This window comes from Mytilus galloprovincialis, chromosome 6, assembly GCF_965363235.1.
Source record: "Mytilus galloprovincialis chromosome 6, xbMytGall1.hap1.1, whole genome shotgun sequence".
Taxonomy (NCBI): Eukaryota; Metazoa; Mollusca; class Bivalvia; order Mytilida; family Mytilidae; genus Mytilus; species Mytilus galloprovincialis.
Window position 1 is genome coordinate 91120555 of NC_134843.1, and position 144179 is coordinate 91264733.

At 33.5% G+C, this 144179-nt stretch overlaps 2 protein-coding genes and 2 long non-coding RNA genes across 8 annotated transcripts; 1 reads left to right on the forward strand and 3 right to left on the reverse strand.

Moving 5' to 3' along the window:
- Nucleotides 1-5778: 5778 nt before the first annotated feature.
- On the reverse strand, nucleotides 5779-86941 carry LOC143080691 (uncharacterized). 4 transcript variants are annotated; one of them, XM_076256680.1, is made up of 9 exons: nucleotides 86390-86941; nucleotides 67617-68895; nucleotides 26882-27988; nucleotides 23370-23666; nucleotides 16175-16333; nucleotides 13528-13650; nucleotides 12747-12922; nucleotides 11749-11839; nucleotides 5779-6667 (listed from the first exon to the last, which is right to left on the reverse strand). In XM_076256680.1, the coding sequence occupies exons 2-9, from the start codon at nucleotides 68815-68817 to the stop codon at nucleotides 6642-6644; spliced, it is 3180 nt and encodes a 1059-aa protein (XP_076112795.1). In that variant the 5' UTR covers nucleotides 68818-68895; nucleotides 86390-86941; the 3' UTR covers nucleotides 5779-6641. The 4 variants fall into 4 exon arrangements, with proteins under 4 accessions (XP_076112795.1, XP_076112798.1, XP_076112794.1 ...); XM_076256683.1 differs by lacking the exon at nucleotides 86390-86941 and adding an exon at nucleotides 85739-86032 and having other exon boundaries at nucleotides 26882-27958; XM_076256679.1 differs by lacking the exon at nucleotides 86390-86941 and adding an exon at nucleotides 85739-86032.
- LOC143080692 (uncharacterized) lies at nucleotides 29776-38813 on the forward strand. Its single transcript, XR_012979769.1, has 3 exons — nucleotides 29776-30044; nucleotides 32338-32445; nucleotides 38774-38813. It is a non-coding gene; the product is annotated as an uncharacterized LOC143080692 (long non-coding RNA).
- A 989-nt stretch (nucleotides 86942-87930) lies between the features above and the next one.
- LOC143080688 (uncharacterized) lies at nucleotides 87931-111446 on the reverse strand. 2 transcript variants are annotated; one of them, XM_076256673.1, is made up of 7 exons: nucleotides 111265-111446; nucleotides 104587-105642; nucleotides 99847-101667; nucleotides 98565-99626; nucleotides 97689-97919; nucleotides 90195-91121; nucleotides 87931-88509 (listed from the first exon to the last, which is right to left on the reverse strand). In XM_076256673.1, exons 2-7 carry the CDS (start codon nucleotides 105569-105571, stop codon nucleotides 88430-88432), a joined length of 5106 nt encoding a protein of 1701 aa, XP_076112788.1. In that variant the 5' UTR covers nucleotides 105572-105642; nucleotides 111265-111446; the 3' UTR covers nucleotides 87931-88429. The 2 variants fall into 2 exon arrangements, with proteins under 2 accessions (XP_076112788.1, XP_076112789.1); XM_076256674.1 differs by lacking the exon at nucleotides 111265-111446 and adding an exon at nucleotides 106555-106761.
- Nucleotides 111447-130567: 19121 nt separating this feature from the next.
- On the reverse strand, nucleotides 130568-136533 carry LOC143080693 (uncharacterized). Its single transcript, XR_012979770.1, has 2 exons — nucleotides 136278-136533; nucleotides 130568-131211 (listed from the first exon to the last, which is right to left on the reverse strand). It is a non-coding gene; the product is annotated as an uncharacterized LOC143080693 (long non-coding RNA).
- Between the last annotated feature and the right edge of the window lie 7646 nt (nucleotides 136534-144179).

Below are 144179 nucleotides of genomic sequence, written 5' to 3' on the forward strand. Positions count from 1 at the left end.
AATAGCCCAAGCTCAAAATTAGAAGGACAAGTTTGTTTCAATTTAGCACAAAACACATTCCACAGCCTGTCAATTTGGTATTTTAGATACAATTTAAAATTATTCAGACTATAAGAATTGGTTCAACGAAATTTATACGATATAATTGGTTTACAGTTTGATTCAGAAGAAACACCGACATAGCTAGATAATACAATTAATTAACTAATTACTACCACAATTTGATAATAATAAGTATTGTAATTTTCATTGTTATTAATAAATGTAATATCAGAATTACAAATCTAATCTTGTATAACTCCTAATTCTATCTTATTTTTGGGAAATATTTTTACAAATTAAATGTGACGTCACTTTGTGTTGTTTTTTTTAGAATTTCAAATGTGACGTCACAGTGTGCGTTGAGGCTTTGGCTAACTCGGCTATGTATTTTAATGTGCTGGATTATGTTGTTTTATGTAATGTAACCGTTTTTATTTTGTAGTTAAGTCACCTCTGCGGTTTTAATCATGTATATCTATTATGTAGTCATTTTATAAAATTTACTGTTTGCAAAAGAATGAATTATTCTAAATAATAAGGATGTTTTTGTCCCAGACAGAAAACCCTAGCCGTATTAGGCACAACTTTTTGGAACCACTGGTACTCAGTGCTCTTCAACTTGTACTTGTTTGAGCTTTCGGACTTTTTTTTTATCTGAGTGTTACTGGTTAGTCTTGCGTCTGGTGTATTAAATTTTAAACCTTGTACCTTTTGTAAGCTATTATACATGTTATATGTGTGTTTCTCTGTCCTATATGTTCTCCCATTTATTTGTATTGTAGTCCTGTCATGTAATGTTCTCATTTTAATATTATATTATTTAACATTGCCATAAAAGCGGGATGTTTGGCATGCTACAAAACCACGTTCAACCCACCATATTTTTCTTAAAATGTCCTGTATCAAGTCAGGAAAATGACCATTGTTATATAAGAGTTCGTTTCTGTGTGTGTTACATTTTAATGTTGCGTTTCTGTTATGTCGTTGTTCTCCTCTTATATTTGATGCATTTCCCTCAGTTTAAGTTTGTAACCTGAATTTTTTTTTTCAATCGATTTATGAGTTTCAAACAGCGGTATGCTACTGTTGCCTTTATTTCAGACTATAAGAAAATAATGTTTAAATGATTAAGTCATATTTAAATTTTAGCTGACATTCATTGTAACACTTATAGACATTATGAATTTCGGTTTTTGTCTTTAAATATAAAAAAAGAAGATGTGATATGATTGCGAATGAGACAACTCTCCAAAAGAGACCAAACTGACAGAGAAATTAACAACTATAGGTCACCGTACGGCCTTCAACAATGAGCAAAGCCAATACCGCATAGTCAGCTATAAAAGGCACTGAAATTATAATGTAAAACAATTCAAACGAGGACACTAACTTTGTTCGTTTGGTCATTAGCTGTTATCATAGAGACATGTTCCACCCTTGTGCACTTTTGACTAAGGTACATGGCTAAACAATCTCAATGTAAATAAGAAGCGTCAATGCTAATACTACTGCATACCAAATAGCATTCATGTATTTTAAGTCGTTTCCGTTAAACAAACCTAAACACAAACATTAACTTGTAAACTATGTAAAAGATTCAAAGTCAATGAACCATGAAGGCAGGGTGGGGCTATATAATCTCCATGAAAATGAGATGGGCTAATTTTTTATATAAGTAGATGCCAAATAACATTGGCCTACAATTAGTGGTTCCCCTTAAACTGACATAATCACAAGTTAAAACATGTTACTTAATTAAACAAAATGTTGAAAGTCAATAGACTATAACTAAGAAGGCGAAGCCAAATAATCTCCATGGAAGTGAGATATGTCAATGCTTATACAACTACATACCAAATATTGAACTACCACGAGTGATTCTCCATACACTGACCTTATCAAAAATTTATTACATTCAAAATAACAAATGTTTCGAAGTCAATAGACCATGACTGAGAGGGCAATGGGCAATTATATCCATGGAAAGAAAATAGTGGATTAAACCTGGTTTTTTAGCTAGCTAAACTGGTATGACAATTCCATTATATTGACAATGATGTGTGAACAAAACAAACAGACGTAATAGGTAAAAATGTCAAAAAAGGAGTGCAGCAGTCAACACTATGTTTTAATCTAAATCACTATAAAAAAATATGTAACAAAAAAGCACAACAAGGCATATAGACAAAGCGCATAAGCAAAAATTAAAAACCAGAATACAAAAAAAAAACAATAGTGCACACGCTGAAATGTCTCGCCTTCTATACTAATCATTGATATTATGTTGATAGTCCTAAGTATAAAGCTAAGCTTTAATACAACTGTCACATAAACTTAACATTAACCAAGATAACTAAACAAAGACCAATGAACCTTGAAAATGAGGTCAAGGTCAGATGAACCATGCCAGGCAGACATGTACAGCTAACAATGCTTCTATACAACATATATAGTTGACCTATTACTTATAGTTTAAGAAAAATAGACCAAAACACAAAAACTTAACACTGTGAACCGTGAAAATGAGGTCACGGTCAAATAAAACCTGCTCGACTAACATAAAGATCATAAAATATTTCCATACACCAAATATAGATGACCTATGGCATATAGTATTAGATAAAAAGACCAAAACTCAAAAACTTAACTTTGACCACTGAACCATGAAAATGAGGTCAAGGTCACATGACATCTGCCCCGCTAGATAGGTACACCTTACAATCATTCCATACAACAAATATAGTAGACCTATTGCATATACTATGAGAAAAACAGACCAAAACACAAAAATTTAACTATAACCACTGAACCATGAAAATGAGGTCAAGGTCAGATGACACCTGCCAGTTGGACATGTATACCTTACAGTCCTTCCATACACCGAATATACTAGCCCTATTGCTTGCAGTATCTGAGATATGGACTTGACCACCAAAACTTAACCTTGTTCACTGATCCATGAAATGAGGTCGAGGTCAAGTGAAAACTGTCTGACAGACATGAGGACCTTTCAAGGTACGCACATATCAAATATAGTTATCCTATTACTTATAATAAGAGAGAATTCAACATTACAAAAAATCTGAACTTTTTTTTCAAGTGGTCACTGAACCATGAAAATGAGGTCAAGGACATTGGACATGTGAGTGACGGAAACTTCGTAACATGAGGCATCTATATACAAAGTAAGAAGCATCCAGGTCTTCCACCTTCTAAAATATAAAGCTTTTAAGAAGTTAGCTAACACCGCCGCCGCCGCCGCCGGATCACTATCCCTATGTCGAGCTTTCTGCAACAAAAGTTGCAGGCTCGACAAAAATACCAAATTAGTTCGAATCTTCTTTTTTCGTCAAAATAGATAATCATTTTGGGTTGAGATCTAACAAAATATGTTAAACCCCTACCCTATTCGTGCATGTCCCAAGTAAGAAGCCTCGATCTTGGTTTTTTTAGTATTGTATGGTTCTTAATGTAAGTTAATTCATATATTTTGGAGTTTTGTGTGACGTCCTTTTTCAATGAAGAAGTACACAGTTTTGTTAAGGGGTTAGCTGAAACACGCCTCTGTGTTACAGGATTTTCTCGCTGTGTTGAAACCCTTCTGGTGGCTTTCACATTTTTCTGCTCTTTTGTCGGGTTGTTGTCTCGATGACACATTCTCCATTTCCATTCTCAATTTTGGTATTTTCAATCCTATTTCTTTCACTACAGATACAAACAATATTGTATTAAGTTTTGTATACAATTAAAATCAACAATTTGACTATAAACGTCTGATGAATAAAATGCCTTGTTAAAGTTGAAATAACGTTTTAAACTACAAACCCAGGTTTAATCCAACATTTTCTACATTTGAAAATGCCTGTACCAAGTCAGGAACATGACAGTTGTTGTCCATTCGTTTGATGTGTTTTATCATTTGGTTTTGCCATTTGATAAGGGACTTTCCGTTTTAAATTTTCCTCGGAGTTCAGTATTTTTTGTGATGTTACCTTTTGGAAAGTAAAACCTTTGTTCGCTGAAAGCAGAGGCAGCAGTTCACGGCCAGGTCAATAATCATACACTAGTAATTATTTACAATGCCTTAGTACAACTTTTTGGAATTTTGGATCCTCAATGCTCTTCAACTTTGTACTTGTTTGGCTTTATGAATATTTTGATATGAGCGTCACTGATGAGTCATATGTAGACGAAACGCGCGTCTGGCGTACTAAATTATAATCCTGGTACCTTTGATAACTATTAGTACAAAAGCTGAGAAAATTGCCTTAAAATTATGCCATACTCAGTAGGCATAACAAAATTCAAATCATTTTCAGCCAGGCAATGACTCCCTGACAAATCTGAAATAAATCTCTTACAATGTAAAACTATATTATATAACCTGAACAAAATATCTAATCATTCATGACTGCATTATGCAAAAAAAAATAAAAAAATCATTGATCAGTTGGAACAACAGATCTTCCTCAGAGACTGAAACGTCCACGTGTCAAAAATATATCTACTTTAAATTCCCTAAAATATAATAATAAATGAATCTAATAAAATATGACTTTACAGTATCGATAAAAGGTAAACACTAGAAAATAAGTAAAACAATTATGAATAAAGGACTAGTCCTCCAAAGATTTCAGTCATATTGGCATTTTTGTAGAACTTAGGTTGCTGCTGATTTTTGCTGTCAAGTTTCTCCCAGTGTATTATAGTTTTGGATGCAGAAATTCAAAATTAAGTTAAAATATACTGTTATCACAGAGAAATGACTCGCTTTTTGTAATTTCGATAATGCAAATGTTGAAATCAAAATAGCAACACATCAACATGTAAGTTTTGCAAATACTTAAATTCAATAAACCATGACCGAAGGTACATGTCTAAACAATCTCAATGGAAATGAGATATGCCAATGCTGATACAACTGCATACCAAATATTATTGACTTATCGTAAGTAGTTTCCTTTACACAAACCTTAACATAAAGTTATACATGTAAATTAAGCAAAATCTTAAAGTCAATAAATCATGACCGAGGGGACGAGGTCAAATAGTTTCAATGTTAATGAGATGTGCCAATGCTAATACAAAGGCATACCAAATATCATTGACCTACCACTAGTGGTTCACCGTAAACTGATCTGATCACAAACTATTACATGAAAACTAAGTAAAAGTTTCAAAGTCAATAGACCATGACTGAGGGAGCGGGCCAAATAATCTCCATGGAAATGAGATATGCCAATCGTATACTACTGCATACCAATTATCATCAATTTACCACTAGTGGTTCCCCATTAACTGACCTAATCACACACTAATACATAAAAACTAAGCAAAAGTTTCAAAGTCAATAGACCATAACGGGACTAAGTAACCTCCATGATAATTAAACGTGCCAATACTAATACAACTGCAAACTAATATCTTTGACTTACCACTAGTGGTTAACCATAAATTAATACAAATTTTGCCGCCGAGGCCATCGCCGGAAACAGCATACCTATGTCTCGCTGTTTGACTTCTTCAAGCGACATTCGCCATTATATAAGAATACATTTTTGAAGAACACAACAAAGGATGATCGCTATAATGAGCAAAAACATTTTGAAGCGATGTAATTTACAATTTGTTTCTTTCACATAACACCATCAAGCCATGTCCTTACTTTTGATCGTTACAATATTAACGTTACTCAGCGAACGTATCGGCATAACAAATCGATAAAGCAAAACACCCTCAATGTGAAATGATTTAATGCAGCACTAATTGTTTATAGATTAAGTTCCTGGTATTTTACATTCAATGTAGTTTGAAAGAATTGACAATACCCTGATACCAAAAGTTAAGCAGAAAAAAATATAAAATACACGTAATAAATTCCATGCGTCAGAAACTATATCATATCTTTTGTCTTGAAACCATAACGTAATTTAACAGTTGCACAAATGCCTTTGTCATTCCAAATATAACTATCATAGCATTAATATTCTTTTGTCAATCTATTAAGAATTATTATTCCTTTGATATTCCTATGTCATTCTGATAAGAATTATAATTACAGTAATATTCTTATATAACAAAATATCCATAACATTAACATAGCTATGTCATTTTTATAAGAAAGATGAAATTTAATATTCCTACGTCATTCTTAAAAAACTTATCATTACATCAATAAATCAATGTCGTTCTGATCAGAATTATCATTACATTGATATTCATACGAAGGCAAAAGTAGTATAACAAAGTTCTGATCAGAATTATCCATTCATTAATATACCTATGTCATTTTATAAGAAAAATGAAAACATTAATATTCCTATGTCTTTCTTAAAAAATTTATCATTACATCAATATACCTATGTCATTTTTATAAGAAAGATGAAAACATCAATATTCCTATGTCTTTCTTAAAAAATTTATCATTACATCAATATACCTATGTCGTCCTGATCAGAATCATCCATTACATTAATTAGAAACAAAATATTCATTTCTAATTTAGTTTCAATAATACGGGTTAAGCTTCATTTATACATAATAAAGCTATCATCTATGTTTTCTAACTTTGATTAGGTACCATATCCCTTTCTGAAATGTTATATTCCTCCGCAAAATATTGTCCCTGAAAAAAAATTAATGTTTTATTTTGTCAAACAATCATAATATTAATATTGAGAACGATTCCAAATAAGTAAAAAATTCAAGTATTGTAAAATATTGACAACAATATATGCTACCCTTTGTGATGTTTTTGTTGTTGATACTATTGATTTGTTTGTTAGTTGAGAAAGGGGGTGGGGGTGGGGGTGGGGAGTAAAACTGATTTGTTGTTGATTCATTATATTGTCGACTCCTCACCTTAATGAAAATTGCAAAAACCAGCCCTTAGGATCTGCTCATCACCTTATTAAGTTTGGCACAGACTTTATTTCTGAATCTGTTATTTTGAAAAGTTGACCACCAAAAATGTCTTAAATGAGTGGCATCACTTTGATATAAGCAAAATGTAGAAATACACAAGAATGCACATGATGTCGACCTACGCATACACATTCTTACGTCAAACTATCAGAAAACAGGAACAGAGAGCACATCTATACATAACTAATTGGACGTTTCAGAATCTGAGGAACCATTGATAATTTCATTTTTCGTACCCCAAAATGAAAATAACGTCACGTCATTCGTTGAATTTTCATTGTTTATGACATATTAAACCAATCACGACGTTTTGGTGTACACTTTTGAAAATATTACACAGGATGCATTAGATTCTGAAACGACCAATTACTTTTTTAGTCCTATCAGAATCAGAATACAATTAATTCATACAAATATTTTGCTACCAGTTCGATATTTAAAACTTGAATATTATTATCCTTAACACTATCTCTATTTGTCAAATATATGGCATAGAAGGCCATATAAAACAGTTTTACAAAAATACTTGGTTTCATTTAACATATTGAACTATTTAAAGAAAAGTCTGCCATCAGGCAGCAATTGATTCATAGGTTTTCTGACATATCTTAAAAATGTGTAGATGTAACAAATTATCACTGTTAAACTTCTGAATGTCATTCTGTTAAAAAGTTCCAAAGACAAAGGTCCAAAGAATATCTAATTTCATAAAATCTATCAAAAAATTAAGTTACATTTACTACCAGGATGTCCGATAGATAAAAAATGTCTGCACTTGTTCCAAATGCTGCTGACCAAATGTGAGGTCACTCTGTGTTAAGTAGTTCCTATGAAAAGTTTGACGAACATATAATTGGATACAAGGAGACTGCAGTGAAGCTCCTATTATAAATTTTAACCAAAATTAATTTATATTGTTACCTTAATAAATTGTACAATATGGACAGAAAGTAAACATTATTCTTACTCACCTCCTCAAAAATTTTTTTATAGCTATTTTTTATCTGAGCGTCACATGTGAGTCTTGTGTGGACGAGGCGCGCGTATTGTGGGTTAAATTGTAGGCCTGGTACCTTTGATAACTATTGGATTTCTATGAGACTGACATGCGTATCATTATATGTTTCCATACACCAACTTTAGTTGACCTAATGCATATATAGTAATAGGGAAAAATTAAAACTCAAAAACTTAACTTTGACCACTGCACCATGAAAATAAGGTCAAGGTCAGATGACACGTGTCAGTCGGATATGTATACCTTACAAATATTCCATACACCAAATATAGTAGACCTAGTATAAGAAAAACAGAGCAAAATTCACAAAAACTAAACTTTTACCACTGAACCGTGAATATGAGGTCAACGTTAGATGACACCTGGCAGTTGGACAATACTCCTTATATTCCTTCCATACGCCAAATAAATTAGACCTATTGCTTATAGCATCCGAGATATGGACTTAAGAAAACAGACTAAAACTTAATCTTGTTAACTAATCCATGAAATGAGATCATAAAAAGCTTTTAATAAGTTATTCAATGCTACCGCCGCCGCTTCCTGATCACTATCCCTATGTCGAGCTTTCTCCGACATAAGTTGTGGGCTCAACAACATACCTTATGATGGCTTTAGAAAATGAAGTAAGTGAAATGAAGTCTGAGAAATAAAAGTGACATTTACAAATTAAAATTATTCTATGCACCAAATACAGTTAACCTATGTACTTGACCGTTAACCACCATTATGACAAATAAACTATGTTGTATAATTTCAGACATTGAGTTAGAACTTAAAATAATATGCAAAACCAAATAAAGTTAACCAAATGCATGTACTTTAAAAGAGAGGCGAAAGACACAGGAGGGACTTTTAATCTCATAATGCAAAAATAAACTGACAACTTCATGGATAAAAAAGAAGGAAAGACAAAACAAACAATGGTACACAAAAAAACCCACAGAATGCTAAAAAAATGAGGACACGAACCCAATCAATAACTTGGGGTTATCTCAGGTGATCCAGCAGATACTATTCACATGTTGCACCCGTCGTGTTTCAAATGTTTGTACAAACTCGGTAATAAGTCTAATTCGGAGGGTCATACATTGACAAATGGAAGGGGATTGTAATTACGACATGAGGAAAATATAAGATATCCAAAAACTGACTACCAACTCGTGATGACGTCCGTAAACATTACGCTGGGATGATTTCAACTTTACCACTTGGAACTTTAGACTTTAAATTTTCCTTTATCATGGAAATCATTATAGGAGATAAGGCCCTGGGAGATATATACTCGGTATGGAAGCGCTGCTGGAATGTTGCTACATAGAAATAGAACGTTCACAATTGTGAAGATGAACTCATCTTTTTTGTCGTATAATTTTGTTGTTTTAAACATAGACTCAATATCTAGTTTTATCTTATAGACCTAATCAAGACAAATAAACATTAATCAATGAGACATTTAAATACGACAACGGTATTTATAAACAATTGATTATTCATTGTTTCTATCTTCTGAAATATAAGTCGATAAGTTCCGAATTCTACAAAATGCAATGAAAAGTACTTTTTTATATAAAATATATCAATAATAGAATAAACTGTTATCACAGAAATATGTCTCGCCTTTTTGTAATTTTGATTATTACAATATTGAAATTAATATAGCGATACTTAAACATGTTACACAAGTTTAGCAAATATTCAATGTAAATGAACCGTGACTAAGGTACATGACTAAACAATCTTCAAGTAAATAAGATGTTCCAATGCCAATACAACTGCATACCAAATACCATTGACTTATTATAAGTCGTTCCCTTTAAACAAACCTAAACACAGACATTAGCGTGTTAACTATTTAAAAGATTCAAAGTCAATGAACCATTGAGAGGGTTTGGGCCTGTATAATCTCCGTGGAAAGATACTTGCAAATGCCAATAAATTTGCATATCAAAAAAATTAACTCTTAACATTAGCAGTTCATCTTAAAAGAGGGACGAAAGATACCAGAGTCAAACTCATAAATTGAAAATAAACTGACAACGCCATGGCTAAAAATGAAAAGGACAAACAGACAAACTATAGTACACATGACACTACATAGAAAACTAAAGAATAAACAACACGAACCCCACCAAAAACTAGTAGTGATCTCAGGTGCTCCGGAAGAGTAAGCATATCCTGCTCCACATGTGGCACCCGTCGTGTTGCTTTTGAGATATTAAATCCGGTAAATAGTGTAATTCGGTAGGTTACATTTATGAAAGGGAAGTAGATTGTAGTTACGACGTAAGGAACATATTTCCGATATCATTTGTGAAACTGTTATTCCATAACGGCCAACCAACTCGTAATGGCGTCCGTAAAATTTAGGAAGAGATGATTTCAACTTCACCATTTGGAACTCTTGATTTAATAGCCTCTTTGTGAGCAACAACCCTCCATCGAGAAAATCATGATAGGAAATGCAAGCACGGGAATATCGTATCAATTGGGAGATATATACACCGTATGCAGGTGCTGTTGGAATGTTGCTACTTAGAAATGGAAAATTCACAATTGGAAAGCTGAAATCATCTCTTTTGTCGTAAAGTTTTATTTTCAATCGACCCTCATTGTCAATTTCTAGATGTAACTCATGTTAAACTGATCTAATCACAAACTTATACATATAAACTAAGCAAATGTTTCTCTCAAATTCGATAGACCATGACTAACCAAATAGATATGCCAATGCCTATACAACTGCATACAAAAAATCATTGACCTCTCACTAGTGGTTTTCCATAAATTGACATAATCACAAAGCAATACATGTAAAATAGGCAAAAGTTTTAAAGTCAACAGACCATGACTGAGGGGAGAGGGCCAAGTAAATTCCATGCAAATGAGATGTGCCAATGCTCATACAACAACATACTAAATACGATTGACCTACCACTTGAGGTTCATCATAAACCATACCTAAACACAAACTATAACATTGTTGACGCCTCCGACGATGACGGAAACAACATACCTATGTCTCGCTTTTTGACTCCGTCAAGGCGAGACAAAACAAATGACATGGGGTATCGATTGATGACATAAAATCAGTACATGCAAAATGTAAAAACACACAAAAATTAAAAAAAAATAACAGTGCAGTTATTGCTGTTCTCATAGTTTAATGACGTAACCGGACTTAATACGAAAAAGAAAATAATTTAGAAATAAACAATTATTTACACTGTTGTTTACAAAAAAAAAATAATATACTAGTTTTTATATACTTCGGTTTTATCGTGTTGATTTTATTTTACACACACTCACACGTCTAGTTCGAACGTCAGAAATCTATACATTATTATACAACACATCGGCTGCAGGACTGTCTAGACCAATCTAATTAAAAACAGATTTTTTACTATGCTGCTGATTAGCTCTTCGATAATCCTTCATATTATTTATTTATTTATTTACCTTCATATAAGAATATGTTTAACTTCTGCCATTCTGTTACTTTCAGCAATACGTTACATAAAAAATGCATGTATCAAGTCGAGAATAAAGCAGTTGTTATTCATTCGTTAAGTGTGTTTGGGCTTCTGATTTTGACATTTGATTCGGGACTTTCCGTTTTGAATTTTCATCGGAGTTTAGTATATTTGTGATTTTACTTTTTACATACATGCCAGTAGTTATCAGCCTTTGCTATAATAATTTGTTTTTTTAATTTCACCAAAGTGTCTGGACATAGAGTTGTTACTCAGTTTTTCAATAGTTACCTCCCTTTCCATTGGATGCTGAAATCTGTCCTCTCATATCGCTTTGACAACTATCAATCATTTGCTTAAACTGTTGCGCCAGCTCGATCGTCTGCAAAATTATAAATTCGTGATTCCATGTGTAATGTTTAAATTTCAACTATCTGATAATATTTCAGTTTATGCATGAAAATCATATTTAAAATGAATAATCATATAAATTTGATAGGGTTACTGTTGTTATGTTACAAATACAACTTCAATGTATTATCATATTTATTAAAATATTGATTGTTGTTTAATAGCATATGACAGAACATCATCTTTATTCATTTGTTTAGTCGATCAACTGTCATAACCAAATAGGACAATTTCTCTCATATCTAAGAAATGTATATTTCTAATTGATCTGCTTATTATGATTCAAAGAAAGAACACATATATTTGATAGTAGACCTTTTCAACAATTGTATAACCCTACCGTTGGGAACGACGACGACAGGGGACATGAGGGGTCGTTTCAAAAATGAATTGAAAAGAATATTATTGATCGTATATGATTATTATGATTGTCAATGAGACATCTATCCAATATGACGAGTGTCAATGTTTCTCCAATTATTCTTATTTGTTTCAATTATGTTCTTTCGTCAAAATAGTGTAAAACGATAAATCGAAGGTTTTAACATTATACTATTCATAAATGAATTTTAATTATGAGACGACCCTTTCATTTTACCTGTAAACGGTAGTGCCATTAGTCGGTGTCGGGAGTTGTTGAAAAGGTCTATTAGCCGTGGCAAAACTGAAAACAACATGTACAAAATAATTGGAAGAAATATTATATGCACACTGTTCAATAGTTTTATCGATACACGCTGCTGCATAATTATTCTTCATACTATTTGAATTTTATCTGATTTTAAATGTCATATTTTTTCATATTTGTTATTTTCATCGATTAATTTTGTGTATCCTTTTAAACAGATTACACTTTGAAATGTTCAATAATTGCTCACCTGAAATTTAATTGCCAACAGTTCCATCACAGGTTGACTATCACTAAAATCTTGTCCAACCCAAAACCATGATGTTTCTGATGTTGGTAAAGGTTTAAATGATATCTCTGTGGTCAACCACTGGTTACATGCTAACTTTAAAACTATTTGTCTTCTTAGTATTAATCTGTATCGACCTTAAATAAAGCAATATGTTAAAAGATTTATTTTATTAATGTTTTACATCATCGTGAGACCAAACGTAAAGTTTTAACAATTGTTATGTTTTAATCCGTTATTCCTATGTTGCAGACTTCATAAAGGAATGTCTTTAAAAGAATGTAAAAGAAACTAGCATTATCGTAATTAATAATTCAAAATATGGTGTCTTTGTTGAACTACTCTATAACATCGAAATTGAAATAAAGGATACAATTAAGTCTGCATCATGTCATGAAATAAACTTAGAAATTGACTACTAGTATGCGATTTGTGGTGAACAAACATTTATGCAAAAGAAAATGTTAACTTTCCTTTTCTATTTGGAAAAATAATAATCAGCGTCTGCAAAGGAAGTGTATAACTCAAAGATAGCTCTGTATTCCAGAACATGTATATTCTGTATAAATATCAATTTTAAAAGTAGCCAACACATAATTACTTTACTTTTTACTTTTATTCAAAATGGACTGGTTTTATTACTCCAGAATTTTTCAAGTCCATTCTAGACTAATTTGAAATGGTCAGGGTTTAATTTATCCCAATACAATTCCATTTTGACTCCACAAATTAAAAAGCGTACTGTTTACGTGATGTCTCAATATTTTCATTTCGCCAAGTCCCTTTTCCTTCCACTGGTTGGTCTCTTTATGAAATCTGTACAGTTTAGCTCTTTGACAGAACATCGTTCCATAATCTTCTTCGCCTGTCGAGTACAATCAACATTAAGATGAAATAGTTACACAACTCAACATGAACCTCAATGATCAGTAACTGAGTTACTGCAGAATAACATTAACCTTAACAATATATTATAATCATTTGATATTTATGGCATAAATAACAGTAGTTCAAAAGTTATAAATCGATTAAAAGAAAACAAATCCGGGTTACAAACTAAACCCGAAGAAAACAGAACAACTATTTGAGGAAAACAGCAAAACAACAGAACACTGAAGTGCAACAAAAAAGAAAGGACAATGTAACATACATAGAAACAAAGTATTAGCTCTGCAAAATTTTGAATTTTTGAAACACTAAGGCTTTTCTTCATCAGGAATAGATTACCTTAGCTGTATTTGGCAAAACTTGTAGGAATTTTTGGTGGTCAATGCCTTTAAACTTTGTACTTTATTTTGGCCTTTTACCTTTTTTTATTCGAGTGTCACTGATGAGTCTTTTGTAGACGAAACGCGCGTCTGGCGTAAAAAATCTTAATCCTGGTATCTATGACGAGTTTAATTAGATAAAAACTACCCTATGCCTGACTTAGTACAGGACATTTTAAGAAAACAAATATGGTGGGCTGGATATGGTTTTGTTGCTAGCCAAACCTCGAACTTTATGGCAAAGTTAAATATACCACTAAAATGACAAAATTAAATGACTGGCATACAGTACAAATAAATGCAAGAACATTCAAGACAAAGAAATTCATAAATAAATGAAATAATAGTACATTTCGACATGTTAACCACCTTAGAATAAAAACGAATAACTAAACTTTATTTAGAACAGTTCACAAAAAACAGCTTAATAGAATTGCGTACTGTGTGACTGTCACACGAATGTGTCAACGTCACAAAAAGTAATTGCACAGGTTAAGGGGACTCGTGGGTACAAAAATTTCAGCAAAAAATTAAATCTTTATTTTTTCATTACAAATATTATTCATTACACCAGTAGTTATCAGTTAATGATATGGTACAAAAATCAACACAAAAAATTGATTCGGTTTGGCCCAAGATGACTTTTAAAATGTTTATATCATTGAAAAAGCTCCAAATCATCTGCCTTCGGTGCAAAAATGCCATTTTTTGGCATTAAATTTGAAATATCTTTTTTAACTCATCGGTGACCTATATTTTTTTATTATTGTTTTAAAATAAGCTGTACATAAACTAAATAATTGTAAAATTTATGCGATTTCTGTAATTAGGTATTTTTTTTATTTCGATAATACCTCTATTTCTCCTATTAGTTAAACAGAAAAAAAGGACATTAACAAAAATGTATGCTTCTTCCAGAGGCAGATTGTGAGCTTAAATGAACGGTGACCCCATTTTTTTATTTCATTTTTCTTTTAAGTATATGATAAAGTTCATTTATAGAAAAATATAGAGAAATCCTAAATTAAAAAAAAAAGAAGATTTATACTCAGGAGCCCCCTTAAATTAAAAAAAAATACATATCAATCAAAATTAGGTTTCTAATTATGTTATTTGTAATCATAAGAATATTAATATATATTCGTGTTAGTTACAATTATCAAAAGTGGTTCCTTTCAAACTAACAAAAACAAAAATATCGAGATTGTAATATATGTAAAGTTTTAAAGTTAATAAACAATGATTAGAGACGGGCCGTATAAACTATATAGAAATGACACTTAAAATGCTCATACAACTGCTTACCAAATTTCATTGAATTAGTGGTTGCTCTTTAACTGACCTTTACATGTAAATTATGCAAAACATTCAAAGATGATAAACCATGACTGATGGAACAAAAACCAAATAATATTCATGGAAATGAGATGTGCCGATGCTAATACATCTGCATACGAAATATCTTTGCCCTACCACTTGTGATTCTCCTTAATGACTAAACACAAACTTATGTATGCAAAATAAGCAAAAGTCTCAAAGTCAATAGACCATGACTGAGGGGCGGGGTCAAATAATCTCAAAGTAATGAGATGTGCCGATGCTAATACATTTGCATATTCAAAATTTTAAACATGTTCAAAATTTCATCAAAAGATCAAACAGATTTCTTATGCCTTGATAGAGCGTTATTGTTACTGGCACGGAACATCATCGTCATCTTCAATACACACGTCATCGTCACATAATGAAATGATATTTCAAACTTTCTTTTTCTCTCTCTCTCCTCTTTTAACCTATAAAAGCTAGTATTATATTCTATAAACTGTTTGCTTTATATGCATGTCCATTATATAATACTATTATTGTAATTTTATATTGTATTATGGAGAAGACTTCATAAGTATGATTTACTTGCGTCTAATCCAATTTGCTTTAATTCAGCAAATAAAATATGTTTAAACTAAACTTTAAACTGATATAATCATAAACTTTAACATATTGTTGATGCCGCCACTTCTGCCGAAGAGACATAATACCTAGCGTTTTGACTCCATCAAGGCGAGACAATATAAAAACACAAAACAGTTCGTTTGTACCTACGATTGAAATTGAAAAAGGTACCTGTTTTTACATCAACAAGGTCAGGAAGTGCTATAATTGGTTTATAATTATAATTATAGCTTGCACCACTCTCATCTGCATCTTCGTCATAACCATCACCTGGATCAGTAGAAAATAATATCTGTCCTGTTCCTTTCCATCTAAATTGTTCATTGTGATCTAAGAAAAAAAATTAACAATATGGAAATAGAATGTGTCTTCAAAACTGTCATTTTGTCAAAATTTGGCAACTGCTTGCAATGTGTCTTTTGGAATTTTGGATCCTCAATGCTCTTCAACTTTGTATTTGTTTGGTTTATAACTATGTTGATATGAGCGTCACTGATGAGTCTTATGTAGACAAAACGCGCGTCTGGCGTACTAAATTGTAATCCTGGTACCTTTGAAAACTATTTATACCACTGGGTCGATGCCTCTGCTGGTGGACGTTTCGTCCCCGAGGGTAACACCAGCCCAGTAGTCAGCACTTCGGTGTTGACATGAATATCAATTATGTGGTCATTTTTATAAATTTCCTGTTTACAAAACTTTACATTTTTCCAAAAACTAAGGATTTTCTTATCCCAGGCATAGATTACCTTACCCGTATTTGGCACAACTTTTTGGAATTTTGGATCCTCAATGCTCTTTAACTTTGTATTTGTTTGGTTTATAACTATTTGATATGAGCGTCACTGATTAGTCTAATGTAGACGAAACGCGCGTCTGGCGTACTAAATTATAATCCTGGTACCTTTGATAACTATTTTCATGTACATACCAAAAAAGAATGTAAAAGCTGTCGTGATTTTTTTGTTCTTAATACAATACAGATTAAGTATCAATATTTAATGTTAAATTTTACTAAATTTCACAGTAAATTGTCAATTTTGTTATGATATTATGGTTAGTTGCATACGTATAATAATTACAATGTTGGTAATATTTTCAAATTAGTAGTCGCAAAGGAAAATTACGTTCTGCATACAGATTTATCTAAGTGTTCACATTGACGCTATTATTTGCATCTGACATGAAGGATGAACTCCTTTCGTTTTTAGGCAGTTAAGCTGCCTTATGCGAGCACCCTGGATTTTGGTTCCCCCCTGGGAATTTTTGAAAAAGTGCCATTTCTCTGATCTGGCAGGTCTGGTAGATTCTTTATAACTAATTAGACATTTTTTTCACACTTTTTGTTATGAAAAACAATAAATATAAGGAAAATTACATTAAATGATCGTCGATTTTCCCAAAACAATTGATGTTCCCCATTTGAAAAAGTGCTAATTAAAAAGTTAAGCATAGCTTTTTATCGTCTGTGCTTTTGATGAAGATGTAAGTGAGCTATTGTAAGAATAATTTCATTGCCGAAAATGTTTGTAATGAAGGCATTAAAATTTGCCAAATGGCGCATGGATATAATTTTGCGGCTATTTTTAATCAGTGACGCCGTTGAATTTGGTGGATTCCATCCCAATAAAGGTAAATATTTAAAAGCATTGTCTTACTTCCTCTCTGTATAAGTCTTGAATTTATAAGAATACTTGATTATTTTATTTCTACATTGTTTGAAGATATGTATTTTATTTAATTATTTAATGCAAACTGATGTTATTATTATTTGTCATCGTGTCTCTCCGTACTTGATATGTATCGTGGAAACCCCCAAACATTATACTTGATCAGGGCCTTTGCAATTTTAATCGGGACCTCATTTGAATACGTATTTTTAGATTTTGTCGATGTCAAGGTCATTTCAAGATGGTTTCCTTCATCGTGTTTTAGTTAAGGCTTTGGTGTTACATACTGCTACATGTGCTTTGATATAGCCAAAGGCGCTTAAAAAATATTAAGATTACTACTTTATCAATAATTTACTAATGGACAGCATTATTTCACTTCAAAAGTATATAATTGTAAAATATTAAGTACGAAATTTGTGACGCTTCCCAAGCCATAATTGATTTGGATTTACAAGCACTTTTCATTTTCCGGATATTTAGCATTCGTGAAATTTTCAAGAATCATAACTTTTCGTTTCCTTCAGCAACTTGATACTGGTAAACCACTTTTCTATGAAATTACTGTGAAATAAAACTCGCATGGTACGAAAAGAAGCCTGTAGAAGGTAACGTTGTGCGTTACGAAGTTACGTTTTTAACAAGTTACAAACAGTATTTTTCTTAATTCCTACATCAATTATTTATAGAACAGATATATTATTTTATTATAACATTGGCAATGGATGACAGCGAATCCGTGATCAAGATATTTCACTAACAATTTCAAATAAAATTGGAATGAAAATGGGGAATGTGCTAAAAAGACAACAACACGTCCAAAGAGTAGTCCAAATAATTATGACGTCTTGAAAGGCTATTATAATTTTTTTCTTTGACGCCTTACGTCGAAGTAAGGCGTCAAAGAAAAAATTATAATAGCCTTTCAAGACGTCATAATTATTTGGACTAGACCAAAGAGCTGAGAACAGCCGAAGGCCACCAAATGGTCTTCAATGCAGCGAGAAACTCTCAAACATGAAGGCTTGCTTCAATTGACCCTAAACAAAAGTTACTAGTTCAATGATTATGGAGTTCATGTCATACTAAACTTAAGTTAGAATTATACACAAGAATCTATAATTGAAAATCACACAAGCCGACTAACAAAGGCCAGACGATCCTGACTTGGGACCCTAGAGAATTTAAGCATAACAAATGTAATTATAAGGGCCTCAATGAACATGAACATGGACAAAACTAATACATAAAGATTTTAGACGTGAATATATAATAAAGAAGATGTGGTATGATTGCCAATGAGACAACTGTCCACAAGAGACCAAAATGACACAGACATTATCAACTATAGGTCACCGTGCAGCCTTCGACAATGAGCAAAGCCCATACCCCATATAAAAGGCCCCAATAAGACAATGTAAAACAAGAAAACAAGAAAACTAACGGCCTTATTTATATAAAAAAAATGAACGAAAAACAAATATGTAACACATAAACAAACGATTACCACTGAATTACAGGCTCCTGACTTGGGACAGGCACAAACGTAAATAATGTGGCGGGGTTGAACATGTTAGCGGGATCCCAACCCTCCCCTAACCTGGGACAGTGGTATAACAGTACAACATGAGAACGAACTATAAAAATCAGTTGAAAAAGGTTAACTCATTAGATGAACAAAAATGACATGAAGCCTTTATGCCACATTGTATATGAAAAAATTTTAAAGCAATAATGAATATTATACCTATTTGTATTTGTTTTTATTTCAGCTTGATTCCAATCTTTTGCAATGGCTAATACAAGAAGAGACAAGGCATACATGTACATGTATATGTACAATACATGATTCTCTGTAGCAACTGGATTGTCTATTCACCCCTATAGTTCCACAACAACAATGAAACTCTAGACTACTACATGTACGATGTTATGAAAATATTTACATATACCTACATGTACATCTACATATATGATCAATTTTGAAGATTGTTTTTGCCAGGTGTAATCATGTCAACTAATACAACAAGTTTTGATTCAGCTTTCTGACAGGAATTATTTATAAACTTGCAAGCAGTTACAACAAATGAATATTATTAATTGAGTTAAAAATTAAGCTCATTTGGACAGTGAAGTGATTTTGACGCGTATTGAAGTAGACATTAAACATGTTAAACGTTTCAAATTGATATCAAATTATGTGTAAATGCAGCATTGATTTATTTAAGAAATCAAGAATAAAGAAATATTAAAAAAAGATGGACAAAATATTTGTATTAAATTTGTTGGAATTTTTGTCTTGCCAAAGATGACAGAGTCAAAAAGAGAGGCATACATGTATATATAGTTGTGTTGTTTTGTCAGAATGGTCAGCATCAACAATGTATTACAAAAATGTAGTTTGTGATTGTTTGATTAGGTCTAGTTTATGGGAGGTCAATGATATTTGGTACGCAGTTGTGTTAGCATAGGTATATCTCATTACCTGATTTCCAGAATATTTAGCCCCACCCCCTTTGTCATAGTCAATTGACTCTGAAACTTAGTTTACATGTATTAGTTTTTGATTAGGTCAGTTATTGAGGAACCACTAGTGAATGGTCAATGATATTTGGTGTGCAGTTGTATAAACTTTGTCACTTTCAATTTCTATTGAGGATATTTGACCCTGCCCCCTAAATTATTCTCTTTTTACTTGGAAACTTACGTTACTTTGAAAATTCATAAAGCTTTTGATTATTTTACTATGAAGGAAACCAATCGTCGTAAGTCAATGATGATTGCCATGTAGGTGAAGAAGCATTAGTACATTTCAGTTCCATAGAGGATATTTGGTCCTTACCCCTCGGTCATATGCATGATCTATTGACTTTGACTATAATTATGTTAGTTTAAGATACCAGTAATCTATGTGTTAGAGTTTGTTTAAAGGGGAAAACTTATGAAAAGTCAATGTTATTTGGTAAGCAGTTGTATAAGTGTTGGCACATCTTATTTCCATAGGGATTGTTCAGTCATGGATCATTGTCTTTGAATATATTTTACATGTTAATGCATTTCTATTTTAATTGTATTATTTGTATTATCAAAATAACAAATAGGCAAAACATGTCTCTGTATTAAAAGCTGATTATAGATAAGACATGTACAATTATTATAAAGATAAGAATATATGGAATGATAGCCAATGCATCATAATGAGACAACTATATATATATCCACCAAAATAAATGAAGAAAGTAAGCAATTATAGTTAGGCAACCATACAGGCTTCAAAAAGTGTTGTATCATTGCTAGGCCATTAAAACAACATAGCATTTATTGTAATATAACTTACAAGAAAATTACACCACTTAAGATAGTTTCAGCTATGATTTGATGATTGTGCATACAATGTAGGCGCACCAACTGATGCAACTAAAACTGCTAATATGGCATATTCATACTATAGAATATAGTTGAATTAAACCATACACCACTGCTGGACCCCATTATTGAAATTATTAATCTGATAAGAATAATCCTTCATGCAGCTTGTAACTTTTAGCAAAACCTACATGTATACTGCATAGTAAGCTTTAAAAGACCAGGAAAATACAAATGTAAAACAATAAAACTACAGCAGCCTGATTTATGTACAAAACAATTATGAAAAATGGATATGATATACAGCAACAATTACAAAATTACTCCATAGGGGGTCCTCAATATGGACAGGCACAATTTTAAGTCTTCCCTTACATGTGACAATGTACAGTATGTGCATAATCGCAGATATTAGATATTAAAAGAAATAATTGGACATAACTTTTAAAAGTGGCAGGATTGGATAGTGAAAAATTTAGGGTACAAACATTATTCAATACTTGAGAAATAGCCAAGATAATATTTTCACCAATTTTTCAACAATATTTGTCTTAACTTCTGCCAAGTTTGCCTCTCCTTTTTTTTTTAACTTAACTGCCTACAGCGCCTTTGGTGCTTTGATTCTTGTAAGTATTGGGTCAGCAAGAAAACCGGACTGTGCGGACATGCACGAGTAGTGTATCAATTTACTCAAGATATGTTAATGTTATGACATTTATGCTTATTTCATATTTGGATCTTTCTCATACAAATACATGATAAAAGGGAGATCACAAAAAGTATATAGAAAGGAGTTAATGAGAGAAGGTAAATGCGAGGGATCCTTGAAATTATTGATCTTTAACTTTTTAGCTGTTTGTCTAAGATAACTTTTATAAGGCTTGGTGTGGAATACCAATTTCTCTGCATAAGAATCGTAGTTCAACAACTAATCTCTACATTTGTTATTAATTTAAGTGAAAACCTTCCCCAATCTAGGATACCTTCATCATGGTGTAAAGAAAATTTAACAATCAAGTTTGAGAAATTCTCATTGATAGAGAACATAATTATCCGGGCTATTATCATTATATACGGATCTGGATAATTATCTGATACAGATACTTATATTACTTATAACTTTAAAAGATAGTGAGGTATAACTATCAGCTTGTTTGACCAGGTCGGAAATAGTGAAAGCAGTTCCTCCAATAAATATCCTCCGAAAGTTGTACAAGAGCTGATATAGAAATCTTACCTTGACCTTTAAAACCTAGTGAGGTAGAACTATCTGCTTGTTTGGCATGGTCAGAAAAAAAGAAAGCTCATCTTCCTAAGAACGTATGATTCTGATATATAAAAAAAACCTACCTTGAGCTTTACAGCTCTTCAACGGTTTCGGTACTTATGCATCTTCGGATTTCAAATGTTTGGCTTTGAGCGTTCCTGATGAAGGTAAATCCAGAAAAGCGCTTCGGACGCAAGAAATTAATAACGTGTTGTTTTCAATATTTTACATCACTGGGTCGATACCTCTGCTGGTGGACTATCAGTCCCCGAGGGTATCATCAGCTCGGTAGTCAGTATTTCGGTACTGACATGATTTAACAAACTCTACTAAAATTGTCCGTTTATAAATTTATAAATTATTAAGAAACTAAGGTTTCAACTCCCTCAGGCAAAGTTGGCTTTAGATGAATTTGGCTATTATTTTAGGTATTTTTTGACATACAGCTCTTCAACGGTTTCGGTACTTATACATCTTCGGATTTCAAATGTTTGGCTTTGAGCGTTCCTGATGAAGGTAAATCCAGAAAAGCGCTTCGGACGCAAGAAATTAATAACGTGTTGTTTTCAATATTTTAAAACCTAGTTGCGTAGTATTATAGGCTTGCTTGACCAGATCAAAAAAAGAAAAGCACCCACCTTCACCAAATATCTTCCCGAGGTTGTCTTATCTGATATAGAAATCTTACCTTGGAATTTAAATCCTGGTGAGGTAGAAATATCATCTGGCTTTGTCAGGTCAGAATAAGAGAAAGCCCACCCTCCACCAAATACCTTCTTGAGGTTGTCTGAAATCTGATATAGACATTTTACCGTGAACTTAAAATCTTGGTGAGGTAGAACTATCAGCTTGCTTGGTCAGGTCAGAAAAAAGGAGAAAATCTGTCCTTCACTAAATATCCCTCCTAAGGTTGTTTGAGGTTTGATATAGAAAACTAAACTTGAACTTTAAACACTGATGAGAAATAACTATCAGCATGCTTGGCTATGTCAGAAAAAGAGAAAGTTCATGCTACAACAAATACCATTGGATAGTTTTCCGAGATCTGATATAGAAATATTACCTTCAACTTTAAAACCTGTCGAGGTAGAACTATTAGCTTCCTTGGCCAGGTCAGAAAAAGAGAAAATGCGTCCGTCACCAAATAACCCTCCTAAGGTTTCCAAAAATTTATTGGCTATTGACGAGAAAGAGAATCCTGTAGCCACTAAATTAAACACTTCTTCCTTCATTTCTGATGAACTATTGCCTGTTGTTGGTCCAAGTTTGCTAAAATTATATTCAAGTTTGGGTAAATCTGAAGATCGGCTCTGTCCAAATGCACATGTTTTGAAATTCGATGTCTTTGTATCTTCGCCAACTGAAATAATAAAGTATATTCATCAACATATCTTTTACTAACAAGAATTAATATAGGATTAAACACATTTATATTTGGTGATTCTGCATTTGCTCATAAATTTGTTATTGTTTTCATAGTTTGGATTTTATTATGCATTTCTTTCTCATTACTCATTTCAGTTATCTTTTCTAACTTTGCAAGCAGTAAATGACAGTCTACTATAAACTTGGTTAAATAGTTCCTCAAGATTGTCCACAAATTTGTCAATTTAACGAAATTCCGCTACCCTAAACATGCCCAAGTTTTATATTTGGAATTGAAGAACACTCATTTAAAGGAAGTTTAAAAGGCAAAAATTTAACCTTGTTAATTTTAAAGACCAAATTAATTTCCAACAATCAAATCACATTTAAAAGAGACTTTCATTTAAAAATTTCAAATCTAAAAAATCTATTAACAAAATACAAATCATGGTTACACAAGAAATATAAACTCAAAAGCAACGATACCGAGTGTGTTGATAGAATCAGTGTTTACTTCAATTAAATGTTGTGCGAATCCGCGCTTAGTCAAAATGTATAACTCGGTAAATATTCAGACTTGAAGACTATAGTGGTATATTAATGTCTAAGGCAACGAACACATGACCCTAGTGATTTCATTTCAGTATATCTACAAACAATACACAAGATGTGCAGTCACTGCAAAAGCCAAATGAATAAAGTGAGATATTTGATCAGAACCTACCTATTCAATAATAAAAACAGAAGGTATTTAATACTTTTGAATAGTATGGTAGTCATGTCGATTCATCGTGAAACTGATCGTAATTGATTATAACCGTTAACTTTCAAAGTGCATTTCGTGAAAATCTTGCAGTCTTTGTAATAATTAAAGAGCCTCCAATGAATTTGCATCATTTATTGTTTCAGAATTGAGTGTAGTTAGTGGGACGTAATTTTGTTCTTTTGAAGAAAAAAACCCACATGAATGGCACTTGAATTAAAAACATAAAAAAGGCATAAAAAAAACCCCAAAAAACCTTATGAAATTGAATAGCAATGGGAATCTAAACTTACGAAAGGTTTTACATTACACAACTTATGTAATCTATCCCGTTGTCAGAAAATCATTAGAATGTCAAAGGTCATAGTTTTGTTATGACAAGATTTCACACCTTGAAATATCTCGCTTTCGTTGCTAATCATTAGGTCTTTCCACTTTTCATGGAAAGACCTGTTGTTTTCCTTGTGATATTTTTTTTTTAGGTCTTTCGACTTTTCGTGGAAAGACCTTTTGTTTTTCTTATGTTATTTTTTTTCTTCTTCTGCCGTCTGAGATGCTTTTTTGTCTTACAACATATCGAATGGATTTTTGGCCAATGATGTTGTACAGTAATGGGGGTTTCAAAACTCACCCTGTGTGACACTTATATTTATAGGAGTTATCTCCCCACGTCCCCTTTTTCTTGTTATCGCTATATCTCTAAAATCGTAAAATATTTTAACAAACTGTTTTCACCAAATTGTTCGTCTACTCTAAAGAATGATTTGGTTTATTTTGACTGGAGTGATCGGAAGACATCTTATGGGAATTATTTCCCTTTGAAAATTTAAGATAGGCGATATGTTGGATACATTCATACGTCATAAGTCGTAGAGGCCTACAGTCTTTTGATATGAAGTCCTTGGTCCATTTGAAGGAAATTGAGGTCAAGGTAAAAGGTCAAGGTCATGTTACAAATTTTGAATTTTGCTTGTTATCGTTATTCAAAAGAAACTGTTACAGTAAATGATATGATGTGTTTGACAAATAACTGTTTACAATAAGGCGCAACTTCAACCTATTTAAGTCGAAGAGTTTTGGTTAACCCTTATAGGAGTTTTCTCCCCTAATGTATTTGAAATCAGTATTTCTCCACAACCATACAAGTGATTGACCTGGGGTCTTTTGATTTGAGATCACTGACCTTTGACTTCAAAATTGAGGTCAAGGTCAAATGTCAATTTGACGTTCTAGATTTTGACCTTTGCTAAAAATTCTTTCTGGTTCATTATAAAACAATTAAGTCTTCTGCATAAACCTATTAATCTTATTTTTTTCATATCAGTTTGATTAACCAAATACATCAACATGGAGTGACATGTTCTTACATCATTTTTTTAATTTCTTTCTTATCATCGAGGTGGAGAGACCTTCAATTGTTCTCTGAAGAATTGGTTTTTAATTGATTTTTGTGTTGATAGTCCGATCATAGAAGTAGTATATTGACATTTACTTTCATGGTCCAAAATATAAAGCTTTACTACCAGTATTACATAAACTTAACATGATCCAAGAAAATGAGTTCAAGGTCAGATAAACAAAACGAGGAATACATACCTTAGAATAATTCAACTCAACAAATAAAGTTGACTATATTTGCTTATAGCTTAAGAAAATAGACCAAAACATAAAAACTTAACACTGAGCAATGAACTGTGAAAATTAGGTCAAGGTCGAATAAAACTTGCGAGACTGACATGTTCATCATAAAATATTCCTATACACCAAATATAGTTGACCTTTTGCATATAGTGTTGAAAAAAAAATACAACAAACTTAACTTTGACCACTGAACCATGAAAATGAGGTCAAGGTCAGATGACACACTCCAATGGACATGTTCACCTTACAATTATCCCATACACCAAATATAGTAGACCTATTGCTTAAAGTATCTGAAATATGGTCTTGACCACGAAAACTAAAAATTGTTCACTGATCCATGAAATGAGGTCGAGGTCATATGAAAACCATCTGACGATGATTTAAAGCTATTTTTTTTTAACACTAACAAGTGTTCACCTGTTATGAGCTTATATCTTTATCAGTTGATCAGTTTGAAGCAATATTTTCAAAATGCCACTTTTAAAAGCATTATGTCAACTGATACTGTACATTGACCACGTCTTTCGAAAATCCACAAGAAATTGAACAGCTGTTAAAAGCAATCTGTATTTCATGGCTTACCGAATGCTACCATGTTTATAATTCTATAAATAGTTTTAACTAGGATTGATTTGGTCACATCTTTTTTTAATACAGATTTTCACAACTTAAGAACTCAGATAACTTACTCAGTATTTGTTTTGAAAATGTCTTCTCCAGTTATGGCTTCATCAACATTTGGCAGTTGAACAATAAAAGCTGAAAATAAATGTCATTATCCTCTCTCCTATTTATATACTCACCACCAGGCTCTGTTGATAGATATTTTGGACCTGTGCTGTCATCTTCAGATGACGATAATGTGAAGTTTAGTCCCCTCCTGTTGTTCTCTGGTAGAGTGGGTGGTTTTAATATTAAGTTGAAACCTTTTGCCCTCCTAGCATCTCGTTTATTTTTCTCAACATCTGGTGTAGAAGTTTGACCACATAAAGATGGTTTTAATTTCGGATTGTTCATGATGGAAGCTGGTGTGGAAAATCTGAATCCAGAGGCTGTTTCATAAAAAGATTTGTCTTTTGTAGAATCCAGTGTGGGAAATGTGCATCCAGAGTCTGCTTTGGAATCAGATTTGTTCTTTGTAGAATATGGTGTGGGAAATGTGAATCCAGAGTCTGCTTTGGAATCAGATGTGTTCTTTGTAGAATCTGGTGTGGGAAATGTGAATCCAGAGTCTGCTTTGGAATCAGATGTGTTCTTTGTAGAATCTGGTGTGGGAAATGTGAATCCAGAGTCTGCTTTGGAATCAGATGTGTTCTTTGTAGAATCTGGTGTGGGAAATGTGAATCTAGAGTTTGCTTCAGAATCAGATTTTTTCTTTGTATACTCTGATGTGTAAAATTTGAATCGAGAATCTGCTTCAGAATCAGATTTGTACTTTATACAATCTAGTGGGAGAAAATTTAATCCAGAGTCTGCATCAGAATCAGATTTGAACCTTGCAGAATCTGGTGTGCAAAATTTGAATCCAGAGTTTGCTTCAGAACTAGATATTTTCTTTATATACTCTGGTGTTTCAATTTTCATGTCAGAAATGGGAGAAACAGTCTGTTCAAAACTTACTGCTCCTGGTGTTGGTTCATTTTTTGCAACCTCTGGCAATTTTCCAAATCTAAATCCTCCACTGAAAGGAGGTTTTGTTGCAGCTGTTCCATCTGAGGTTATTTTCATTGCAGAAGTTGAGGTTTGTCCACCAATCGTGAATCTTCTTCCTGAGTCAAGAGTTCTTTTATCAGGTGTTGTTGGTGTCTGACCAAATTGTACATCTGTAGCTGATAATAGTGTTTCTCCATATTGTGAGGAAAAGCCAGAAGATTTTTTATCTGTAGTAGGTAATACAAAATTGAAACCACCTGGGGAAAAAAAAGAAAATCTCAAAAGGGCACAAGACGTTGGTTTTCCCGTTTGAATGGTTTTACACTAGTAATTTTGGGGTCATTTATAGCTTGTTGTTCGGTGTGAGCCAAGGCTCCGTGTTGAAGGCCGTACATTGACCTATAATGGTTTAATTTTTTAAATTTTTATTTGGATGGAGAGTTGTCTCATTGGCACTCACACCACATCTTCCTATACCTATTAGCTTCGAGATATGAAAAAAGAATTTAATTTATTTTGGTTCAAACATTAATAAAAGTGAATAATGAAATAAAATTCGCTTTAGTATCCAATTCTGTCAAAATAAGCAAAGAAACATTGCTGATGAATTATTCACTTGCAAGTGAAAATTTCTACCCCACTGAATCTGTATTCATGTGACCTTTAATTTGACCACTTAGCTAAAGATTGCTTACGCATATTTTAGTCGTGTTCAGCAATTCAAAGTGAAAGAATGTCAACATTGAAAATGAAACAATTTGAGTTGAACGCTTTCGTCGACTGATTCGATTCAAAAAAAAAAAATCATTCTTATGAAGTTGAAAACGGTAATCAACCTATAACATGAAATCAAACAAACATAAAAAGTCTAATTTATGATGTCGCTATCTACATGTATTTCTATTTATTTTTATGTTCATATCTTGATAGAATTACATTGCAGAAAAACTACATACACATAACATTCTGATAAATATTATCGAGTACATTCGTTTTCTACTGTTTGTTTCAGACTAATAGTAATTTGGATAAACGTGTTAGTATGTTATGAATCAAATGTGAGAATTTCAGTCAAATCGGTGAACAGCCAACCATGAAAATAAGGTCATGGCCAAATAGAACATGCCAGACGGTCATGTACTCATCACAACTTTTCTATATACCAATTATATGTTTTTCCATTGATAATTGTTTCGGAGATACCGACTTGACAATGAAAAAAAACCTGAGCAATGAACTGAGGTCAAGGTCAGATAAACCCTGGTGTAAGGATCTAATATATATACCAAATATTGTACGTAAAAATATAGTTTTTTAATGCAACCGCCGGAAAATGGTAATCTAGTTAAGGACATTCTAAACATTTCACATCTCTTAGTTTGTAATATGAAAGTTTAACTACGGGTATCAAACAAACTATCAATTATCTGTGAAAAAAAGTAAAAGGTAGTATAAATATTACAAGACGGACATGCACGCCATGCAGTCATTCAATTAATAAAAAGAAGTTGAATTATTGATAACATCTGAGAAATGGACACTCGTGTTAAACTAATCCCAACATGGCGGAACCAAAAACAGGTAAAATCGTCTTCTTATAATTTCTCCGTGTACACACGCGTTGTTTTCAATAATAGCGCAGCAGGTAGATTGATATTAATGGTATTGTTGTGTGTGTGTGTTCTTAGTATCATATGTGGCCTTGTTACTGAAATAATAGCCATTAAAAAAATTACAGAAGATAATCGTAACATGTAGACAAATAGCTTGAAAAATAATCGTAACTGTATAAAATATGTCTATGATCATAGTAACTGTGTTTATTCTGCAATTAGTCATCTATTGTACAAATAACGGTAGGCACTTAAAGTTAACCATCGAGAGACGTTAACCACCGAGAGTCGGTTTTTAGACCCGCCCAGTGCACCTAAGCACGCCTACTTTTGGAGCTCTTTAGTATGAAGATATGAAAAATATACGAAATTACGGAACTGTATACCCTGTCTTATCCTTGTTGTTGGTGTTTCTTGCGCATGCGCACAAAGCACGGTGATAGTTACGGTTACTGACTCAGGAACCTTGTATATTATATACGTTTAATAAACTGGATCCTTGTTGTGTTCAGTTATCGATACACTACGATGGAATTACGGACCAGTTTAACATAAACATGGTAAATAGATAGACAGCTGATAATCATAATTGATTAAGAAATAACCTGGAAGAAGAAATGAGTTAACTATTGATTACAACAGAGACGAGAATGCCATCGTGTTTGTTCTGCTAAAAAAAGCAGGAACATTGGAGTTTATGGTTAGATTTTAAATATTTATTGTCTCCAAACTGGGTAAATTTGATATAGTAACACCCCACCCCCCTTTTTTTTAAAATAACTCGAGAACCACACATCTTGCTCGCTTAACAAAGTAACAATAAGAAATAATTATTGTTAGTTTCAAGAATAATTAATCGTCAAAACTTATCCCCTCCCCGACATCAAAGGAAGTTAAATGTGAGCCAAAATTTGTTCCTGTGAAAAAAGTTCCAGTGGAACTATTATCACAGGAAATATGTTCTGGGAGAACTTTTTTCATATATAATTTCAATATAATTTGTTCCATCTATATGAAATAAGTTCCACACTTTACCTGGTGAAATAAGTACCAGGTTGGTGAAATTTGTTCCTTGCCTAGTGAAATAGGTTCCAGGTTTATGAGATTTGTTCCTTACCTGGTGAAATAAGTTCTGGGTTTGTGAAATTTGTTCCTCACCTGGTTAAATAAGTTCCTAGTCTGTGAAATATGTTCCACTGGTTAAACAGGTTATGTTATATACTGAACATTTGTCATCAATGAGTTTAAAGTTATCATTCAAGTGCATTATAAAAATAAGTATATTATATTCATTTGATAATATAATACTGAAATGAAAAATGTAAATCATCCAATAAGAATCTTGTGGACTATAGCAAATGTTTAATTATAAACGTAAAAAATATCAAAATGACAGTCCCACTTTGAGCCAGAAAAGAGTAGGATAAGAAAAATCTTTCAGAAAAAATTAAAGTCAAAGATGAACATGAACATACATGTATGAACTAATTTGAAAAGGACAAAATAACTGATTAATGATTCCAAAAGACATGAAGAAACAAAAGACACACTCTTTTGAAACTGTTCCATGACAAGTACATGTATGACTAGAAACAGGGCCATGACAGTTAACAGGAACCAAGGAGGAATACCACATAAAACATAGATACAAATTATGATAAATTACCATAGCTTTATCCTGTAGAACTTTACAGTCATGTCTACAATAATTGCACATGTATCCCATGCCAGCACACTCAGTACAGCATTTAGCATGTTGAGCTTGCTTTATAATTTAAGTGTAACAAGAAAATGTTTCGCTGTGCAATATGTTGCAAAGGTACTTATTTCAGTGAAAAAAGGTTTGAGAAGAACTTATTCATTGATTTCTTTGAAATATGTACATATTGGTCTTAAACTAATATCACAGGAACTTATTTAAAACTTTTAATATTAACTGGAACAAAATTCATGGAGCTATGATATTTGTTCCGGAACTTATTTCATATTTGGTCAAAAAATTAGTTCCGGAACAAATTTTACAGTGCTGGAACATATTTTCTGTGATATAAGTTCCGCCGGAACATATTTTTTGTTACATATTATCCCAAAATTAGACCAAATTTTTATGATATAAGGACGTCTTGACAGGCTATTATTTTATTTTGTTTTGTTGGGTTTTTTTTTGCTTTGACGTCTCCTCCTGTATGAAAAAAACATAATAGACCCCCCCCCTTTTTCCCCATAATATAGCTTTTTAAGAAGTCATAACTATTTGGACTACCCCTGAATATATTTCAGACAGACTCTTCTCTAAAAAAATGTAAACATGATTTGAGAGAAATCTTTGGAATAGTTTTTTAAATGATTTAATTATTATGTCATGTATATAATTGACATTAACATAGTTATAAACTGAGACTACTAGTATAACACATAGTGTTATAGTAGTCTCAGCTATAAACTTTCCATTGTATTGACCAATATGACTAACTCATATGCTCTTTCCCATAAATGTCACAATATCAATATATTACAGTAAAACTGATAGTTTGATGACATTGTTTAAGACTATTGACCTCAGGTCAGCCTAAACTGAGTTTAAAACTGTAATTTATTCATTAAAACAGTTCAAGACATGTACCTTCTGAAATGTGATTGCATCAAAATTAAACCTAAGGCATAACATACTTAGTGTGCAGGAAGTGCCACCAAATAAATACTGATTTGTAAAATTAGATGATGATATTTGTGAAGTCAAAGATATTATAGCTAGTTATAACTGGTTTTAGATATAAATCTGAGTAAAAGGTTGATTTATATGTGCTCTTTCATGTTTAGATTATAATTTAAATTTAATCTTTTGAAGTTTTTTTTATAATATTAAGACATTAAAATCACAATTATTTATTTATACACAAAAAAATAATTTTTGTCCTTTTTTAGTTGAATGACTGTACACAAACATTATACACACATAATTTTGATAATTCTGTAATGTTTTTTTTCTATAGCCCCAGAATGTGACAAAAGACTTATTAATCCAGATTTACAAAAAATAGAAATAGTTCAGCTACCATAAGACTGCTATGACAAAAATTTTGCAGTTTCCAGAATTTGAGGTAGAGTATAGTTAGGAATAGTTTGATTATGCAGATGCTTAGTTTGCCATAAACAATTATGCCCTTGATACAAAAGCAGAGGAAACAAAAAAGTATGAAAATAGTTGAAAAAAGTAATCATTATTACCTAGTCATATACTGTAAATAGAAAAAGAGAAAAGCACTGGTTATGATTTGGTATTTTTAATAGCATTATCATTTGTCCATAACTTGGAATATATACTGGATTGAGCTTGACATTTATTTAATATCATTGACACATGGTTGCAAGAAATGAAAGATGGTAATTTAAACCTAGCAATTTTATTAAGATTTAAAAAAAAGCTTTTGATTTGGTAGAATATGACTTTCTTTGTTTAAAGCTCGACATGTATGGATTTAGTGAGACTACTGTTAGTTTTTTTAAGTCGTACCTGAATAACAAAAGGTATACATTTGTAATGTTAACTCTGAACAACAACATGTAAAATTTGGTGTTCCCCAATGTTCTATACCTTGTCCTCTATTGTTTGTGCTATTTATAAATGACCTTCCCTTATGCATTAAAAATTGTGAAACAGACCTATATCGTTGTATATGCTGATGACACCACTATTCATAAATCAGGGGGAAACATCTAGAAAATATAAATGATGATGTTCAAGAAGATTTATACAGGGTTGAAGAGTGGTGTAAAATGAATAACATGTTCATAGATGCAAATGAAACAAAATGTTTGATTACTGGAACAAAGCAGAAACTATTCAGACTTTTCAACCAAACTTGATAATAAATTAAAGTATTACAAAATTCTTTATGTGAAAAAATATTAGTTTCAAAATTGACAGCCCACTAAGTAACTGGAGAAATCAAATTGACCAAGGTTGTGCTAATATATCATCCAGAATATACCATCTTTCTTAAATACATTTTTTTTTATATAACTGCAAGAAAACATAATACAATGGGTGTTCTGCCCCTAATTGACTACTGTTGTATTATTTGGGATGAATGTAAAAATTGAGGGATAACAAGAATTTTAAAAATCCCAAAAAAGGGCAGCATGATAAATTCTAGATGCAGATCCGTTATCCCTCTTGGTATATAGGAGCACTATATTCTATGTTAACCTCCGCCAGTAGGTATAAACAAATACTGTTGATAGATGGTATATAGGAGCACTATATTCCATGTTAACCACCGACGGTAGGTATAGACAAATACTGGTGATAGACGGTATATAGGAGCACTAAATTGTATGTTAACCACCGACGGTAGGTATAGACAAATACTGTTGATAGACGGTATATAGGAGCTCTATATTGTATGTTAACTACCGACGGTAGGTATAGACAAATACTGATGATAGACGGTATATAGGAGCACTATATTGTATGTTAACTACCGACACTAGGTATAGACAAATACTGTTGATAGACGGTATATGGGAGCACTATATTGTATGTTAACCACCGACGGTAGGTATAGACAAATACTGTTGATAGACAGTACATAGGAGCACTATATTGTATGTTAACCACCGACGGCAGGTATTGACAAATACTGTTGATAGACGGTATATAGAAGCACTATATTGTATGTTAACTACCGACAGTAGGTATAGACAAATACTGTTTATAGACGGTATATGGGAGCATTATATTGTATGTTAACCAACGACGGTAGGTATAGACATATACTGTTGATAGATGGTATATAGGAGCACTATATTGTATGTTAACTACCGACAGTAAGCATAGACAAATACTGTTGATAGACGGTATATGGGAGCACTATATTGTATGTTAACCACCGACGGTAGGTATAGACAAATACTGGTGATAGACGGTATATGGGAGCACTATATTGTATGTTAACCACTGACGGTAGGTATAGCCAAATACTGTTGATAGACGGTATATAGGAGCACTATATCTTATGTTAACCACCGACGGTAGGTATAGACAAATACTGGTGATAGACGGTATATAGGAGCCACTACCGACAGTAGGTATAGACAAATACTGTTGATAGACGGTATCAAAGAGCACTATATTGTATGTTAACCAGCGACGGTAGGTATAGACAAATACTGTTGATAAACGGTATATAGGAGCACTATATTGTATGTTAACTACCGACAGTAGGTATAGACAAATACTGTTGATAGACGGTATATAGGAGCACTATATTGAATGTTAACTACCGACGGTAGGTATAGACAAATACTGTTGATAGACGGTATATAGGAGCACTATATTGTATGTTAACTACCGACACTAGGTATAGACAAATACTGTTGATAGACGGTATATGGGAGCACTATATTGTATGTTAACCAGCGACGGTAGGTATAGACAAATACTGTTGATAGACGGTATATATATAGGAGCACTATATTGTATGTTAACCACCGACGGTAGGTATAGACAAATACTGTTGATAGACGGTTTATGGGAGCACTATATTGTATGTTAACCACCGACGGTAGGTATAGACATATACTGTTGATAGACGGTATATAGAAGCACTATATTGTATGTTAACTACCGACAGTAGGTATAGACAAATACTGTTGATAGACGGTTTATGGGAGCACTATATTGTATGTTAACCACCGACGGTAGGTATAGACATATACTGTTGATAGACGGTATATAGAAGCACTATATTGTATGTTAACTACCGACAGTAGGTATAGACAAATACTGTTGATAGACGGTTTATGGGAGCACTATATTGTATGTTAACCACCGACGGTAGGTATAGACATATACTGTTGATAGACGGTATATAGGAGCACTATATTGTATGTTAACCACTGACGGTAGGTATAGACAAATACTGTTGATAGACGGTATATGGGAGCACTATGTTGTATGTTAACCGCCGGCGGTAGGTATAGACAAATACTGTTGATAGACGGTACATACATTGTAGGAGCACTATATTGTATGTTAACCACCGACGGTAGGTATAGACAAATACCGTTGATAGACGGTATATAGAAGCACTATATTGTATGTTCACTACCGACAGTAGGTATAGACAAATACTGTTGATAGACGGTATATAGGAGCATTATATTGTATGTTAACCACCGACGGTAGGTATAGACAAATACTGTTGATAGACGGTATATACATTGTAGGAGCACTATATTGTATGTTAACCACCGACGGTAGGTATAGACAAATACTGTTGATAGACGGTATATAGAAGCACTATATTGTATGTTAACTACCGACAGTAGGTATAGACAAGTACTGTTGATAGACGGTATATGGGAGCACTATGTTGTATGTTAACCACCAGCGGTAGGTATAGACAAATACTGTTGATAGACGGTATATAGAAGCACTATATTGTATGTTAACTACCGACAGTAGGTATAGACAAATACTGTTGATCGACGGTATATAGGAGCACTATATTGTATGTTAACTACCGACGGTAGGTATAGACAAATACTGTTGATAGACGGTATTTAGGAGCACTATATTGTATGTTAACTACCGACAGTAGGTATAGACAAATACTGTTGATAGACGGTATATGGGAGCACTATGTTGTATGTTAACCACCGGCGGTAGGTATAGACAAATACTGTTGATAGACGGTATATACATTGTAGGAGCACTATATTGTATGTTAACCACCGACGGTAGGTATAGACAAATACTGTTGATAGACGGTATATAGAAGCACTATATTGTATGTTAACTACCGACAGTAGGTATAGACAAATACTGTTGATAGACGGTATATAGGAGCATTATATTGTATGTTAACCACCGACGGTAGGTATAGACATATACTGTTGATAGATGGTATATAGGAGCACTATATTGTTTGTAAACCACTGACGGTAGGTATAGCCAAATACTGTTGATAGACGGTATATAGAAGCACTATATTGTATGTTAACTACCGACAGTAGGTATAGACAAATACTGTTTATAGACGGTATATGGGAGCATTATATTGTATGTTAACCAACGACGGTAGGTATAGACATATACTGTTGATAGATGGTATATAGGAGCACTATATTGTATGTTAACTACCGACAGTAAGTATAGACAAATACTGTTGATAGACGGTATATGGGAGCACTATATTGTATGTTAACCACCGACGGTAGGTATAGACAAATACTGGTGATAGATGGTATATAGGAGCACTATATTGTATGTTAACTACCGACAGTAAGTATAGACAAATACTGTTGATAGACGGTATATGGGAGCACTATATTGTATGTTAACCACCGACGGTAGGTATAGACAAATACTGGTGATAGACGGTATATAGGAGCACTATATTGTATGTTAACCACTGACGGTAGGTATAGCCAAATACTGTTGATAGACGGTATATAGGAGCACTATATCTTATGTTAACCACCGACGGTAGGTATAGACAAATACTGGTGATAGACGGTATATAGGAGCCACTACCGACAGTAGGTATAGACAAATACTGTTGATAGACGGTATCAAAGAGCACTATATTGTATGTTAACCAGCGACGGTAGGTATAGACAAATACTGTTGATAAACGGTATATAGGAGCACTATATTGTATGTTGACCACCGACGGTAGGTATAGACATATACTGTTGATAGATGGTATATAGGAGCACTATATTGTATGTTAACTACCGACAGTAGGTATAGACAAATACTGTTGATAGACGGTATATAGGAGCACTATATTGTATGTTAACCATCGACGGTAGGTATAGACAAATACTGTTGATAGATGGTATATAGGAGCACTATATTGTATGTTAACTACCGACAGTAGGTATAGACAAATACTCTTGATAGACGGTATATAGGAGCACTATATTGTATGTTAACTACCGACGGTAGGTATAGACAAATACTGTTGATAGACAGTATATAGGAGCACTATATTATATGTTAACTACCGACAGTAGGTATAGACACATACTGTTGATACAAGGTATATAGGAGCACTATATTGTATGTTAACTACCGACGGTAGGTATAGACAAATACTGTTGATAGACGGTATATTGGAGCACTATTTTGTATGTTAACCACCGACGGTAGGTATAGACATATACTGTTGATAGATGGTATATAGAAGCACTATATTGTATGTTAACTACCGACAGTAGGTATAGACAAATACTGTTGATCGACGGTATATAGGAGCACTATATTGTATGTTAACTACCGACGGTAGGTATAGACAAATACTGTTGATAGACGGTATTTAGGAGCACTATATTGTATGTTAGCTACCGACAGTAGGTATAGACAAATACTGTTGATAGACGGTATATGGGAGCACTATGTTGTATGTTAACCACCGGCGGTAGGTATAGACAAATACTGTTGATAGACGGTATATACATTGTAGGAGCACTATATTGTATGTTAACCACCGACGGTAGGTATAAACAAATACTGTTGATAGACGGTATATAGAAGCACTATATTGTATGTTAACCACCGACAGTAGGTATAGCCAAATACTGTTGATAGACGGTATATAGGAGCACTATATCTTATGTTAACCACCGACGGTAGGTATAGACAAATACTGGTGATAGACGGTATATAGGAGCCACTACCGACAGTAGGTATAGACAAATACTGTTGATAGACGGTATCAAAGAGCACTATATTGTATGTTAACCAGCGACGGTAGGTATAGACAAATACTGTTGATACACGGTATATAGGAGCACTATATTGTATGTTAACTACCGACGGTAGGTATAGACAAATACTGTTGATAGACGGTATATAGGAGCACTATATTGTATGTTAACCACCGACGGTAGGTATAGACAAATACTGGTGATAGACGGTATATAGGAGCACTTTATTGCATGTTAACCACCGACGGTAGGTATAGACAAATACTGTTGATGGACGGTGCAAAGGAGTACTATATCGTATGTTAACCACCGACGGTAGGTATAGACAAATACTGTTGATAGACGGTATATAGGAGGACTGTACCACCGACGGTAGGTATAGACAAATACTGTTGATATACGGTATATAGGAGTATTGTATTTTATGTCAAACATCGACGATAGGTATGGACAAAATCCGACAAATACTGTATACAGACAGTGTATAGAAGTACTGTATTGTATGGTAAACACTGACGGTTGGTATGGACAATTTCTGTATCATGCATCAATTGTAAATAAAAGTATCATGTGAGTGACACAGGCTCATTGAAGCCTCTAGTTTTAATATTATTAATGTGGAGATCTGGTCTTATTTATCATTTTCTCTATTACATGCATGATAACTGAAACAATTGAATTGAAATAAAAGTGATAATATTTCTATTGTAGGTTATCAAGATTTAGTGTTTCCATACAAGTGACAAAGATTGAACAACAAAAACATCTCAAACTTTACAGGACAGAGTAGACTTTTTTCACTGTGCTTAGTTTTGTCTTTATGTCTAAATTATGATACCTTTGAAAAAAGCAATAAAATATGGAATAACGTTTATTTCTATCTTATAAAGTGGAGTGAAGAAATAAGGGGTCATTGAAAACATAAGAATATATTGCTATCATATATGCAGATCAGCAGCCCATACATTTGCTATAGCACATAAATATGGGACCAATAATTTCAAGTTGCCTTTTAAAAAAGACCTTATTAACCCTTTCCCTTTCATGCATTTTAGACCTTTACTTATCGAAAATACATTATCGAAGTTTAAATGAATACAGAATTCGCATCAATGGTCATACACATGCCATGTTGGGGTCAAATGAAAGATAATTAGTAAAATATTTCAAAAAATTAAGTTTGACGATAATTCGTCATTTTTTGGTCACGTGGTATACTTCCAAAAGTCACGTGACTGTTGGAGAAAAAGTGAAAAAATACGAAATCCTTGGGCAAAAAGTCGTGCAGAGACATATTGGTGGGCTAATAGGGTCAGGTTTTGATGGAAACACAATTCCTCGAGTCTGTTGAAGCCATATTAGTTATCATAGTGGTATAAATAGACGCATAACGTGCTATAGGCCTTGAAATATCGATGTCCGTAACATTCAAAATAATTGATTTTAGACGCTCTTTTTGTCCGATTTCAAACTTGGACCCTAGTTATTTGTCTAATTCGTTTTCAATCAATCAGCAACCTTAACTTTGTTTTTACAAGGGAAAATTCATTGAATTACCAATGCTAGCTCGATCTGGGACACCCTTGACCGAGCCCGATAGAGCAAAGGGGGTAACAAAGGGGGGGGGGCAATTTTGCACACACATTCTTTTAAAAAAAAATATTCGTAGGTTTCCTTTTTGAAATTGAAAGTAAAGTAAAGTAAAGTTAAATTAAGTTACATTTATTATAGGAAATTGTTTTTCCAACTCCGGCAGTTAAGTTAAGTTAAGTTACATTTATTATAGGAAATTGTTTTTCCAACTCCGGCAGTGAGATTCGAACTCTCAATCTTAGCGCCTTGAGATAGATCAGCGTACCCCTGCGCCACTGACATTGTAGTGAATTTATCGAAATTTAAGTACTTAAGTCTACTACTACAAAAGAAATGGAAAAAACAATAATATAAAGATTCTCACTCAGTTTGTTTTCTTTTTGGAATTATGTGTTCAGATGATAATTTTTTGTAGCCAAATGCATGATTTTTACGCAAATCTAGGAGGAATCCACTCTTTAAACTGTCATTTTTCATTGAAATATACATGTTTCTTCATTCAAACAAAAGTGTTTTCAACTTTAGTATACCGCAACACTTACGAAACCATGTTTTGTTACATCTATTTCAACTTTGCCAAAAAAATTCAGAATATTTTAGCGGTTTTTGTCTCTTTTCTCATAATATCTTTAAGAAATGACTTTAGATTTTTAGCGTAATTCAAGTTTGTGATTGCGCTGCTACACTAAAAATTACATTTGCAACTAGTGTACAAGTTAGAACTATTAGTTTAATACTATTCTTCAAAAACTCACTGCACAGTTATTGAAAAAAGACATAAATCCTCTTAAAAGAGCAGTTTTCTTTGCACTTCTATTTGAGAATATCCCTCAAAATTCGAAGAAAAATAAATGGTTTTTACAGAAAAATTACACATCAGTAAGGGGCGACTTGTTTATTAACTAATAATGATAGAGGTTTGATGCCCATTCAATCGCATTGCTGGTTATCTGAGGATTAATTTGAGCCCTTAACCACATCTGTACGTTAGCAAATGGCGATTAAACATGTCTAAATGTCCCAAAAAAATCTTGAAATTGGTTTCACCGGTAAGCTGTACCGGTGTGAAAGGGAGAGGGTTAATGTTATGCGAGATACCACCAAAGACCACTAGGTGTTGATCAAATGATATTGTAAATAAGAGGGTTGTCCAAAATATTTCCAACAGCTGTTTGATATACACTACCTTAATCAAACCACAATGGTAAAAAAACAGTTTTGGTCAGTCTTAAAAGAAGCAAATATAATTTAGAAAAAGTGCAAGCTGTTGATAAAAACTACAAATAACTGCCAGTCCTAAATGTGGGTGGAGATTACCATTTAGCACAAATGAGTTTCTGGACTAAAGAAAGTAATTTCGGCACAAACCGATTATACCCTTTCAAAAACTATGTGTAGTCCCTTTTATAAAAGTGGCAGATTATCTTTCTATCTAGAGTATCTATGACAACTAACTGCTGCTCCTAGTGACGTTAGTCTTTGGTTTTTGAAAAGATTGGATATATTGTCACAATTCTTTTCTAAGGTACCGGTCTGATAAACAGGAAGTAGCCAGATTAGCTACTAAATATATGCACACTGAAATATAGTCCCTTAAAATTCCCATGGCTGTGTACATGTTCAGATACGAACTATGAAAATTTTGTTTATATCTTTAGAGAAGTAAAATCAAGTATGTATGTCTTTAGTTTTGTCAAATTACTGTCTTGTTTTGTCCTGTTATTAGGTAACAGTACTGATACAATACTGTAAAAATACGGAGATGTGGTATGATTGCCAATGAGACGCCTACATGTATCCACTCAAGTTCAAATAAAGTGGATGTAAGCAGTTATATGCAACCATACAGCCTTCAACAATGAGAAAAATCATATCAAATAGACCCTTGTAAATAGGTGCTGATCAAATGATATTGTAAATAAGAGGGTTGTATATTTCATGACGGTATAATACTAAACCCCTAACAGGAGGGATTGTGCCTGATATTCATATGATGAAGACATAATCTTTCAATCAGTTTAATTAAGATCTGGTTCTGGCATGTCAATAACTGCTAGTAGTCTGTTGTTATTTATGTATTATTGTCATTTTGTTTATTTTCTTTTGTTTCATATTCTGACATCGGACTCGGACTTCTCTTAAACTGAGTTTTACTGTGCGTATTGTTTCGCGTTTGTTTATTCTACATTGGCTACAGGTATAGGGGAGGGTTGAGATCTCAAAAAACATGTTTAATCCCGCCGCAATTTTGCGCCTGTCCCAAGTTAGGAGCCTCTGACCTTTGTTAGTCTTGTATGATATATAATTTTAGTTTCTTGTGTATAATTCGGAGCTTAGTATGACGTCCATTATCACTGAACTAGTATACATATTTGTTTAGGGGCCAGCTGACGGACACCTCCGTGTGCGGGAGTTTCTCGCTACATTGAAGATCTATCGGTGGCCTTCGGCTATTGTCTGCTCTATGGTCGGGTTGTTGTCTCCTTGACACATTCCCCATTTCCATACTCAATTTTATATTATGATATACATCTGCAATAATCACGAAACAATCAGAGACAAGTTTGGGTCTAAATCTGTATGTCCCACATAATCAAATTGACCGAAGAGAGAGGCGAAAGATACTAAAGGCTTATTCAAACACATAAGTCAATAATAAACTGACAAAACCACGGCAAAAAAAAGAGAAAGATTAAAAAACAAACAACAGAATGCAAAACACAACAAAGAACATCACAGACTGAACAAAACGAACCTCGCCAAAAAACTGGTGTGACCAAATGACTAATTTATCTCAGCCTTACATTATTTAGCAGACCCTTTATTATACCAAACCAAACAAAGTTCTTTATGGTACAATGTTTTTGATCCATCGGTCTGTCAGTCCTGTTCTCGTTATTGCAACTCCTCTGAAACCACATAACAGAGTTTTATAAATCTTTGTAGATAATGAGGAAATTATGAAATTATCAATTCATTGATTTCCTATATACTCCTACAACAGTTTGTCATAAAATCTGTCTAAAGACCACAACAGAGTTTCATGAATTTTTTAGATAGTTAGGACATGCTATGTAAATGTGCATATTGGCAGAAAATCATGATTAATTTTTTTATGCCCCACCTACGATAGTAAATGGGCATTAGTTTTCCGGTCTATGCGTCTGCTCCTTCGTCCGTTTTCTCGCTTCAGGTTAAATGTTTTGGTCAAGGTAGTTTTTGTTGAAGGTCAGGTCCAATAAACTTGAAACTTAGTACATATGTTTCCAACAATATGTTTTTTTCTAAGCTTAATGCCAAAGAAGGTTTTTTTCCCCTATTTCACGGTCCACTGAACAAAGAAAATGATAGGGCAAGTGGGGAACGGTGTACGATGGACACATTTTTGTTTTTGTCGAGCCTGCGACTTTTGTCGCAGAAAGCTCGACATAGGAATGGTGATCCGGCGGCGGCGGCGACAGCGTTAGTTCACTTCTTAAAAGCTTTATATTTTAGACGGCGAACGACCTGGATGCTCCATACTTTAAATGCAGATGCCTTAAGTTTGGAAGTTTCCGTCTGTCACATGTCCATTGTCCTTGAACTCATTTTCATGGTTCAGTGACTACTTGAAAAAAAGTTAAAGTTTTTTGTAATTTCTCTCATATTATGGGTAACTATGTTTAGTATTTGCGTACCTTGGTCAGCATGCCCATCAGACAGTTTTCACTTGACCTCGCCATCATTTCATGGATCAATGAAAAGGGTTAAGTTTTTGGTGGTCAAGTCTATATCTCAGATATTATATGAAATATGTCTTGTATATTTGGTGTATGGAAGGATTGTAAGGTGTACATGTCCAACTGACAGGTGTCATCTGATCTTGACCTCATTTCCTTGGTTCAATGGTCAAAGTTAAGCTTTTGAGTTTTGTTCGTGTTTTCTAATACTATATGCAATAGGTCAACTGTATTTGGTGTCTGGAAATATCTTATGATGTCAGCCTCGCAAGTCTCATTTGACCTTGACCTCATTTTCGAGGTTCATTGTTCAGTGTTTATTTTTTGTGCCAAGTGTCATCTGACCTTGACCTGATTTGTATTGAATGATTGTAAGGTGTAAATGTATTCCTCATTTTGGTCATATGACCTTGATCTCATTTTCTTTTGTCATGTTATTAATAAGTTTATGTGATAATTGTAGTAAAACTTTATATTTAGGTCTATCAACATAAATAAGGCGAGAAATTTCAACGTGTGTACTCTTGTTAGGAATTAGGAACTATGCCTTCTGAACTTAGAATTTCGGCCTAAATATACTTCTGCATATCTTCTGAAATTACACAACAGAATTTCATGCGTGTTTGAACTAAATAATCTGTTGAAATTTTGTTTGCTTAGTGACAATGTCGGGCTGTGAAGTATGTGAGCGTGCTCACAAAGGTTCTTTGATTACACACAGTCAATGCATTGTCTGTGCTTCCCAGATACAGTCTGTATGCATTTTCTTTGTTGTAAATTAAATTAAGTTTATGTATTGTACGTCGTTCTCAGTCTTTATACATTGTTTATATGCTTTGACTATGAGTCTAAGATACTTCTATTGTCGGTATATCTTAGATTTAGTCGGTTAACACTGTCTATGGATCAGAGACACAGTATGTATGCATTGTAAGTTGTTCCAAGTTGAAATAAAAGTCTGTATGTTTTGCCTGTTACTGCAAGATAAAGTGTGTGCACTGCCTGTGGCTCTTATATACAGTCTGTATGCTTTATCTATGGGTCTAATTTTTAGATTCAGTCTGTATACAAACTGTATCTCTGACCCATATACAGTGTCCAAAAATACTCTGTTTTAAGATCTCTAACCCATATACAGTGTGAAAATGATCTTTGGTTCTAAGATGCATTTTGTTTGATTGGCTGAATGCTTAGTATATATTGGTTTCGATATATGGTCTGTATGTATTGTATGGATCTTATATATTTGTATTTTTTTCCATCTGATGAGTAAGCCTTTTTCAACTGATTTTTACAGTTCGTTCTTATGTCGTACTGTTACACCAAAGTCCCAGGTTTTTGGAGGTTTGGGATCCCGCTAACATGTTTAACCCCGCCACATTCTGTATGTATGTGCCTGTCCCAAGTTAGGAGACTGTAATTCAGTGGTTGTCGTTTGTTTATATGTTACATATTTGTTTTTCGTTCATTTTTTGTATATAAATTAGGTCGTTAGTTTTTTCGTTTAAATTGTTTCACATTGTCATTTCGGGACTTGTTATAGGTGACTATGCGGTATGGGCTGTGCTCATTGTTGAAGGCCGTACGGTGACCTATAGTTGTTAATTTCTGTGCCATTTTGGTCTCTTGTGGAGAGTTGTCAGTAGTGTTTGTGGGACAGAATGAACCCATAAAGGTGGAAGTCGGACGCTGACGCTATATTTGGACCTGGGTGTGAACGCCGACGCCATATTTGGGCCTTAACGCGGACGCCATGGTCGACCATGAAATCGGGACGCGAATTTGAGGTTGGACCGTATGATTCGGACATCGAGACACCGACGTCATATTTGGGCTTTAAACTTGGACGCTATACCTTAACGTTGCATCAGACTACCCTTTAAAGTGACGTCATACCCTTAAAAGTGGACGGTATATTCTCGAAAATGGACGAGAATTTGTCTTTGATAAACGCTTACCCAACCCCTAGGTAATAAGTCTGTGATAATTCTGAAAAGAATCTTCTACCTCTTAAATAATTAACTGCTTATACATGTTTATAACAACTGTAAGAATTCTCCAAGATATACTATTTATATTAATCAGAAAAACTGTCACTCAATGCAGTAGGCGGAACTATTCCCGTGTAAAGAGAATTGGATTAAAATGTTTGATATCAATACATAAAATATTTGTCTTTATCTTTTTAATTTTTGGATTTCTTATCTTATTAACATGACAATCGTGAAACATTCAGTAGTATTGCTTTCTACGGAAGCCCATTTAGGACCTCCCAAAAATATAAAATTATTTGAATTCGAAATCACGAATTTAAATTGTTATCTCGAATTTTATAATTCGTTTTAACAGATTAAATTTGTGATAATGAATTGGTGAAAATCGTTATAACAGATCTTGTAATTCGTTATTAAGAATTAAATTCCTTATCACAATTTTTTGTAATTTGTGATAACGATAAATTCGTTATAACGATAAATCGTTATAACGAATTGTAGAATTTGTTTAAACTGATTAAATTTGTGATAACGAATTTGTGGAATTCGTTATCACAGTTTTTATTGTAATTGGTAATTTCAGATTAAAATTCATTGTCACAGATTTTTAGCTCACATGGCACACAGAATAAAGAGAGCTTTCTTCCTCACTCTGCACCCATCGCTGTTTATTACTTTTACAAAAATCTTCTTCATTAAAACCTTTTTCACAAAGTGAAACTAACTTGACCGCAATCAATTTAGTTTTAACGCATTTTACACTATACCTAGAAATTTTTGTCGTGTAAACGGGTGGGTTTATTAGCCAGTGACCCAGTTTACACACCGAAACTCTCCGGGGGAAAATATGTCTAATTCTCATATTTCTTGACCGAAATATTTTTATTTTTTATTTTCTACCAAAGTTTTTTTAAGCGGTGAATATCATAAGTGTGTGTACCTGGATACATTTTACACAGATGCAACGGAAATAGTTTCGCAAACATGGTTTATCGAAATGTAAACCTAGGGATGAAAATCTTAGGTATTACACTTCGATTAACCATGTTGCCGAAACTTATTCTTTTGCTTCTGTGTAAAATATATTAATTGGCGATACACACGAAGGAAATCGCCTGTCTGAGAAGACTTTAAATTAAGAAAAAGGAATACAAATGTTACTGTCACGAATTATGGGTATCAAACACATTTTTTATGCCCCCGCCGCTAGGCGTGGGAGAAGTTTAGTCTAGCCCTTGTCCGTCAGTCCAGTCCGTTTGTCGGGTACGTTCCCAGAAATGGTTTCCGTTTGCCTCAACCAAATGTTATAAATTCAACTTATACACTATGCCAATTACTAAAACACACAGATAAAATTTGAAATTGAAGGGCGTCTCTTTTATAGTTCGTGAGTTATGCCCCTTTACAAATGGTCAAAGACGTAGTGTTTATTCTGTAATTTCCGCTCTCTACATTTAGTTTGCCTCAACCAAATGTTATTGAATTAATACACAATGTTTATTAACACAAAACACTGAGTCTGATGATCAAGTTTGAAATTGGGTGACGTCACTTTTACCGTTCTGAACTTGTGCCCATTCAGCGCTAATTTACAAAAACAAAACAAAACCAACAAACAACCAAATTAAGTGTCCAATCAATTTTGCTAATTTTTAAAATAGAAATCGTTAAAACTAAATTGCTCGTGGTCAAGTTTGTTTAACTTTGACCAAAAGGTTTCAGTAAAGAGAAAAAAGCTAACTTAACCCTGTGTGCCAGGTGAGGTAGTTCAAATTTAGGTGAAAATGTTTTTAATCTGGAATCACAAATTACATTAAAAAAAAATGTGATAACAAATTCCACAAATTCGTTATCACGAATTTAATCCGTAATAACCATTTATACAATTCGTTATAACGATTTTAATTCGGTATCACACATTACAAAAAATTGTGATAACGAATTTAATTCCTAATAATTCGTAACGAATTACAAAATCTGATATAACGATTTCCAACAATTCGTTCTCACAAATTTAAGCTGTTATAACGAATTATAAAATTCGTAATAACGATTTAAATTCGTGATTTCGAATTCAAATTATATTTGTGGGAGGTCCTATGGGCGTCCGTAGCTTTCCGACTTATTTGAACCACTTAATTAATATCCTATGGTCCTGTTTAACATGACATCTCAAATAATTAGATTAAGAGATAAAGCACATGTGGTGATTAAAAATAAGTATCTTTATACACTTTCTTTCAATAACATGTTTACAGGTGTACACTTTTTTATTTGGTTCTAATTAACGGACACCAATTATAAAAATATAGTCTGTGACATTAGATAATTATCTTTATCTTTTAGATAAGAATGACAACCGTAAACATTGAGTAGTATTGCATTCCAACTCATTTCAACCACATATAATTACTATCATATGATTAGGATTTCAACCCAAATGATTAACTAAAACCACGTCTGGTCATTTAAAATTGTTTCTCATTTAACATAATCTTAACTATATATTTGAAAATTCCACGGTCGTAGTTGGTTTTTATCTTCAAAAATACACGGATAATATATTTAATCAATCAATATTTATATACAAGTAGTTTGGATTGGGTTTACAGAATAGAGAATAATGGACGAAAAAATAAATAAAGAATGATATGGGCGAGAAAAATAAAGAATAAAGAAATATGACCAAAATAAATATAAAGAATAGTGAAATAGGGACTGGTAAAATATATCGAATAGAGAAATATACGGCTGCTTAAATATAAGGAATTAAAAATTATGGGATGTTAAACTATAAAAAAATTATAAAGGAATACAAACAAATACGACTGTTACAGTATATAATTACAGTAGCATTTTTTGTTTGTTTGTGCACGTGCAAGAATTATGTCCGTGCAGAGAAACAAGAACCGGTTTGAACCGGTATAAATGAGATGATTCTGGCTCTGTAGGTGGCCGGCTCTTAGCATACGGTCCAATCAAACAAGTTTTATGTCTATATAGTCCTTAACATAAAATTATGATGAAGATTACTAAATGCTTAATGAAGAAAGATGATCAGGAGGATTCATTAATTATACAGAAACACAAAAAATTGTATTGACTATAAAAATTATTTCAACCGTATAGAAGATAAATTAGTCTACTGTACTTATACACAACACATTTTAGCCTATTGCAAGGCAAAATTTATGTTCCTATCCAATATACCCTTTATCCCGCGGGGTGGCCTCTTTTACAAGACCTATACCTATTGTATTTATGGTTAACGTGTTGTAAACATTCATGAATTATTTGCCACTGGACGTTAAGCAATCAATTACTATTTCCGTTTGTTTCCTTAAATACGGCTTTGAGTATAACAAAGCTGTAAGAGAGATACTAAAGGTTTCACTGGAATTAACACTATGGACGAGTTTTGTTTATTTATTAATAGCGAAAACTCGCTTTCATCCATCGTTTGAAAATAACGTACGTGGCAATTTCAAAGTGCGCCTTGCAAAACGCTATACGTTGGATGGATCGTGGGAATGTGCATTGAAGGTGTCGTTCATACCGGAATTAGAAGCCTAAACGAGACGTATGTACTTCTGTTCCGATTTCGTGCACCAGTCGTACGTTAGGGAAAATCTCTCCATATTCTCCAGTCGATACGATTAAATGAAGATATCACGGACGTGACGTTTGGGAAACCAGTCTATTTCACGGTAACCAGGAATGAATTGTATCACATCGAATTTGTTTTGAGATACGATCATCTTCAAATATGTCGTCTAAAAGATGACCATGTATTTCTCTTGCTATATTTTCGAAGGAAGTGAAGTAAATCTATAAGAGGAAACTACTCACTGTCATTTAGGAAATTACGAGTATGTTTAATTGCAATATTTGCTGTAAAGTGTATGTGTGGCCGCACGATCTTCAAAGACATATAAGGAGTAAGCATTCTTCCGATGAGCCACTATACCACCCAGGTGTTACCCAGCAGCAGCAAAAGCAGTAACAGCAGCAGCAGAAAAAGAAGCAGCAGCAGCAAAAGCAGCAGCAGAAGGCTTTCGTGTTTAGACACCCTTTCACCATGATTGTGTCCGGTCCAACCTCCTGCGATAAAACTTATTTTATTTTATTTGTTTCAACACATAAAAAAACTGTGAAGTCCTAGTCCAGACAGGATCGTTTGGTTGTATAAAAGGTGGCAACCTCTTTACGAGGAAATACAACGAACATGCAGTGCTTCCACGCGTTGAATTCATTCGTGGAATTCCTTTTGATCTCGAAAGGGACGATTTTTTCGATCCCAACATTCGAAACATGATCCTATTAGATGACCTCATGTCGACATCGGACAAAGACTCCAGAATAAATGATTTGTTTACGGAAGGGTGTCACCATAGGAATTTATCGGTCGTCGTTTTTAATCAGAATTTATACTTTGGCAAAGACCCCACCCAGAGACGAAACTGTCATTATCTCATTCTCTTTAATAACCCCATTGATCGACAGCCCATCGTGACTCTTGGTCGACAGATGTATACTTCTCGAGGGGACTTCTTTCTCCGGAAATTTGAAGAGGCAAAGAGGACACCTTTCGGGTACTTTCTTGTTGACCTAAAAGCTAGAACCCCAGAAGCCTCCAGATTGCACACAGAGGTCTTGCAGGTCGGTCAAGGAGAGACACCAGACGGACAGAGGGATGACGACCGTCTCTCGAATACTTTTGAAGACGATAGTTCGGTCTCATCAGACGAAGATATTGCCGACGAGACAACACATAGTTCGTCAGAGGATGCTGAAACACGGAAAGATCTCATCGCCTGTCAGGATTGCTGAGTACTTAGTGATTGCTCACCTACGTGGATTAGAAGCCCAACGTCAGCAAGGTTGTGGGAATAAAAACGGCATTGCCCTTAACGATGACCGGGAAAGATGTAGAGGATGCTTTGAATGGATTGCCCGTGACCGTTTGCTGTGCAGAAGACTTGCCTAGATATGTGAGCGACAGGCGTAGAAGGTTTGTGGTCAATACGGACAACTGTGATCAAAATGGGAGTCATTGGGTTGCATTTCATTTCCCCGCATCGGGTCCATCAGAATTTTTCGACTCCTTAGAACGATTACCGGAAAAGTACCAACGCTATTTCAGAAATGTACTCATCGTCAATGGACCGAAATACTGTGTGGTTTGCAGTCAAATCCAACCCAATGATTCAGATACATGTGGCCTGTATTGCATTTATTACGTCAAATTGAGATGTCGGGACTCGAGATGAAGGACATTATCAACAACTTTTCATCCACTGACACGATTCAGAATGACAGTAAACTCGTAGCTCTATTTGGTTAAATGAAAAATAATGATACAAAAAAAAATAATGAAAAAAGAAAGAAAAAAAAAATCTTAAAACACCTACATGGATGTATAGCAGGTCTCAAGTCTTGAAAAACTCTTTCTAGGGTCACTAAAAGTATCCACCCTGGAGGGTAGCCTGGTCAAAAATTAAGATATAGCGTCCAGGATTTAAGCCCAAATATGGCGTCGGCGTCTCGATGTCCGAGTAACATGGCCCAACCCGAAGTTTGCGTCTTGATTTCAGGGTCGACTATGGCGTCCGCTTTAAGGCCCAAATATGGCGTCGGCGTCTGCGCAAACTTTCGAATATGGCGTCAGCGTCCGACGTCCACCTTAATGGGGGTCATTCTGTCCCACAAACACTACTGTTGTCTCATTGGCAATCATACAACATCTACTTTTTTATATTATATATATATTATCTATACGTATATATTTTCTATATACGAGTTTTACATGTTTAGATGATGCAATGAAAATTCAGAAGATATGTGGTAATATTGCCAATGGGAAACTTATCCACCAAAGACAATCGAATGTGAATCAGCCATGAGTTACACATATGTATTCATGTAAAATGCTATTCAAACCCATTCCTGACTAGATGTGACGAAAAACGAAAACTAACAGCCCGATTAATGCTGAAACGATAAACGTAAAATCAATATCAAAGACAGCAACCAATAACAATACAGTGCTCCTATATATCGTCTACCAACAGTATTTATCTATACCTACCGTCGGTGGTTAACATGCAATACAGTACTCCAATGTACCGTATATCAACAGTATTTGTCTATACCTACCGTCGGTGGTTAACATACAATATAGTGCTCCTATATACCGTCTATCAACAGTATTTATCTATACCTTCTGTCGGTAGTTAACATACAGTATAGTGCTCTTATACACCGTATATCAACAGTATTTGTCTGTACCTACTGTCGGTGGTTAACAAACAATATAGTGCTCCTATATACCGTCTATCACCAGTATTTGTCTATACCTACCGTCGGTGATTAACATACGATATAGTGCTTTTATATATACCGTCTATCAAGAGTTTTAGTCTATACCTACTGTTGGTAGTTAACATACAATATAGTGCTCCTATATACCGTCTATCAACATTATTTGTCTATACCTACTGTCGGTAGTTAACATGCAATATAATGCTCCTATATACCGTCTATTATCAGTATTTTTCTAAACCTACCGTCGGTAGTTAACATGCGATATAGTGCTCCTATATACCGTCTACCAACAGTATTTATAATGAAATTCAAAACAGTGTGGCTGTGGCCATTGATTGACACATTAAATTCATCCATTGACTGGGACAATTAAGGTGAACGTTTGTATGTAACTACCACTGCTCACTATGTACTTTTTAAAGACACTTAAACTATGGGGTGACCAAAGGTTCTCAACAACTTAATAAAGTAATTCGAAAAACTAATCAGAAATAACACGATGTTTTGATTTATATCAATTATATAAATCAAAACATAAAGGTTATTCCTGATTAATTTTTTGAATTATTTTATAATTAAAGGCGTTAAGAAACCTTTGGTGACCCCACAGTTTAAATGTCTATCGTAGGTACGTCGTGAACAGTGGTCGTTACAGACAAACGTTCATGTAAATTGCCCCAGTCAATGGATGAATTTAATGTGTCAATCAATGGCCACAGCCACACTGTTTTGAATTTCATTCTATCTATACCTACCGTCGGTGGTTAACATGCAATACAGTACTCCTATTCACCGTATATCAACAGTATTTGTCTATACCTACCGTCAGTGGTTAACATACGAATTAGTACTCCTTCACACCGTCTATCAATAGTATTTGTCTATACCTACCGTTGGTGGTTAACATGCAATATAATACTCCTATATACCGTCTATTATCAGTATTTTTCTAAACCTACCGTCGGCAGTTAACCGTAGTTAACATGCGATATAGTGCTCCTATATACCGTCTACCAACAGTATTTATCTATACCTACCGTCGGTGGTTAACATGCAATACAGTACTCCTATTTACCGTATATCAACAGTATTTGGCTATACCTACCGTCGGTGGTTAACATACAATATAGTGCTCCTATATACCGTCTATTAACAGTATTTCTTTATACCTACCGTCGGTGGTTAACGTAAAATATAGTGTTCCTTTATATACCGTCTTTCAATAGTATTTCTTTATACCTACTGTCGGTGGTTAACATAGAACTTAGTGCTCCTATATACCGTCTTTCAATCGTATTTGTCTATACCTACCGTCGGTGGTTAACATGCCATACAGTACTCCTATATACTGTATATCAACAGTACCTGTCTATACCTACCATCGGTGGTTAACAAGCATTACAGTACTCCTATATACCGTCTATCAATACTATTTTTCTCTACCTACCGTCGGTGGTTAACATATAATACAGTGCACCTATATACCGTCTATTATCAGTATTTTTCTAAACCTACCATCGGTGGTTAACATGCAATATAGTGCTCCTATATACTGTCTATCAACACTATGTTTCTAACCTGTTTCTATACCCACCGTCGGTGGTTAACATGCAATACAGTGCACCTATATACCGTATATCAACAGTATTTGTCTATACCTATCGTCGGTGGTTAACATGCAATATAGTCCTCCTATATACTGTCTATCAACAGTATTTAGTCTATACCTACCGTCGGTGGTTAACATGACAAATAGTACTCCTATATACCGTATATCAACAGTACCTGTTTATACCTACCATCGGTGGTTAACAAGCAATACAGTACTCCTATATACCGTATATCAAAAGTATTTGTCTATACCTACCGTCGGTGGTTAACGTAAAATATAGTGCTGTCTATTAAAATCATGTGTCTATACATACTGTCGATGGTAAACATACAATAAAGTGCTCCTATAAACCGTCTATCAACAGTTTTCATTTATACCTACCGTCGATGGTCAATATAACGTATTATATGGTCCGTATATAGTGCTCATATATACCGTCTGTCAAAAGTATCTGAATTTACCTACCGTCGGTGGTTAACATACAATATAGTGCTCCCATATAACGTCTATCAACAGTATTTGTCTATACCTACTGTCGGTAGTTAACATACAATATAGTGCTTCTATATACCGTCTATCAACAGTATTTGTCTATACCTACCGTCGGTGGTTAACATACAATATAGTGCTCCCATATACCGTCTATCAACAGTATTTGTCTATACCTAGTGTCGGTAGTTAACATACAATATAGTGCTCCTATATACCGTCTATCAACAGTATTTGTCTATACCTACCGTCGGTAGTTAACATACAATATAGTGCTCCCATATACCGTCTATCAAGAGTTTTAGTCTATACCTACTGTTGGTAGTTAACATACAGTATAGTGCTCCTATATACCGTCTATCAAGAGTTTTAGTCTATACCTACTGTTGGTAGTTAACATACCATATAGTGCTCCTATATACCGTCTATCAACAGTATTTGTCTATACCTACCGTCGGTGGTTAACATGCAATATAGTCCTCCTATATACTGTCTATCAACAGTATTTGTCTATACCTACCGTTGGTGGTTAACATGCCATACACTACTCCTATATATCGTCTATCCACAGTATTTGTCTGTACCTACCGTCGGTGGTTAACATGTCATACAGTACACCTATATACCGTTAATCAACAGTACCTGTCTATACCTACCATCGGTGGTTAACAAGCATTACAGTACTCCTATATACCGTCTATCAATACTATTTTTCTCTACCTACCGTCGGTGGTTAACATATAATACAGTGCACCTATATACCGTCTATTATCAGTATTTTTCTAAACCTACCATCGGTGGTTAACATGCAATATAGTGCTCCTATATACCGTCTATCAACACTATGTTTCTAACCTGTTTCTATACCCACCGTCGGTGGTTAACATGCAATACAGTGCACCTATATACCGTATATCAACAGTATTTGTCTATACCTATCGTCGGTGGTTAACATGCAATATAGTCCTCCTATATACTGTCTATCAACAGTATTTAGTCTATACTTACCGTCGGTGGTTAACATGACATATAGTACTCCTATATACCGTATATCAACAGTACCTGTTTATACCTACCATCGGTGGTTAACAAGCAATACAGTACTCCTATATACCGTATATCAAAAGTATTTGTCTATACCTACCGTCGGTGGTTTACGTAAAATATAGTGCTGTCTATTAAAATCATGTGTCTATACATACTGTCGGTGGTTAACATACAATAAAGTGCTCTTATAAACCGTCTATCAACAGTTTTCATTTATACCTACAGTCGATGGTCAATATAACGTATTATATGGTCCGTATATAGTGCTCATATATACCGTCTGTCAAAAGTATCTGAATTTACCTACCGTCGGTGGTTAACATACAATATAGTGCTCCTATATACCGTCTATTAACAGTATTTCTTTATACCTACCGTCGGTGGTTAACGTAAAATAGTGTTCCTTTATATACCGTCTTTCAATAGTATTTCTTTATACCTACTGTCGGTGGTTAACATAGAACTTAGTGCTCCTATATACCGTCTTTCCATCGTATTTGTCTATACCTACCGTCGGTGGTTAACATGCCATACAGTACTCCTATATACTGTATATCAACAGTACCTGTCTATACCTACCATCGGTGGTTAACAAGCATTACAGTACTCCTATATACCGTCTATCAATACTATTTTTCTCTACCTACCGTCGGTGGTTAACATATAATACAGTGCACCTATATACCGTCTATTATCAGTATTTTTCTAAACCTACCATCGGTGGTTAACATGCAATATAGTGCTCCTATATACTGTCTATCAACACTATGTTTCTAACCTGTTTCTATACCCACCGTCGGTGGTTAACATGCAATACAGTGCACCTATATACCGTATATCAACAGTATTTGTCTATACCTATCGTCGGTGGTTAACATGCAATATAGTCCTCCTATATACTGTCTATCAACAGTATTTAGTCTATACTTACCGTCGGTGGTTAACATGACATATAGTACTCCTATATACCGTATATCAACAGTACCTGTTTATACCTACCATCGGTGGTTAACAAGCAATACAGTACTCCTATATACCGTATATCAAAAGTATTTGTCTATACCTACCGTCGGTGGTTTACGTAAAATATAGTGCTGTCTATTAAAATCATGTGTCTATACATACTGTCGGTGGTTAACATACAATAAAGTGCTCTTATAAACCGTCTATCAACAGTTTTCATTTATACCTACAGTCGATGGTCAATATAACGTATTATATGGTCCGTATATAGTGCTCATATATACCGTCTGTCAAAAGTATCTGAATTTACCTACCGTCGGTGGTTAACATACAATATAGTGCTCCTATATACCGTCTATTAACAGTATTTCTTTATACCTACCGTCGGTGGTTAACGTAAAATATAGTGTTCCTTTATATACCGTCTTTCAATAGTATTTCTTTATACCTACTGTCGGTGGTTAACATAGAACTTAGTGCTCCTATATACCGTCTTTCCACCGTATTTGTCTATACCTACCGTCGGTGGTTAACATGCCATACAGTACTCCTATATACTGTATATCAACAGTACCTGTCTATACCTACCATCGGTGGTTAACAAGCATTACAGTACTCCTATATACCGTCTATCAATACTATTTTTCTCTACCTACCGTCGGTGGTTAACATATAATACAGTGCACCTATATACCGTCTATTATCAGTATTTTTCTAAACCTACCATCGGTGGTTAACATGCAATATAGTGCTCCTATATACTGTCTATCAACACTATGTTTCTAACCTGTTTCTATACCCACCGTCGGTGGTTAACATGCAATACAGTGCACCTATATACCGTATATCAACAGTATTTGTCTATGCCTATCGTCGGTGGTTAACATGCAATATAGTCCTCCTATATACTGTCTATCAACAGTATTTAGTCTATACCTACCGTCGGTGGTTAACATGACATATAGTACTCCTATATACCGTATATCAACAGTACCTGTTTATACCTACCATCGGTGGTTAACAAGCAATACAGTACTCCTATATACCGTATATCAAAAGTATTTGTCTATACCTACCGTCGGTGGTTAACGTAAAATATAGTGCTGTCTATTAAAATCATGTGTCTATACATACTGTCGATGGTAAACATACAATAAAGTGCTCCTATAAACCGTCTATCAACAGTTTTCATTTATACCTACCGTCGATGGTCAATATAACGTATTATATGGTCCGTATATAGTGCTCATATATACCGTCTGTCAAAAGTATCTGAATTTACCTACCGTCGGTGGTTAACATACAATATAGTGCTCCCATATAACGTCTATCAACAGTATTTGTCTATACCTACTGTCGGTAGTTAACATACAATATAGTGCTTCTATATACCATCTATCAACAGTATATGTCTATACCTACTGTCGGTAGTTAACATACAATATAGTGCTTCTATATACCATCTATCAACAGTATATGTCTATACCTACTGTCGGTAGTTAACATACAATATAGTGCTTCTATATACCGTCTATCAACAGTATTTGTCTATACCTACTGTCGGTAGTTAACATACAATATAGTGCTTCTATATACCGTCTATCAACAGTATTTGTCTATACCTACCGTCGGTGGTTAACATACAATATAGTGCTCCCATATACCGTCTATCAACAGTATTTGTCTATACCTAGTGTCGGTAGTTAACATACAATATAGTGCTCCTATATACCGTCTATCAACAGTATTTGTCTATACCTACCGTCGGTAGTTAACATACAATATAGTGCTCCCATATACCGTCTATCAAGAGTTTTAGTCTATACCTACTGTTGGTAGTTAACATACAGTATAGTGCTCCTATATACCGTCTATCAAGAGTTTTAGTCTATACCTACTGTTGGTAGTTAACATACCATATAGTGCTCCTATATACCGTCTATCAACAGTATTTGTCTATACCTACCGTCGGTGGTTAACATGCAATATAGTCCTCCTATATACTGTCTATCAACAGTATTTGTCTATACCTACCGTTGGTGGTTAACATGCCATACACTACTCCTATATATCGTCTATCCACAGTATTTGTCTGTACCTACCGTCGGTGGTTAACATGTCATACAGTACACCTATATACCGTATATCAACAGTACCTGTCTATACCTACCATCGGTGGTTAACAAGCATTACAGTACTCCTATATACCGTCTATCAATACTATTTTTCTCTACCTACCGTCGGTGGTTAACATATAATACAGTGCACCTATATACCGTCTATTATCAGTATTTGTCTAAACCTACCATCGGTGGTTAACATGCAATATAGTGCTCCTATATACCGTCTATCAACACTATGTTTCTAACCTGTTTCTATACCCACCGTCGGTGGTTAACATGCAATACAGTGCACCTATATACCGTATATCAACAGTATTTGTCTATACCTATCGTCGGTGGTTAACATGCAATATAGTCCTCCTATATACTGTCTATCAACAGTATTTAGTCTATACTTACCGTCGGTGGTTAACATGACATATAGTACTCCTATATACCGTATATCAACAGTACCTGTTTATACCTACCATCGGTGGTTAACAAGCAATACAGTACTCCTATATACCGTATATCAAAAGTATTTGTCTATACCTACCGTCGGTGGTTTACGTAAAATATAGTGCTGTCTATTAAAATCATGTGTCTATACATACTGTCGGTGGTTAACATACAATAAAGTGCTCTTATAAACCGTCTATCAACAGTTTTCATTTATACCTACAGTCGATGGTCAATATAACGTATTATATGGTCCGTATATAGTGCTCATATATACCGACTGTCAAAAGTATCTGAATTTACCTACCGTCGGTGGTTAACATACAATATAGTGCTCCTATATACCGTCTATTAACAGTATTTCTTTATACCTACCGTCGGTGGTTAACGTAAAATATAGTGTTCCTTTATATACCGTCTTTCAATAGTATTTCTTTATACCTACTGTCGGTGGTTAACATAGAACTTAGTGCTCCTATATACCGTCTTTCCACCGTATTTGTCTATACCTACCGTCGGTGGTTAACATGCCATACAGTACTCCTATATACTGTATATCAACAGTACCTGTCTATACCTACCATCGGTGGTTAACAAGCATTACAGTACTCCTATATACCGTCTATCAATACTATTTTTCTCTACCTACCGTCGGTGGTTAACATATAATACAGTGCACCTATATACCGTCTATTATCAGTATTTTTCTAAACCTACCATCGGTGGTTAACATGCAATATAGTGCTCCTATATACCGTCTATCAACACTATGTTTCTAACCTGTTTCTATACCCACCGTCGGTAGTTAACATGCAATACAGTGCACCTATATACCGTATATCAACAGTATTTGTCTATGCCTATCGTCGGTGGTTAACATGCAATATAGTCCTCCTATATACTGTCTATCAACAGTATTTAGTCTATACCTACCGTCGGTGGTTAACATGACATATAGTACTCCTATATACCGTATATCAACAGTACCTGTTTATACCTACCATCGGTGGTTAACAAGCAATACAGTACTCCTATATACCGTATATCAAAAGTATTTGTCTATACCTACCGTCGGTGGTTAACGTAAAATATAGTGCTGTCTATTAAAATCATGTGTCTATACATACTGTCGATGGTAAACATACAATAAAGTGCTCCTATAAACCGTCTATCAACAGTTTTCATTTATACCTACCGTCGATGGTCAATATAACGTATTATATGGTCCGTATATAGTGCTCATATATACCGTCTGTCAAAAGTATCTGAATTTACCTACCGTCGGTGGTTAACATACAATATAGTGCTCCCATATAACGTCTATCAACAGTATTTGTCTATACCTACTGTCGGTAGTTAACATACAATATAGTGCTTCTATATACCATCTATCAACAGTATCTGAATTTACCTACCGTCGGTGGTTAACATACAATATAATGCTCCCATATACCGTCTATCAACAGTATTTGTCTATACCTACCGTCAGTGGTTAACATACAATATAGTGCTCCTACAATGTATATACTGTCTATCAACAGTATTTGTCTATACCTACCGTCGGTGGTTAACATACAATATAGTGCTCCTATATACCGTCTATCAACAGTATTTGTCTATACCTACTGTCGGTAGTTAACATACAATATAGTGCTTCTATATACCGTCTATCAACAGTATTTGTCTATACCTACCGTCGGTGGTTAACATACAATATAGTGCTCCTTCAATGTATATCCCGTCTATCAACAGTATTTGTCTATACCTACCGTCGGTGGTTAACATACAATATAGTGCTCCTATATACCGTCTATCAAGAGTTGTAGTCTATACCTACTGTCGGTAGTTAACATACAATATAGTGCTCCTATATACCGTCTATCACCAGTATTTGTCTATACCTACTGTCGGTAGTTTACATACAATATAGTGTTCCTATATACCGTCTATCAACAGTATTTGTCTATACCTACTGTCGGAAGGTAACATACAATATAGTGCACCTATATACCGTCTATCAACAGTATTTGTCTATACCTACCGTCGGTGGTTAACATACCATATAGTGCTCCTATATACCGTCTATCAGCAGTATTTGTCTATAACTACCGTCGGTGGTTAACATACAATATAGTGCTCCTATATACCGTCTATCACCAGTATTTGTCTATACCTACTGTCGGTAGTTAACATACAATATAGTGCTCCTATATACCGTCTATCACCAGTATTTGTCTATACCTACCGTCGGTGATTAACATACGATATAGTGCTATTACATATACCGTCTATCAAGAGTTTTAGTCTTTACCTACTGTTGGTAGTTAACATACAATACAGTGCTCCTATATACCGTCTATCAACAGTATTTGTCTATACCTACCGTCGGTGATTAACATACGATATAGGGCTATTACATATACCGTCTATCAAGAGTATTAGTCTTTACCTACTGTTGGTAGTTAACATACAATACAGTGCTCCTATATACCGTCTATCAACAGTATTTGTCTATACCTACTGTCGGTAGTTAACATACAATATAGTGCTCCTACATGTGTATATACCGTCTATCAACAGTATTTGTCTATACCTACCGTCGGTGGTTAACATACAATATAGTGCTCCCATATACCGTCTATCAAGAGTTTTAGTCTATACCTACTGTTGGTAGTTAACATACAGTATAGTGCTCCTATATACCGTCTATCAAGAGTTTTAGTCTATACCTACTGTTGGTAGTTAACATACCATATAGTGCTCCTATATACCGTCTATCAACAGTATTTGTCTATACCTACCGTCGGTGGTTAACATGCAATATAGTCCTCCTATATACTGTCTATCAACAGTATTTGTCTATACCTACCGTTGGTGGTTAACATGCCATACAGTACTCCTATATATCGTCTATCAACAGTATTTGTCTGTACCTACCGTCGGTGGTTAACATGCCATACAGTACTCCTATATACCGTATATCAACAGTACCTGTCTATACCTACCATCGGTGGTTAACAAGCATTACAGTACTCCTATATACCGTCTATCAATACTATTTTTCTCTACCTACCGTCGGTGGTTAACATATAATACAGTGCACCTATATACCGTCTATTATCAGTATTTTTCTAAACCTACCATCGGTGGTTAACATGCAATATAGTGCTCCTATATACCGTCTATCAACACTATGTTTCTAACCTGTTTCTATACCCACCGTCGGTGGTTAACATGCAATACAGTGCACCTATATACCGTATATCAACAGTATTTGTCTATACCTATCGTCGGTGGTTAACATGCAATATAGTCCTCCTATATACTGTCTATCAACAGTATTTAGTCTATACTTACCGTCGGTGGTTAACATGACATATAGTACTCCTATATACCGTATATCAACAGTACCTGTTTATACCTACCATCGGTGGTTAACAAGCAATACAGTACTCCTATATACCGTATATCAAAAGTATTTGTCTATACCTACCGTCGGTGGTTTACGTAAAATATAGTGCTGTCTATTAAAATCATGTGTCTATACATACTGTCGGTGGTTAACATACAATAAAGTGCTCTTATAAACCGTCTATCAACAGTTTTCATTTATACCTACCGTCGATGGTCAATATAACGTATTATATGGTCCGTATATAGTGCTCATATATACCGTCTGTCAAAAGTATCTGAATTAACCTACCGTCGGTGGTTAACATACAATATAGTGCTCCTATATACCGTCTATTAACAGTATTTCTTTATACCTACCGTCGGTGGTTAACGTAAAATATAGTGTTCCTTTATATACCGTCTTTCAATAGTATTTCTTTATACCTACTGTCGGTGGTTAACATAGAACTTAGTGCTCCTATATACCGTCTTTCAACCGTATTTGTCTATACCTACCGGCGGTTGTTATCAAAACAAACTATTTTCAATCGACGGTCCAAAGTTTCGTATCTATACTTCACTCTGAATGACTGATGACATTTATTTGAACAGTAACATTCCCTATTGTATTCATTATTTAGTTTTCTCCCTGAACTTGTCTGAAATATTTGCGGCTGTACTGATGGCAAACAACAATCAATCAATTTCTTAAAGTACTTCTTAATCTAAATAATATATTATTTTTTAATCTAACCAGTAATATGTGATCGGTGAATGTACGTATGACAATTACGCCAATTTTGAAAAAGAATATTTTTTTTCATTTGCGCACATTGACATTTTTTTATTTGCGCCAAATTGATTCGAAAGGTTAGGTCTGATAAATTTAGATGATAAAATTAAACTTGTTTAACCAAACGCAGCAATTCAATGAACACAAGCTATAATATAGATAAATGTGTGTATAGACACATGTTGAGATCATGGGTATCATCATTTAATCACACTTCTGGTACCCGAACATTTACTTTCATATATGGAACCGATGCCATAAAGAAAAAAACAGGCTTTAACTTATAAAAATTTTGATAAAAAAGGGGATGCTTTATTGTAGGGAAGATATCACAAGGTTGCAGTTCAACAGAAGTGTTGCATGACAATACTCAGTTAAAAAAGATTTGTGCATATGCAAATGTGCTTTTTATGTCAAACTGTTACAATCTTATTTTATAAAGTGCTACTTCAAGTGTGATGTACACTTGCAATAAACTTATCCTGCTTTCAATCCCCCTCCTCCTCCCCGTCACGTGTGAGCAAGTGGCAGGTGGCAAAAGGCCAGAAGGAATATTTTTGTTATTATATAAATAAATTCTATACATCTTATATGCCTCATGACTTGTGTTTACCTGTTAGGGACGACATCAAAAGATCGATGTAGGATAAAAAACTTAAATCAAATAGTTTGGGGGTGGGGGGTTAAACTTCTGCAAGTTTTGTATATCTAAAATCGATTTTTACATATATCCCTATTGGTAAATCAATGTTTCCCAAATTAAGTTCAGAGGGGGGGGGGGGGGGGGTGGGGGGTCAGTGAAAAAACTATGTGAATTAAGTTTTTTATCCTACATTGAACTTTTGATGTCATCCCTTAATTTGTGCAAATGAAGAAAATAAATTTGGCGCAAAGAAATAAAAAAAATAGGCGCTAATTAAGTGCAGATTGGCGCAAATGGAAAAAGCCGAAGCAAATATAATCTTTTCTTGTATCAAGATTTCAAGATTTTATTCATAACCTCAGACACATACTTGTGTACAAGAGGACAATAATATATACAACCATATTAAGATAATACATAGCGAGACAGGACAAATGAAACACAAATACATAGTATATTTTAAAAGACAATTGGTATAATTAGATTAAGTATTTTATGATTTTCTTCACGAAAATTGATAATTTCCTTTGAACTTGTACGTTACATATAGACAACAAGCTAGTGAATTTCTTCTTGCTTGGATTCATTACATAGTAATTTGGTACAAACTTTGATCTAAGAGCAGAAACATTAGCATTTTTACAGGTAAACAATATATGAAACTCATCCCCTATTCCCTCATTACATAATGTACATATTCTATTTTCCCTCGCGATCCCCGCCCATCTACCCTTCCAATAGGTAACTTCAAATTCGAGCATCGAAGTTTAGATATGTAATATCTGTCCTTGGGTAATAATCGCAATAGATACGGTTCCAAACCAGACTCGAGTTTGAATAAAGAATAGAATTCACCCCTATCAGATCAAATTGGTGTTTTCTTTCTTTTTTTCGTTCAGTTTCATCTAGTCCATTTGTTCATTTGACTCTGTTTCCATCACGACTAGGATGCATTTTAATTTATAATGTAAAGTCGTTCAGGTTTTTGTTTTATTATATAAAAAAAAGAAGATATGGCATGATTGCCAATGAGACAACTCTCTAAAAGAGACAAAGTGACACCGGAATTAACTATTAAAAAAAACCTTTAACAGATCACGGTACGCTGACGGTACAGATGTCTGTAAATTCAGAAATTAATGCGAGGTTTTTATTATTGCGACAATAATTAAGACTCGCATTTTGAAGTATTGCGTTTGAATTAATCAGGATTTTTTCTTAATCGTTGTAATCAAAATCTCATTTCAGGCCAGTGGCGGATGCAGGAATTTTCGAAAGGGGGGGTGCTAGCCCAGGGCAAAGGGGGGGGGGGGGTGCAGGGGGGTGCAAACATATGTCCCGATTCAAATGCATTGATCGGCCAAAATAAAGGGGGGGTGCGGACCCCCGGAACCCCCCTCTGGATCCGCCACTGCAGGCTATAATGCACAGGCACTTGTTTCTGTCAATATGGGGTTTACTATCCATACCCAGTACAAAGGTGTGTTTTGTACTGGGTATGGATAGTAAACCCCATATTGAAACAAGTGCCTGTGCTATAATGACACTCATTGCATTAAATATTTAACAATAGCACGCAACAAATTTTTATTCAAAGACTGTGAAGTTGATGTATATTTGACAAGATTAGATCGTTTAAGTTCCCAAAAATTCTATAATTAGTGTATTATTCTCCCAAGTTTATTTGAAAAGGTATAATTCCTCTATACAAATGGCAAAATCTTTCATAAAATATCCAGTAAGTTGGATAAACGTTTACCAAATCATCCCAATACAGTTTGATTTATATATTCACTTTGCTATTCCGTTTTTGCACAGTGATATAGTTCATTTTCCGTCATCCCATATTCTAGCAAAGGGAGATTATCTCAGCATCACCGTTACATTAGTAATAGCTCTCGTACATAAAATAGTTAGCCGGACACCGGAATTAACTATTAAAAAAAACCTTTAACAGATCACGGTACGCTGACGGTACAGATGTCTGTAAATTCAGAAATTAATGCGAGGTTTTTATTATTGCGACAATAATTAAGACTCGCATTTTGAAGTATTGCGTTTGAATTAATCAGGATTTTTTCTTAATCGTTGTAATCAAAATCTCATTTCAGGCCAGTGGCGGATGCAGGAATTTTCGAAAGGGGGGGTGCTAGCCCAGGGCAAAGGGGGGGGGGGGTGCAGGGGGGTGCAAACATATGTCCCGATTCAAATGCATTGATCGGCCAAAATAAAGGGGGGGTGCGGACCCCCGGAACCCCCCCTCTGGATCCGCCACTGCAGGCTATAATGCACAGGCACTTGTTTCTGTCAATATGGGGTTTACTATCCATACCCAGTACAAAGGTGTGTTTTGTACTGGGTATGGATAGTAAACCCCATATTGAAACAAGTGCCTGTGCTATAATGACACTCATTGCATTAAATATTTAACAATAGCACGCAACAAATTTTTATTCAAAGACTGTGAAGTTGATGTATATTTGACAAGATTAGTTCGTTTAAGTTCCCAAAAATTCTATAATTAGTGTATTATTCTCCCAAGTTTATTTGAAAAGGTATAATTCCTCTATACAAATGGCAAAATCTTTCATAAAATATCCAGTAAGTTGGATAAACGTTTACCAAATCATCCCAATACAGTTTGATTTATATATTCACTTTGCTATTCCGTTTTTGCACAGTGATATAGTTCATTTTCCGTCATCCCATATTCTAGCAAAGGGAGATTATCTCAGCATCACCGTTACATTAGTAATAGCTCTCGTACATAAAATAGTTAGCTCGAACTGTATGATCCTGTGTGAATCTGATCTTTATATTAAAAGTGCATAAATGGTTCACATATGGGTCTTATTTAAACATTAAACAGTATCAAAACAATTAGTGCATTATAATATAACCAAATAGGCATGCAAAAAAGAATCAATAGGCAAAATATGCTTGTCTACCGTCTAATTCTAATTGCTATTATTTACTGTATTGTACATAGCTCAATTCCATTCCATTCCATTCCATTCAATTTTATTTATTTTTTAATTTTCAGAAGAAAACAGTATTTCTAACAATTAAATTGAATTAATTTGATATGACGTTGACACACGGTAATCACTCTCATGTTTTTATTTACATCGCTGTCAATCATCCGGCAAAGATGAATATTCATTACTACCCTCGGTAGTTAACGTCCCTCGATGGTTAACTTTAAGTGCCTACCACAAATAACAGGTATAAAATTATTTTTTTGTTTCATTTGTACTTGAACAAATAAAGTCTCCTGCTACCCCACGTCCATGTTGAGCAAGCGGTACTACAAATATTTCTGTTTCCTAACCAGTTCAGTTTGGGGTCCTCTTTGCCGTCCGCGTTTCAACTATGGCGATTTTTTTGAGAAATTAGAGACAATGATTTAGATTTTGATAACTAAATTTTTAAGTGTTGGGTTTAATTTCAGGATAAACACAATGTATGTTAATTGTCGGAAAATAGCAAATTTATTTGTACTCGCTACGAAACAGGAGAAAAGCTCGGCACAGCCTCGCTTTTTGTCCTGTTTCTAAAGCTCATACAAATACATTTGACATTTTCCGACAACATGCATATGCATATATTGAATATATAAAGAAAAGGAATCAAGAACAGTAAAAGTGATATTGCCCAAATGTGTTCCTGATTTGAGTTTTGTGGTAATAGGCATTTTGTTTGATTGAGGCAAACTTGAGTTAGCGAATGGTTTTTTTTCCAGTTGTAATGGGGCAGTACTCTAGAACGGTATATTTGATGCCTCTAAATTCAAAACTTGATATATGTTATGTTGTAAAAAGCATTGTGTTAAAGTTTCATTGCATTTGGTCACAGCGAACTCAATAAAGTAAGAAAACGAAAACTTCAGCATTTTTTTTTTCATTTTGTAAAGGGGCATTACTCTTGAACAGTAAAAATCACCCAACAAAATTCCAAATTAAGTTGTGGTATGTGGTATCAAGAATTGTGTATAATTTTCAAAACATTTGGTTGAGGCAAACTAAAGTTAGAGAACAGAAGAAAAAACCCCACATTTATCCATATATAAAGGGGCATAACTCTAGAACGATAAAAGGGACACCACCAAAATTCAAACTTGATCTGTAGTTTTTAATAAATAAGCATTATGTTTAAGTTTAACTACATTTTAAATTTGTTCAGGTAAGCTAAAGTAAGACAAATGAAACGAATTTCTTAGCAATTTTTATGTTACTGAAGGGACACAACTAAAAAAAAGGTAAAAGTGAAGCCGCCCGGTTTCGAACTTATTTTGAATTATGTGGTAATAAGCATTGTGTATAAGTTTCATAACATTTGTTGAGTCAATTTAAGTAAGAGAATGTATATGCAGACTAAGTATACTTGTTTTTATATCTTTCTGTACTAAATTTAAACTACTTACCGATTCCAGAATCGTTAACGGATTTACTGAAAGAAATATCACGCTCAAGATTGAAACCAGGACTGCTCTTAGGTGGTAATAGTGTAGGTGATTCCACATTACTACCCCAAGATAATTCACATAGACTGTTCATAAACATGTCAATATCTTTTGACAATACCTTTTCAACATGGATCACAAGTTTATGTTCATCCTCTCTGTAAGTTTTCAAGATTTGTTTATGCTGCTTTATCTCATCTTCTATAGTATACGCCATAATCAGTCTCTGAATTTCAGATCCCTTTTCATGGCTTATTTCAGTTAGTTTGTCTGACACAACAGTTGTTAAAACATGACATGTTTCTAACCTATGTTTTAGAATATGCTGTTTTTCATCATACATTTTTGTAAGTTCATCTTTCTTTAATTTTTCAGTTGCTTTCACTTTTGAAATAATGTAATCACACGTTTCTTCAATCCCCTTATGTTCTTTTTCATATTGTCTGTCATTGCTTTGTAAACATTCTACATAGTGAGATATAAGATTGTCACAATCATTCGAAACATCTCTTATATAAGTTTTGATTTTATCCAGTTTAAAATCAGTACTAAAAGTTTTCACTGCTTCTTCAAAAGTGACAACACTGTCACACTTTCTATGACATAAAGATACACAAAGTGTACAACATGGTACATTATGATCGTTACAGAATAACTTTAGTTTCTTAGAATGGTCAGAACAGATATTTTGGAATGTTTTATGTACTTTTTCTTTTTCTGGTAGCATAAATATATTTTTGATTTCATGATTAGAGGTTGATTTGTTTGAACTATGATATTTCTGACATATATCGCACAGAGTATCCGAACAGTCATTGCAGATGAAAATGGCCTGTGATACAATATCAAGTCTCTCACATGACATGCATAGCTTTTGCGGTTTTTCTTTTTCTAATAAACCAACTATGAGAAAATTTCCTGGAAACTGACCAACCCATTCGCGTGGTGTACATCCTTCCTTTGGCAATGTTACTGTTGTTCGGCAGACTGGACACTCAATGTTGACCTTCTTTTCTGACTTCTTAAATACTGAGACGATGTACGTCAAAATACAATCTTCACAGAAGGTATGTAGGCATGGCAGATACTTCGGTTTAGTATATCTTTCCAGACAAATTGGACAAGTTAAAATATCTATTGATGCGTCAACACCTTCTGCCATAGTTGTCAAATTATTTATCGAAGTCAGTTATCATGTGGTTATGTGATTTGTTGCTTGTATTTAGTATCAATTGTAGATCTGAAAAAAATGTAAATAATTTTAGTTAATTGCTACACACATCATTTTTGTTTAAACGATATTCACTTAAGAATAGTTCCTATTGATATTAGACAACAATGAAATATCGTACCAAAGCAAATGAAATAGTATCCTTTACGAAAGATTTGCACCTTGTAGAGGATGGATATTCTGTGGAATACTCCATATTTTGTTTTATTTAGTGAATCCATAGACTAAACTGAATATTCAGTTGAGGAGAAAACGTAACTTATGAGGAGAAAACGTAACTGATGAAGAGAAAACGTAACTGTTGAGGAGAAATCGTAACTGTTGAGGAGAAAACGTAACTGTTGAGGAGAAAACGTAACTGATGAGGAGAAAACGTAACTGTTGAGGAGAAATCGTAACTGTTGAGGAGAAAACGTAACTGTTGAGGAGAAAACGTAGCTGTTGGAAAGAAAACGTAACTGCTGAGGAGGAAACGTAACTAAACTGTTTATTAGAAAATATAACTGTTGACGAGAAAATGTAGCTGTTAAAGAAGAAACGTAAATGTTGATAAGAAAACGTAACTGTTGAGGAGAAAACGTAACTGTTGACGAGAAAACGTAACTGTTGAGGAGAAAACGTAGCTGTTAAAGAGAAAACATAACTGTTGGAGAGAAAACGTAACTGTTGGAGAGAAAACATTACTGTTGAGGAAAGTTGACGAGAAAACGTAACTGTTGAAGAGAAAACGTAACTGTTTGAGAGAAAACGTAACTGTTTAGGAGAAAACGTAGCTGTTGATGAGAAAACGTAGCTGTTGGAGAGACAACGTAGCTGTAGAAGAGAAAACGTAACTGTTGAAGAGAAAACGTAACTGTTGGAGAAAAAACGTAACTGTTTAGGAGAAAACGTAGCTGTTGATTATAAAACGTAACTGTTGGAGAGAAAAATTAACTGTAGTAGAGAAAACGTAACTGTTGGAGAGAAAATGTAACTGTTTAGGAGAAAACGTAGCTGTTAAAGAGGAAACGTAGCTGTTGGAGAGAAAACGTAATTGTTTAGGACAAAACGTTACTGTTGAAGAGAAAACGTAACTGTTGAGAAGAAAAAGTAACTGTTGAGGAGAAAACGTAGCTGTTGAGGAGAAAACTTAACTGTCGACGAAAAACCGTAAATGTTGAGGAGAAAACGTAACTGTTGAAGAGAAAACGTAACTGTTGAGGAGAAATCAGAACTGTTGAGGAGAAAACGTAACTGTTTAGGAAAAAACGTAGCTGTTGGAAAGAAAACGTAACTGTTGAGGAGAAAACGTAACTAAACTGTTTATTAGAAAACATATCTGTTGAGGAGAAAATGTAGCTGTTAAAGAAGAAACGTAAATTTTGATAAGAAAACGTAGCTGTTGTAGAGAAAACGTACCTGTTGGAGAGAAAACGTAACTGTTGGAGAGAAAACTTAACTGTTAAGGAGAAAACGTAGCTGTTGAGAAAACGTAACTGTTGAACGTAACTGTTGAGGAGAAAACGTAACTGTTGAGGAGAAAACGTAGCTGTTAAGGAGTAAGCGTAACTGTTGAGGAGAAAACGCAACGGTTGAGGAGAAAACGTAACGGTTGAGAAGAAAACGTAGCTGTTAAAGAGAAAACATAACTGTTGTAAAGTAAACGTAACTGTTGGAGAGAAAACATTACTGTCGAGGAAAGTTGTAGAGAAAACGTAACTGTTGAAGAGAAAACGTAACTGTTGGAGAGTAAACGTAACTGTTGAGGAGAAAACGTAGTTGTTGAGGAGAAAACGTAGCTGTTGAAGAGAAAACGTAACTGTTGAGGAGAAATCGTAACTGTTGAGGAGAAAACGTAACTGTTGAGGAAACAACGTAGCTGTTGGAAAGAAAACGTAACTGTTGAGGAGAAAACGTAACTAAACTGTTTATTAGAAAACATAACTGTTGAGGAGAAAATGTAGCTGTTAAAGAAGAAACGAAAATGTTGATAAGAAAACGTAACTGTTGTAGAGAAAACGTACCTATTGGAGAGAAAACGTAACTGCTTGAGAGAAAACTTAACTGTTAAGGAGAAAACGTAACTGTTGAGGAGAAATCGTAACTGTTCAACGTAACTGTTGAGGAGAAAACGTAACTGTTGAACGTAACTGTTGAGGAGAAAACGTAACTGTTGAGGAGAAAACGTAGCTGTTAAGGAGTAGGCGTAACTGTTGAGGAGAAAACGTAACTGTTGACGAGAAAACGTAACGGTTGAGGAGAAAACGTAACGGTTGAGGAGAAAACGTAGCTGTTAAAGAGAAAACATAACTGTTGGAGAGAAAGCGTAACTGTTGAAGAGAAACGTAGTTGTTGAAGAGAAAACGTAGCTTTTTAGGATAAAACGTAGCTTTTTAGGATAAAACGTAACTGTTGAGGATAAAAAGTAATTGTTGGAGAGAAAACGTAGCTGTTGAAGAGAAAACGTAACTGTTGAGGAGAAAACGTAGCTGTTTGAAGACAAAACATAACTGTAGAAGAGAAATCGTAACTGTTGATGAGAAAATGTAGCTGTTTGAAAACGTTACTGTTAGAGAGAAAACGTAACTGTTTAGGAGAAAACGTAGCTGTTAAAGAGAAAACATAGCTGTTCAAGAGAAAACGTAATTGTTGAGGAGAAAACGTAAATGTTGAGGAGAAAACGTAACTGTTGAAGAGAAAACTTAACTGTTGAGGAGAAAACGTAACTTTGAAATTTGATATTTAATTCAAAGTCACAGGACTATGGAACAAGGCCTAGAAATAGTCATAACCCGATATTTACTGATAGATGTGCAACTTTATAGTTAACATTATTGATCTATCACAAGAAGTGTCTTTCAAACTCACATGAGTAGCAAACGTTACAATCGCCAATTTGTGTTTATACTTCCCATTCATCTATTGTATATTCACTAAATGTGATATGTTATTAGGTTTTATGATGATGTTTGATAATTGATTTTCGTGTATTTGTTGAAGGCATTTTACGGCAGCATACAGTTCCCCCGTTTGTTTGCTTGTAAGATTCAGGAACTGGACCATTTATATTTTTGATGTTATTTGGTTCCCAAAATATACCATAACTTGCCTTTGCCAATGGCTTGCCATTATTCTTGCATGCTCCATCAATGTATACTTCCATTATTAAATGTCCGAACAGTTCAGGAAAACGTTAACGTTGTTTTAGCGGGCTTTCTGATATGACGTGATGAACATGGTTTTGATTTATAAATATTGTCAGTTGCTTGTGTTTTGTTACGATAAAAATGTTAATATTGATAACAAATAGTAAAATTGGTCATACCGTTATACATTTTGAAGTCTATCAAACAGTAAAATCCATCGTAAATCACGAATCGAGTTTTCCTAAAAAACAACATCTACAACGGACCACTGCAACTCGTCTCAAATGTAGAATACACTATAGGAGTGTCCAGTAATAACAAATTACTTCGAACAATGTTAGGAGATGCTTTAGAAAGTAATTTCAACACTTTAAAAGTCCTGTGATCAACGGAAATAGATAATAATCCTGCATTGAATGATCGGGAAATTTTTAGGCAGCCATTAGACCTTCGTGACGTCACCAATATGTAACGGTTGAGGAGAAAACGTAGCTGTTGAAGAGAAAACGTTACTGTTGAAGAGAAAACGTAACTGTTGAGAAGAAAAGTAACTGTTGAGGAGAAAACGTAGCTATTGAAGAGAAAACGTAACTGTTGAGGAGTAAACGTAGCTGTTGAAGAGAAAACTTAACTGTTGAGGAGAAAACATAACTGTTGAGGAGAAAACGTAACTGTTGAGGAGAAAACGTAACTGTTGAGGAGAAAACGTAACTGTTGAGGAGTAAACGTAGCTGTTGAAGAGAAAACTTAACTGTTGAGGAGAAAACATAACTGTTGAGGAGAAAACGTAACTGTTGAGGAGAAAACGTAACTGTTGAGGAGAAAACGTAACTGTTGAGGAGAAAACGTACCTGTTGGAGAGAAAACATAACTGTTGGAGAGGAAACGTTACTGTTGCATGAGGGGTAAACGAACTGTTGGAGAGAAAACGTAACTGTTGAGGAGAAAACGTAATTGTTGAGGAGAAAACGTACCTGTTGGAGAGAAAACGTAACTGTTGAGGAGAAAACGTAATTGTTGGAGAGAAAACATAACTGTTGAGGAGAAAACGTAGCTATTGAAGAGAAAACGTAACTGTTGAGGAGTAAACGTAGCTGTTGAAGAGAAAACTTAACTGTTGAGGAGAAAACATAACTGTTGAAGAGAAAACGTAACTGTTGAGGAGAAAACGTAACTGTTGGAGAGAAAACATAACTGTTGAAGAGAAAACGTAGCTGTTGAGGAGAAAACATAACTGTTGAAGAGAAAACGTAACTGTTGAGGAGAAAACGTAACTGTTGGAGAGAAAACATAACTGTTGAAGAGAAAACGTAGCTGTTGAGGAGAAATCGTACCTGTTGGAGAGAAAACGTAGCTGTTGGAGAGAAAACATAACTGTTGAAGAGAAAATGTAACTGTTGAGGAGAAAACGTACCTGTTGGAGAGAAAACGTAGCTGTTGAAGAGAAAACGTAGCTGTTGAGGAGAAATCGTAACTGTTGAGGAGAAAACGTAACGGTTGAGGAGAAAACGTAACTGTTGTGGAGAAAACGTAACTTTAAAAATTGATATTTAATTCAAAGTCACAGGACTATGGAACAGGGCCTAGAAATAGTCATAACCCGATATTTACTGATAGTTGTGCAACTTTATAGTTAATATTATTGATCTATCACAAGAAGTTTCTTTCAAACTCACATGAGCAGCAAACGTTACAATCGCCAATTTGTGTTTGTACTTCCCATTCATCTATTGTATATTCATTCATTTATTCTGTAAAAATAACTTTGTAATGAGCTATACTTCTATTACGTATATATTTATTATGTTAAATACCAAGTATGCAGATTAAAATATGTTTACACAGAACAGCTAAAAGCTATCGTTTTTCAGATGGTTTTATTTAGGCAACTGTATTGGTTGTTATGGTAGGCCGTGTAATTAGCAAGAAGCGTGATTGCAGTAATTTGACGATGTCAAAAACTTGCTTTACACTAAATGCAGTCTGAGTAAACCAACCCCCACTATCCACTTTGTGGGTACATTTGTGGGTACAAACGCAAGTATATATATATCTTTATTCTCATAAACCAAAGTACAATGGTACAGAGACATATACAAATAAACTAACATAGTATAAATTTTAAATACAAATGTAAAAATAGAGACATAAAGTGATTACCCAGGAGATTCTAGGCATTCAATAATAATTCTTATAAACTTGCAAAGATTGTTTAGTTCAGACGGGTTGCTACTATTCATTAGACCTTGAAATTTTAAAATATTTGGTCTGTTTATAAAATGATGCTTTAGTAGCAGTTGTCTACTATCGTCTATTGCCGAGCATTCTAAAATATAATGGAACTCGTCGCCAATGTCACCGGCATTGCACAAAGTACAAATACGATTTTCTCTCTGAATGTTTTGCCATCTACCAATTTCGATAGGAATTTTTGTGTTCAACGTTCTAAATCTACAAAAAGAAGCAATATTTTTGTCATCTAAAATATCAAACTAGGTTTCGAAATTTATACTATTTTTGAATAATTTATAATTTAGAGCTTTTGGAGAATTCTGTACAGTAGCATACCATGTCTGTCTGAACTGGTCAGTTAATCTTAATTTAACAGTATCATACAACCAGTTTTTACTTATAAAATATTTAGTGTTCCATATATTTGATAGCCCACAATTATCAAGCACAGATTTTACATTCTTACACCAAGCTATATTTCCATTATAACTACCAGTAACAAGATTGTATAGAATAACAGGAAGTTTCTTATTTTCCCCAGTTACAAGCTTTTCCCAATAATTAATAGTACGTAATTTAATAAAAATATCCAGTGGGAATCGGCCAAGTTCCCCATATATCATATAATCAGGCGTTGATTTTTTAAGTTTATAATAAGCAGTAATTTACAAAATTTTAGATGAACACGTTCTATAACAGAGGTGTTACCCATTCCCCAGACTTCACACCCGTATAATAAGTACTATATATACCATGGTTTTTACGAGTTAACATATTTAAACAAACGAATCTGAAGGATGAGTTTGTTTAAATATGTTAATGAGTAAGACACATGGTATATAAAATTTGTAATATAAATAAAATGATTGACAGCTTCAAGACCTTCAACTAATATTGGAAATTGATCACGTTACAGTTTTATCCAATGAAATGGAAGCTCGCGCAAGTCACGTTTGCGCTTCGTGTATGATCGTCTGTGTACTTCATGTAATAGAACCCCTGAATTTGCAGAAAGTAAAGAAAATGTCGGATTTTCCCCGATTTTTTTTTTAGTTTTGCGCCCCGTGTATGATTGTAGGCGCAGGTAATTTCATAATGTCATCAGACTGAGGTAAACAAAAGTGTCGGATTCCAGCGACAAGGATTAAATAATTATTCTAATGACGGTAAGAATTGTTTTTTTTTTTTTTCAATGTATCATATTTTACAGAATTTTCATCTAATTGAAAAATGCTTCTCTTCCGTTATTTTATTAAATTATTTATTAAAACACAATTTTAATGATAAAACAATATTTTAACAGTGGCGGATTCAGGGGCGTAGATAGTGTACGTCCCCTAATCATGTTTTTTCACAGATATTTGTAGCCGATATTTATTCCTTTTTGTATAGGTACCCCCCTTTTTAAATCGAATTTAAATTGAATTTTCGCAAAGGAAATGATAGTTTTACATTTTATTTTTTTTCAAAACTGAAAGAAGAAACATTTATTAATTGTTTCGAAAATTAAGGGAATTTGTAACAATCCTATGTAGTTTGAAAAGGGTTTCCTAAAATGTGGTACACATAATTTATTGCTTTTTCTTATAAAATGAAAACAAATGAAGATCTTGACCTTTTAGTACGTTTTACAGTTTCCTAAATATTTTAGAGGCGGATACATTTAAAAAAAAAAGGTGGAGCTTCAGCCATGGAATAACATGAAAATGAATATGTTATACCATGGCTGAAGCTCCGCCTTTTTTCCTTTGGATTCTAGTCGAGTTGCATATTTAATTAGCAAAGTATGGTACAACATAAATTTGCATATAATATACCATGGTTTTCCCTCACCACACTTTTTAAGCAAATTATTTCATAAAAACATCAAAGGAAAAAATCCAATTTATGTTACAATATAGGCTTAACTACTTTGTCAAATAATTCTAGTTGACATTTAATATTCAAATTATGTAATCTCCCCTTTTTAAGAATATCGTACATAGCCCTTGTTGCTTTATCAGCCTGTGCCTTTTTTGCTTTTGAGAAACTTCCTGTTCTAGAAAATAATACACCAAGATATGTAAATTCTTCTACAATATCTAACTCAAAATCAGCATATTTAAAACTAACATTTTGTAGTGGTCTACCTTTAGAAAAAATTACTATTTAGCTTTTAGGGACATTGACTTTTAATTTCCATGTATCACAATATTCTTTTAAAGCGTTTAATTGTTTTTGTAGATCTGTTTGTGTTTCTGACATAAGTACAGTGTCGTCTGCGTACAATACAACAAACAGTTTTAAATACATACTTAGTTCGTTCTCTATTTGATCTGATAAAGATTTCAAACCATTTACATTTTTGTTCTGAAAAAAGCTTTCTAAATCATTTAAATAAATAGAAAAAAGTATGGGAGATAAATTTTCTCCCTGTCTTACACCTACATTACATGGAAAGTAGTCTGAATATTCCCCATCACTAAAAATTCGTGATTTCACATTTTTATACATATTAAATATAGTGTTATACATCTTCCCATTCACTGTATGTAAAATGAGTTTTGACCAAAGACCAGATCTCCAAACTGTATCGAAAGCTTTAACAAAATCAATAAAAGCACAAAAAAGTTTTTTCCTTTTTTGTCTCAGTAATTCAAATAAAATATGAAGAGTAAATATACTGTCTATAGTGGAATAGCCCTTTCTGAAACCAAACTGGTTTTCATTTAACAACAAATATTCTTCCAAAAAGTTACTCAGTCTTAAATTCAAAATTGACGTTAAAAGTTTACCCATACAGCTTAATATAGTTATTGGTCTGTAGTTTTGTGGATCTGACTGGTCACCTTTGTTTTTATAAAAAGGTATAACATTACCAACAAGCCAAAGTTCAGGCACTTTTCCAGTATCAAATACAATATTGAACAGTTTTACATAGATTGGCATGAAAATCTGAGTGGTGCTCTTAATATATTCATTAATGACGAAGTCATCGCCACAAGCTTTGCCATTCTTAAGATTTTTGATGCATTTAAAAATTTCATTTTCCTTAATAGGACTGTTTAATAGTGAATTAAGTTTGTTATTCTCATCTATAATAATTTCTTCACCAGCGTCAGAATCTGACGAATTTAAATTTTTGAAAAATTCAAAAAGTATATCAACAGGAATATTATTCCTTTTTTTTCTTTATACGAGTTCAATATCTTCCAAAATTCTTTAGAATTACTATTTTTTAAAACATTCATCTTTTTTCTCATGGCTTTTTTTATGCTTGTTAATAGAAATGTTCATTTGACTCTTATATTCACGTTCTGTATTCTTCATCTCCTCTCTTTTTAAACATGTTTTATTGTATTTATATCTTCTTTTTGATATTCGAAAGTACCGCCTTTTTTCCCAACATATTTGGTCAAACCAAGGTTTAATAACTTTTTTTCGACATTTCTTTTCATGTCGTTTATAAGTAAAAGATCCAAACACCTTTTCGGCTGAATCCAGCATTAAACCATTTACAGATTCAACTATTTTATTAATATTTTCTTGAGCCAGTATACTGGTATTCAGCATAGTTAAATCATTATTTAATTGATCGATTTTTATTTCTATCGATATTTTTCAAAAATTCGGCTTCTTTTTCACAATCCCACTTTTTGAAGCCTTTTCTTTCATGACATGCCAAATCGTTTATTAAAATGTCATCGCAATCGACGATGTTATCAATCGAGTTGAAGACTAGCTTACAGTTCAGAGGCGAATGAACATCGGAAAAAAGAGCAGAAAAATCAAGTACAGACATATTTACAAGACATGATAACAATTTGTATGTACAAATAAAATAGTCAACCACACTAGACTGGCGACAAGTAAATAAACCTTCTTTATCGCCATCAACCCTTCCGTTTAAAATAAACAGATTGTTATTTCTGCACATTTCTAAAAGTAGATTTCCAAAGTGGTTTTTTGTCTTGTCGCAACTATTTCTAATACGTAGCATATGAAACTTGTGTAAATTGTTTGAAAAATCAATATTAAAATTATCCGATGTGTCATGATTGGTATTTGTTATTTCATAGAAGTCTAAATTGGCAGCAGTTCTGCTGTTAAAATCACCAGTAAGCAAAATAGACTCATGGTTGGCTGAAAATTTTAGAAATTCTTGTTCAATTATATTTATTGAATCTGGTACCTTATAAGTAGAATTTTCGGGTGGTATGTACACTGTACCAATCATAACATCTTGTTCTGTTTTTAAATAATTGGCTGAAATTTTAACCCAAAATACTAAATTACTCTCGGATTCTATTGTTTGCACATAATTTTCTAATTCATTTTTATATCCAAATGCAATACCACCTGATTTGATTTTTGATTTAGTTTTTCTATTTTTCAATTTAAAAGTATAACCTGGTATATCAACATTATCAAAATCATCAGATTTTGTTTCTGTCAAGCAGATAAAGTCATAACATTTAATGAGTTCTATAAATTCGGGATATTGCATTCTGTTCATAATCCCACAACAATTGAGCGACAATATATTTTAGTCTAATGAACTGTTAACTTTTTTAGAATCTCCATTGGAATCCTAACTGTATGGGTTAGGAGTCGAAGATATGCGTCGGCGTCGTTTCCGGTCTTGATGGTGGTCCGGTGTGCGCATTTGAGATGTAAGACTGTCAGTGGGTTCAATTTCCGAAATTTGGTCGTTGTACATTTCACCATCCACATACAAAATGTCTCTTACTAACTTAACAGTGTGTCCTTCTTCGCGTTTCTGTTTCATAATTGGGTATAGGCTTTTGCGTGCTTGTTCAATTATGTCAGGAAACTGTTGATTTACACCAAACGGTTTTCCTTTAAGCCTGTACGTATTTGAAAGCGATCGTGCCAGATCTTTGTAATATAGAAATCTTGCCACAATCGGTCTAGGGCGTCCGCGTCTACCTGGTTTGGCGCCATATCCAAATCTGTGGACATTGCCGAATTCTATCCTGTGAATTACATGTAGGAATTGCTGTATGAAATCTCTGATAACTTCTTCAGTGTTTTCTCCTTCGGTTTCCGTCAAACCAGTAAACACCAAGTTATTCTTCATTGATCTGCATTGAAGGTCAATAACGGTGCTCTGTAGATTTTCATTTTCTTGTTTTGCGTTATTGACGACTGTTTTAATTTCATTTCTCAGCTCCATAGTGTTATCTGCAAGGTCATTTGCTACTTTACTAATGGATGATTTAACCGATCTTACATCTTTAACATTGTTTTCGTGATTTACCTTGAAATCGTCCATGAAGTCGCTAATTCCCTGTAGGTTATTATTAGCATCAGTTTGAATGTTTTTCATATTTTTAACTTCTTTATTTAGGCCACACCAATTTAATTTCTTGTTCTACGGATTTTTGGACTCCAAAATTTGGGGCGAGCGAGCGATTTGAAAATTTTAATAAAAAAATATTTAATTTGCAAATTTTTGAGGCGAAGCTTGAAAAGTAAAGGCGAGCGATTATAATTTTATTTTGTAAACATAAAATAGTGGGTTTTGACAATATTAAAGCTTGATTTATCATTTGTACTTTGACATTTCTTTAATTTCTGAAGTATTTTTTCCCTGTTCACCAAGAAATAATTAAATCTGGGTTATGTTTGTGTGACTGACATTGACAATGAGACAATTCTCCTTCCAAGTCATAATCAGTTTGGAGACAACCCCTTAATGTTATAAATATCCCTTTTACATGTTTTATGAGGGATCAATATAAGTTATAATATATTTGTTTGTACAAAAGGCTCATATTTTCTCAAAGAACTATATATCTATCTGGTATTAAATGGTCAAAACATGTCCAAGAATTTTGTAATATTCCTGGACTTTAACCATGTTAACACATTTACTTTAACAGATTAATATTATTCGAAATAAGTGGACCCCTTTTTTTATAAAAAGTTGTTTAAAATATGATGCAACTCTCCTCTTTTTGAGTACAAAATTCTAAGTTTTCAAAGGTTTTGTATAGAAGAACTATACAAATCCTTGGCATTTCTATTTTCTTTTCTACATCAGTAAAATGACCCCTTGTCTGAGGGAGGGTCGTTCTCAACCTGATAGTAACAAACACAGGTCAAAGTACTGCCTTTTACACAGGGCTTTGATACAGACCAAACAGCAGGCTATAAAGGACCCCAAAATTATTAGCGTACACAATTCGAAGAGGAAAACCAACGATCTAATTTATATATCATGTATATCCAAACGGGAAAATACCAATGAACAACATCAACAAACGATAACTGCTGAACGACAGGCCCCTGAATCAATCAGGACAGGTGCATAAACAATCAGCGGCTATGGATAGTTTTGTTTCGCCAGCATATAATATAATTGCAGTTGAAGGCAAATCCTTCAGCAGTTCTTTGTACTTTATTCTAAAAACGAACATTTGTTAATAGGGAATATAAGTAAGGGGGAAAGTAACCGATTTTTTGTTCTTTTTATAATATTTCCCAAAAAAAAAACGGTGCGGGAAATGGACATGATTACATTTCCGGATGCGGGAAGCGGGAATATAAAAAAAATAAAAAAATTCTGTTTTGAAAAAAATAGGTGCGGGCGGGTCCGTCGAACAAGGAATCAAATTGGTGTGGCCTTAGTTCAGTGTGATCATGTTTTAATTGGGACATTTTTCCATCGTTGCTATCACATTTACTTTTAAAATTTTTAATTTGACATTCAGCTTCTGCAACTTTTGAGTTCATTTCTGTGAATTTTGATAATAAATTTGTCAAAGTTCTGTTCATTTGATTAACTTGTGACATTCCCTTTTCGATAGTTGTAAGTCTCTCATTCATACCTAGCATTAATTGATAGACATTTTCTAAAGTTGGATAGTGGGGGTTGGTTTAATCAGACTGCACTAAATGTAATATGTTATTAGGTTTTATGGTGATCAGCAATTGAATAACAGACAAATATTTGGGTTTTCGCTCATTATTGTCATTTTCACTGGAATTTCTGGAAAAGGGCCACTATTTATAAAAAAATACGCAATTTATTTTATTTCATAAGTCTGTTAAACAATTGACCAATACGTCTCCGACTCTGTTCTAAATGATTTTCATATTCAATATTCAGAGTTTTATTATTTAGAAGACATAATATGCAAAAATGTTGACGTCTTGTAAATTAAATAAATATCCCTACTTGACCTTTCTTCGTGATTTGACAGAAATTACGAATGTTTGACGACAGTGTGAAAGAGATACTATTGAAGTAATGCTTTCTAATGATATGGGATTTAGCCGAATGTTGTCATAGAGGGAGAAGGGGGGGGGGGGGCATTAATTTTTTTTTATTCGTTAATACATTCGATTTCAACCTGTAATGTCTTGCCTGTTATACTAGTAACCATGATTGATTTTATGTTAATAATCCTAAAGATAAAGTTCAACTACAAGTTTCATATTTATATAAATCAACATTACCAATAAACTATGTAAATGTCTAAATGAGGTCACGGTAAGATAATACAAGTCTGACAGACCTGTTCCTCTTGCAAGTATTCCATGCACCAAATGTAGCTGGCCTATTGATTATAGCAGTCGTATAAAACAAAAAACCCAGGTCAAACCATGAAATCGTTAAATTGACCAATGAACCATGAGAATGAGGTCAAAGTCAGATGATCCTATTAAAGTGTATAGCCTGTCCTTATGTTGTACTGATCTACCACTGTCCTAGGTTAGGGCTGGATTTCGCGCGCAGCAAACATGATTAACTCCACCGCATTATGTATGTGCCTTTCCTAAGCCAGAAGCCTGTTTGTTGCTGTATATCATATTTGTTGTTTGTTTGTTTTGTACATAAACGAGGGTGTTAGTCGTTTGTAATTTCGGGGCCTTTTATAGCTGACAATGCGGTATGGATCTTGCCTATTGTTAAATGCTGTACGGTGACCTGTAGTTGTAAATTTTTATGTCATTCGGTCTCTAGCGGAGAGTTGTCTGATTGGCAATCATGGCATATCCTCCGATTTTTAATAAAAAAAAATAAACAGCTGCGCCATGAGCGCATGATACGCCCGACGTCTTGTGTGGAAGTTTTATGCAATAATTATAAATAGTTTCGGAGAAAGTTTTAAGCAATTACCATTTATTGCTTTTTAGACACGGTGGGACATGTGAACCCCCCCCCCCCCCCCAACCCTGTTTTTTTTTTTTTACAAATATCACTAAAATAAAATTTTGAATCAAACCAAAAAGTATACAGATCTTTAGATTAATATAACAAAGAAGTGTGTAAAGTTTTAAGCAATAATCATAAATCGTTTTTGAGATACGGCACGACATGTAAAAACCCCCTCCCCCCTTTTTTTTTTTACAAAATACTCAATAACTCAAAAATAAAATTTTGAATCATCACCAAAAAGTATACAGATCTTTAGATTTTTTTTTTAACTTTTGATTTTTTTATTTCCAACAATTACAACATATACATGATATACATACAATATAATACATATAAGATAAATACAATGTCATTTTTATAAATAAATCTTAATTGGAAATATTTTACATTTTCTATAGAAAAGATAAAGAAATAAAAAAATAAAAAAATAAAATTAAGTAAAATAAAGAAATAAAGAAATAAAGAAGGAAAAATAAAAACAAAAAACAAAAAAACAAAAACAAAACTCAAAAGGATTATCCAGTTACATCCCTATCTTTATTATTAATATCACATAATTATGTTGAAAATTATTTTTTTTATATTTACGAGACATATTTCTTTCGTAACAGCCATCAACACTGATCAAGTACATAACATGGCAATAATATGTTCTTTAATAAAGATTATAATTAAGTAGTCCTAAGTAATTGTAACAACAACAAAAAAGACATTAGTCAGTATACAATAATAGTTTTTCAAAAACATTCCATACATTGTCAAATTCAGTTATCTTTTTATTTTTTACAGCTATCATACTCTCTAATTTATACATATCTTTCAGTTTTATTATAACTGCTTGCAATGAGAGATTCTTTTTAAAGCATCTAGAATTATACATATATTGTTTAATATAAAGAAAAATCATGTTATATGGGTTGTTGGGAAAAATCTTGGATAAGTCTCCAAAAAGAAAGTTTAATTTATTCATTGGGAGACTTATTCCACCAGAAAGGAACCAGTTATCAACATCCTGTAGAAAATCTTGTACAGTATTGCAATTCCAAAATAGGTGTTCTATAGACTCATTATCTGATTTACAAAATGTACACAAAGGATCATCAGTCAATTTTATTTTTACTAAATACTGATTTGTGGCAATAATGCAATGGTTAATCCTATATTGCAGCCACTGTAATTTACTATTTTTAGTAACAGCAAAAGGCAGTCTGAAAATCTTTTTCCAGTTCAGGTTCTGTTCACCTAAAATTTTAACCCACTTAAGCCAGATCTTTAGATTAATATAACAAAGAAGTGTGTAAAGTTTTAAGCAATAATCATAAATCGTTTTTGAGATACGGAGCGACATGTAAAAAACCCTCCCCCTTTTTTACAAAATACTCAATAACTCAAAAATGAAATTTTGAATCATCACCAAAAAGTATACAGATATTAAGATTAATATTACTAAGAAGTGTGTAAAGTTTTAAGCAATAATCAAGAATCGTTTTTGAGATACGGTGCGACATGTGAAATAAAACACACCCCTGTTTTAGTTACAAAGTGCCGTAACTCAAAAAGTTTAAATCTTATTTTCACCAAAAAGTATACAGATCATTTGACCATCATAAAAAACAATTATATTAAGTTTCATGAAATTTAAATAAGTCGTTCTCAAGTTACGGTGCGACATGTTTACGCCGGACAGACAGACGGACTGACAGACAGACGGACGGACGGACAGACGGACGGACACAGGACATTTGTATACCATAATACGTCTCGTCAAAATTTTGACGGGCGTATAAAAATCAAGCAGTCGCTGGACTACGAAAATGAGGTAAAAGACAACAGACATATTGTAGACGGAAATTGATTACATAAGTCATCTGTGAAGGGGTCGGTTTTGTCTACTGCATTACGGCATGTCAACTGCGTCACGATGTTTGTTGAAATGTTATAAAGGAGACTGTTATAAAGGAGTGCTAACTGGTTACTGATAATGTTTCCTATCTATACAGATTCTATCTAGTATCATATTTTAAAACAACAAGCCATTATAAGACAGTAACTCTTATAAGGAGATTACTGACTATTTTGACTTTCACTTATTTGTAGAATTTGTATTGCTGATTACTGTAGCTACCAACAGTTTCTCTCTTATTCCATGTACTGGTTTTTTTCACAGAATACATAACCAAAAGGGAAGATCTTCTTCGGGTTATTTTGTACGATAAAACGACAGAAAATTTAAGTCATGTTGAGAAGGTTTTTTTTTTTTTTTTTTATCTTGATCTACTAATCATTTTTCTGAATAAATAAAAAGTTTTTCTATATCTGTATTTTTTTCCTCCAAAAAAAGAAAGATGCATGTTCAGGACGAGAACATGTTACATGTTAAATGTAATATGAGTATGAACAAATATGGGAAGGAAACTCTAATGTAAGGGTATTAACTCAGGATAAGGAGTAGACTGACAAAACTGGTCATGTTTATTTGTGTGTTGATCTCAGATAGCTGTTCATTGGAAGGTTTTATAATTTTTATCTTAGTCTAATTTCTTCATTTTACCAAAAATCACACAAAACAGGTTAACATCGTTATTCATAGGCAGTAGCTCGTCGTTATAAGGAGTTGACTGACGATCTGACTGACTTACAACATGTATTTGTAGATCTTGTACATTTAATATTTTTTTGCTACTTGCAGTTACTACTTATCTATTAATTGTTCCGCAAACTATTAATTGTTCCGCAAACTATTAATTGTTCCGCAAAAAATGCCTGTCTAAAAATGGGTAAAAATCCTTATTCCAGGATATAATTTTTTTAATAACATAGTAAAATAAACTTATGCTCTGATGATTGTTTTTGTTCTTTGTTGTTTTTCTATCTACTATGGTTTATGCAAACAAAAAAGCACTACAAACATGGGTGCAAATCGTAAATCATGCGTAATGACTTGTACAAAAAGTCGACGACAATTTTATTAAGGAAGGTTCATATGAAATATTAAAAATAAAAGTTACCCCAGGGACGAGTGTTGTTACTTCTTATTACATTGAGAAGTATAAAGTTACAGTAGAGGGAATTAAGAAGGACGACGACAGATGACGGACGACGGATGATGGACGAAAGACACCTAGTCACGAAAAAAGCTTGCATGGATCTTTGACAAAAGATGAGCTAACAACTAATGTCTAATGAAAATCATTTGAATTATCGTTATATTTTTCAATCATATTTACATAAATTGAACATATTTATATTAGTGCAAAAATTAGATATAATATCCTAAACACTGATATGTCTGTGTTAGTAGTCAGTTTAATATATAAAGATAACTAACCTCATAGAGAGAAATATCACAACAAGGCTCTATACGTATCCAGACTATTTAAAATATTTCATAATGAAGAGAACAATAGATTGCCTCCAAAAGTACAATTGACGAAAATTGACCAATGAGATATACCATACAGAAGTGAGACGTTATCACGTACTCATAAAGGCAGAACTACACGTAAAATAAATACTCTGATTTTGAGTAATCAATCAGTTGAAATAATATATCCAATATAACATAGATGCTTGATGACAAAACATAAATGCAAAAATCTCTCTACTATATACCAAAAAAAAAAATATGAAAGAATGAGTCCATACTGTTCTAGTAAATGTCATTTTTTTTTCATAAATTTTCCATATTTTTAGCCTTGAAAAAAAACAAACTTTTCTATGGTACAATTTGACGGGAAAAAAAACATCATCATATAATTACAAGGCGAATTGATATGGAAAAAACAGCTTGGTAAATGGATATAAAAAGGCCGAACCATGCCATTTTACAAAGTTTTATACAAATAATGTAACCAAGGTCCACGAGGAATCCCAGTTTACTATAATGACAATTTTTATCATCGCTTTTGTGCAACTCAAAACACATTTGTTTCCAGAAAATTTTATGTTTGATTAATCATTTCGTTTAAATATTACTCACTTGTTTGTCCGTTTTGTCCTATAGTTATTGTTTACATACTTTGCTAAACTTATTACTGAATCCAATCAAAACCATGTTTAGTCACTAAGTCGAACACACCTACAGGTGTACTTGAATACTTTCATTTTCTTCTATTCTATTTATCAATATTAAAATTAGTTTTAGGGAAAACTTTGCTATCTTTGCATGCAGTAATTCTCAATTGATTTAGTACATAATTTTCTAATTTGAGTATGCTGAGAAAAAGTTGTTTTGAAACCACAAAAGTATAAATGCGTAAGAATAATAGATTATAAAGTGAAATGATGCATCAATTAATCTTGCTTTATACATTTGAAAAACAAAACAGTGAACTCAAACACACCTGAACATAAAAAGGTGCAATCGGCTTTCACTTTTCGATAAAAATCTGGCAGTCAATTTTTTTCTGATAGATTTTTCGACTCAAATTTATGCTCTTGTACAAGTATTCACACGTATTTACACCTACCACTTTTGACTGTTTTGCAACTTGGGCTGTTTTATCTTCTCAAATAAAGAGTTTATCTTCTTTTTTTTTTTAAAATTCAACAGGATATCAGCCTTAAGAGAACTGTTTGTTAACTAATGATAGTTCTTAAATAAATTCTCACAACTTGTGTAGCTTTGCTTATTGCGTGTGTTTTGTTGCAGACTACGTTTCCAGTACATTTCTTCTTGTTAGTCTTGATGTCTCATTTTTATTTCCCATTGACGTGTACTCTCAGTAAAAATATTTGTTTTCCCATCGCACTTGCGCTATGCGGTGGTCTAAGTTCTAACGAAAGGTTGTAAAGTTAAGGTCACTGCATACGGAAATATATCGGCAAATTAGTTCTGTTTTACTCTGACAATTTACTAGATATATATAGATAAAAAAAAGTAACTGAAAACCTATTTAGAAAAGTATGAAATGTATTCATGTTTAAAAAAGGACATTTCTTAGTCAAAATTAAAGCCCTGTCATTCCATTCTTTCATATAATTTTTATTTAATTATTGTACACTACAGATTCTAAGTCGCTCAGTATGGATGGGCATTCGTAATTTTAAGCAAGATATGAAAACTTTAGACCGAAACAGTCAGAGGACACTTCAATTTATCTGCAGTCTTGGTAAGACAAAACGGCTGTTTTGTTATTATTATGTGTCAAAACTTTCACAAAGAGCTTTATGCTAGGTATCATTTTGATACAGTCTTTATGAAAACATTTATTGCCAACCGACTAAAAATAGTAAAAAAGGTTTAATCCTCACATATTACAGCTTTTGACTGCTGCTCCAATACATTTACAGTGGCCTTGTACAGTAGTCTTTTGGTTCATAATTGTGACTATCTTGTAGAAGTTAAATATTCTGTTTATAAAGTTCATTAAATCTAAAGGACATGTTTGAATCAGAATCAAAATGATTATGTGAGCCACTGTTGTATGAAAACGTTGTGATTGTGTTGTGATTGTTTATATTTTTTTTCATTTAGCCATTTGATATTAAATATATCGATACGCTCCCCTTTTTAAACACTTTTAAATGATTAAATATTAAATTTATTTTCACATTTTGATATTTCAAAATTAAGTTAAAGTGATACAAACAATAACAACATTAGAAAGGAAAGTTGAATTTGATAGTACATAATAGAAAGTAGCAAACAATAACAACATGCTATCAATTATGTTGTCTCAACAGATCAGCTGAATTGTACAGAGTATCTTATTCCCCAACACAAAATCAATGAATATTAAGTCTACATACATGTAAAAATGCAGACTGTCCTTTCGCAATCATAATACAATTTAAGGGTACATTACATATTGACAAAGTCAGTGAAGCAGTACAGTGTCCATTTTGTTAGCATTACCATCACTCATAATAAATAGTGGTCAATTTACCACGCGATTGATGCGCTACTTGTCAGTTTGGTATGCAGGACCGAGACGGAGACTTGGTTGTACGTCTACCAAAGTCGATGAAAAAAAATCAATGGTTATCATCCCATCAATGTGATAAAATTCATTATCTGTCAATACATAACAGAATCATCATCTATTGCAGTCCTCATTGATCTGATTAAATGTCCAAGTCCTGGACCAACTAGCGTCCCTAAAAAAGATAATATTATTTCATTAAACATAAATCAGAAAGTTATCCTCAAATATTGATACACATTCCAAACGTGTATAATGTTGAAACTAGCTACCCTTCTTGTACTCATCTCAAGCTGTTATATTTTGTTTTGTTTTGTTAGGAGGGATTTATGGTGTTGTTGATCTATAATATTTCAATTACAAGTCAGCCATTCAGATTCACTTCTCTTTTTTATTTCTATTTTTGCAATTTAAGACCAGGATAGTTTATTATCAGAATTGTTTGTATATGAATGCCATTCATTTGAGATGTCGTCAAGATAGTTTTAGTGAGATTCAAAATAAACATTGACGCCCTAAGCCTACTCCTTTCCTAATTACAACTATTAGTAACAGAACTTCTACTTTTACTTCTACCGGATGATGACAACAATTAACAAGCCGAATATTTTGCCATAGGTGCGCATACGGACTTCTCCCACCATAATGTTTGAATTTAGTTAAGTTTTGTCACCGATGCTTTGAAAGCCTTGACTGACGGTACTGATACGCCGCAGGAGTGAGAGTGTTCAAATCTATAATTGTTCGTGGTAAGATAGAATATTTCCGGCAATCACGATGATTTACAATGCACATTTGTATATAATTTATGTTTTTAAAGGGCTACACTCTTTTTGAAATAGTTGATCAGTACTGATTTTTGAACTTGTCTGAGACATTTCTAATATAAATCTACATATTGTTTCGAATTTATAATGATATGGCAAGAATTGAACAAATGACAGCGCTGACAATGCAATTTTCCATATATTTAATGTTTCCAAGGGACATAATTCTTTTAAATAGTTTATCGGCACTGATATTCGGACTCTCCCGAGCCATTGCTTATAAGTTTTGAACACATGAGAGTGCTAACAATGCAATTTTCCATATGATAAATGCTACCAAGTGGAAACCCTCTATTAAAAATAGGTTTGTCTGAAATTATTATTGAACTCGTTTGAAACATTGCTGATATACCCACAATATAAGTTTCATAAACTTCTGCCAATTGTACACATGAGAGCGCTTACGATGCATTTTTCGTATAATTATATTTCTAAGGAGCATCATTCTATGAAAAATAGCTGATCGGCACTGTTTTTCGGACTCGTCAGAGATATTGTTAAAATGTGGCAAAGATTGTACATGTTAGAACGCTAACAAGAACGGACGGACGCCGGCCGATAATTCTATGTTCCCGCAACGAATTGCACAGGGGAAAAAAAGGAAAATACAATGCTACCCGTTTAAATATCTGGCCTTCAAAAAGGATAAAGTTTTCCTGGAGATATCACAGAATATGAATCATTGCTATAAGGAAGAAGACAATACCACTGGTGGAGAAGGGGCTACTTATTCTAGTGAGCACCGGCATTCACATCTTGCTTTTTAACGTGTTTTTTTAGCAACTTTGACCTTGATGGTCTTATTGCATTTGTGAGCATATGGTTTTGTTTCTATTCCCCAAGATGCACTTAAATGTATATCCTAACCTACTCAATGCGGTATGAAGCTTTGCTTATTGTTGAAGGTCGTACGATGACCTATAGTTGTTAATTTCTGTGTCATTTTGGTCTCTTGTGGAAGAGTTGTCTCATCGGCAATCATACCAAATCTTCTTTTTTATATAAAACATTATGAGAATAAACATATTCTCACCTGAAGTTGAACCAAAAGTCCCTGTTTTAACTGGCTCATTTTGCACTTGGTTTGATTTCACCTTTTGAAGTTCAGTCTGCAATATTTCAAATGTTGCCTTGAACTTCAAAGCAAGGTCCTCATCCTTAAAACAAACTACGAAATATTGGATCTTAACTTCCCCCTCAGATAAGTCCTCAGCAATCCAGCTCCATGCCATTTCAGAAGACTTCAAAGGATAAAGCTTCATTTCTTTTGTGAGGAAATGCTTGGCATAAATGTTCAAAACTTGATCTTGTCTCATTAATAATTGAACACGTTTTGTTTGTTTATGACGTAAGAGTTGCAATTCGCCAGATCCTCTTTCCTTCCAAAATCCATCATCAAATCTTAATAATGTTGCCTTTTCACAAAAAACAGTTTCTCCTTCCTTTTCTCCATTTTTTGTTTCAACACCATCAGGCAAATCTATAACAGGTTTGAAATCAGGTTCCTTACCCCGCAGAACAGAATTATCGCTTATTTTTAAAGGAGATGTTACAAGACTTGTCTCTTTTGATGATTTACAAGCAATTACATTTTTCTTTTGAGGGGATATACATATATTCCCAACAGCACCAGGATTGGTTGTAGAAGCCTTTGTTGATGAAGGTGAAATATTCTTACCAGCTCCAGGATTAAGGGATGGTACGTGTCCAAAACTGAATGTTGACTGGGTACCTGATGTAACAGGTTGTTGTCCAAACCTAAAGATTCCTTTTGGTGCCGAGGAACCAGGAGCATTTGTAGTAACCATAGAAACAGGATTAGCTAAAGGTTTATCAGGTGATGTTGATGCAGATTGGAGACTGCATACCAGTGGTAAAGTTGTTAGATTAGAACTTGATGAACTTACAGTTCCTGCAGTATGTGCTCCTGGTGAAGGACCATCTATAGGTTGATGTGACTCTGAAATGTAGATAAACATAAATAAAATTAATATAGAATTTCTGCAAATTACTGTCATCTAATATGGTTGCATTTACCAGAAACCAAAAGTTTAAATCTAAAAAGGACAGATAAACCATATTTTTGTTAAAGTCATAATAAACGAGTGACCGGTGAAAAATAATGTCATTCCAATTCTTGAACAAATGCATGCAAACATCATAAACTTTGTCTTCTGTGCACGATTTTATAATTTTTTTTCGCAAAAATAACGTATAATCGTCAATTTTATTTCAATAGGTCAGTGATGTTGTGAAAATATGGCAGGTAATTAAAGTTCGTGTTTTGAAGCCGAAGTTTAACGATTGTCACCTGTTTGTCAACAAACAACAAAAAAGCATGCATGTTGGGCACGTGTTTAACATGTACAATCAGATAATAGTTTATTTTAAGGACATTCATGCGTATTGCGATCAGCGAATTTTTACGAGATGGGTCACGCTGAGGTCACTTTGCATACGGAAAATATGTCGGGGAATTGCTTCCTTCCCGGAAGCAATGAAATTAAGTAAACTTCTTCTAAATATGAACAAACTAAAGAATTTTCTTCAGAAAAAAGTATATGTACATGTATAAGTTTTATAATGAAAACTATCCATTGAGTTATAAAAAACATATGCATTATTTTTTTTTAATTTGAGGTTTCTTATGAATTTAATTGGTTTATTTTAGTTTGTGTTATTGTTACAACAGAAATTTAGATTTCCTAGTTTTAAATTTATATTTTGTGAGCCTTTTGTTAGTCTCCTATTACCAGCATTAAAAGTAGTGTGTGGATTTTAGCAAAACCTTTTTAACACTGCCGGAACTGCCATTAGCCTGTCTGGTGTCACATTTTACGCATTATTATCACGACGTATGCCACCCGTTGAGCAGGATCTGCATATTTTCTCGCGCACCTGAGATCGCTCCGTTTTCTATTGGGTTCGTGTTGCCAAGTCATTCGTCCTCTATCTTACGTTCTGTGTACCATTATTTTTCTACTGGTATATTTTAACCATGGCGTTGTCAGTTTATTTTCGACTGAAAACTTTAAATGTCTCTGGTATCGTTTGTTCGTGTTTTTTTTTATTATTATTATGAGCTTGACATTCATTTATTGGATAGATAAAGTAGGAGACTGTGTTTTGAACACCAAATGCCTTTGATTGCCTGTATTATTGATTGTGGTGAATCGACAAACGCCTTTTGATTGCCTGTATTATTGATTGTGGTGAATCGACAAACGCCTTTTGATCATTGCCTGTATTATTGATTATGGTGAATCGACAAATGTCTTTTGACTGCCTGTATTATTGATTGTGGTGAATCGACAAATGCCTTTTGATTGTCTGTATTATTGATTGTTGTGTATCGACAAATGCCTTTTGATTGCCTGTATTATTGATTGTGGTGAATCGACAAATGCCTTTTGATTGCCTGTATTATTGATTATGGTGAATCGACAAATGCCTTTTGATTGCTTGTATTATTGATTGCGGTGAATCGACAAATGCCTTTTGATTGCCTGTATTATTGATTGTTGTGTATCGACAAATACCCTACATTTTTTATTCTTGTACTCTTGGTTGTTTAGTCCAAATCTACCTGTACATTTCATCATCCTTTAAAGAGACTTTATCTATAATCACGAAGGCCTATGGCAAAAAACGCGTCGTGGCCTAAAAATGCTAGTATTAAACATGTTAAAACTTTGTAGTATTCATTTTGTAATTTAACTTCAATTAAATTGTTTTAATGATAATGGCATACAATAAGACAATTTAGTTGATAGGCTCAACAAACAAGACCATTCAATGCTCGACATGTAAATTTATCAAAAATTAAATTTATTTTCTTTATAGATAAGTTTATTTAGGAGTATTCCAGGTAATGAATTGTTTATTGTTTATTGGTTTGGTTTTTTTTTATTTTGTTTATACGAAGGCTCAAAATAAATATTAAAACTTTTATCTTCAAAGTTTGTTGATCATAGCTGCAACTCTAAATATATAAACAGTTGGCTATAAACTCACAATAGATAACAGAATTAATCTTCTTATACACTGATACGCTGGATTTTCTCTCTAGGAGACTGATCTGATTATAAGTGACGCTCGAATCCAGAAGCTTAAAAAGCCAAATAAAGTACGAAGTTGAAGGGCATTGAGGACCCTATTTCCGGTAGATTTTGTAAAATACATCTGAGGTCATACTCTCCTTGGGTAGCTAAAAGTTAAAGTGACTTGACTGGTATAGTTTTTCACTCCAAAATTAATTTATTTGAATTGCAAAATTGGTTCCAATGACGGAGAAGTTATCAATTATATAGGCCTTCAAAAATGACAGAAAAACATGAGGTAATGAACATGTTAATAAATGTTCCATCCTCCCCTTACTTTGGAAAGAGTTGAAGCAGCACAACATAATAATAAACTGTAAAAAAAATAATTTGTGAATAGCCTAACGCAATGATCGGTACAGATTAAAACCCAAACCTAACTGAAAACCAATAGACAAAATTAATTGATATTAGAGTACTCGTAGTAACTAAAAGCTAGTTCAAATCCAATTACAACTAAAGTACTAAGCGCGTTTGGCGTATAAAATTATAATTCTGGTACCTTTGATAACTGTTTACACCATTGGGTCGATGCCACTGCTGGTGAACGTTTCCTCCCCTAGCGTATTACCAGCCCAGCACTTCGGTGTTGACATGAATATTAATTATATGGTTATTTTTTTTTTTTTTATAAATCTCCTGTTTTAAAAGTATGATTTTTTCGAAATACTAAGGATTTTCTAATCCCAGACACAAGCCTGGTACCTTTGATAACTATAAATAACCATATCTATAAAAGAATAAAAAAATAACTGTTTGCATTGGATGTACTTATAGTAGTATCCCTGGGGTAGTATACTTAGTAAAATTCAAAAAAAAAAATCACTTTTATAAATATAACATAAAAGTAACGGTAAGTGTCTTTAAATTTATCAATAACATGTTCTTTAAACAATTCTTTTATCAGTTTAAATGTGATTCATAACTATACAGGCACAAGTCTGCTATTAAATTGTCCACATTTGAATTATAAGAATGACTGCAATTTTTCAAAAAGTTATAATGCCGAAACTTACACAGATGTTGTAAAAAAGAAAGTTTAGCGCTTTAATAATATAATCAGAGTTCCAGCAATTGTAATTAGCATATTTTCTTAATTTCGTTACAGAAGAAGGCTTTATAAAGAAAAACATCTGTCGGCTGCATCATCTGGTATATTTTTTGTGAATCTGATTTTTTTGGTGTAAAGGTTAAACAATCAAAGGTACATGTTAAAGCTGGTTTGGAAGTATTATAGTTTGTATCTCCACCAAATCTTAAACCAGATTGTTTAGCTGTTTCTTGGAAGGTGAAACCAGATAAAGTACACTTGCTGGATTCCGTTATGGATTGATCTGGCTAGTCTGTTTGATACTCATCATTAAACCAATCATGAACTTTTTTGAACTCAAGATAAAACTTTTTTAAACCTCATAAGGATGAAATATATCGATGTAAAAAAAGAAACACAGCATTTGGTTATATTTGGCTTTCATGCAGTATTTTGATATTGAAAGACAGCTTTTTTTCCTTCGATAAACACTTTTTATAAGTAAATACGATTAAAAGCATAAGCTTTTCCAAACAGTTTCAATCCTGTTGCTTTGACGAGGCTTGTTTCGAAAAAATCTTGTGCTTTAACTGTAAATAAGACCATGCAATGTAACATTCGTAAATTCTGTTTAGTCAAATTTAGACAGGCTGGAATTATTTTTGACAATTTAAGTATGTGTTATTCTATTATTATAAAATCATCAAAGTAACTGGTTTTAGATAAAACGTATGCATCCAATACTTAAGGAAGTTCGCTACTCAGTTTCTAAATGACAAGTTTTCATGACACTAGTATATATTGATAGGGTATTAATAAAGGATCTAAAACAGCGAAAAAATAATATAAGTCTGTGTGCTTGTTTTCGAAATATAAGCTATTTTTGTGGGAAATGTTCTCTCTTGATTTTTCATAGCTTTATCAGTTACAAGTTTGAATTTTCAAAAACTATTAAAAAATATCAAAAAATGTATAAGACTTTAACAAATGGCTTACAATTATACATGTAAAAGATTTATAAAAAAAAAGGTGGATAAGTAGGCAAAACTTTTTCAGGCATTCAAATAAATAAAACCAGAGGATTCTGAAAATCTAACAAAAATTCCAAAACATGACAAGCGAAAATCCTTTAAGTAAAGAAAAAAATGGTGTCTCAATTCATGCATCTCAATTTAAAGTTCCATTTTTGTATCATATCAATGATTCTTGTATTAGATTGACCATAATCGAATGAAAAAGTTATAACATTGGAAAGAATAGAAGACAGAATCACAACTGACTGACCCTATTTCTTTTTATGACTAAGGTGAGGGACAGAAAGAAACTGACATATGTTTTCTTATACCTTATTATAATCTACTACTACACTGCACCAGGAGTGGTTGTAGAAACCTTCTGTTTTGAGACAAACCACTCCCTAAAGTAGTCGTCGATGACACTTGTCCAAAATTGAATGGTAACTTGATGTCTGTGGTAAAAAAGTTATTGTCCAACTCTAAAGGTTCAATTTGTGCGACAACAACTTGGGACACAGTAACATAACACCTTTAATCTATGACAAATTTGATTCAAAGCTGGAAATGTGAAGAACACCGACCATTGCGCTGAATGGAAATCTTGTTCCCAATATTTGCAAAAGGCATAATCATGAAAATGTTTTGTTTTCAGATTTTTTGTCCGAGTTTTCATTCTTTACTGCAGAAATTAAAAACAAATTCTTGCTGCGTTCATTGATAATTTGGAATTGAACAGGACATAGATAGATTACTTTCTTCTACAAAAAAAAAGTAAAAACACAAAAATACTGAACTCCGAGGAAAATTCAAAAAGGAAAATCAAAAATCAAAAGGCAAAATCAAAAGTCCAAACACATCAAACGAATGGATAACAACTGTCATATTCCAGACTTGGTACAGGCATTTTCTAATGTAGAAAATGGTGGATTGAACCTGGTTTTATAGCTAGCTAAACCTCTCACTTGTATGACAGTCGCATCAAATTCCATTACATTGTCAACGATGCATGAACAAAACAAACATACTCAAAGAGTAAAAATGTCAAAAATAGGGGTACAACAGTCAATATTGTGTTATCATCTTAATATCACTACATAAACAACAAATGTAACAAAGTAGCACAAAAAGGCATACATCAAATTTAACATTCTCATTTTGCTTTTCTTATACGGCTGAATTTATCTATGTAAAGTCTACCTATAAATGAAAGAAGGTTTTCATTACTGGTGTAAAATTGCGCGTTTGAAATTCGCACAGGTAGACATAAAAATAATTTTGTCGTATGACGGCATACATAAATGCAGACTCACGTAAAGTAGATATAACAAAAAACAGACTTACAGTAAAAATAATAAATAAAATAATGGTGTGGTTCAAAGTATGACGGGACACATAAGTACAGTTTCACGTCAAATACGGCTGAATTTATCTATGTAAAGTCTACCCATAAATGATAGAAGGTTTTCATTACTGGTGTAAAATTGCGCGTTTGAAATTCGCACAGGTAGACATAAAAATAATTTTGTCGTATGACGGCATACATAAATGCAGACTCACGTAAAGTAGATATAACAAAAACCAGATTTAACAGTAAAAGTAATAATAATAAATAAAATAATGGTGTGGTTCAAAGTATGACGGGATACATAAGTACAGTTTCACATCAAATGTATATCATAAAAAACAGACTAAACAGAAAAAGTAGTCTTATTGAATAAAATAGTTTAGTCATTCATAGTATGTCAAGATCCTTACAGATATACCCGAGAAACCCGAAAAAATCTAATAGTCCGAAACACTCAAGCTCTTATTGTTACACAATCATAACTTAAGATAATGTGTCCTGCTGATCAAAATGATATCTAAATAGGCAACTGTTCCGGGCCGGTAATCTACATGTATGTGTTTTGCGTTATTTGTCAACATTATCTTTAAATTAGTTGGAGCCAAACATCAAGTAGAAATAATCTGATCTGAATTCCTTTACTAACCAGTTTCCTTATGAATCATTATTTGCTGGCAGGTGTTGGTACTAAATAATTCTGCAAGCTGCCCTTAGGCGCGCCGAACTATCTGGGATGAAACCTGGCCATGAGGGACGAAAGATACCAAAGGGACAGTCAAACTCATAGATTGAAAATAAACTGACAACGCCATGGCTAAAATATAAAAACAAACGGACAAATAATAGTACAGAAGACACAACATAGAAAACTAAAGACTAAGCAACACGAATCCCACCAAAACGTGGGGGTGATCTCAGGTGCTCCGGAAAGGTAAGCAGATCCTGCTCCACATAAGGCACCCATCGTGTTGCTTATGTTAATGGAATGCCGGTAACTGAAAACGAGATTGTGCTGGCGTCATGCCAGGAACCATACCTGTAGACTGTGGCTGGGCACCTGGAATAGTGTACATGGCTGAATTGACTGATTGAGTTGAAGACATGGAGACTAAACTAGAACTCATCAAAGGTGGGTCTTTTTTCTCCACTTTTCCTGTCGTTATCTGGCCTTCTTGAAACTGAAGAGTTTGGCTCCGTATTGCTTGAGAAAAAAAACCTACAGCAGGCATTTGCCGAGTTTGTGTTGGATGTCCAAGATTACTCACACCTAAAAATATATCAAAAGTCAATGAAAGGAATGCTCTGTATAATTTGGTACACAACACTTCAGATTTATATAATTTCTAAGAGCACTTTTAAAACAATAAAATACATACTAGCAGATTGCAGGTCAGGAAAACATACTGAATTAACACACACCAAAGAAATCTAGCACAGCTCACCAGTTCAAACACATGTGCTCCTTTTTGTGCAATTTATAACCTATTTCTTTTTATTGCTTTCAGGGCGGGAATGGAAAGGGGCATTATATAATCATAGTTTGTCACTGTCGCATATAATGTCTACTATATTTTTCTTTAATATAAAAACAAGTTAGATAATTCTTTGATGCAGGAATGAGAATAAAGTAAGGAAAGTAATACAAAAATATTTCACTCAGATGTTATTTTTAATCAATTGTGTGTGAGTTCGAAAAAAAACATAATAAATTCCATTTTATTCCCATGCTAATGAATATATGTCTGGCTTTGAACAATTCATGTTCTGAGTTAAACAGATGACAATTAATCAAAAACAGAAAAGCATCAGATAATCCAGTGTGTTATAGGCTGTATGTCTGACACCGATATTGCTTTTTCTCTGAGTGAAGCTATATGATATTTTAACAGAATGAGACAGCATGATAATTTACCTGATGGTAAACCAAATATATTGGAAGATTTTGATTCTGTCTGTTTAACATCCTCTCGTTTCGTTCCGTTTTTCAGTGTTCGACAAGTAGCACATTTCTGAACATCAGATTTATTTATTACCAGGCAAGAGGGACAGTGCCAGGATCGCTCCTCTATTTTGAACATTGAACCAAGTGATGTTTTATCTGTGTTTACTGTTTTAGCATGCTCCTTTTCCACTTGGTTTGATTGCACCTGGTCAAGTTCAGACTGCATTTTTTCAAATGTTGCCTTGAATTTCAAAGCAAGATCCTCTCCTTTGAAACAAACTGCTATTTTTGTAATCTGAATTTTCCCCTTATACTGGAAATGGACGTCCCAATACCATGCCTTTTTAGAAGACTGCATTGGAGAAAGTTTCATTTCTTTAGTAAGGAAATGATTGGCACATACTTTCAAGACTCGATCTCGTCTCATGAATAATCGAGCACGTTTTGTTTGTTTGAGGCGTAAGAGTTTCAATTGTACAATTGTATTTTCCTTCCACTGTCCATTGTCAAATCTAAATAATGTTGCTTGTTCACAGAAAACAGCTTCTTCCTCTTCATCTGTTTGTGTCTCAATAAGATCAGGCAAATCTATGACGGGTTTGAAATTAACATTAGGTTCATATCCCTGATCCATATAACCATCACTTGTTTTTAAAGGAGAATTTACAAGACTTGTCTCCTTCGATAATTTACAAGCAATTATGTTTTCCTTTAGAGGGAATTTACATGTATTCCCATCAGCACCAGGAGTGGTCGTAGAAGCCTTCGTGGCTGAGGTTATCAAATTATGAACTCCTCCTGGAGTAGTCGATGAAAATTGTCCAAAACTAGATGTTGACCGAGTATCGGTTTTAAACGATTGTTGTCCAAAACTAAAGGCTCCTTTTGATGCTGAAGAACCAGGAGCAACTGAAGTAACCATAGAGACAGGATTAGCTAATAGTTTGTCAGGTGATGTTGATGAAGCTTGGCAATTTACAGTTCCAGCATTTTGTGCTCCTGGTGAAGTACCAAATATAGATCGCTGTAACTCTGAAATGAATATAGAATTACTGAAAATTGCATGCATCCAATGTGGTTGCATTTACCAGACACTACTTGTGTTTTAATAAACGAGGACAGGTCAACCGTGATATTGGTATTTGGTTTATTTTTATTTGTATTATTAGTATTGTTACAGCATAGTTTTAGATTTTAAATTTTATTTTTCAAAGGCCATCTTATGATGGTGACAATATGAAAATGAACTTACCTGTGCTCTGTTCTGCTGTAACACAAGGTGGTAATGTAAATTTGAAGCCCTTCAATGCAACATCTGGTGTTTTTCTCTCTGCATCGGATTTTATTGATGTGAAAGAAAAAACAGTGGAAGGTGGATTGAGTTCAGATTTTTTCTTAGCTAAATCTGGTGTAGGGAATGTGAATTCAGAGGCAGCTTTAGTATTAGATTCGCCATCTGTTCCAAAAGTAAATCCACTTTTTCCACCAAAATTAAATCCACCAGCATTACTTCCAAAAGCTGAGGACTTTCCCTTTTCTTTAGGTAGGTCTTCCTTTAAGTTTTTATCACATGGCTTCATGATATCACAGACAGGGTACTTGAGTATATCACTGTTATTTGAACAAAGGCATCCATCACATTTCCAGCTACCGTCTTGATGCTTAAATAAATAATCACCAAATCCGTTCTCTCCATCCTTCTTTTGAGGATGACCTGCAGCTTTAACCCCCTCTTTAATAACTCCAGGTTTAAGTGTTCCAGAGGCTGGACATTTAAGGGCGTAACATTTATTAGACATTAGACATCCATTACAGTTCCAAACTCCTTCTTTCGGATTTGAGTGATTTCCAAATACTTTCTTTTCATCTTTTTTAGCATGCTCAGGTTGAATGATACTTGATGAAAATCCTAAAAATGTGCTAGCCTTAGATGCTACTGTTTTGTTTGTTATTTCTGTATCAGTTGGGGCAGGTGAGGCAGTTGAAATTGGAACACTGGACTTAAAGGTAAATGATGATGCTGGTTTGGAAGTGATGGTCTCTCCACCAAAACTGAACCCAAACTGTTTAGCTGTTTGTTGGATGGTGAAACCAGATGGTTTAGCTGTTTGTTGGATTGTGAAACCAGATGGTTTAGCTGTTTGTTGGATGGTAAAATCAGATGGCTTAGCTGTTTGGTGGATGGTAAAACCAGATGGTTTAGCTGTTTGTTGGATTGTGAAACCAGATGGTTTAGCTGTTTGGTGGATGGTGAAACCAGATGGTTTAGCTGTTTGTTGGATGGTAACACCAGATGGTTTAGCTGTTTGTTGGATGGTGAAACCAGATGGTTTAGCTGTTTGGTGGATGGTGAAACCAGATGGTTTAGCTGTTTGTTGGATGGTAACACCAGATGGTTTAGCTGTTTGTTGGATGGTGAAACCAGATGGTTTAGCTGTTTGGTGGATGGTGAAACCAGATGGTTTAGCTGTTTGTTGGATGGTAAAACCAGATGGTTTAGCTGTTTGTTGGATGGTAAAATCAGATGGTTTAGCTGTTTGGTGGATGGTAAAACCAGATGGTTTAGCTGTTTGTTGGATTGTGAAACCAGATGGCTTAGCTGTTTGGTGGATGGTGAAACCAGATGGCTTAGCTGTTTGTTGGATTGTGAAACCAGATGGCTTAGCTGTTTGTTGGATGGTGAAATCACTTAAAGTAGACTTGTTGAATTTAATTGTAGATTGATCTGGCTTTATAGGTTTAGTTTTCTTGTCAAAAGTAGAAGACACAATCGGGTATAAACTGACTGCTTCTGATGTTGGGTATTTCTTGTCAGACTCCGGTAATTTTTCAAATTTATAACCACCAACGATTGGAGGCTTGCCAGTATATGTTTCAGTTGTGGTTGTTTTTACTGTAGAAACTGTTTGTCCAGCAAACTCGGTTTCTATTCCACAAGCAGGATTTGTGCTGTCAGCTTTTTTCGTTGTCTGACCAAATTTGATCTCTGCAGACGATTCTGATGTTGCCCCTGATTGTAAGGAAATGCCTGGGGATTTTTTATCCAAGGTTGCATTTCCAAACTTGAAACCACCTGAACAAGAAAACATTCAAATTATAACTTAAATAAATATGAAACAAACAGTTGTCCAAAGTATTACGTCATCGTTAGTAATATAATTGCCAAAGACATATGCGCTGACCATGAGATTGTTCTTAATGTCTACTAACGACAACGTAATACTTTGCACAACTGTTTGTTTCATATTTATTTCTCTGAACAATTTTGTTTAAAGAGATGTATCCGAACCACTTAAACGTTTGATTTCAAGATAAGAAAATCTTTTTTGTAATTATTTATACCACACAATGATGTAATATCTCGCTGTAAAAAAACAGGAACCATAATGTTCGGTTCTTTTATTTCGTTTGTGGTTTACTGGTGTACAGTCGTATATTTATGGGAGTAGTTCGCTGTTATTCTGTAGTTTACATATTTTATTTCTTTAAGAATTTTTCTATGCTGGGTGTTCTTTCGTTCGTATGTACTGTATTACTATCACTTAATGTTGTCATATTAGTTGTATTTTAAGAGTTTAACATTGCCATATACATATAAGAGGGGGGTTTGGATATCCATTAAACCAGGTTAAACCGCGGCGGAGTTATAGCTACTTGTTATGCAAATAAGATATAATAAAATGTAATTCCTGTGACTTTTATGAATTCAAATATAGACAAGCTGGACCCTTAAAGTATGTGTTATTTGATTATTACAAAACCAAAATCACTGGTTTAAAATTTATTATATATACATGCAGCAAAGGTTCAATACTGAAGTAAAGAAAAATGATTCACAAGTCATGCATCTCAATTTGAGATTACATTTTTCTATCATATCAATGATTCTAGTTAGTTTGGCCATAATCGAGTTGTTAAGTTATCGTAACATAAGAAATAACAAATGTACCATTGTGCAAGTGGGATTTACCGGGTATGTTGTGTAAATGTAATTTCCTAATCTATCGATATGCAAATAGAAAAAAAAACCAAAGCATTCTGCGAGTATTGCATGACAATACATACATGACATAGTCTCTACCGGTTAAAAATTCATTGTATTGTAACACAATTCTAATTTTATCTATAACTTGTCATGGTGTAAACTTTTTAACAAAAATCAAGTCAATAAAACAAAATAAAATTGAGAATGGAAATGGGGAATGTGTCAAAGAGACAACAACCTGACCATAGAACATGTATGTTCAAGCATGATAAAAATTTAAATGAATTTTCGAAGTCCAAGTAACATTTCTTTGGACAAAATAATCAGACTGGAACAAAATTCAAATTTGATCAGTAACTTGTCATGATAAAGTTATATATCAATATTGAAATCAATATCTTTATGGCATGACGAACAAGAGTGCACACGCTGAAATGTCTCGCCTTCTATACTAATCATTGATATTATGTTGATAGTCCTAAGTAAAAAGCTAAGCTTTATAACAACTGTACCATAAACTTAACATAAACCAAGATAACTAAACAAAGACCAATGAACCTTGAAAATGAGGTCAAGGTCAGGTGAACCATGCCAGGCAGACATGTACAGCTAACAATGCTTCTATACAACATATATAGTTGACCTATTACTTATAGTTTAAGAAAAATAGACCAAAACACAAAAACTTAACACTGTGCAATGAACCGTGAAAATGAGGTCACGGTCAAATAAAACCTGCGCGACTGACATAAAGATCATTAAATATTTCCATACACCAAATATAGTTGACCTATGGCATATAGTATTAGATAAAAAGCCCAAAACTCAAAAACTTAACTTTGACCACTGAACCATGAAAATGAGGTCAAGGTCACATGACATCTGCCCGCTAGACATGTACACCTTACAATCATTCCATACAACAAATATAGTAGACCTATTGCATATAGTATGAGAACAACAGACCAAAACACAAAAATTTAACTATAACCACTGAACCATGAAAATGAGGTCAAGGTCAGATGACACCTGCCAGTTGGACATGTACACCTTACAGTCCTTCCATACACCGAATATACTAGCCCTATTGCTTATAGTATCTGAGATATGGACTTGACCACCAAAACTTAACCTTGTTCACTGATCCATGAAATGAGGTCGAGGTCAAGTGAAAACTGTCTGACAGACATGAGGACCTTGCAAGGTACGCACATATCATATATAGTTATCCTATTACTTATAATAAGAGAGAATTCAACATTACAAAAAATTTGAACTTTTTTTTCAAGTGGTCACTGAACCATGAAAATGAGGTCAAGGACATTGGACATGTGACTGACGGAAACTTCGTAACATGAGGCATCTATATACAAAGTATGAAGCATCCAGGTCTTCCACCTTCTAAAATATAAAGCTTTTAAGAAGTTAGCTAACGCCGCCGCCGTATCCGCCGCCGCCGCCGGATCACTATCCCTATGTCGAGCTTTCTGCAACAAAAGTTGCAGGCTCGACAAAAAAGTACGAAAAACTGATTATTTTAGTGAATTTTCGAAGTCCAACGTCCATTACTCTTTACAAAGTCATCAGACAAGAACATTGAAACTTGAACTGTATCTTGTAATGATAAAACTATATCCCAATCATTAAATGATAAATATCTTTAAGAATGACAAAGAAAGTGCGAAAAACTGATTATTTTAGTGAATTTTCTAAGTCTAAGGACCATAACTCTACAATAAATCATCAGACCGGAACAAAAAATTCGAACTTGATCTGTACCTTGTCAAGATAAATTAAAAAATATACTAAATATCACCGGACTGATGGACCGACCGACCGACCGACAGACAGACAGACCCTGAAGTCCCCTTCGACTTGAATTCCATATTTAGAAATGAATGTTAATTTCCTCAATTATATATGATCTTCATTTTCGTTCAATAAATAACGTATTTTTATGTTTACAAATGATCTACATTATTTGTAATATTTTAAGTAAGTACTTACTGATTATGTTGTCTGACTTGTCTTTATTTGGGTTCAAACATTCTCCCACTGATTGATTCGAAGATGATTTTTGCACTGGATTGACATTTTGACTGCTATCATCTGTTAACAGTTTCAAGATTTTATCTTCATTACTTATAGATATCTTAAATAAACTGTTTATAAAAACGTCAATCAATACTGGAATACCTGTTCCACCACTTATCAAAATTTTGGAACCATCAAATTTGTATTTTTTTAATAGTTGTTTATGTTTCTCAACTTGACTAGCTATCTTTTGTGCCTCAAACATAACCTGCACTTCAGAGGCTGTTTCAATGTTTATTTCCAGAGTTTGTTTATCTGAAACAACAGTTTTTTTACAATTCGTACAAGTATCCATCTTATCTTCTAAAATATGTTTCTTTTCCTCATATATTTTTTTTAGTTCAGCTTTCTTTGTTATTTCTAATGCTTTAACTTTTGAAATAATAGTACTTATAGATATTTCTATCATCTTCTGTTTATCTTCATACTGTGTTTCATTGCTTTGTAAACATTCTGTGTAGTGAGATAAAAGAGTATCAAAATCATTTGAAACATTTGTTATATCCATTTTTAACCTTTCAAGTTTAACATCGGTACACAATTTGCTTGCTTCATCTTCAATAGTTACAACATTGTCACACTTTAATGCTTTAATTTCTGATCGTTTAGTCGTTTCTTTTTCTAACAACCCATTGATGAGGAAATTTGTAGGCATCTGATCGACAAATTCTTTTGGTGTGCATTCTTTCTTTGGTAACTGAACTGTTGCACGGCAGACTGGACACTCTATATGATTGTTTCCTTCCAATTTCTCCAGTTCTGAAGTAATGAATGTCAAAATACAACCCTCGCAGAAGGTATGTAAGCATGGGAGAGACTTTGGTTTTATGAATTTTTCGAGACAAATTGCACAAGTTAAAATATCTATCGTCTTTTTAGAGGCTACACACTCTGCCATCTTTGTAAAATTACTGATTGCAATCACCAGATGTCAGTAATTCGAAATTTTCTTCATCCATTGTTTTTCATCTGAAAAAGAAATCATAGAGCTCACCTACCACTGCTGTTAAAAATGTTTCAATTGAAAACAACACTCTTAATTCTAAAAACTGTGAATATTTGAGGATTCTTTAAAGAAACAGATTCAGAAGTATTCTCAGCCTTGTGGAATTAATTAAAAAGACTGCTGTTTTGAAGTTCGCAATGCACCATTGCTTCTGAATTCAAATCTTGGTGTGAAATAAATTTGAGAAGCAAATACACATAGTGGATTTAGTATTTTGTGTGTGTCTTAACTCTTTGTCTATATTGTTTTCATACAAGAATATCGAAAAGTGGAAAATGTTTTGTCCATCAGCTCATAGACATAATTTTGTCATTTGACCGTTACGTCATCAACGTTTTTTTTTATGATTTACTCCGGATTAAAGTAGAGTTTAGAATTAAATTATGACTGTAATTTGTTTTCTGTCTATTTGAAATAACATTAAATATGTGGTGCACACTTTAAAATAACCCGCTACGCGGGTTATTCAGTGTGCACCACATGTTAGATGTTATTTCTTCATAGACCGATATATTTTCCAGACATTCCTTAAATAGCAGAATCTGACTAATGTTTTTGTCGTCTTTAACAAATTTAATTGTGTTAATGTCGACAAAAACATTTAAGTTATATTTTGTTATTGTTCTTTAAAGAAGCACACAACCTTTAGGTAAAATAAAATAAGAAGGTATAAAAAAGAAATCATGTTGTCCACTTGAATACGAAAATTAAATAACTTTTGGTCTAGGTGGAAACTCTTGTGACGTTATGACTGTTGACACAACCACAGATACATTTTCAATCATTGACGGCTTATTCGGTTTGATTGGTAAAATGTCAACCATATTTATTATTATCAAAAACTTTTAAAAATGAAATAAAATAAGTTTTCTAACCTGTTAAAGAAGAAACAAAGTTTCTGTGTTACTATTATATAGACTTCTGTTTCCCCTAATGTTACTGTTATTTAGACTTCTGTTTCCCCCAATGCAGGAGCAATACAGTAACTATTTAGACCTTATATACTGGTTTCGTTAGATTAAATTAGGTTCAAATTCGTTTACAAGATAGAAATTAAACCTCAAGTTTTATAACTTCTTCAATAATTTCCTTCTTTTTTCCTCTTATCTTTATTATTAGAAACACAAACGTGACCAAATACTTGACCGAACTGGTCAACACTTGTTTTATTTGATAATATCAGGTAATCGGTTTAAAGTTCAAACCATACATCAATTCATCTACGCTTGAATTATAGGTGTAAAAATATTTTAACATTGATTGGCTTAGGGCTTTAAAGTTATTAACATGTGTTTATGAATTAAATCGATTGTATACAGCATTTAAATTCTGTTTTACGGCACAATTTGAGTAAAAGGTGAAAAGTTATTTTTAACAAAGATATAGTACTGTAAAATGTATTACTCGTTGCAGGATATGATTCCAAGGCAAAGGTTGCCTGGGTAGACATATAGTACATAATTATGTTTAATCTATACAAGTGTGGACACAGATTAATGTGGATAGTATGTTTGGATGTTTGATAGTGTTTTGTGACATAAGAGGTCTCTGGTTTTCTCCTATAGGGTTCTATGTTGCACTGTGGTGCATATTGACAGCAAACCGTTACCAAACACTAAAATAGCAGTGTATTTTATTTAATATTTAGTTTTCATTTTCAGGACTGTTATGGAGGAGACACCTAAGTCTAATCTAAATCAGTGCCAACCGTTCAGATATTTTATTTACTTAGATATTACTTTTAGTATCAAATCTACATATTAGACAACCTGCTTTCAGTGCTTCGTATATATGTACGTTCCTGTAATTAAATTTTGTGCATGTGCAACGTTTCATTGGGGTTTTTCTTTTAAACATTTTGAATTTAGAATAATTTCTTTTTGAATACATGTATCATTTAAAAAAATGATCCGTTGACGGAACACAGCTTATAGCTGAGTGGGTTCCAGCCCTGGATAGATTTACTCAAAGTAGCAGAAGATTACAAATATTGCCAAATGATTCCGATAAAAAATGTTCCACAATTTTGATTTTGGATAGCAGCAAAAACTCAAAAAAGAAGAGGATCACATAATGTGAATTTCTGCATGATGTGATATTAATATGCGAGATGGTTTCCGAGGACCTGCAAGCATGTAGTATTTGTATGGTTCTATTTATGTTCCTTTGATGTGTTAATTTCTTACTTGGGTTTGGTCACGTAATTTTTTTCAGGATCTTCTCAGTATCGTTAGTATAAAAGATTTTGTTTAAATGTCTAAATTGTTCAAGTTCTATGCAATATCAGGCGCAGAGATTATATCCGTTCCATACATGCTCCGCAATACTACACTTAATATTGAGTGTAGTGTTACATAGTATTGAACGGAACGGATATGTGATCTCTGCGCTGGAGATTTGTTTCTATGAAGACACATGATGGTTTTAACTAACAACAATATACGAAATATGTCAAATGCTCAAAACTACTACAAACTGATAAAAGTCTTTTAAAGATATGAACAGGACTGACGGACAAAATTATACTTGCTAACATTACCAGTATGTGTAAGTAAATGATCATTTAAACTCAGGACTCATCAGTAGACACCTTTTTTTGTCTATGTTTTTCAAAAGTGTTACAAATAAACTCATCATAGATACCAGGACTAAATTTAGTATATACGCCAGACGAGCGTTTCGTCTACAAAAGACTCATCAGTGACGCTCGAATCCAAAAACGTTTTCCATCTAGCATTAATTATATTGCTAGTAGCATGGTAAATTTGTACTTTTCTTAATTTGGCTTAAACGAACGAACGAACGAACGAACGTTTTTCTTCCTTCCACAGTAAATAAATCACCATGCCTCTGTTTTTGATGCGTTTTGTTATTTGATTTTGCCATGTGATTATGGACTTTCCGAATTGATTTTCCTCTAAGTTCAATATTTTTGTGATCTTACTTTTTCCTATAGGTACCTTGCATAGTCGCATTTATCATCTATTCTTTGAATTCAGTTAGGGTTATTTTGAGAAAAACGGAAAAAAGACGTCCGGATATTGAATTTTAAGTTATAGAAAAGACTTCCGGTTTTAAACTTGCAATTAACTTTCAGAAGTTCTCGTGGACATGACAATCATTATTGCGTTTATCTGCATGTATACTATGATTATACTACTACACAGCTACTTTTGCATAGGTACTATTTCTGTACTAAAAATATGTAGTACTGGAAATTTACTTTTAATATTTAGTACTATTACTTTACTTTAAAATTATTGTAATATTTAGGTAATTGTATTTTACAGTACTTGATTTGTACTAAATATTCTGGTACAGAAATAATACAATATTCCATGTTTGAAAATCATAATTTTAAGAGATTTGAAATAGAAAAACTTTCAAAATGCTGAAAATGTAACGGTATTAACCAAAAATCTGTAGTACCTAAATTTCAAGTACAAATTAAGTACTGTAAAATACAGGTACCTAAATATAACAATAATTTTAAAGTAACAAAATAGTACTGAATATTAAAAGTAAAGTTCCAGTACTACAGATTTTTAGTACAGAAATAGTACCTATGCAAAAGTAGCTGTGTATAATATATAGAGACTCTACATATTATAGCAGTGATCGTCATGGAGAAGAAACTTGGAATTTTTAGTTAATAGCACATACACTTTATTTTAAATATACGAATAGCATAGTATACAGAAACGCGAAAATAATGCAATTCAACAGAAAACAAAAAAATAACGGACTTTGGAAAAAAGAGAAAGGACTTCAAAATATTGTCCTGTCTCGAAGTACCTATGACTTTTCAAATTTTCTGAAATTCTTCATCCAGAAATTTTCATAAAGGAGGGGGCACTGACTGCCTTAGGGTCCTGTTCCAGTTGATTTCCAATATAATCAACCATTTTTTTCCACAAGGGGGTGGGGCGAGCCCCCTGGAAATCCCTCTAAATCCGCCTCTGCATGTAATCTTTTTACAAAAATTCCACCTACAATAGTTTGCATACTTTCAACCAAGCTCTAAATGCCCGCGATTTCGCTGGTGTGTTCTAGTTTATAGTTAAAGGAAGAGATAAAGCGACTAGTCGAGGAAGTCAGAAGTGTAATGTATAAAAAAGAAGATGTGGTATGATTGCCAATAAGACAACTATCCACAAAAGACCAAAATGACACAGACATTAACAACTATAGGTCACCGTACGGCCTTCAACAATGAGCAAAGCCCATACCGAATAGTGAGCTATAAAAGGCCCCGATAAGACTGTAAAACAATTCAACGAGAAAACTAACGGCCTTATTTATGTAAAAAAATGAACGAAAAACAAATATGTAACACATTAACAAACGACAACCACTGAATTACAGGCTCCTGACTTGGGACAGGCACATACATAAATAATGTGGAGGGGTTAAACATGTTAGCGGGATCCCAACCCTCCCCCTAACCTGGGACAGTGGTATAACAGTACAACATACATGTTTCAACTCATCTAGGGGCAAAAACTGGATAGCTACATGTACAATATAAAACAGCGGCAGCTGATCCGATGAAGCGAATATATGTAGCAATCGGACTAACCCGGGTAAAGCTGCCGTGATTATCGTGTAGGATCCGGGAAATGGTATTGCCCCTCAGGCAGCAACCATTGAACTTCCAAAATGGAGAGGGTTATGGGTTTTTTTTCTTAGTCGGATCTTATTTTTGTTTTTCAACGCGATCAATCGGATTTTTTTCAAAATATAACACTTTTTATAAGGTATGTGGGGAATTAGCATTAAGAATAAAAAAAATTGTTATCTGCTTGACCAGAATATGATTTTTCACCAAATATGGGATCACAATATTTGTGAAAAAAATACCCTCCCCCCCTTTTTCACACACACACTGGAAGGTAAATGGTCGTTCCCCAATGAATTAGAAAAGCGGATTTGACTCTGTGATTAATTCGTCAGCATGGTTTTTGAGGTACTATATAACATTTTCCCAGCATTAGATTGATCTTTTGTGTACTCAAGGCAGGTGAATGAAGTCAACTTAGGAGCGCTGTGATTGAATGTTAGGATACACTATATTTGTTTATTTATCTATGAATAACTGCAGTGTGTATATTTACAATATAAATTCTGAAACCTATTTAATTTTTTTCTAGAGAATTATTCGAAAAGACTTCAAAATTTTCATAAATTTGGTGTAAAAATGACGGTGGGCATGGATAACATACACAAGCTCTATTGAAAGTTGGTCATGAATCTTGATACTATTTGGCTTCAATTTTTAAAACAGAACAATAAAGTACTAACACCACGGCATCCATTACTGTTTTATCCAGGTTTTTTTATATATAAAAAGTGGTAAATAGAAAATGTTAGTAGTGTCGCCTATGGCAGAATAAATAGTACCGTTTTCCCTTAAATCTTCGACCTTTTGTCTTTGTTTTACACTGATCAGTGAAAAATGTACTGTGTATTTAATAATATTATTTTGTCTATGTTACTCAGACTACGTCATCTTAAGGACAGAGACATATTATACAATTATATGTCTAATGTAACCTTTAAGGATAATTATCAGATAATTGACTTACTGTTCTAGTCTGTTGTAGTATTATTCCTCCACTATTTTGAAATTACTGTTTTCACTCTCTTTAAGACCAGCAAAACACTCCTTAATGACGTTGAATATATCAACTTAATTCTACAAATCTGGGACATAACATACTGACACAGCATAAATATAAATTTCGAAAAGTATTCTGTGACTTTCACTTTCACTTTAAATGGAGTTATTTGAAAGTGAAACTAGCAGTTGGACAGGAAATTTCGATTTTATTTTAATTGTATTTTCCACTCTTAACCGCTTTTTAAGACGTCATTGTTGATTGGGCTAAACCGCTAATTGACCAAAACAGACAGCTTTTAAGGATTTTAAGCTTTCCATAATTTTAATCTTGTTACCTGCTTTAGGAAAGTTATTTATTGTGTTTTATGATAATGTCACTCATTTACTACACATGCCAGATAAATATTTCACTAACTGTTATAATAATGACTATAAAAGTGAACCTTTATTAAATGGTCTGTGCAACACTTATTTATTCAAAATCTTAAAAGTTTTCAAATTTTTATTTTTTATTTTTGATCAAAATTTTAAATTATCAAATTCAATTATTTTTTTTACTTTCAACAAATAATCAAAATTTCGTATTAAAATTTAATTGTTTACATATTTAAGCAAACTTTGAAAATAATAAACTAAACGTACAGTTTTGACCATTTCGCTTTTTGAAAGTTTAATTTTTTGATTTTTGATTAAAATATTGAAGAAAGGGGAAGGAATAAAAAGTGGATACCTGTTGAAAGTGCGAACCGGAATAAGAATTGAAGGAAAGAAAAAGAAATTCACCAAAAACAAATCAAAACAGAAACAATATTTTCTGAAAAAAAAATCGATATAATAAAAATTATAAAACAAGAGGCTAACTTGTGACATACCTAATTACTTATTACCGGGTTTGTAATAACATGAGCAACACGACATGTGCCATATGTGGAGCATGATCTGCTCACCCTTCCAACGCACTTGAGATCACCTCCAGTTTTTGGTGGGGTTCGTGTTGCTCTGTCTTAGTTTTCTATGTTGTGTCTTGTGTACTATTGTTTGTCTATTTGTCTTTTTTTCTTTTTTAGCCATGGCTTATTTTCGACATATGAGTTTGAATGTCCCTCTGTTATCTTTCGCCCATATTTTGTTTGATCTACAGGGTGAAAAAGAGAAATATGTTTCTTAAAGTCTAAAAAAAAATTAGTAAGACCGGATTTTGACACACTTTGATTCTCTAACTAAATGAACAATATTTTAAAAATACTTGTCGACTTTGTGACGGCTGCGTACTTGTATTTTGCCCAAAGTTGATTGTCGCACGATGACTTAAAAACCTGCAAATAACACAAACGGAACTATCCCTTATTTCAAAAATCGAAGATCCCGTTTCCTTTTATTGTTTTTTTTTTAAATAGCAGTATTAATCACAAGGTCAATAAGTAATTTCCGAATATTGTTCATTAAGTTAGAGAATCACATTGGTTTGAAATCAGGTCTTAACAATTATTTATTTTTAGACTTTAAGAAACATATTTCTCTTTTTCACCCTGTAAATCAAACAAATATGGGCAAAAGAGAGGGACATTCAAACTCATATATTAAAAATAAACAGACAACGCCATTGCTAAAAGGGAAAAAAGACCAATTATAGACGAACAATAGTACACAAAACAAAATATAGAAAACTAAAGACTGAGTAACACGAACCCCACCAAAACTGGGGTGATCTCAGGTGCTCCGGAAGAGTGAGCAGATACTTCAAAACATGTGGCACCCGCCGTGGTGCTCATGTTATTACAAATCCGGTAATAAGTAATTTGGTAGGTCAAAAATTAGCCTATTGTTTATATAATTTTTATTATATTTACTTTTTCAGAAAATATTGTTTTCGTTTTGATTTGTTTTTGTTAAATTTCCTTTCCTTTCATTCAATTCTTATTCCGGTTCGCACTTTCAACAGGTATCCACATTTTAGTCCTTTCCCCCTTTCCTATATTTTAATAAAAAAAATAAAATCATCTTACTTTCAAAAAGCAAAATGATAAGTTTGCTTAAATATCTTAACAGTTAGATTTTAAAACGAAGTTTATAATTTTATAATTTTGATTGTTTGTTGAAATTTTAATAATTAAAAACATATATATAATAAAGTTGAAATTTTGATAATTTAAAACTTTGACAAAAAATTACAAAAAAAGTAAAATTTAAAAACGTTTTGAAATTTTGAATTGATAAGTGTTACACGGACCATAAAATCTATGCGATGAAGATACTATATTGAAACAATATTTATATTTATATAGAGCCAAATTGTTTTCAAAGGAAAACTGACTTAACTCTCAGGGGTGTCATCATTACCCAACAAACAAAATAATGATAAGGTAATGTTATTCTGATTTGCACTTAATTACACCTCTCAAACAAATTTCAGGGAATTGGGTATATATATATGAATCAAAATGTCCATAGTTTGTTGTTCTGTTCTGCTTGGTTACCTTCTCCTTCCAAATACTGACAACATTCAAGATCATTCAACATGATGAATATTCTGGCAAGTTTCGCATGATTAAAAACAGGTTAACAAGATGTTAAATTCATTTTCATATGATTTTTTTATATTCTTAAATCATGCAGGTGTTATCATCATGAGTCTGTCTGATGAGCTACTATTCAGTTTGGTACGCAAGACTGAGACTCATGAGACCTAGATGCATGACTACCCAATTTGAAGAATAAATCAATGGTAATCATCCCCCTCTTTGTGATCTAATTAATTCTTTGTCAATACATATAATAGTATAAACGTCTATTGCTCTTCTCATTGACTGTCACAAAAATGTTTCATCTACACCATGTCTTTCCATAAACATTGAAGTATTTGAGGTCAAGGTCAAGTTTTTGTCAGACTTGAGGGTCATCATACATTTTCAGTGAGTTTTGTTCCATGTCAAAGCCACGTTGTTATTTTAAATTTAACAGCAAAAGAGGGCTGTTTTTCTCGTGGTTTTTTTTTCAGAATGGCATAGCGATCTCCAGTCATTAATTGATATGGTAGTTCCTTTCCTTTCAATTAATAGAAACACTTATTATCAACAAGAGGCAAACTATATTGAACCTAATATATACAGTAGCTTTTAATCAGACATCGAACCTATCTTAAAGAATAAACCATTATATAACAAAACTTACTACGCTAGCCATGAAACCTTTGCTACATGTACACATTTAACATTTTACCAATCACTGCTATCAGGTAAAAGTAATTTATGATACAGTTCCATTTTAGATATATTGGACAATTGAAAAAAATTATCCATGAATACATTTCTTGATTCTTCAATCCAAATCATGCTGTCAAAGAATATAAAAACAAGTCTGAATTAAAAACAACGTTCAAATCTATGATCGCGTTGGATAAAACTTATTTTTTATACGTGTGCATGCAAGATCAATTTCTTGGTAGAGGGGTCTGAATATAGTACAAAAAACATTTTCTAAAAGACCAAAAATGTGAAAAAGAATATTTCAATTAAACGCATTTGACTAGAAGGTCGAACATCGGATGTTCCTAAATCTAGTTGACTCTCCTATCGATTGCCAAACAAACGGATTACCAGTTGTAACAAAATTGATATTGATAATTAATTTAATACCAAACAGAAAATATTAAACTTGCGGAAAAGATTATATACCGCAAACATGAGGAGCAAAAATTGGTACACAATTTCCGGATTTCGACAATTAATGTCTCTTCAGGTGATTAAAACTGTATTTCGAAGGCCGTATATAATCAACCTCAATACATATATAACAACATAGCCTTACAATGGAAAACCTAACTATATATAGCTACTTAAAGAAAACTACTCATGCCACTTGATATTAAGTAGTGTTCAGTTATTCATACAATCCCCTAGTAACATTCTAATAAAAAATTGAAAAGTTCAGATTAATCATAAACTAATGAACTGATAATTGATGTTTCACTTGAGGTGAAATACCACCAAATCATAGTACGATAAGTTTATTCCGAAAACCTTTGTGGATACAATATGGTATAACGGTAAACAATCACAACAAAGTAACCCTTTGTCACAGCGATGGTGAAACAAGAGGTTTTCATAGAAAAATTTAAACATGAACCGGATTGTCATTAAAATTATTTAATAACAAAGCAAATTTAACGAAATAATGTTCCCTTTTCTCTTTGAAGTAGAATAACTTGGTTTCATGTTTAAAACACTGTTAATTGTTAGGTATTTCTTCCAGAGTCGTCTGCGTTCTTTATTGTTTGGTAGTCAAATCTTGTTTGAACACGTGGTTACCTTTCAAGCTGCGATAATTGAGGTTCATTTGTTGATATTTCGTATTATTGTGTTATATTTCTCCGCTGTATAAAACTCAAAACATCATGTACATTTTCGTTTCCAACTCCTTCAGTGTTTGGTTTGTACAAATCACCATCAATGTACAATGTGTCTCTTACCATACGGACTTTTCGCTTTTCTTTTCTTGCCTGTTTTGCAATTGGGTATAAAATTTTCGTTGTTGTTCGATTTCGTTTGGAAATTGTTCTTTAACTCCAAAATGTGTCTCTTTTAATTTGTATCCGTATTTGAGCACACTTTCTTTGTCCTTTATTGATATAAATTTTGCTAATATCGGACGATTACCTCTGCGACCTCTATTTCCGAATCGATGGACGCATACGAAGTTGAGTCTTTTGTCAATATTCAACGTTTGCTTGATAAAATAATTAAGTTTATCCTCAGTGTTTTCTTCTGGGTGAAATTGGATGCCAGTAAAGATGCGATTGGTTTTCATTGAGCGCCACTTGAGCTCTGTCGCATCATCTTCCATATTACGCAATTTAGAATCTATTTTTTCACTATGATCTTTATGTTGTAATAATTACATTAGATGTATGTTTCATTATAATACGTTATTCAGATTGGCTAACTACACACCACGTGTTATTCCTTAAGCAATTGCATTACTCAATGAAACTTATCATTCATGATAACAAGAGGTCCCACAATAAAGAGCACAGGTGAATTACATAAAAAAATGATAAGATTCGTGTTTTCATGGTCTTAGCTAAATAATGTTATTATAAGTATTGAATGCTTCTTTTTGTAACTTCATAGGGTTGTAAAAGACCGTGCGCACATTTTTAGAATGAAGCGCTTCCCCGCTTCATACAAAATGTACTTCGGTCAACGCTTTTACACCCCAATGAAGTTTCATTCTTAAATACTGTACGTTACATCCGTTTGCATTCGAAAAGGACTCGAAATTCGAAACTTTAGGTTACATGGTTACTAAAGCTTGTAGGCAGGTAAATAAAAGAGGTTAACATTTGATTGGTTAACTTCCAGTGAAGGTTATTTTCTTTTATGCATTGAAATGTTAAGTGAATTGTTTTCTTCAGTATTGGACTGCAGGCCTAAGCTTTACTCGTGCCAAGTATTTTCTTTATTTGAAACAAAGATATAAATTCTGCACAATTGTGTTGACAAGTGCAAATTTAACAAAGACTAAAAGGGGGAACCCTAACTTGTTTAATGAAAATAAAAAAAACAAAATTGGCTAAAAACAAAAAAGACCAACACACAAAAAAAGAACACAAAATAGAACATAGAAAACCAAGGACTGAGCAACACGAACCTCATCAAAAAGGGGGATGATCTTTGGTGCTCCGGAGGTGTAAGCAGATCCTAATCCATTAAGGCACCCGTCGGGTTGCTCATATTGGTACAAAACAGTTATAAGTCTAGTTCGGTAGGTCATATTCTGGGAAAAGGGGACGGGGTTATAGTCACGACAATGAGGAAAGTATCCGTTATCATCTGTAAAACGGTTATGCCATGACGGCCAACCAACGAGAGACGGCGTTCGTAAAGCTTTCGAAGGGATGATTTCAACTTGAAAGCTTCCTTGTGAGCAGCAACCTTCTATCAAGGATATCTTGATTGGAAAAACAAACCCTGGAATATCATATCAATCTGGATATATATACTCTATATGTAGGCGCTGCTTGAATTTTCCTACAGAGAAATGGAAAGTTCGCAATTGTAAAGCGTTAATTATCTCTTTTGTCATAAATTGTTGTTTTCAACTGACCCTCATTGTCAATTTCTAGATGCAGACTTAACTGTATCTGTTGTATCCTTAATTGTTATCTCTAAGTTCGACAGGAAAGATGCGTTCAACTTTATCACCGATTTTGAATTATTTAGTAAGAGATCAATATCTATATAGCAGAAAGTAACGTTAATTGCTACTGCAATCTTCTTTCTTTTCCTACTAAGATGTTCCTGTATTAAGTCAGACAAGAAGAGGGACACAGTTAACTATTGATAGCATGTTTCTGTAATGCCTGGATGACTACAAAAATACAAGGATACAAAAATATCAAAGTATCTTCAAACAGGAACTGGCCGACGACGCATTTGAACATTATTTAATTAATTAAGAGGTTTGAACAATGAAACTAAAAGTTCTATGCTCAGCACATATCATAAATGTTCATAGTATGGTAGTTCAGAAAGTGAGGGCAAATCTAAAATAGCTAATCACAGTAAAAATCCTCACAATAAAGGTTAAGCTAAACACTGAATCATTACTTCAAACAATTGCTGACAAATAAGCAATGAAAAAGTTATGCTGAAAAAGTGAAAAAGTAAAATAATGATAGAAAAAAAAATCAAAGAAAAATTCAAACCGGCAGTCCCATATCAAATTACAAAATCAAAAGCTAAAACAAATCATAAGAATGGAAAATAACTGTCATATTCTTGACTGCTTACATGCATATTCTTACGTACAAAAAGGTAAATGAAACCTGGCAAGACAAGAAGTTGGACAATTTATTTTGCTAACCACGAACCACTTTAATTCTAAAAGTAAAAAGGATGTCTAACAGATATTAGAAGCTCACACATTAGAACTCATTACTGTCATACTGTGGACTGATATAATGCCCATTGTTGAAGATTGTACGATGAACAGTAAAACACGAAAAGCCCTTCCCCATTCCTTAAAAGTAGCGTCAAAATGAAAGAAACTGCAAAAGTAGATTTAACCAGATATAAAATTATTCCATAATACAACAGTTAAGTGAAATTTAACATCATTTTTATTTTGATAGTGCAAAATATAAACAATATTTTAACTAATGATATATGCAACTGAATAAAAATAAGATAACATAATATCTATCATAAGTTTTAGTTCAAGAAGATAATAAAGTTTTTTCTGCAACCAAATTGTGGAAGTTTTCATATTTGCCATTATTTTGTAATGTTGAAACAATTCCTTTATTTTTTTAATTTGAAACACATTGGTTTGTTTTGTTTTTTCCTCGGATATATAATCGTTTATTGTTTATACATGCATAAGTGATATTATATGATGTACTAATTAAGGTTTATCAAGTAATAGTTTTATAGTGATCCCAAAATGAAGAGGAAATTTCTGAAATTTGCATGTCAAAAAAAGATTTTCATTGTGGAGTTGACGTCATTTTCCAAGAGAAAATTAAATGTTTGGTTGATATTTGTGATGCAGAAACTTCAATTTATTGTCTTGTATATATTTGTTAAGTATAGCATGTGTTGTATTTTGCTTGAATTATTTTCTAAAATAAACTGTTTTACCCATTCATGAATTATCGTTTTGTTTATTCTATATGTATTGTCTTACAGTTTACTATCGAAGGAGAGCTGGGTTTTTTAAATAGTGGCACCAAAATTAAATGAGTTTTTTATTTTACAGTGTACAGTATTTTTTAAGAAGGAAAAAAGTGAATAAATTGCAAAAGCAATGTGCAATGATGTTCAAGAAATTTACATTTACCTATTACACATTTAATTTCTGAAGGTAGTTCGGGGGTTTAAATTTTCGCACCGTCTCCGCATAAAGTTGCGCAATGATATCGTAAGTTATGTACATTGTCGTAATTTTCCATAACAAATAAAATATGATCATTTAAAAATTATTTTTTATTCAAATACATTGAGAAAGAGTTGAATAACTTCTAAATACAATTTTAAATCTTAATAAAGTTAATTGTTACAATTTTCATTGTCGAAATAGTACTTCCGTTCTAAAAAATAAATATGGAGCATGAGAAGAATGAAGAGAGAATAACTCATATTAACAAGGCACTGGCTACGGTTACATGGAACTGTAACAATAATAAAAATATTATTGTTACATTTGAGACTAAATGCCGGAATGCATGGTTGGGTAAGGACCTGATTAATTACGAATGTAACAATAACTATTGAGGCTACGGTTACATTGCGTTTTTGTTACATGGAAATCAGCAATGTACGATGGGACTAACTTAATAATAAAAGTTGAAGACATTTATTCTATATTTACAATACATACAGGTATTACATACAATTTTTTTAATTTTTTATATTACGTCCTCCATGGATACATAATTTGTAATTACTGCAATCATTCCGCATCCTGATCAGCTTTCTCTTCATCTTTATGATTATGCCGCATGCCAATGAGAATAAATGTGTATCTGTAAAAAAAAAAATACTGAAATATTTACTGAAACATTATTACTGGACTGTCTGTCCTTCTGTTACCACACTTGTAAACACGGTCGTGACTTTTTTTAAATGATCTAAACCTTACCCGATGTACATATTCAATTTTGGGAGGGGTAAAACATATTGATTTCAAAGGTCAAAGGAAAAGATCAAGATACCTTGTTAAAGTTGGTGTAATTCCTTCTTGAATAAAGGGAGATGTATCAACATATAAGCAGTACATACCTGCATATGGACTTTATAATTCAAAATACTAGTTACTATAGATCTGTGTCATTGTAAATTCTTTTTGGATAGTGCTAAGTAGGAGTTGGGGAGTCCAATGACTTATTTTTCCCCTCATTTTATTATATGGTCGTCCCCACGAACTGATTGTCCAATATAATTGCCCCATGTTCCGAAAAAACAACAGACGTTGTCCTTTTTATCGTAAAGTCATTCCCCTGTTCTCGAAAATGACCCCTGAGTTTCTTGCAAAAAAACTGGAATTGCTAAGCAATAGATTTAATGGTGTCCGTGTTGATCAAGTATCGTTGGTTTTATACGTTACACTGTCATTGCTATATCTTATTTTGTTGTCAACGGGTCAGAAATTGTTTCGCTGGTGGTTTTTTTCCTTGGTAAATCTTTGCCGGTTTTATAATCTTTTAAATTTTTTTCGTACAAATGATTCTTATTCTTCAGTAAGGCCCCTTTTTGGCCCCAAAATATAGCAGTTTTACAAAATTGTTAAAATTTATACTTTTAGTTATTCATTGAAATTTAAAATGCTTCTGCTACATAAATATGGGCAGTTTTTTTACAATACAATGCACATATATCGGGTACTAGCATCATTAAGTCATGCTAAAGCCTCGGTCACACCTTACCGGATAAGACGAACGGACGCCTAACGGATGAAAATAAAAGTTGTCCGTTGACAAAATTGTTATCCGTTGGGCGTCCGTTGATGTACTGACCAACTAAAACGGACGCCTAACGAATGCATAACGGACATGCAACGGATATGCAACGGACGAGAAACGGAGACGTAACGGACAGAACGGATGTCGAACGTACATCCAACGGACGAGTACCGCATAAAACGGACACCTAACGGAAGCGTACCGGATAAAACGGATAAACAAGATATACGAAAAAATTAAAGGCGACAATAATAATACATGTCAATCGCATTAATATTGAAAATGTTCTAGTTAAGTAATTAAGTAAGTTGATTTTATTTCGAGTCGGCATATATATACATAATAACAGACAAAACATGAGCTCTGATGAACTTTTTAACCGACTATCACATAAAAAATCATGCAAATCCTACCAAACAAAACTGAAAAAACATGCAATATAATGAAAGCAAATCTATTTGTCAAAGTTCTGTGTAACTGGTTTTTGTTTGTTCTTCAAAATGCCGCTAAAGGGTAGTGTCTGACCTGAATAAGTTTAACAGCTGATTGATTGTGAAGATGTGCCCTTACTCTAAGATCGATTATGAATAATAAGAATTCATGAACCTTAAGAAATATTTTTGGCATTTCTGACGAGAAATTTTCAATTGGCATCAATTTTATCCGTTTCAGATCCGTTCATCATCCGTTATGTCCGTTATACGTCCGTTAGAAGTCCGTTTCTCATCCGTTTTATCCGTTAGACGTCCGTTAGAAGTCCGTTGGTGAATTTATCTGCCAGACCTCCAACGGATGTATAACGGACACGTAACGGATACAAAACGGAAACGAAACGGACGAGTACCGTACAAAACGGACGCCTAACGGACGTCTAACGGACGTTCAACGGACATTTTATCCGTTAGACGTCCGTTCAAAGTTTTGAACATGCTCAAAATTTTCCACCGGACAGAACGGACGTCGACGGATAAAACGGACGCTTAACGGACATGCAACGGATAAAACGGACGCTTAACGGACATGCAACGGATATGGACGGACGTCTAACGGATTGAAAAAAAGTTATCCGTTAGGCGTCCGTTCGAGCTATCCGGTAAGGTGTGACCGAGGCTTTAATTACTGAAATCTTCACAATTTTTAGCCTCGGTCACACCTTACCGGATAGCACGAACGGACGCCTAACGAATGAAATAAAAGTTGTCCGTTGACAAAATTGTTATCCGTTGGGAGTCCGTTGGTGTACTGAACGAATAAAACGGACGTGTAACGGATGCATTTAAACAAAACGGACACACACCGGATGTGCAACGTACGAGAAGCGGAAACGTACCGGACAGAACGGATGTCGAACGTACATCCAACGGACGAGTACCGCATAAAACGGACACCTAACGGAAGCGTACCGGATAAAACGGACAAGATTTACGGAAAAATCAAAAGCGACAATAATAATACATGTAAATCGCATAAATATTCAAAATGTTTCTGTGTAACTGGTTTTGGTTTGTTCTTCAAAAATTCCGCCAAAGGGCAGTGTCTGGCCCGAATAAGAACTGCGTGATTGTGAAGACGTGCCTATACTCTAAGATCGATTATGAATAATAAGAATTCATGAACCTTAAGAAATCTGACATACCAATAATTGGCATTTCTGACGCGAAATTTTCAATTGGCATTTATCCGTTTCAGACCCGTTCATCATCCGTTTTATCCGTTATACGTCCGGTAGAAGTCCGTTTCTCATCCGTTTTATCCGTGAAACGTCCGGTAGAAGTCCGTTGGTGAATTTATCTTCCAGACCTCCAACGGATGTATAATTAACGGACACGTAACGAATACAAAACGGAAACGAAACGGACGAGTACCGTACAAAATGGACACCTAATGGACGTTCAACGGACATTTTTCCGTTGGACGTCTGTTCAAAATTTTCCACCGGACCGAACGGACGTCAACGGATAAAACGTACGCTCGTTAGGCGTCGTTCGAGCTATCCGGTAAGGTCATACCTTATCGGATAGCTCGAACGACGCCTAACGAGCTAACGGATAACTTTTTTCAATCCGTTCCTGTCCGGTGGACGTCCTTTCTTATCCGTTAGACGTCCGTCCATATTCGTTGCACGTTCGTTAAGCGTACGCTTTATACGTCGACGTCCGTTATGTTCGGTGGAAAATTTTGAGCATGTTCAAAACTTTGACCGAGGCTTAAGTATTTTAGTTAAATTTTAGACGGCATAAATGAAAGTGGCCTCATTCGTTTTCATTCTTAATATTGAAATGCAAGTAGTAATTTATGATAATACCTAATATATATATATCTCCAGGTTGTGGATGAACACGGATGCGGCCACTTTCATTTTTGACAAAAACCATCTGAATACTAGTAGTGACATTTTTGGGCATATTTGATAGATTTTTCTTACTTAAGCTAGAATCGGAGCGTTTTAATGAGTAAATCAGTTAAAAGCTTTAACATAAACGTATTGAATCAACTGAAATAGACACTTAGGTGTTTTAAAAAGTGTCTAAAATCTTCCGTCAGATGAACTTCAAAATTGATGCCAAAATCGGCCCTTACCGGAACTACTCCTTTCGTCTATGACCATGAATAAGGGAGTTTTTATGTATCTAATTAGATTAGTAAATCCCCGTCGCATGTTTTGTGCGCCTGATCCAAGTCCTGAAAATGTTGATACTGTGTACGGCCTTCACACGATGGAAATTATGCTTCGCCTTCATATTTGATTCTGAGCTTTCAAGTCGTGATGTACATCTTTTCATACGCAACGTCCAACAAATCTATGTAGGGGGTCATTTTGCCAGAAATAGATCCGGAAATGTTCAATTTTCTCTTCTCCTTTTTTATGGTATGATATGGTTTTTGTTTCTTTCATTTACATTGGGAAATAAAGAAACGATCAGTGTGTATTGTTCGTTTTAAAAAACTTTTTCGATTGTATCTGACATCTAAAGATTTTTTAATCAGTTCAGACGTTGATATAACAATGAAAAGTCGACTGAACATGATTAATATTGCATTTTCTATAATTCAAAGCGGAATTCGGTGTATGAACGAGAAACCGTAAGCGTTTTCAATTTCGTTAGTTATATATGTTGTCTACGTATTATCCTGGTTCCCGCTACTACGTTCCGGGCATAAGCTATTTGATATATGTGTAACATTACGATCGGGTACCAGGCAATCTACGCGTGTATGTGTATATGACTCAGTTGACAAGAGCAGTACGTTCTACGTTGCTGGTGGGAGAATTTTGATCAAACTCTAAATGCTCATAGAATAAGAAATATAATCTAAACTGAATGTACCACCTTCTGAATAATTTATTGCAGTATAAATATAAATCCCTTTTGACAAGAGAAATCTGACTTTTGTCAGAAATATTTTTTTCACATGTGCAAAGGTAATCACGTGTGGCGGCCATATTGGTTTGTTTACATATTTGTGAAGAAGCCTCTAGAACTATGACCTAAACATAAATTGTCTTCCGAAAACGTAAACTTTATGCAATACTATTTTATCAATCATGATTATTTTCATAAATTTAAATTTGATTATTTAAAGAAATAAAATTATAACAATTACGATTTTAGATTAGAGATTCTACACAGACATGCTTTGATCTATTTATAGCCAAATTAGTTTACCTGTGTGAAAATGTAAGTTACCTTTTATTCACCTTCAGATCAGGGACTAAACTTAACTTTTTTTGTCGAGGGGCCAGCTGGGCCCCTAAGATATTTTTTTCAGGGGCCCAGTTGAAATTTTAGGAGCCCAACCAATTTTTATACAAAAAGACTAAATAAAAATAAGTATGAAAATAACTTTTTATATGTTCCAGCTTGAATCTCAGGGCAGAAGGGTGCTAGTGCTCCTAAGTAAGGTGTTTTATAAATAAAACAGGTGTGATGGGAGCGGCTCATATTATTTTGATGCAACAATACATTGCATATATTGCAGAAGCTAAGAACTGTTACTTTTTTTCTTCATAATTGTTAAAATTAAAAGCATTTAATAAGTGCCCCCATGTAAGGAGGATCATAAATACAAGAAGTTAAACAGGAAGTACAGTCTTGTTTTTGTTCAAATACAAATTTCTCTGATTCTTCTTTAAATGTATGTTCATGGTATGAAACAAAACAGTTTTTTTTTAATAAAGCTTATAATATTTAAATTATTGCCACCAGAAATGTATTATAAGATTTGACAATATTTATTTTAGTTTATTTCCTGCCAAAATTGTCTCCCTTCAATTTTTTCAACTTCCTGTTGACCTTTAGACAATATGGCTGGTTTTTTTTTAATAAATACTTTCTCAATCCAAGCCATCCTCTAATAGTGTTGATCAAAATATATTTATCAATAAGTTTTTATTGAAGATTGGATATAAAACTTAATATTGGGATATTTATTTACTAGACTTTGCGTTTCGTTTTTACATTAAGTATGTTTTTGTAAATAGCGATTCAGGGACAAGTTACCGTCTAACACAGGCTTGTAATGACTCTCAGGACAATTAGAAAACATCCCTTTCGCGATGCTTATTGAACAGTTTAGAAGAAAACACTATGCAATAATGAAATAGTCGTAGAAAATTTAGCAGAGTTAAGAAAACATGCTGATTGAAGGAGGTATATGACATATCGTGACTTCGGATTGAAAACATAGCTGTTCGACTTGGTTTGGGTTATTAGAAAGAACCTACTGGTTTTCCGAAATACTCTATATTACTATATCGCTTTGAAAAGACAAAACAGGTTTCCTTTTGGGAACAGTCTTCGTTAATATCGCAGGGGGAAAGGGTACAAATGGGATTTACTTCAAATTTTTTACAGTCGCCAGCTGGGCGATCAGGATACTAAATATATTCGCCCAGCCGAAAATCTGGTCGCCATGGGCGACTGGGCGAGCGTTAAGTTTAGTCCCTGGCCTTCTTCCACATCAGAGCTATCAGCTCTTCGAATTGTACCTGTTAAGAGTCGTATACTAAATTTTATTTTTATATAAATAAATTTATATTGTGTATTTAAGAACTTGTATTTTGCCAAAGGATGCATAAATGAAAGTGGTGCAATTCATTTTGCTTTGATATATAGATTTGAATTACAATTGTAAATGTTATTGTAGTGCATATAAAAATAAGGAGATGTGGTATATACATGATATTTAGTGAGTTTATCAAACTAAAGTGCATAAGAAATGGGTATAAGCACTACTGTACAATCTCCAACAATGAGAAAAACTCATACCGTAAAGAGAATTTCATAGATTTACAAGTAAGTTTTGTTTTTGCGTTGCATTATTTTCTTCTATTGTCATGATTGTCTTAATTGCAAATATGGGATGTGGATAAAATGCTAATGAGACAGCTATTAAAAATGACCACCAGATGTCATACTTTTCTTAATTAAAAACTCCTCTTTCATTCATACCAGTAAATTACTTTATCATGTTGATACTGAAAAATAACTTTGCTTGGAGTTAGAAAAAATATGATCATCAAAAGAGTTGACATGTTACTATGTACATTTACCATTATGTTACTTGATGTTCTTGCAATACACACAGAACGGTGACTAGTCAATCTTTGTGAACTACTTTTCATAGGATGGGAGTCATTGAATATGCGTATATAATTAATAATTAAAAATAGTCTATTTATGTTAATAAGGATAGGTTCTTTTATGTCTTAAAAATGGATTTCATGGCGAGGTACAGAAAATATACTGAAACAGTAGACTATGGGTGACCATAGGTGAACTAGGTACAAGAGAACTCTTAATCTTAAATACTACAAACCACCTCTGTACTATGGAAGATAATGATATACCTGGACTAGAAATACACACAACCTGTAATTAACTGCCTTTACAGCGCTTTCGCGCTTTCATTACCCGTAAACAACATGTACAGGTAATTTACTTGTACATACCATAAAATTAAATTACAAATTCTCTGTAAACGTTTGTATCAATAACGTACAGACAAATTCATACTTTTTTAGAAAAACATTTGTTTTATTTTTATTTATTTTTTGGAGGGGGTGGGGGCGGGGGTTGATAAATTGTTTGGATTCAAATATCTTGTTAAGAAAAACATATATTTGTTTCCTGAAGGAAGTGAAACAAACCATTTGATTCCATTGATAATGGAGGACTGTGGGTTTCAACATTGAGTTTTAAAAAAATGCCTGTATGTTTTTGAAAACAAATTATAAAGCAATAAAAAAAATGTTCCACGAAAATGAATGATTGGTATCTTAAAATAAGCAATACAATGCATGGGCTCTATAATATGTGTCAGCATTTTGTGTGTATTTAAGTCAAGACGCCATCTAATTAACTATAGAGGTGACCTCCGAAGACTGCCGACAGTTATATAACCCGATATAAACAAAAATATTAATATAAATTAGGGATGTCAACGAGTACTAGAGTATCGCTGGGTAGTACCGAGTATCGAATACCAAAGAGTATCGCTCCAGGTAGTACCAAGTATCGAATACAAAAATGAAACTCGACTAATTGGTTTCTGTTATAATTTTGTTGCCTTCTTAAAGAAAAAATTTATCAAGAGCGCATACCGGGAAATTAAATGTTAATCAATATTAAAATACGCTGCGAATGTTTGCTTTTAGTTGTAATTTAAAATTCCCTCAAACAAAGGTAGGCTATGAACAAGAACACCTTTCCAAGGCTTACACTTTTAGCTTACCGTGTCTTACTCATTCCATCACCTTTCACCGTCAGAGCAAATATTTTAATCAGCAGGACTATAAGTTAACAAAGTCGAGAAATCGACTCATCCCACACAAAGTTGAATAGATAATATTTCTAAATACGAACAAATTCGTATTTAGAAATATTAATAAAAGAACGAACCACAAAACGTTGTCCCCTGTGTCGACCCTCAGAGAATGGTTAATTTAATTAAGACATCAGTAAGTTCTAATCATCACTTGAAAACAGATACAAAATTTGAATTTCAAAAGGTGACAACAAAAAAAGGGGAAAAAATCATAAATAAAGTAAATGCGAAAAAACAACAGGAGCAGATGGGATACCAGCAAAAATAGTTAAAGCAAGTAAATCTGCTGTTGCACCTCAGCTGACCAGTCTTATAAATTTGATTGTAGACACGGGCATATTTCCAGATCGACTTAAAGAATCCCAAGTTACACCCTTACATAAAAAGAACGATCCACTACTGAAACCAAACTACAGACCAGTCAGTGTGTTACCTATTTTTTTTCAAAGTTTTATGAAAAGATATTTGAAATACAGTTATATGACTTCTTTGATTCCATTTTTAATCCTTATCTATGTGTTTTCCTTAGAGGACATGAATGCCAGACTACGCTGCTAAGATAACTGGAAGACTGGCGTAAAGCCCTAGACAAAACATGTTATACAGCTGCAGTTCTTATGGATTTATCAAAAGCTTTTGACTGTTTACCTGATATTTTATTTGATACATTAGCGCATATGGTGTTCCTCCACATTCTGTATCTTTGTTAAAATCATATCTTTCTGACAGAAAACAGCAAATTAAGGTCAACAGTGTTCTGAGTAGCTGGGCTATCATCCAAAAGGGAAGGGAGGGAGGGGGGGGGGGTAACCCAAGGTTCTATATTCTTTTGTTTAATGTCTTTATAAATGATAATTTTTTTATTTTGTAAAAGATAGTACCTTATACAATTATGCTGACGACAATACTGTCTTTTTAGCAGTCCTAATTATGACCATCTTATATCTATATTAGAGTCTCTGCTGATTGATTGGTTCAAAGAAAATAAGATGCAGGCAAATCCTGATAAATTTCAAATTATTGCTGAAGGGGAAAAAACCTTTGCAAAAATTCCGCCTATCCAAATTCAGCAAAATATTTTATCATGTGAAAAAACTGTCAAGTTACTTGGAATTGATATTGATTACCAACTAAAATTTGATGCACATATAAGTAACTTGTCTAGAAAGGCATCACAACAGCTGAATGTTCTCAAGAGAATTGTATCATTTTAAACCAGATTCAATAATCTTACATTAAGATTCGTATGTGACGACTATTTATCATCCTCTGAAACTCTTTTTGAGAACACCAACCCTACAAGTGAGACGCATCAGGACAATGGGACTTGAGACTTATACAATTTTAAATAATTTGACTACTTTATGTTTACAAAATTTACTTCACATTAAACACACTAAATATTCTTTTAGATACTGTAACATTTTGGAAATACCACAGGTAAGATCTACCTCATATGGAAAGAAATCGTTTAGCTTTGCTGCTGCTTCTTAATAGAATAGTTTACCAGACCATTTCAGAACTGTTAAGAGCTTCACACATTTTAGAAGTCTTGTTCAGTCCTGGAGTGGAACGGACTGGTTTTGCTCTGCCTGCAGGTAATTTGTGATACATTATTTATGCTTTTTATGCTGCAAACAGCTTGCATTGCAATTGAAAATTTGTTTTTACGTTTTAATAATTACAAGAGTTGAAGTTTTTACTTTAAATTATTTACTGAAAATTTTAAGCTGCAAATTTAAAAAAAAATTATTCATGTATTAGTGCTTCATATATATGTTTTTAGTATAAGCAAGATACATGTATATGCTAGAGTTAAAAGTGGTGCTGTTTTATTACAATGTATTTGCATGGTGCATGCCTTGTTTTATTTGTTATTGCATATGTTTTTATATTCGGTAAAAAGCTCATTAGAGCTTATGTTGTAGTATGTTTGTCAATATACCGAATCTAAATAAAGTTTTACTTACGTACTTACTTACTTACCCTTTGTTGATAATTTAATGTGTTTTTTTACGATTCACAAATACTTTTTTTGAGTAAACATTTTTCTATAGATATTTTTTTTATCAATTAATTAGATTATTGTCAGTCTACATGAATAGTACATGTAGTAAATGAACTTAATTATGGTATACAATTCCTAGGACTATTATCTAGTCCAAGGTAATAATGTTGAGGGTTGTAAGTCCATAAGACAACGACCCACAATACGTAAAATGAGAATTTAATTTTGTATTTCCGTTTCGTAGAAATTTTTTCCGAGCGAATACTCGAATATCGCTCGGTAAATCTCACGAGTACTCGATAAGTAAATCTTCACCGAGTTGACACCCCCAATATAAATAGATGGCGATCTCGTGCAATTGGATTTTTCTAGGTCTATATATAAAAAGAAAAAATGTTTGATTCTATAAAATAGGTTAAAATATACGTTAGCCTTCGTTTTTACCTGTGTAAGAATGAGTTTTTGTGGATCGATCAGTCAATCAAATGGTTTACCATTGTTTCACTTTCAATGTTGACATTCTTTTCCTTTTAATAACTGAACACGCATAATTCATGCGTATAATTCATGCGTAACTAATTTCTGGTTAAGGAGTTAAATTGAAGGTCACATGAATACGGATTCAATGAGGTCGAATTATTCACTTGCAAACGAATCATTCAATTCAGGGATAATTCTTATCTTATTTTGACTAAATTGAACCAAACTGGGTGCTAAAAGCTTATATCTCGAAGCTAATGCCCCTTTAAATATTCATAATATTGTTAAACTCACGTTCTTAATAAATTAGTTTTGTGTACAATTAACCCCAAAAAAAGCCTACATAGACTATTGACTGCATGTAGTCAAAACCTGTTTTAAACTAAATGTAATCATTGATTTTTGTATCAATGGGAACGAAATAAAGGTTAGTTTAAGGGTTGAGTACACTAAAGTACACCACACACAGTTTAGCTCAATGTGAACACGGCCTTATTGTATCATACAGTTTAATAATATAATATACACATAGTTTAATAGATACATGATATTTCATAATCGTGAAAGCAAATTGTATTCCCATTGGGAATTATAATGTGGGTCTTCTGGTTCAATTCTTGGTGGCCTATAAAACAGAACAGCTTTTATTTGGTAGTCGTCCGGCGCCGATTACACCAACAACAGTAGAATGTAAATTCTTTGGTAGGTCATTAAGGTTACCTCGATTTGCTGGATCGTGGTTTTCGCCATTTACGTCTTCCCATATTTTACCTTTTTTTGCATTGCGCACATAGCAGTCCTGGGTTATAATTATTCCATGATCTAGTTGCAGCGGATGGTTTGCGCATATACACAGATTGTCATTATGATTCAATTTGATAGTAACATAACATATTTTTTTTTAGCGTCGGGAAAAAATTGCATGTATGAATATCTATTCACGTAAGTATAACCCGTTTTATCAGGTAATTCCCATTCTTTTTCATTATTTACACGAAGGTTTGCTCCTCCAAGCATAACAGCATTTCCACCAATCTCAACCCCTTTTGCCGTCTTGTATGGTATGTCACTAGTTACTTGCACATATACATTGTGAGAGCTGGAATTTGCTATATTGATTGGCTTAACCATTTAAACTGAAATATGCAAAGTGAAACATATATACAAATCGATACTATATCTATTTATACAAATATAAACATTACATGGAGAAACATCATCAAATGGGGATGTTATCAAAATGCATTTATTTTAGGAAATACATCAAAACAGTTAAGTCAGAAAAGATAAACCCTCTTAATTCATGTTAAAGCGAGTTGCAACTTTAAATGTAGCTCACTGACGCATTTTAATTGATTTGAAACTTAGGACATGCTCACACCAAACGTCGCGTATAGTAAACCTGCCTACGATTAGTTTCATGTAAAATATATCCAATTGTACATTTTCTATAACCTATTGTACATACCATATATCCGATTGTACATTTTTTATAACCTTTTGTTCATTTATTATAACCTATTGTACATTTTCGATAACCTTTTGTTCATTTTCTATAACATAATTTTCATTTTCTATAACCTATTGTACATTTTCTATAACCTATTGTACATTTTCTATAACATATTGTACATTTTTTATAGCTGATTGTTCTGTTTCCATAACCTATTGTACATTTTCTATAACCTATCGTATATTTTCTATAACCTATTGTACATACCATATATCCGATTGTACATTTTTATAACCTTTTGTTCATTTATTATAACCTATTGTACATTTTCAATAACCTTTCGTTCATTTTCTATAACATAATTTTCATTTTCTATAACCTATTGTACATTTTCTATAACCTATTGTACATTTTCTATAACCTATTGTACATTTTCTATAACCTATTGTACATTTTCTTTAACATATTGTACATTTTTTATGGCTGATTGTTCTTTTTCCATAACCTATTGTACATTTTCTATAACCTATCGTATATTTTCTACAACCTATTGTACATACCATATATCCGATTGTACATTTTTTATAACCTTTTGTTCATTTATTATAACCTATTGTACATTTTCAATAACCTTTTGTTCATTTTTTATAACATAATTTTCATTTTCTATAACCTATTGTACATTTTCTATAACCTATTGTACATTTTCTTTAACATATTGTACATTTTTTATAGCTGATTGTTCATTTTCCATAACCTATTGTACATTTTCTATAACCTATTATGCATACCATATATCCAATTGTACATTTTCTATAACCTATTTTCTATAACATATCGTTCATTTTCTATAACCTTTTGTACATTTTCTATAACCTATTATACATTTTATATAACATATTGTTCATTTTCTATAACCTTTTGTTCATGTTCTATAACACATTGTACATTTTTATTTTCTATAACACATTGTACATTTTCTATAACCTATTTTATATTTTCTATAACATATTGTTCATTTTCTATAACATATTGTTCATTTTCTATAACCTATTATACATTTTCTATAACCTTTTGTTCATTTTCTATAACCTTTTGTTCATTTTCTATTACCTATTGTACATTTTCTATATCCAATTGTTCATTTTTCATAACCTTTTGTACATTTTCTATAACCTTTTGTTCGTTTTCTATAACCTTTTGTTCATTTTCTAATATGAGGCAGGCATTACCTGTAAATGGGGACGAAGTCTGTATGAATTATTTTTTTGTAACTTAAATATTTGTTAAAAAAAAAAGAAACGGAAATACCGTAACGTTTCCGATTTTGGTTCTGTTGTTAGGGATTTTAGTTGTGACGTTATTTAAATTATGACGTCATATGCAATGTAAACAAAGAAACGCTATCATCAGGTAACGTTTTTTCATATCAAGGAATTATTAAAAATGAAATTGGTATTGCGCGTTCCTTCCTATTTTATACTAGACTGATAAATATATATTTTACTCAAAGTTTCATACAAACGAGACCGGAAAAAGAAAGTACATTGTACATTTCTGCGCATGTCCGGGATTTCAAAACATGACATAAAAAAAATTGAACGATTTTGAGTTCATTAGTACAATGAAAAATTCGGGAAATTTTCCCAAATTTTTTTTTTTATTGAATTTTCTACTGTTATTGGGGACTTCGTCCCCATATTACCTATTGTACATTTTATATAACCTATTGTACATTTTTTATATCCAATTGTTCATTTTTCATAACCTTTTGTTCATTTTCTATTACCTATTGTTCATTTTCAATAACCTATTTTATATTTTCTATAACATATTGTTCATTTGCTATAACCTATTGTTCATTTTTTATAACCTATTTTACATTTTCTATAACCTGTTGTTCATTTTCTATAACATAATTTTCATTTTGTATATCCAATTGTTCATTTTCTATAACCTTTTTTTCATTTATTATAACCTATTGTACATTTTGAATAACCTTTTGTTCATTTTCTATAACATAATTTTCATTTTCTATAACCTATTGTACATTTTCTATAACCTATTGTACATTTTCTTTAACATATTGTACATTTTTTATAGCTGATTGTTCATTTTCCATAACCTATTGTACATTTTTCTATAACCTATTATGCATACCATATATCCAATTGTACATTTTCTATCACCTATTTTCTATTTTCTAAAACATGTTGTTCATTTTCTATAACCTTTTGTACATTTTCTATAACCTATTATACATTTTCTATAACATATTGTTCATTTTCTATATCCTTTTGTTCATTTTCTATAACACATTGTACATTTTCTATAACCTATTTTATATTTTCTATAACATATTGTTCATTTGCTATAACCTATTGTTCATTTTTTATAACCTATTTTACATTTTCTATAATATATTGTTCCTTTTCTATAACCTATTGTTGATTTTTTATAACCTATTATATATTTTCTATAATCTTTTGTTCATTTTCTATAACCTTTTGTTCATTTTCTATTACCTATTGTACATTTTCTATATCCAATTGTTCATTTTTCATAACCTTTTGTACATTTTCTATAACCTTTTGTTCGTTTTCTATAACCTTTTGTTCATTTTCTATTACCTATTGTACATTTTATATAACCTATTATACATTTTTTATATCCAATTGTTCATTTTTCATAACCTTTTGTTCATTTTCTATTACCTATTGTTCATTTTCAATAACCTATTTTATATTTTCTATAACTTATTGTTCATTTGCTATAACCTATTGTTCATTTTTTATAACCTATTTTACATTTTCTATAACCTGTTGTTCATTTTCTATAACATAATTTTCATTTTGTATATCCAATTGTTCATTTTCTATAACCTTTTTTTCATTTATTATAACCTATTGTACATTTTGAATAACCTTTTGTTCATTTTCTATAACATAATTTTCATTTTCTATAACCTATTGTACATTTTCTATAACCTATTGTACATTTTCTTTAACATATTGTACATTTTTTATAGCTGATTGTTCATTTTCCATAACCTATTGTACATTTTTCTATAACCTATTATGCATACCATATATCCAATTGTACATTTTCTATCACCTATTTTCTATTTTCTAAAACATGTTGTTCATTTTCTATAACCTTTTGTACATTTTCTATAACCTATTATACATTTTCTATAACATATTGTTCATTTTCTATATCCTTTTGTTCATTTTCTATAACACATTGTACATTTTCTATAACCTATTTTATATTTTCTATAACATATTGTTCATTTGCTATAACCTATTGTTCATTTTTTATAACCTATTTTACATTTTCTATAATATATTGTTCCTTTTCTATAACCTATTGTTGATTTTTTATAACCTATTATATATTTTCTATAATCTTTTGTTCATTTTCTATAACCTTTTGTTCATTTTCTATTACCTATTGTACATTTTCTATAACCTATTGTACATTTGTTATATCCAATTTTTCGTCTTCATAACCTATTGTACATTTTCTATAACCTTTTGTTCATTTTCTATAACCTTTTGTTCATTTTCTATTACCTATTGTACATTTTCTATAACCTATTGTACATTTTTTATATCCAATTGTTCTTTTTTCATAACCTTTTGTTCATTTTCTATTACCTATAGTTCATTTTCTATAACCTATTGTACATTTTTTATATCCAATTGTTCATTTTCTATAACCTATTGTACATTTTCTATAACATATTATACATTTTTTATAGCTGATTGTTCATTTTTCATAACCTATTGTACATTTTCTATAACCTATTGTATATTTTCTGTAACCTTTTGTGCATACCATATATCCAATTGTACATTTTCTATAACCTTTTGTACATATTATATATACTATTCTACGTATTCTATCTATAATATATTGTACATATTCTATAAACTTATTGTACTTGTTATCTAATTTGGTATACCGCAAACATGTGGTGCAAAAATGGGTACTCCATATTCGGATTTCGACAATTAATGTCTCTTCAGTGATTTTAGGATTCGAAACTGTATTTGGAAGGTCATACAATTTACCTCAATTTAGGATAGACTCTTGAATTTTGAAGAGTCGGTATAACTATATATATTATAGTTAAAGCAGGGGATAGAAGAAGTGTAAAGTAGAGGTTCCTACGCCGCTCTGGGATAAAACTGGCATGTGGAGGATAGTTATCATATAACACCGGCAGCTGATCAAATGAAGCGAATGAGTCTTTACCGGAAGAAGCAATCGGGCTTATCCGGGTAAAGCTGTCGTGATAAACGTGTAAAAATCTTCATACGGGAAATGGTAGTGCTCCTAAGGGAGCAATCATTTAACTTCAAGGGGCGGCGGCGGAGGGTTATGGTTTTTCTTTCTTGGTCAGATTTGTTTTTAGGTTTTGAACGCGATCAATCAAATTATTTTTTCAAAATTAACACTATATATAAGGTATGGGGAGAATTAGCATTCATAATATTTGTTTTATAAAAAAAAACATAACCCCCCCCCCGCCCCTTGTTTCTTAAGGGATTAGTTGAAACCGGATTTGACTGTGATTAATTCTACAGCATGGGTTTTGATCAGGACATGTAATCATTTAAATCTTTGTCCTTTTGTCTTTGTTTTACACTGATCAGTGAGACATGTACTGTGTTTATAATATTATTTTTTCTATGTTACTCAGACTCCGTCATCTTAAGGATAATAATCAGATATTTGACTTACTGTTCTGTTGTAGTATTATTCCTCCACTATTGTGAAATTACTGTTCTCACTAACACAACACTCCTTAATGACCTTGAATCTATCAACTTACTGCTATAAATCTAGGACATGACATACAATATGTGATATGTCAAAATTGTTTACTGTTATGTTTTATTGTTGTTTTGTTTTGTATATGTTTTTATATGTGTTCATGTGTTTCAGCGATGATCCTTTTCTACTGGATTTTATACTGAATAAAATTAGTTAGTTAGTTAGTTACTGACACAGCATAGATATAAATTTCGGAAAGCATTCTGTCACTTCCACTTTCACTGTCAATGGAGTTCTTTGAAAGTGAAACTAGCGGTTGGACTGGAAATTTCGATTTTATTTTTATTTTATTTTCCACTCTTAACCGCTTAAGACGTCGTAGTTGTTTGGGCTAAACCGCTAATTGATCAAAACAGACAGCTTTTAAGGATTGTAAGCTTTCCATAATTTTAATTACATGTTTTAGGAAAGTTATTTATAGTGTTTTATAGTGTCACTCATTTACTACACATTCCAGATAAATATAACTAACTGTTTTAATTACAAAGGATTTTAATTAATGTTGACTTAATTGAAAACTGTGTGATGATAAAAGTGAACCTTTATCAAATGGTCCGTGTAACACTTATCAATTCAAAATTTCAAAAAAATTTCAAATTTTATTTTTTTTTGATTTTTGATCAAAGTTTTAAAATATCAAAACTCCAAATTTTCATTTTTTTTTTATTTTGAAAATTTCACCAAATAATTCAAAATTTTAAATTATAAACTTTGTTTTAAAATTTAATTGTTTAGATATTTAAGCAAACTTTAAAAATAATAAAGTAAACGTACAGTTTTGATCATTTCGCTTTTCGAAAGTTTGAATTTTTGATTTTTTATAAAAATATGGGAAAAAGATTCAAAAGTTTAACACCATACCTTATATGTAGTGTTAAAGAAAAGTGTATACCTGTTAAAAGTGCGAACCGGAATTAGAATTGAAGGAAATGAAATGAAATTAACCAAAACAAATCAAAATGAAACAATATTTTCTGAAAAGTAAATATGATAAAAATTATAAAACAAGAGGCTAACTTGTGACCTACCAAATTATTTATTACCGGGTTTGTAATAACATGAGCAACACGATGGGTGCCACATGTGGAGCAGGATCTGCTTACCCTTCCGGAGCACTTGAGATCACCTCCAGTTTTTGGTGGGGTCCGTGTTACTCAGTCTTTACTTTTCAATGTTATGTTTTGTGTACTATTGTTCGTTTATTTGTCTTTTTTTCTTTTTTTAGCCATGGCGTTGTATGCTTATTTTCGACATGTAAGTTTGAATGTCCCTCTGTTATCTTTCGCCCATATTTTGTTTGATCTACAGGGTGAAAAATAGAAATATGTTTCTTAAAGTCTAAAAAATAATTAGTAAAACCTGATTTTGACACTCTTTGATTCTCTAACTAAAAAAAACAATATTCTGAAATTACTTGTCGAATTTATGATAACTGTAAAAATTTGAAACTTTGATATTTGAAAAATTTGAATAAAAATCCAAAAAAATAAAAATTTGAATACTTTTTGAAATTTTTAATTGAAAAGTGTTACACGGACCATCAAATGTATGTGATGAACATACTATGTGATATTCAAAACAATATTTATATTTTTATAGAGCCAAATTGTTTTCAAAGGAATACCGACTCAACTTTCACTGGTGTCATCCGTACCCAGCAAACAAAATAACGGTAACAGGGAATTTGGTATATAGGAATCACCATGTCCGTCCGTCTGTCTGTCTGTCCAGCTTTGTCTCCTTCTTTCAAATACTGCCCACATTTAACATGATGTCTGGCAAGTTGCGCATGATTAAAAACAGGCTAAACAGGTTAAAACAAATAGTTCTGTTGATTTAGTTTGAGGTTTTGGTCACTTGAGACTTGACTATCTCAAAAGACTTTGCTGTGACGATATTTGGTGGCAGTCGGTTCCAATCCTTGACGGTGTTTATGAAGAAGGACAATTTCTTCCAGTCTTTGGCGGCTGGATGTATTAGAGAGGTATGGTGTCCTGTTTGGTTTGAGCTTCTTGTTGGTTTTTGTAGATATTTGCTCTCGTCTATGGCTACAAGGTCGTGTGTTATTTTGTAACACATGATGAATCGAGCTTCTTTTCGTCTTGTTTGTAAGCGTTTAAATCTTAACTCAGTTATCATGTTGCTGACACTTGATCTATTTCTATGTATGCTGGTTTCATATCGTGCAGCTCGTCTTTGTACCTTTTCAATTCTATCTATGTAGTTTTACTGGTACGGGTCCCATACTATCGGGGCGTATTCCATTTAAGGTCTTACTAATATTTTATAGGCATGCTCTTTGATGGGTTTTGAGCTTATGTGGAGGTTTCGATATAGGAAACCAATGCTTTCTTCGGCTGGCTTTTCCTGTGATGTTGTTGACATGTTCTCCTTTGAAAAACTTTGGACCATAGATTTTCGGTTGATGATAATTGGTATGCAGATAAATCACGGGTTTTGGTGGAAAGAAAAAAAGGGGTGTTGGGCGTATAACAAAGTCATATCACTTTGACCTCGACTGTGATACCCCTATGACATAGTAAAACATTATCCAATTTGTGTAAAGATCCTAACGTTTGTAAAGTATAACTTACGTTTACCTAACTTGGTATGCAGTTGCATCACCATGATCATGGCTGCGGTATACCAAAGTCAGGTCACTCAGACCTTTACGTTGCCCCTATGATAGTAAAACATGTGTAACGTGCATGGAGTCCTACACGCCAGATGGTACTTTGTGTACCCGTAGATCCGTACCAGGGTTACTTCCCTGGATTTGTTGTGTATCGTTGGCTAACCCTTACATATGGTAACGTGTTTCCTGAACTAATTCAACCTTAGATATAAAAGCCTAACAACAAGTAACAAAAGATTACTTCCGGTAAGTATACAAAATGGAACCCTTAACCTAACAATGGAGTACAACACAAAAGGACGCTTAATTGGAGCTGTGACCTAACCTTACTTCAAAATAAGATATATAACTATTAACCTATTTGCCTTTTTCACTTGCTGGGAGTTCCCCAAGGATATCCATAGCAATTCTCTCCATGGGATAACCTGACTCTTTAACTTGCATTGGGGCCTTTCTCTTAGGAATTGGTTTCTTTCTCTTATTACATATCGAACAACAGCAATGTAACTCCAAGTATCACCTCTAAGTATTCTTAATGCCCACATGAGCAGCTGTCCTATCATCATGAGCAAACTCAAGAATTATAGCCTTTCCTTCATTGGTATGACAACTTGTTTCAAATTTGTTTCCGGGTCTTCCCTGAACAATATACCATCTTGAACCTTCATAACATTCCATTGGGACCAAAGGGACTTAACAACATAACTGTGTTTGCCGGTTTGTGAGTATGAAGGTTTTGAGCCAGTAGTCAACCATCCTATGACAGTCTGCAAGTCCTTGTCTGTTTCTTGCAATTGTCTTATATCTAGCTCAAGATCATCATCCTGGCCCCCCTGAAATTGTACCATATTGACTAAGCCAGCTGCTTCCCAGTTTTCAACAAAGCCACACTGCTTACAAGGGATACGACTCAAAGCATCGGCATTGTGATGTTGGGTACCTGGTCTATGTTTAATAACCATATCGTATGAACTTATAACTTCCAGCCAACGGGCTAGTTGACCCTATAGGTTTTTGAATCTAATGAGCCATTGTAATGAGCTGTGATCTGTCCTTATAATAAACCGCCTACCGTACAAGAAATGCCGAAAATATTTAACAAAATTGACCACGGCTAGCAGTTCCTGCCTTGTAACACAATACCGGCGCTCTGTTTTTGAAAGGGTCCGACTTCCATATGCAATAACATGTTCCTCACCATCAATAACCTGTGATAAAACACCACCTATCGCTCTGTTACTTGCATCCGTATCAAGAATAAAAGTTTGGGAGAAGTCGGGATGACTGGAGACTGGGGCACTGACTAATTTGCCTTTCAGCTTTTCAAAGACCTCCTGACTATCATTTGTCCACAGAAATTCGCGACCCTTTTCGGTCATTTGGTGTAAGCTCTTAGCCGTATCTGAGAAATTTATTATGTACCGGCGATAATAACCACACAAACCCAAGAAGGATCTGAGCTCTGTCACGTTCTGGGGTACTGGCCATTCCTTTATACACTTAATTTTATCGGGGTCGGTAGCAACACCCGATTCTGAAACAACATGTCCGAGACAAGTAACCTTTTTAGCAAATAAATGACACTTTTTGGGTTTGAGTTTAAGCCCTGCCCCTTGTAACTTTACAAAAACCTTGCGTAAATTATGTATCATTTTGTTAAAATTCTTAGCCATAACTATGATGTCATCTAGATATATGAAACAAATGTCCCATTGGAGCCCTGCCATAACATTCTCCATTAGACACTCGAAGGTGGCAGGGGCGTTTACCAGACCAAATGGCATACAACGAAATTGATAAAGACCCTTCCGTGTGGCAAAGGCTGTTTTAGGGCGATCTGATGGCTCAACTTCTACCTGCCAATATCCAGAACATAAATCCAAAGTTAAAAACCACTTGTTTCCTGACAACTGCTCCAGCGAATCATCAATTCGGAGCAAAGGATACGCGTCTTTGATAGTACATGCGTTTAACTGTCTATAGTCTACGCAAAACCTAGTGGTCCCATCTTTCTTTCTTACCAAAACTATTCCGGAGGACCATGGTCCTTCCGAGGGCTCAATAATGTTTCTTTCCAACATATCGTTAATATATTGATCTACCTCTTCCCTAAGACCTATTGGGGTGCGCCGTGGTGGCTGCTTGATTGTCCTTGCAGCACCAGTGTCAATCCTGTGTTTAACAATATTTGATTGTCCAAGATCCGAATCTGAAGCGGCAAAAAGATGCTTAAATTCCAATAACAACTCTGTGACCTTGTCTCTTTGTCCATGTCCAAGATTCTCACTAGACCTATCTAATAATTTTTCCAATTCATTATTAAGAGCATAATCCTTGTGATTGTCTACCTGACTAAACACTTCCGCTCCACTGAGATTTCCGACCACAGTACCAACATTTAATATTTGGACACTGTCACTTATATTCAACAGCCTAACAGGAACTGAATTATCAGACATTGCAACAAACTACTACAAGAGCATTTCCTCTATCAAGAAATTCTTCACTGGGTTCAATAATGCCAGTCACCTGAACAGCTGAATCTTAGTTCAGTTCTTCACCCTGGATTACTACCTCGGACCTTGTGGCTATGCTAACTTTATCTTGACTACCACCCGATAAACGCCTAACTTTCCCTGTAGTAACAAAGGTATATGTTGATTATCCCTTTCCATTACTTTATTTCCTAAATCTACTTTACAACCGTTTGTTTGCAGAAAATCTAGTCCAAGAATACCTTCCACTGACAAACCTGCTATAACACCTTCAATGACAGTGTGAAAACTACCAAGCTTAAGAGAAAACAGTGCCTTACCAATGATTTTTAAAGACTCTCCATTAGCTGCTATTATTTCCTGGGTGACCTGCCAGTCCAGACATATTGGCTTTATTCTTAAATTCATCTAACTCTTTACACATATTTGCCAATTGGTCATTACATGCTGCTAACATGCCCTCTTTTTTATCCGACAACCTATCATGAGACTCCGACTCTCTAACCACCTGTTCATTATTGTCTACAACTCTTAAATGGGCTTTCCCTACTTCAAATTGCTTTTCTGCCTTGTAAAACGCTTCTAACTCTACAGCTAAACATATAGCGGAATTAAGGTCAGGGGGCCGTGATTGTTTTATTTTTATACGCATTTCCGTATAAATCAATGCATCCAAAAAGTGTTCTTTAGCCAATGTTTCTTTGACTTCTCCTGGGGCAGTGGGGGATGCCTTATTCACCAGCCGGCGTATCGTTTGTCCTAACTCAGGAAGCGTCTATGAAGCCCTCTGCTTCCTTTCTTTCAATTGTACCCGGTAAAACTCTGACTGATTTGGGGGAGCAAACCTCTCTTCTAGAGATCGAACCAACTGGTCAAAATGACTTTTCTTGTCATCTGATAAATCCCCAAGAACACCTTGAGCTTGACCTCTAAAGGAAGCCGCTAAGTACAACCCTTTCTCTGGGTTATCCCAACCGTTAATAGAGAAACAAGCCTCAAAATGTGACCGGTAGTCATTCCAATCACCTGACCCATCGTACGTTGCGACCATAATATCTCTACGCTTACTCATGCTTGTCCCTGGGGCTTTCCCTGGTGACTTCTTATCGGACAAGTTGACGGGGTTTTCCTAAACAATTTGAATGTCTTGAGGTTTCAACGGATTTGAGACTTCTATATCTTTGAAGGCCTTTGGTCTTGCGCCAATGCCTATATGATGTGGACCAACTGGGGTACTATGAATCGGGGTTGTTTTGTCAACAGACGTTTTGTCTTTACGCTGTGTAGTAATAATCCCTGAGTCACTTTCAAACCCGGGAATGGGTGAAGAATGTTAATGACGACTCCTTGACATTGTGTCCTGAAGATCTTTTTCAAGCCTAGATAATTGGGCAGATAGATTTTCGGCTTTATCCATATTTATATAAAAAAATGATGTCCGACTATACTGACTGATATTTCCAACTAACCAACTATACAGCGAACAAATCCCACCGCTTCCACCAAATTCTGTAACGTGCAGGGAGTCCTACACGCCAGATGGTACTTTGTGTACCCGTAGATCCGTACCAGGGTTTCCTCCCTGGATTTGTTGTGTATCGTTGGCTAACCTTTACAAATGGTAACGTGTTTCCTGAACTAATTCAACCTTAGATATAAAAGCCTAACAACAAGTAACAAAAGATTACTTCCGGTAAGTATACAAAATGGAACCCTTAACCTAACAATGGAGTACAACACAAAGGACGCTTAATTGAAGCTGTGACTTAACCTTAGTTCAAAATTAGATATATGACTATTAAACCTATTTGCCTTACAGTACTTTAGTTCTTTGATTCAAAGGTAATATGGAAATATGGTTTCCAGTGCGCCCCTGGTCCTTGTTCAGGGCCAAGGTGTCACTGGTCCAAAGGGACAGTATCATGTTGTCACCGTAATTATATACCACAGGACAATATGTCACCACCTTATTCAGATAGTACAATTGGCTCTTGCTTATAAAAGTTTAACCAAAGGTCCTTGGTAAGCTACTTCTTATTCAATAGTTATATAACCTTTTCTTAAGTCTTCACTCTGGGAGCTCTGACGATTGAACTGATTAACGTTGCGAGAAATTCTACTTATATACTAGAATAATCTCTAACCAAAATGCATATAATCTCTAAACAGAAATAAATATATTCCGTATTACTGTTACGTTTTAGTATAACGCATATAGTAATTTAATATCAAGCACTTACTTTTCAACTTGATAGGATCGGAACCAGTACCAAAACTTCGGATATCGTTTTCCGTATTACAATCGTAATTAACGTACTTCATTAAGAAACGAAAATGAAAGGATTTAAACATTTGCCGACTTCCTAACAGATAAACTTAGAACTTCCTAATATCATTAAGGTAACTAAATAATTTTCGTCACACATTGTCTGATTTGTGTTCTGCACACAAATCTTGTACTTTAGAGCTTTGATTGTCCAAACTTTCTATGCTGATACGTCAAGTGATGTGTTATAAATTAAGTCAAGTCACTGTGGTCTTGACTTTGACCCCTTCGACAGTTAAATATTGTCTGATTTGTGTTTGGTGTATAACGTTTGTACTGTAGCACTTAGATAGACAAAATGTGTATACAGAAGCAATGTTCTGACCTTCACTTTAACCTTCAATTTCTCAATT

Excerpts from the sequence above, each read along its gene's own strand:
- LOC143080691 (XM_076256680.1), bottom strand. The coding sequence starts at position 68,817 with ATGGCAGAAGGTGTTGACGCATCAATAGATATTTTAACTTGTCCAATT. Across the intron at positions 11,840-12,746 it reads TGTTGGCAATTAAATTTCAG|ACGATCGAGCTGGCGCAACA; the intron begins GTGAGCAATTAT and ends ATAATTTTGCAG. Across the intron at positions 6,668-11,748 it reads AGCATCCAATGGAAAGGGAG|GGACAATATTTTGCGGAGGA; the intron begins GTAACTATTGAA and ends ATTTTTTTTCAG.
- LOC143080688 (XM_076256673.1), bottom strand. The coding sequence starts at position 105,571 with ATGGCAGAGTGTGTAGCCTCTAAAAAGACGATAGATATTTTAACTTGT. Across the intron at positions 99,627-99,846 it reads TACAGCAGAACAGAGCACAG|AGTTACAGCGATCTATATTT; the intron begins GTAAGTTCATTT and ends TATTCATTTCAG. Across the intron at positions 91,122-97,688 it reads TGCCCAGCCACAGTCTACAG|AGTCACATCAACCTATAGAT; the intron begins GTATGGTTCCTG and ends TCTACATTTCAG.